Here is a 134,116-nt window from a genome sequence, read left to right on the forward strand (position 1 = left end):
TTTCAGTCTGGTATTGCATACACAGTTGTAATGAAGATTTAAACTGGTTACATATTTACTTTCTGAGGAAAGTCGTTATACTTCTGAGCAAATGTTATTTAGGAGATACTTATGCATTTACCTAACTATGCTCATGCAGTAAATACTTTCTCCAGAAAGGGAGTTCAGGAGGTTTTTCACCCATGCAGTCCCATTGACTCCAGTGGAACAGGTCATATGAGTAATAACCCTAGAGTATAAAGGCAGTTCAGAAACTGTCCTTTTGCTATCTCACTTCTTTGGTTGTTCATTTAAGAGTTTTGCATTCATACACATTTTCTACGGTTAGCTAATTTCAAAACTAAAACTATGTAAAAAATTAAGACTATTTGATAAATTATTTATGTAGACTATGAATAATAAGTGATGATATTCTTAAATAAATACTTAAGTAAACAAGGTCTGGGAAAATTTTATATTTTAATATTTAGATATTAAAATAAAGATTTTTTTTTAACTTTCTGATCAGCACAATGATGGCTTATGCCAGCTTTTTGCTGATGTTTTATTTTTGAATATATTTATAATATAATTTACTTAAAATAAATTGAAATTTGCCAATTTGCCAGTCTTCCTCTAACCTCTTTAAGCTTTTTCTAACAAATAATTACAATAATACTGAAAATGTGTTTAAAATATTTACCAATATATAATGACAGGAACTATCATGTCACTTAAAAATATTCCTCCAGATTCACACTGTATCTAACAAAAAGAAACAATTGGATTCTAAACTATGCATATTTTTAAGGGTTTACTCTTAGTATCCATTTTTAGAAATACAGAACAATTCCTTCAGCTTTTTAAATAGCTGAGACTTAATGTGCCATAAAAACATACTGTAAATATTTCTGTTGCTGTAATGGTGTCTCAGTTACCACAAAGAGTTGCTAGGATATTATCTGTGTCAGGAAGTTTGTTGTGCCTTCATGAAGGAAAACCAACAGTCATTTTGATACATTATGCAAATATTGTCCTGTTTTCTCAACAGATTCCTTTGGAGCAATCAAAAAACTCCCAGGCTCCAAGCAGCATTCATCTAGATTGCTGTATTCTGCTGTTAGTATCCATGCAAGTAACATTTCCCCTCTTTCTTGTTTTTTAATGCTTGCAGTAGTAAACAAACTTGTACTTGATTGAATTCAGTGCTAGAGATAATAGCGCAAATGTACCTGTTAAAAGCATTTTCCATTTCAGAAACAGGGGAAACATTTAAAATATTATGAAGAAATCACGTTTGTTACCAAAAATATTATTTGGAAAGAACACTTAAACTAAGATCTCTGTTTAACAGATGGTTATCAAGTATGTTATATTTGATGGAAATGAGTATACACAGTAAAGTGCTGAAGTTAATAATTACAAAAGATAAACATGGTTGTAAAACTTTTGCTGACCCCTATGTGCATGATATCCTGAATGAGTCCATGATAGGATTTAATGTTTTTGAAGTGCTTATAATAAAAAGAGGAAGTTGAATTTTTCTTTAATACACATAATTTCCTCTTTAGTTGTCTTTGAAGTTCCCAAGTTTTCTTTTATTAGGTCTGCAGCAAATCACTTTAGCCTAGCTTAACTTCAGGCAGGGCAGAACTTTGCTGTGTTGTGCTCAAGCATTGGAGAGTGACAACCAGAAAGCGAAGCAGCTATGAACAGAAAATTAAGTTCCCTGAACTGGATTTTGCTGCTTATTTAGGTGTAATTCTAAATAGTCCCTTTACTTGCTCACTCATTTCTGTTCATTAATTAGTTCGTTGTTTACAACTATTTGAATAATGACTGAAGGAAAGTTAAGTAGAGGCCTTCAAATTATGGTTATTGTCCTCTTTAACTGGAGACAGCCAGGTTAGTCTTCCATTAAAGCTATATGACAAAATGTGGCCCAAACTTTAACTGAATGTACTTATATTTTGTGGATCTCAGCAAGCCTTTAGGTTCATGTTAATTGTTTGCATGCCTGTGCACAGCTTGGTGTTTGTCAGAAGCAAAGGCTGTAAGTGGCACAAGAACATTTAGTGCAGTGTTTCTGACCCAGCTGTGTGAGGAAATGTCAGTATGATGGGAAGGTCTCCTGGGATCCGCAGTGTGAATTCCAGGCAAAAGTTATTCAAACAAGTATGAAGTGAATGATGCTAGATCTATTTAAGTTTGTCTTATTTCTAATGTGTTTTATGTTGGCAATTTTTGTGTAGATTCAAAGAATGGAAAGGATGAAAGGAAGTATTTTTCTGAGATAATCAAAATGGAAGCTGTGGTAAATCTGTTTTTATTCAGCAATGCATCTAAGTTTGAGCAAGCCACAATAGACTCTTTATAGTTGTTCTTTATAGAAAGAGAATTATGAAGAGGAATTAGACATCTTCACAGGGCTTTAGTGACATGCTTAATTGGAAAGCTTCAGTAGTAAGCTAGGAAAATCACAGCCCTATATCCCAAGTACATGTCCTAAATGCTTTTCAGTTTAGTGTCAGGTGTAGAAAGTTATTCCCATCTGTTGGTATTATGTGACTAATACTGATTGGTCAATCAGAATTAGCCAGGATTTAAAACCTCTGTGCGGGCTATGTTTTAGTAATGAAGGCAGAACATTGTGAGAGGGCTGAGGAGTTCTGCTGGATTGTCAAAAAACAAACTCAAGAGTTTTGATATGGTCAGCAGTAGGTCCCGAGGAAAGCTGTGTGAATCCTGTAGGGCTTTTGAAACTTGCTCAAGTTTGGATGAAGTTTGTGCTAAGTTGGGCTGCAGAAACAGCGATCATGTAGGTACTAAAATGCCTTCTCCTTGTAATACATGATACTTATCTTTTATCAGCCTGTATGCCCTCCTGCAGGTATCCTGAGCTTGGGGTACTGCTTCCTGGTGCAGCTGTGACCCCGCTATGCCATAGGAATTCCAGAGTGTAGATCTGCTTGTTGGAGTGATGTAGGTGGTGGTGGTAAAAAGAAGTGAATGAAAGCATCCTTGAGCATGAAATAATCTATTTCATCAAATGGAAAATGCTTTAAAAGAAAATTTAAGGTGAGAACATGTGAGTACCTAGAAGTGCCAGGATTTGGCCTGCTAAAGGCACGAACATTCAGTCATGCACGTGTGTAGGTAGCTGTATGCTGTACTCTATCAGTAAAATGGTCTATTGACTCAATATACTAGTTGAGCCTATGAAAAGTTTTGAGAATACACAGTTTACTGGCTTTTTTAATATCTTTTAGTTAATCCATGCTACAGGAGCAATTCTGTAGGGTTTTCAATGTATCTACAAAAAACTGAAAATCACAAATACTACTTGAATAGTAATAGTGCCAAGAGACAGCCCAAACTAGAGAATAAGGCTTCCAGAAATCCTGGCAGTTTAGCATAAATACCTAATGCTTAAAAGAATCAGTAGACTTAATTTTTTAGGAATAAACTCTTCATACTAAAAAGCATCTACATAAAGGTAACCCACAATACACCCAAAGGTATACAAATATTTTTTATCTATTTACATTGTCTAAAATAGCAGTTACACAGTAGCAGAGTGGGATAAAATGTGTATACTGCTGTTCTTAAACAAAATGGCTTATCAAAGGAAGGGAAATAAAGTATAATTTTTTTTTGTATAATAGAGAAAAAACTAATACTTGTAAAGGAGTCTGGATACTGTATATGACAAGGGTGTACTTCATTATTGTAGCATAGTTTGCAATACATACTGTTTAATTTAGTTGAGAATGTGCAAGAACTAGCATTTTCTAAGTCTACAAGTCTTTAAGAAAATTATTTCATTTGAGAACTGACTGTATTTTGAATGATTAAAGTGAAGCAGTGGTAACATCACATTTAACATTATTTTTAGGGAGTCTAAATATTTCATCATTATTAATTCCTGCATAATCTCTCATTTAATTTAAATGGCCAATTTTCCATTGCATAAGAAATGGAAAACAGAAATAACTTGGTTTTCTTCATCTTTCCTCATTTGTGATTCAGACAAATTCCCTCTCTCCGTATAAAAATATGTAAGGGAAAATAGCTCCAACCCAGTGATGTCTAATGAAATTTACTTGTACAACAGTCATGTACTTTATTACCAATGGATAGCGAAAACTGAGATATGGTATATACGTGGCTTTACAAGTAACCATGTAATGCCCAGAAAGTGAATCCAGCTTCTTCTGGTTCCTACTTCTACTGTCCTATACTTCTCAGCCAGGTACCTGATTATTAGTGACATGCCAGCTTGAACACTCAGCCTTCAGAAAGTCTGTCCAAGAATTACTGGCTTAAAACACTTCCCAGTGACTCAGCAAAGGGAATCCTTCAGATTATTTAATAGACTAGATGAATCTTTTCCAATAAATAAGCTTATCCATATGTATGTTTCTTCCCCAGTTAAAAATCTTTGATAGAGATTTTGTTTGCATGTTTTCTTTGTGTCTGTGCATCAAGTCATCATACGAAGTTTAGAAATAGGTAATATGAAAGATTTTTAGGACATTTCATAGTCAGCAATGATTGAACCAAGATCTGTGTTTCACTTTAGTATCAGAGATATCTCATCCTTGCTAAATAAACTACAAAGCAGCCAAGAAACCAATCCTACTCCTGTGTGGTCATGCACCCTTTTATTTTAAGGCACCCCTTCCCCCCCAGTCATCTTCAGTGAACTGAGATTAGCACAAATATAGGTGCATTTCAGCTGTTTACCCCTTATCTGCTCTCAACAATTACAATATGCTAGCTGTGCTTATGCAATATTCCCCTTACAGAATCACAGAATTTCTAGGTTGGAAGAGACCTCAAGATCATTGAGTCCAACCTCTGACCTAACACTAACAGTCCCCACTAAACCATATCCCTAAGCTCTACATCTAAACATCTTTTAAAGACTTCCAGGGATGGTGACTCCACCACCTCCCTGGGCAGCTTGTTCCAGTGTCTTATATCAAAAAGCCTCAGTGTCTTTATTTTGGTTTAAAATTTATTAAATTTTGATCTTGCTAAAGCAGACAGTTAATTTCCCCATTACTTTAAAAGGCGGCCACAGGTGTCTCAATTTTTGGTGAGAACAATTCACATTAAAATCAAATTAAACTCAGCTGTTTGCTGGGGGTGGAAAGACCTGACTGAACCTTTCTGTACTGAAGGTATGTTGATCCTTTCTGAAGGTGATCTGGCTGGTTGAAAGAGGGCATATTTACTTTGTCATACTAAAATGTTTTATTTATTCTACTAGAAAGTTTCTTCAATTTTAATAGCAAGTTTTATTTAAGGAAAAAAAAAAAAGCCAAAAAGAATTTTAGTTTCCTTTTGGACCTGAAGACACCTGCCCTTCACAAAGTAGAAGGTAGGTAAGAATTCTCTGAGCAGAGAGGCTGTTAGGCTGGGTTAAGGATGGTTTTCTGAACATGTGGATTTCTTTTTTTTTACTGCCTGTAGTTTGGAGCAGTTACTGACTGTGAAGAATGAAAATGATAATGTAGAGCTGTATACATGTGAAATAAGTAAAACAAACATTTTTCTCTGTCAGCCTGTAGGCACCAAGTATTGTCTTGTAGGCTTTGGAAGAGTAGTTACTGGGCACCTCTAGGCAGTAACTGAAATAACTTTTTTCCTTTCTGAGGGTAAGTTTGCCCTAGTGTGTCTATTCCTGGTGTGACTCAGCTGAAAGCTGTAGACTCTTACCTAAGGAGTCTGTAGACTCTGTTTATGCCTTTGAATGTTTATGCATTAGTCCTCTAAGAGTGCAAATCCACTTGGAGAGCAAAGAGTGTCAGCAAATACTTTTGTTTGTTTTGGTATGGTGTCTGCAGCATAGTAAGAATGACAGTGGCTCATCAGATTTAAAAATTTCCAAAACACAGTTATATTCAGTCTTTTAAAATTAAATATGCGCATGTTCTCATTTCCTTAGGGAAATGCTTTTAAAAGGAGGCTTCTTTGCAGTGGGAAGAGAATGCTAATTTCTAAGGCACAGTAAATACTGAAGAGGGAACAGTAACTGCCACCTAAACTTCAAATTTAATATTCCTGTATAGCAGTTTGATATTAGATTTATTAACATCTCAAATTCTGCTTATGAGCAGTAGGACTGACTGAGGGAAGTATGGGATTATTTTGGGAAAGACACAATGCTAGTATCTCATTCTGACTATATTATGTGTGCAACAATGATGCTTCCAACTTTAAGACTGAGTACAGGAATCCATTCTTGGGCAACTCTTCTGCTAATGCATTTTAACTTCATAAGGATTTCAGATTTGGGTTTTGGGAACTATTGACCTAGAATAGAAAATCCTTTGAACTGTAGTTGATTTAAAGTAGGAAAAAAAAAAAAAAAAGAGAGAGAGGGAGAAAACATCTGAACTGTGTGAAGTTCAGATAGCAAAATATGAAAATATATTCAGCTCATCTAGTTCTGCAGTTTATGACTATCAGAAGATGCAGACTTACCAGGTAGTTTAGAGGAGTTAGTGAACCTCAAAATAATCTAAATTCAATTTTGAGTTCTAAACCTGATTTGTCTCCCAGTCTTGGAAGGTACAATCTGAGCAGAACAAGAATAGAAAAAGATACAGGCAGGGAGAAATACTGAAGGTCGTACGTGAATAACAAACCATGTCCTCTGAGTGCTACCCTGCTCTTCCTTTCCCTGAAAATTTTGCTGTACTCTTAAGATCCCTTTGAGACACAGGATATGGAAACTCCCATGGACTTGCGCTCAGAGACAAGAATAAGAATCTTGAGTAGTTTGCGAACAAAAAGGCCAGACTTCTTTCTTAGCTTCATTCTAAATAATGATCACATTTTAAACCTACTTCATGCAAATTCAATTTCTTTAATTCAGGCCTAATCATGCTGTAATGAAAGCTTTTCAGATGCACTGTTTCCTGCAGTGTGGATGTTGTCATCTTCTGTTGATAGAACTCATGAAAATGAACATGCAATATTTTGATGCCTTTGGCTAAAGGTCTTAACGTTGTTTGTCTGTAGCTTGAATTGACTGGAAATGTTCCTGGGCTCTCAATTAACTACTGCATAGTAGCTGTTGTGACTAACATACGATAACATCCGTATCTAGGGTGATACAGGTGGTCCTCCCTGGTATGTGTGGTACAGCAAGAGTAAAATTCACCTACGTAATCAGCAAAGCTACCTCGCACATCACACCAGTTCATGAAATGGTTTCTCAAGAGACTGGTGACCATCCTAATTGTCTTGACCTTCCAAAGTACAGGGAACATATCTTGAATGTTGATTTTGCTCTAATTTGCATTCGTAGCTCTGTGTGCTTCTATATGTATGTTTGTGAATGTGTGTGTATATTATACAATATACTGTTATACATTCTTTTCCCACTGGGAAGATGACGAGAGAACAAGTGTGTGACAGATGTTAATCATGTTGCTTAATTGCTGCTGAAAAACATTTGGATAAAGCAGCAATGAATGGGGTACAAGAGCCTAGGGAAAAGATGCACTTCTGTGTTAGACCAGTCTATGATGTGCTAAACCCCACTATTGCCACTGACTCACACTCCCAGGCAGAAGCTATCCAGGAGGAAAATGAGAAAGAAGAGACCTCAGAAGGAAATGTCAGGGTAGTCATTTTCTCATAGGACTCTTCTTGGCAGCTGGAGATAGTGACTCTATAATAACATGTTAGTCTTGAAGGGGGATTCCTCCAGAACGGAAATGTCCTTACAAGGACCATTGCCCTAACTGTATTCAAGCCTGTGGGAAACAGTTACCCTATGACTAGTTCTTCTAAACTAGATAGGATTTATATTTATTCTTAAATTATGGTTTATTTTTGGTAACTCCCCCACTGTGACTTGACATCCCAGAAACAAGACCCTTCAGATTCTCACAAGCCAGTAACACTGCTGACAAAACTTGTTCAGAGTTGTCTTTGTTAGCTCTACTCGATAACTTTCCATTCTGCCGTTCCCTTCTGTTAATTCGGAAATGGCTGCTACATATATCAAAAAAGTTAAAACAGTCTTGTTGGAGATGTATTATCTAAATCAAGAGAAGCAAGGGAAAGAACTATCTGCTTACTCTGATTATATTTCTATTTTATGAGGCTTGGATTTTGCAGACTGAGACAGGTGTTGAGTAAAAGTATCCTGAAAAACAGACCCAGATTGTGGATGTAATTCTGAGTGCACAATATAAGTTTTGGGGGTACTTGTTTTGCCTAGAAGCTTTTATTCACTCCCCCAAATTTCAATTGTAACTGTCCTTAGCAATGTGATGGTAATAGCTAATATTGTATGGAGCTGATTGCTATGTTTTTTCTTTCCTCTGCAGACCTTGCAATCACAGTTTGAGATCTAAGAATGAGATCAGATTAATTTCTAATTACACACTTGCACAAGAAACAACAGATTTGCCAGTCTACCCAATGCCTTTAGTGATATTTCTTAATCTCATTGACCCCTGGAACTCTATTAATACGAAGCATACTCATGTAATGGACCATTCTGCTGATTATGTATAATGTACAAGCAGATGCTAGCTCAATATTTCAGTTGTACTGCCTGTTCAGATTTGGCAGTAACAAGTGGTAAAATCTGCTGTTATTAGATGAAGAGTGATTCCAAGCGCACAGTGAGAAGCTGACACTTTTCCAGGCATTCAAAACAGAAGCACAGTTTAATATTGTGTTCAGTACTTGCCCTATAACTCTTCCAGTTCCCACAGAAGGGTAGAAATTTGGTGACTCCTGGTGTTACATTTCTCACCGGACTCATTTGTTGTATACACTATTAGAAAAGCTGATAAATGAACAACTTGGGAGCCTTTTTTCTTTAACTGATGAAATGAAATTCTCTCCCAAGCAAGGGACATGCTGGATTAGGTACTTCTCTGCACCTTCTTTGAGATCCAAGTAGGAACAAGAGTGATCTTCTGCCAGCCCTCTGCTAAGCAAAGGGAAGTACTCCAGGGAGATGCTTCATAAATGATGTGTTCTGATGCCTGTCCCAGTATGCAGGCCAGAGATTGCAAAGCCTTAGATAAGCAATTTGGATTCCATTGCAATCATAATAGGCACACATCCTAGAGGAAAATGCTCCCACATCTCGAGTTTTGTGTCTGAATTCAGGTATTATTACTGTCCCTTATGTCTGAACTTAGTGCCGGCAGGACTAGCTCCTGTACTCTACCACCACAACAAATAATTGCATTTCAATGACCATATTTTTCAGAAACAAAACTGAAAATCTTTCTGAAATGAACCCAAACCATATGCTTTAATGCTTGCATTTGGTTTGGAATCTAGAGTTCAAATTCATACTAATAGCCAGGTAATCTTCAGGTTTATTGTTATAGACATGTTTTTGCATCCCTGTAAGCAAGAACAATTAAAGCAAGTTGAAATCACTGAACTCCCTTTGTTATTGGAATTGAACTAAACAAAAAAAAAAAAAAAAACCTTGTAGAATTTGAAATTTTCAAAAAGGGGAAAAAAGGGGGGAGAAGGGGGCATTTTACATCTAAGGACACTTTTTTTTTCTAATCTTGAATTACTTGTCTGGTAATTATACAGGCATTTATAGAGCCGCGTGATGTCAACTATTAGCAACCTATTGACAAACTTGACCCTTTATGCAAAACAGCAAAAATACCTACAAGTTTCAGTGGAAAGGCCTGAGTTTTTTACTTGGTCAGAGCATGCCAGAATGATGATTCTCTAGATGGTCTCTGGCAAGATTCCAGATCTGTGTTTGTGTATGTTAAGCTCAGATGTCAGTGCCTTAATGCAGGGGTCTGGAGATGAACTTTGACAGTGTTTTTGTACAGGTACAGTCTCTGTTTTGAAATAAAATGCCTTATTGTCCTGTAAAATCCAGTGAGAATCATGCTAGAGAGTTCTTTTTGCTGCCCCTAAAATACTGTGCGTTGCATGAATCTTGAATGAGCAAGGTCTTATTGGGTGAATTCTTTCCTCAAGCTTCCACAATTGTTTTTCATTCCATTTTTACATTTATGGTATATTCATATAAAAATATTCATACATTTTGTTGTTTAACACTGCTAGAAACCAGACCTGACATCCAACACGTGGACAAGCACTGACACGTGTCTTGTGAGATCAGCTTCTTCCTTTTGAATAAATGCCATTAATGAGTTGGGAGTCACACAGTGATTCCTGTCTGAACACTGTAGAGCAGGACAGAACTTTTAAATGCTATATCTGTGCTTAGGCACAGATTGCAACAGATAACTAACCTAGAAAATGGGATGCAAACATCTTACACAGACTAGCCTAGTCACTGAAAATTGCCTAATCTGAGATTAATCGAAATCTCGGTTACGAAGCTTAAAAAAACTCAGGAAGGAATGCCTGTTGGACATAATACTGTCTAATTTCTCCTTTGCCAGCTGTGAAATTCATCTCCTTATTAAAAAAGTCAAAGCAAAGTTTATGGAATATGTTTGCATTTAAAGCTGTTTTTCTGTTCATTTTCAGATGCATTTGGAGACATGACTTGTTATAATACCACTTCCATTAAACATTGGAAGCTTGAATTTTTGGAGAAAAAAAAAATCACACAAACATACTGCTCCTAATCCAAACAGAGGGGTTATGAACCGAACCTTCAAACAGAAACTTTCAATATTTGGCTTCTCAGCTCAGTAGCACCAATATAGCATGCCAACCATCATGTACTGTAATTAATAATTGTTGTAAAAAAAGGTCTTTAAGGCAGAATACCCACTGCATATAGCTTGACTGCTTTTTTAACCAAATAAGGTAATAGGGCATTTCACTGTTTATAATAGCTACATGAAATACGATGTTTCAAACTGTTAAAGAAAACACATTTAAACTTTTCCTGCCCATTTCCAAGTTTCTCTAACTTCTTAAAAAAAACTGTCTACGAGACTCTGGCAGATTTATAGAAACCTCCATTTTTTACTTTTCAAAACACTTTAACAAAGCTTCAGAGATGAGCAACATATCACCCAAGTTCTGGCACTTATACAAGGATTGTACACACTGCAGTTCAGAAAGAGTAAACATGCAGAAATCAATTCCAGAGACTGACAGAAAGCGGAACTAATTAAAAAGGCCCAAGCAAAAGAGATCATTTTTGAAGACAAACAAGTCAATATTTATCACATAAATAAAGTCAGTGCTGCAGTGAATCCGGTGATATTTATAAATATACATCTGGCACAATAACATTTTAGTAATTATGAAATGACTGCTAATAAAATATGTGTAAATACTTGAGCCCTACAGTAGATGACTCTCAAACTACTTTAGGATCATATCAAAATTTAAACATTATATTATCTGACATCATCCCGAAGTTCCTTAATGACCAAACATTTGTTATTATTCCCACTTACCATTGTAACTTTATTGTCTTAACTGGAATTAATTTCATTATATCAGTGAAAGGAGACAGATTCAGGCCATGAACTCCTCATTAAATGTTTTCTTTTCCTATGTTTCCCTTACCCTGCAAGCCCAGTAGCTATTTAACAGAGCTACTTTGGGCTCTCCTGGTTGTCATGCCAGTGCTATCTGGTGCTGATTACCCCTTCATTTTGCTGGAAGTGTTCTTGGCATCAGACCCAGGGCAAATCCCCAGGATTTTATTCTCTGCTACCAGTTCATATTATTTTCTGAACAGGAAATTTGTCAGGGGTTTTTCACTTTCACTGAGCAAGGTCAACGAAGTACTTACAGGATGAAAGGGCGTCTTTTTCAATCATGACAGAAATCCCAAGAGGTATAATTTTTAAATCTTTGCATCGCTGAGGGTGATGCTGATATAGTTCTGGCAGCTCAGGTTGTTCCCATCAGCTGAATGTTTGATGTCCAATAGCAGCAAAGCCATGAACCCTCAGAATGGTGAAATTACCACTGGCCCATCCTTTTTTTTTTTTTTTCTTCCACATACAGGTTCATTTAAGGCAAGGAGTACAAGTTTATTACTGTTTGAAGAGGAGGCAAATATTGTCTCTGTCACTGGAAATGGACTTCTGCACATTAGTGCCAAACGCAGAGGGTGGGAAAGTGTGTGTGTATAGGGGAAGTGGAAATGTATGCTTGTGTATGACTTGCATGAGCTCTGTGTGTTTCTGTATTTACTTTTATTACCTTTCCCTGGTTCCCTGGTATATCCCTGGTATATTTTGGAGTCCATTTTATTTGAGGTCTTTAAGTGCTTTTGACTTTTGCACATATCAAATGCATTCAGGAAATGCTGATTCCTTTTAAACTACATCTCTAGAGCTCATGAGTAGAATTCAGGTCTGCAGGTCAAAGTTCCTTTTGCCATCAATACGAATTCAGTATGCAAAACGGGAAATCTGCAGCAAACCTCCAGAGTATAGGATTGGCAATGTTAAGGTACCTTGCTTTAGCAGCATTATCTTTATCACATCAACAGCATCTTTTCATTTGTTCGGTTGTCTTGGGTAGAAATTTAAATATAACAGAAAGAAAACTATGTTGTTGTTGTCATTTGACTTTATTTCTATTTGGTTAGTAACAGAATTTCTCATCTGCAGGAAAGCTCCATGCCCAAAAACTTGACATCCAAGATGTCAGAAGCATCAGTATTTACAGCAGGGCATTTTCTAACTTTTCTGACTGATTCCCATTTGGGCTCTAGTGCAACCTTTTCAGTTTTGTCCTGAATGGACAAGTAGAACTGCCTCCCACTCCAGACTATCACTAGCATATGTGCTGTCTGTGGTGAGATGGTTTCATCTGATTCAGATGAAAACACGCATGCACACACACAAATAAAATAATTAAAACAACAACAAGAAGAAACCACAACACTTTTTCTTTTTCCTTCAGCTGGTTTAGCTGAGTAGTTTCTCAAATGCTTGGGGAACTTAGTACAGAGGAAGGAGCAAGTACAGCAATAAAAGGCCCAGAGTGTACAGACAAAGCCAGTGTTGCCGCTGAGAAGTATCCATGTGGAGCCATAATCATGATATCATTTCAATATCATGTATGTCATGTATGGACTAACCTGCTTTCCTTAAACAATGTATTCAAACGTTCAAAGGGTTGATTCATATGCCTGAGGAAGATCTATTAAGTACTACACATGGATGAGAAACAGATGTTTTATGTGAATGTTAAAAATTCCAGGACAGCTTTTGCAATGACAGAGATTGCTCTGGTGTCCCTGGCTAGCTTCCCTGGTGTTGTCACATGTATTGTGTATTGTTTGGATATGCTGCAGAGATGGATGCTTCAGTCATGTTTAATGTAAGGCACCTTTCAAAGGTAGGATACACGTGTAAAATATCCGTAGATACTAGAGGGAAAGAACATGAATGAAAGGAAAGCAAAAAGAATCAAATATATTTATCTACAAGAAGAAGAGGAGGTAAATATGAAAACAACTGAAAGAACAATGACTTTTTAAAAGTAAGGAAAACACAAAGAAGTCAATGAATATTGATTATCAGAGCCCTGAACAGAAGCTTCAGGTGATATTTAACTGGCAGTAGTAGTGAGTGAGATGACTGTCAAATATTCAAGCAACATAACACAGGAACAGTTCTGTTTGAAGAGATGATATGGAGTTCAGCACAAGTAAAACTTGAGCTTTTGTTAGTCCAGGAATTAACACTGCTACTAGCAGTCACAGAAGAAGGAAAAGGGAAAAAAAAAAAAAAAAGTATCATAACCAGTCGGAGATGCACAGTGAATACAACAGTATTTTCAAAATCGAGTAAAAAAAATATAAAAGGTGGGGGGGGGGGGAGTTTGGCTTACACAACATTTGGACACTCCAAAACTGACCTGCTCCTCTCATTGTCTCCAACCTACCAACTGGTTCAGGTTAAGCGGCTGATGAAAAAGCCCCCTCTTGCACTCCTACAAAGTTTATTAAGCCTAAGACATCCCTGATTTAAGGGGCTGGTAAGAGCAGTTGGATGTCACTGTTCTAAAGTTGGGAAAACACAGCTTCAGTCTCAGGTTTGCTGGAGTGATGTTTTTTTTTTTTTTCCTAGTAACTGGGCCTGTTGTCAGTAATGTCCAGGGTAAACGTTTAGACATGAGAACTAAAACAGACAAGTTAGCTGACTCATATCCACAAGCAAGGTAGTTAATGGTGTGAAAAGGATTCACATCTCTTGACTCCCTCTTCTGTGTTTTATCCACAAAACCATTTTTAAGTCACAGGATACTTCTGAGTTTACAATGAATTTAAAGAATACATTACTACTTCTTTTCAGGACATCTATATTTACAAAGCCAAAAGAGCTTTCTCAATCTGGAAACCATTAATTAGCAGTTCCACCTACGTGAAGTAGGAAAGAAATAAGAAACAATATTTCCATATCTATAGAGTGGAGGTTATCAGGGCAAAGAAACCTGAGATGTGTGATTATGCTGCAGTCAAGTTTATACCTGTATGCAGTTAATGCAGAGGGAATTCTAGTAAAGATCCCCCTTGCCCAGCAGCACCCTGCCCCTGGCCTCCCCAGCCCTTCTGCCTCCGGTTCTGCACAGACACCTCTAGCTTGGTTTGGGGAGAGGTAATTTGTAAGAACCAGTTATTCCATCTGCAGATCTCATGAGTTGAAATCTGCTAATAAATCCATCTTAAATGTGGCAGCCAGATGAACATTGAGTGTGAGGAGGCAGTTTGTAAGCTATCTGAACAGAGAGAATGGGGAAAACAATTCTGTGCAGGTCCAAACATGGTGAATTATCAGGAAAATCTTAATAGAGAGATCTGTGTCATTGTAGAACCATTTTCCCAGGCAGAATAATAGAAGATTAAAACCTTCATGATTGGATCATCATCATATGAATGGTATGATTGTCCTAGGTATGGTATGACTACATTAATAGCCCATTTTAACTCTATACAGGATTGTGCAGGACTCAGCTATGATTTAAAATGAGCAAAACCAGGTTGTTGCCTGAAAACAACATATTTCCTCCTTGTGACTGTTATCTGCTTAACTGAGGGTTCTGTCTAAGTGAGCTCGTACTTAAGGAAGTCTGCTTTGAGACCTCAAGTTCACCTGGAAAGTGTTAATTCCTTTGAAAACCAGTTCTACCTCTGTTTGTTTGGGCTGGGAAGAGGGAATGGCTAGCTGGATGATTACCTTGAGAATGAGAACATATAAAATCCGGGAAGAATGTGAGTCTACCTAACAAAGCAGGAAACACCTAGGGAGGAAACCTGCAGTGTCTGAAGTCAAGAAAGAAAAAAATGAAAAAGTCAGAAAGAAAGGTACTCTGTCAGAACCATTCACTGAAGTCCCAGAAGAGCTGTGCACTAAAACATCATGTTCCTTTGAATTTAGCTATCTTTTATGAGCAATAGTTGAAAAATGAGTAGCAACTGATCTTTCACATATGTAACCTTATGACCTGACATGGGATATTTCAGTGGGGCTGGAAAGTACGGCAGAAATTCAGCAGCTTGAAACGTGAGCACTTGGATTTTAAATTGCCCTTTTGTCACATCACAGTTCTGCTCTCAGGATTTGCATCGTGTTGGGTCTCCAGCTCACCCTCTGCATGGGGGTAAATTCCACTTTTTTTGTATGTGCAGATGTGTGTACTTCAACTGATGATATTATGCTACTTTATTCATATCTTAATTTGTATTTCAAGACCTCCTCTTTAGTCATTTTTACTGAGCAAATACAAAGAAATCAAAAGGGGACTAGAAATTTGAATAATGCAAACATCATAGATATTTCAATATGCTAGTGGTTCTTTGGCTCAACTTTGCCTTTTTTGGGGGGTGGGGTGGGGCATATTCAGTATTTTTTTCTTCTTAGAAGCTGAGTTACCTCTTTATAAGACAAAGGAAACAGTATTCCATTTTATGAGTGACCCATCTGTGGTGGGAAATAATCCACTGTCTAGCTAGGAAAAGAAATGAGGCAGCATAATATGCACATGCCAGGAATTTACTTTCCAAATCATTTCAGCTGAAGGAATGACAAAGTATTGCATTTCTTTCATTTAATTTCAAAATATATCTCATTTGAAAAAACAAAACAAAACAAAACAAACAAAAAAAAACACTATCGAGTTGTAACAGTTTCCTTTAATTTACTGTATGTGAACAGTTTATTTCTTGCTCTACTAGCTTGTTGGTGCCCCCTTGTGTTTGAAAGAACATGATAAATATCTATTGTATTTGTCAGTCTTTTAAGACACAAGATTCCTCCTGAAGAAGAACTTAAATAACTATAACTGATCAAGGTATGGATACTAGTGCAGAAGAAAAACAAAACAAAACACAAACAAACAAACAAACAAAACCTTTCAATTCTTAGGAATTGAAAACAGACTTTTAGCTTGCATTTCTTTTTTCAGAATAATTTTTAGATATTTTCAAATGTTTCAAAACCACTGATAAAATAAAGATATTGATAAGTTTATAACAACTGTATTTTTAAAGTATTTAAACAAATGACCAAAAAAATTGGGATTTTTTCTCTTTATTCTGTTAAGGTACATTGTTCTCATGTATACAATCAATGAATTAATTGATACTCTTTATTATATGATGGTGAAAGACATCTGAGGACTTGTTTTCAGATGCCATTATTGTAAGGCATATGGGTTTTTCGGTGTGCAACAAGAAGAACAACCATGTCTTTCAGCCCCAGAATGAACACAGACGGATTCGGATCAGCAGGCATGCTGCCAAATACATGTTTTGCTGGGGTCCTGGTTAATGGCAGAAAATAGCATTCATCTAGTCTGTTGTGATTTAGGAGCATAGGATGAGGCACGTCAGCAAGCCAGGAGCCGGAAGAAAACTACCAGACTGTGGCATGAAGTTATTAGAAGAGCAGTGACCAGACACAGGGTAAGTGGGTGGCAACCATCCTAGCAGAGTACAAGAATCCAGAAAACTTGTGAGCTGTTGAAGGAAAACCCTGTGTTTTGAGAGGAAATATTCAAAAGCTGTTTTTGAGATGTTTATGAATCACCAGAAATTTTTGTACCTGCTTCCCATTTTGATCTACATAAGCAACGAACTTCCTAAAACCTCTCAAATTCAATTTTCACCTGTGGTCAGCATGAGGCTGCTGAGCTTTGAATTCCAGGGGGGACAGCTCACCTCTGAAAGAAAATGACTGCATCTGGTACCTCTAGGATTCCAACCCTGACAAAAATAGTATTGATCCATTAATTGGAGGCGGATTCTGTTTGACAGTCTTGAGGATGATCTACAAAATTTCTCAAATGACATATTAACTCTATTAACTCCTGAGTGGTGCAATTAAAGGGATTTATTAAGATTAGGTGGAGAAGGTAGCATTAAAGCCAGAGAAGTGGCCTGGACGTCACACCTACTCTGACAAGTGGCAACAGCTGATCGGTGATGTTCTACCTCAGCTTAGTCATGGTGAATGACGCCATGAGTGTACAAAGACTTACTTCTACCCATTCTCATCCAACCCTCTCCTCTTGTCACCCAGCCTAGCCCATACTTACTGGCTCTGGTGTCACTTTGGTTTTGCTGTCCCTTCCTGCTTTGCTGGACTTCCCACACTGACTTATGCTGACAGTGTTTTGAGGAGTAGCAGCGGGAAAGCACCAGACCCAGCATCGCCCATGTGCTCTTAACACACCGGTGTGTGCTGAGGGCTGTCAGAGATGCACTTTGTGTACAATAACAAGTGACGTGACTTTGTTTCTCTTAATTATCTGCCTGGACATAGACAAGCTATCTATATTTACAGATGTATTGCTGGAAAGGATGCTGTGTTCAGTCTGACCAGGAAACAATCACTGCCGCATTATTTTATTTATATGGATTTGAAGCACAACATAAAAATGTCCATATTCTTTCATGTATTCATTTATGTTCAAAACTATGTACATGAACATAAGCCAGTTCTCAAAGATCAACCAAAATTCACAACAACAAAATTGACAGCCATACCTAATTAACAAGGTAAGCACTCATCTACTGTGTGTGATGTTCTGTCTTGCTAAGATCTGCAAACCCTGCCCAGGATAAATACATGTGAAAAATACTCTTTTTAAAAGTTTTCCTATATATGTTTCTCTCAGTACCTGTACTGCAGAAACACAGAAGCTGGAGGCTGAAGAAGTGAGCACAACCATTTCTTTAACCAGCTCATCATCTTTGATTTTTTTCATGCAGGTCCTTGGATATCTGTGTTATGGAAAATACTGGTGAATCTCTGAATTTGCATTTGACTCACAGCCCTAGGCTGGACCCTGAGCATGTTGTTCTCCTGTTTCCAGGGAATCTTCAGAGGGCCTGGCTGAATTCATGATTCATGTGTTTAAAACACAAGTTCCTTGGAAATAGAATGAGGATATTAAAATAGATAACGTAACCAATTAAAACAACAACAGTAGCAAAAGCCTAGCAAACACCTGTGACCAGCAGTTGTAACTGAGTATATGTAAGTGCATAATTTAAATGTACAATTCAGTGATAGTCCTATGTGTAATTTCAGTGCTGATGAAAGGACCTTCTAAGATCTGTATGCTAGCTGGGAAATAATTGCTAGGCATAGGCCAGTGAGACTTGTGCTAAGTAGTCAGATTCTGAAAAAGCAGCCATGTGACATCGAGGTGCTCGAGCGAGTCCAGAGAAGGGCGATGAAGCTGGTGAGGGGCCTGGAAAACAAGTCCTACGAGGAGCAGCTGAGGGAGCTGGGATTGTTCAGCCTGGAGAAGAGGAGGCTCATGGGCAACCTTATTGCTCTCTACAGGTACCTTAAAGGAAGCTGTAGTGAGGTGGGGGTTGGCCTGTTCTCCCACGTGCCTGCTGACAGGACGAGGGGGAATGGGCTAAAGTTGCGCCAGGGGAGTTTTAGGTTGGATTTTAGGAAGAGCTTCTTTACTGAAAGGGTTGTGAGGCATTGGAACAGGCTGCCCAGGGAAGTGGTGGAGTCACCATCCCTGGAAGTCTTTAAAAGACGTTTAGATGTAGAGCTTAGGGATATGGTTTAGTGGGGACTGTTAGTGTTAGGTCAGAGGTTGGACTCGATGATCTTGAGGTCTTTTCCAACCTAGAAACTCTGTGATTCTGTGATAATGTTATCCAAATGTTGTATATGACCTGGTACTGTTATAATGGCTCTTAACTCATTCACGCAAGTCCTAACCTACTACTTTTTGTGAAGTATTGCTGTAAAATAATGGTCTTAAATTACCAGTTGCCACAGCATAAAACACTCTTGTGATGGGATCAGGTACGCAGCAATGGCAGCAACTGGGGCAGAGCTAACTGAGGCCCCAGCATCCTCCCAGCTGTGGAAGCAGCTGGGTAGAGAGGGGCAGCCCTGTTCTGCAGGGAGATAGGAGCCATAGGAAGGATATCAGCAGGGAACAAGGAGGCTTCTGGCTGCTTCTCCTGTGGCACCTGGGCTGGCTGCAGGAAGGGGAAGTTGGTCTGGGCTCCTGGCTGCCTGGGAGGTGAGTGCTGGGGGGCACAGATACCAGGACTATAGGGGCAATCGCTGTTCCTCCAGGGAGTAAGTGCCTCATGGAGTTGTGAGAGGAGCCCTGGGAGGGCAGGTGGCTGTGAGGAGGGGCTGGAAGCAGCAGCAGGTCCTTCTGGAAGCATTATCAGATCTCTGAGCTCTCATTGTTATAACATAATGACATAATGTCAAAAATGTGCCTTGTAGTGGGCCATCAGCCTATGCAGGGTACTACTTCTACTGCTTCTCTGCCCTGTAGATGTCTTGAATAACACAGGAGCTATGGTCTTCTAGTGTTAAGTGTCTCATTGTATCTCAAAAGAAAAAAAAAACTTTGCTGCTTCCTCTACAGATGGTACAACTGTGGCAGGCTCACAGAAGTTGGAGTGGATCACAAATACTAAATGCATGTCAAGGGAGATGCTGGCTCCTATAAATGTAGAGTGACCTGTCGAGTCACAGGTAAATATGTCACCCTTCTTCCTCTGTATGATTCAAATGGCAGTTAAGCTATGAGACTCACTTCTAGGAAGCAATTTTCTACCTTTTTTTTTTTTAAACTTCGTTGCTTAAGACCAAAGATATTGAGGCAGGTCATAGCACGCAACTGCAGATTGCACAAAAACATTTTAGGCTGATTCTTTTGCTTTGGACTGTACACCACAAAAAGGAAAACAAGAAAGATCCATGAAAATTCTTCTTAATCTTCCTATATCAGTTACTTCAAGCTTCAGTTCAAGAAGGTAATCAATAGCTGCTGTTAACTGTTAGCCACAGAGATCAAAGAGAAGGGAATGTACATTTTCATGTCTATTGCAAATGGCTATGGATCGATGGACTTGTGCTACAGAGAAAGGGATGGAGATGAGAAACTGATGCAAGGATCATTATAAGTACAGCACTAGATTCCCCGGAAGCTTAAAACAGATGATGGAGATCTCATAAAAATGAACCAGGAAAACTCAGATCAGGAATAGCTTGAGTCCATTTGAATCTCTCTTGGGATAGAGACGGACTGAACCCAAAGACAAAGGGTTAAAGAAAATGGAGTGGGCTCTGCTTCACTTCCCCACCCCTTCGGGCAGTGCAGCTGGGATAGTGCCACAGCTGTCATAATTTCCTTCCATCAGTAGCAAGGGGAGAATTTGAGACCGACTGTGACTCACATGGTCTGAATCAAATCTTTTCCCTTGCTGTTTCTGTGAACACGGTTTACAGCATCTTCTAATTTAATTTCAAAGTCCTGGCCAGGATCTTGGGTGGTGTTGCCTCCAACTGTAAATTGCAGAGGGAAGCAGTGGGAGGTTCCTCAAACTTTTGTAAAATGACACTTGGAAACTCCAGCAGCATTAATGGGAAAACCCTGCGTGTATCCATAATGGCTAAGAGCAACTAGTGAAAGCGTTTCATGGGGAAATGGCAAAGGGAGTAGTTCTCACATGCAGAAGCAGGGTGTTTTGTCTAGAAGTTTTTTCTGCTCTTGTACAGAAGAAATTAATTTTTCATTTTGCTTATATTGTTTAAAATTGCAGGAATCGGTCATCCCAAATGTATATTCTTGACTTAGGGAACATGTGGGGACCCTGAATGTGCTTCTGCTGTTGGCATAGGCAAAAAGCTATGACGTAGTGGATGACTTCTGCTACAGACACATTGTTTAATTCAGTCCTGTAACTGCATTCAGATTTGACCATACATTTGGCATACTAGATATTACCACTTACAAACCGTAATACTGTTCTCGCTCACCTTTGGCAAAATGTTAAAACAAAACAAAAAGCTGGGAGTATTGAATATAACATTTAATATAAGCATGTACAGAAGCACTAGGAAGATTGAGGCATTGATAAAATAATGGTTTAGCAGTATTTGCTTAATTCCAACACAACTATGTCTGACTTAAATGAGATCATAACAAATTATTTGTGTTTTAGGTACATGAGCTCTATATAAAGGCAAAGCGTTATATAGACAAGAGACTTGCCATACTCTGTCAGATCCGAGGTCCATCCAGCCCAGGACCCGGTGTCTGTCAATGGTAAGTAGCACGGAAAGGAGATAAGAAACAGAACATCCTTCCCCACAAATGCCTTTCCAACAACCAGGGGCTTAAGAGCTTACACAGCTGAAAATTATATCCAGACTGCTTTGTACAGTAGACACCACTGAACCTATTTTTCATGCATGTTTCACATCCTTTAGAAAAGAGAAAAAAAAAAAAAAGCTATGCTTCTGGCCACACTTGTACTGCATGAAAATCTCACAATGCTTGGCATCCATAGTTTTGCTGTATTTAATGTTATTGAATAATTTATGTAATAACACTATGCACTCAATATGTTAGATGGAAAAAATACTACCTCCTGATTGTCTTAACCTTGCCACCTGCTAATTTCTCTGGGTATGCCTTAGCTTTTATAGTATGACTCATCGTTCCCCCTTTTCCGCCTTGCCTGTGATTTTAGGGCTCTCCAGAACCTCATTCTCTACCACACCCACAGCACGTCCATTAACGTGTTTTTTTCTCTTGTACGTGTGGATGACGGGCAGGGATCATGCTGTGTAGGGTGCAAAAGGCAAGGGGCAAGGGTACGCTGGTGCAGGAGCTTTTTCCACCATCATGTGATTGTGCTCGCGCCGTTTCAGGCGGCTGCCAGGGATGTGGGCTCTTATCTCCGGGTGCTCCAGCCGAAAGGAGAGCTGGAGCATTTCCCTGCCTTCACTGCGCGCCCCGCAAAGGTGTAAGAGTACACAAAAATAGTTCGGAGGCAGAGAGGGGCTGGTGGGCTGCCATTTGGGCCGGCAGGGCTGGTGTTACGCACAAGCATTTCTCCAGTGAACAAGCACCCGGAGCCTTTGCTTGTCTCCGGATCACAGGAGGTGAGAACTGAATTATTATTGTTATGAAGGTACACAGTACATTCTGCAGGAGCAAACTATAAATATTTCCAGCAAATGCACTTACTATAGGTGTGGGTGCCAAGTAGCACTGTCTCCTTCCTAATTGTTAAGAAAGAATTTTTGTTTTACTGCATAGACAAGTAGATCCTCCGTCTCTTTGCCATCCTTCTCACAAGTATGTGTTGAGATGGCACAATGGGTTTATCACACGCTAAGGAAGAAAACTGTAGCTGGAGCCTCTGTCTCCTATCAGCCCAGCAGCCTATTTTAGCTCATGGGGCTCTTGAGAAGACAAATCGTGTTTCCTCTGCTCTCGCACACGGTCTGAGTGGTCCCACTGTTCGATTGTCACCTCCAGTGAAGGAGTGGTCCAACTGATGTCAGTCCAATGCCGACACCCCTGCGCTGCACAGGGAGGAGCCCAGGGATTCGTGGCAGGTCCATGACACGGTGTGTGGACATCTGGAGGAATGGACATTGGGCAGCCTCCATCCAAGGAGGCTTCCCCTTTCTCCTTACAGCATGTCCAGCCATGGGCTTCTCCAAAGCATTCAAAGGACCTGCTTGAGCTTTTCCATGGGAGTGGGAAGGAAAATTCTCCTGCCTGGTAGTACGGCTGGCTGTGGCGCAGCCTCTGCAACACATGGAGGTTGTCCATTTCCATGCAAATCTGTGCCAGACCAGCCCAGGACCTTCTAAACTAAGGGCTGGCAATCACTGTGTTTTGATTTTCAGGATGCTTTTTAGACAGCAAATGATCATTAACACATAAACACCTGGAGTGAGGCAGTAGTGTTAGGTCTACTGCTTTTTTTTTTTTTTTCCTCCATGCATGTGGCTGAAGTATAAATTTAATTTCTGAAATGCTCCCTACACCCTGTTACTAAATGAGGTCATTGATCAGGTGGCCTGCCTTTGGCTGGGCTTGCAGTGGAGAGTGGTGGGAAGAAAAGGCCACTTTCTGATGAGGATGCAGGCTCCATGACCGAAGCCTGCTGTGCCGGCCCTGAGGTGTGTGTCCAGGCTGGGTTCCTAGCCCAGCTGTAGCCAGTGGCTGCTGACAGAGCCTGGGATCATTGGGAGATAGGATGGTGGAATCCAGTATTGTTTCCAGCTTTCTTTGTGTTTCACGTTCATAAGACAAATATATATGTTGGGCTTGTGCCCACATTTGGTTCTGCTGCAAATCTCCGTCCAAAATAAATTAATTGTAAGCAAAGGAAAAAGAGCACTCTCTCAAATGCCTTTGATCTCCAGTTAAGCAAGCCAGTAAGTGAGGCTTCATACAACACGATTCACTCATCTGCTCTTCTGCTAATAATAAAATGAGTAAAGCGCATTTTAAAAATAGTCTAAATCCATACTTTCTCAAAAAAGCACAAAAGTTAAGAAGGAGTAAAAAGATGTGAAATCTAGACTAAAAGCATCCTGGCTTGGCTTCAGAGCCTCTGGGGATTATAGCCCATGAAGAATAAATCTATATGTGTAAATTCCCTTGTTTATGTGTTTATCTCAGCGTGTTTTCTACCTGTCATGTCAAATCTCCAACATTCCCAGGAAAGATTATTTCACAACTTGAAAAATGCAGTCCCATGGAGATACTGGAGCTGCAACCTGCTACGTTTTGGGTAACAAAGGAGAGTAGAGAGTGGATCAAGGACTGCAGCCTGAGCAGGACCTGTGTCCAGTCCCGGTTGTGCCTTGTGCAGCCCCCCAGGGGCTCCTTTCCCAGGAAGGCAAGAAGAGATTGCTCGGCCCCACAGGCCAGCACAGCTCTCTTGTAGCCTGGCTCAGAGAACCACCAGCAAGATGTGGCTCAGCCGTGTCCCTTCTGGGGCTGCCTCAGCGAGCGGGAGCACAGCGCTGATAGATGCCAAGGGGTTTGTGCCCTGGGAGATGAAGAAGTCTGGGATCTGGGATTTTTCCTGGTCTTGTGCAAATCCCGTGGCTATCCAGCCAGAGGTGTAAAAAGTGAGTGGCAGCTATTCTACACCCCGCACTTAAAAATAAATAAGTAAATAAATAAATGAAGAGTAGGAAGATGGTATTTTGTGAGGTCCCAAGTTTGCTGGTGCATACCATGATATTCCCAACACCCCTTGCACGCTGGGTCTGGGGAGGGGAGGCAGCTGGATGCTGCCAGCAGGTGCTGTCCCCCCGGGAAACGCGTCCCGTGCGGCTGTATGAGCACGGACAGACGGAGGTGAATGGCACCACACGTGGGGCAGTGGGAAGGGGCGCGGGAGCGAGCTGGGGAGAGACCCAGCTGTGCCTTGGGCGGGGGGAGACCTGTCAGCGCGGCAGCCCCAAATGACGGCATCTCTTTGGCAGGACACCGAGCCATACATTCCCCCCCACACTTTTTTTTTCCTAACAGCAAAGCGCACGAGCTTTTACCACGGTAAGAAAGGGGCCGGGGTGGGAGTACCCAGCTCCGCTTCAGGCAGCGCAGGGGCGCGGGGCTCAGCCCCGGGGACTCCCCCAGCGCCGCGCCCGGGGCGCGCTGACCTTTGGCGGCCGCGCTGCCCCCGCCCGGCCGCAGCAGCAGCAGCAGCAGCAGGAGCAGGAGCAGCAGGAGCACGACCGGCACCGGCAGCACCGCCAGCAGCTGCCGCCGTCGCTCCGGCGCCCGGTGCCCAAGGTCAGGGCGGCAGCGGCGGCCGCTCCGCAGGTAGGCGCGGAGCCCTGCGCGGGCGGAGCGGGGAGGCAGCAGAGCGGCGGCGGCGGTGTGAGGCGGGGTGCCGGAGGGCTGGAGGCCGGCCGGAGGGCTGGAGGGCCGGCTGGAGGGCCGGCCGGCTCCCTCCCCGCCGCTCCCACCCCGCGGAGGGCCGCGCCGCGCTCCCGCCGCCCGTATTTAAAGGCGGCCGGGGGGCGCTGCGCCCTGCGGTGCCGCTCGGCGGGGGAGCGAGCCCTGCCCGCAAAAAAAGAGAGGGAGGGGGGAGGAAAGGGGGGAAAAAAAAATAGAGGGAGGAGGAGGAGGAAGAAGAAGAGGAGGGAGCCTGGGAAGTTGAGTTTGGTACCAAGCGGCAGCTGGGCTGCGGGGCTCGGCGGGCGATGGATAAGGATGAGATCCACCTGCGCAGGCTGCCGGCCGCCGCGCCCTGGGGACCACGTAAGTCCGCGGCGGGGACGGGGTGTAGGGAACCCGGGGGGCCGTGGGGAACGGGACGCCCCGCTGCCCATCTCTCGACAGCCCTTCGGAGGGGAGCGGGGGTTACAAATCCCGGAGTAACCTCAGCCAAGTAGCAGGGAAGTAAGATAGCTGTCTCCCCGCCCCGACCCCCGAAAGCGTAGAACAGCATAAAGTCCCCTTTACCTACATTCATGTAGCAATTAAAAGCTCATCTGGCCCCGGGATGCCAGTCTAATTATGAAAAACTGCTGGGATGCGAAGTAGATGAGATAAATCCTCGATTTGATGATTGCTCTTAATTCACACTGTGCCGCGGAAGACCGGCAAAGAAAGGTCTTAACCAACTGAAACGGGTCTGTCTCAGGTTGTCAGTAATGTTTTTACAGAACTGGCTAAATCGTGTATCTCTATCATTAACTAATGTGTGCAGCAAAATAAATTATATATATTGGAAAGGGAAAATACATTCCTTGGCTGAGAAGTTACAGAATGTTTAGAGCCAAAGAGCAGATCGTTTAAATGGTAGGGGGTGGGAATTTCCTTGGCTTCCCTCTAGAAATAAATCACAGCTCGGTGTCTGCGTGCATGCATGTGCACCCACATATGCATTTATATAAAATCTTCATGCACACGGACTGTGTATATAAAATCTTCACGTGCATTGGAACACAGATTTTTACAAGCGCTATTTACTGAACACATTTTTCTACTAGTTTAGAGACTATAAAACTAGAACTGAGATGCTAACCAGGAACATGCTGTAACACACTTGATTATCCAGCTGAATTGTATACAAATGAAGTAAATTTAGCATGGCACCATTTATAAATTCCATGCTTTACAATCAAAATTCCAAATCTAACTATTTGCAGCTAAGAATAGCACGGGGAGCCCTTTTCTTTACTCCCTCTTTTTTGGATTCCCATGAAAACCGTTATCCTAGAGTCTACTCATTAAATGGCCAAATATTTAACTGGACTTCAGCCCACTTCTAAAAGAAATGCTGTACACTCATCAAACCATAGGGTAGCCAGAGTGCTCAAAATGAAAAGAGAACTATTTCTTTAATGTCTGACATGAAACAGCTGGGTTTTGTATCTCTGTACCGGGGATGGGGTTTCTGACTGCCACTGCCTGTCCCATGTTAACTTATTAGTTAAATTAAGGAGTTTGAACTCTTCAAAGCTGACCATAGGGTAGATTCTGAAACTGAGAGCCGGGAAAGCCCAAGGTGCTGAGGTGTTATCGCAGTACATTAAGGGAGGTATCAGCAAGAGGGCTGAAAGATAGAAATGGCACTAGAAAGCTCTACCATTACTCATGGGGCAGGTGGCAATTTATCATGAGGCAATCACGGCGATAGGACAGGAGTCCTGAGAAGTTGTTGGAGTGACGTTTTATCTGCGAGAAACTTTACAGAATGGTTTGCAGTGAAATTCTCTATTTAATTTACTGAATCACCTATTAGCAGCACAAACACTGTGTACCAGCTTCGTTAGTAAGTTCAAGGAGCAGTTTTGTTCTCGGAAGCGTGTATTTGTTTTTCTGTTGATAACTTATCCAAAAAAGCTTGTTTGTAAAAGCCATTTATAAGATGAAACTCCTGTCTAATTACATAATGGATCCATGCATTGCAGCACAATCAATTAGCCCCAACTAGTTCTTGGGCAAATTTTGCATGTATTGCTGGAGAGGCATGTGGACACCCATCCTTGATGTTTTTACATGGTCGTTATACTCAGAAAGCCCTGCTGCAGACAGCTGAGGAAACCTGATGGAATGAGGAGCTGGGGAAAAGCTGGAGTCAGTGGGAGGGTGACAGAAGAGAGGAAGGTGAAGGGGAGTCCGTAGCCCCCTTTCTGCAGATAAATACTTGGAGTTAGCTACAGCCAAAACACTGTTTTGCATTTCGCTAGCAATAATTGGCCACAGTAACCTTGGTACGTTATTTTTGGCTCTATTGGTGGCATGAAAGGGCAGGTGTGCTTGTCTACATCCCTGCCCTATAGACCCAGACATCACTGTTGATGTCTCCCAGCTTATTTGATGCTAGTTCCTTCCTCACATCCTGGGTCAGGGAGTATGTGTGATGATGAAGGGGACAGGGTCAAAATTGGGGTGGGCTGGGGAAAGGTACCGACATACTGGCTGCTGGAAGGGCCACGGACATAGCCTGGGACATAGCAGGGAGGGTGCGGAGGCACTGGGACTGGTGCTCACAACGCAGCGTGGCATCAGCAGGCACATCTTCGCTCCCTGCATTTCAGCAGTTAAAAATTTCCTGAGTGAACACTTGACCCCTTTGAAAAACAATGGGATTTTTGATGTAGTCATGCTATTGTCCCAAAAAGTGAAGCGTTTTCCTCTTTTTTAATTCGTGAGACGTCACCCCTGAGCAGGGACTTCCAGCACAGCTCCATAGCTTCTCCTATGCATCGCCCAGCTTCCCGTGGTAGCACTGCAGCTATTTCCATTACCAGTGAAAATGATGAAGCATATTAAGCTAATAATTAATCAGAGATGACAAGGGACTAATAACCGTATTGATTTAATTAGGACTTCTTTTCCAGCTCTGTAACTCGCAGTCACGCACATCATTAACTTAATATTTTAATTTGTACTAATAACTTATTAATTTCTGTGGATGAGTGCAGGCGCTGGGGAGGTCACGCTTGTGTGGTTGGGATGTGCAGCGTGGTGCCAAAGTAGGGTGCCAAAACAGAAGGCAGGAGGGTGACCCTGGGAAGTAACAGTGTTTATTGGCATTGAGGAGGGAAAAATGTCCCTTTTGACTTTAATTGTACCCTTTGGCTTTTGGTGATTTTGAGAAAAGGAAATGCTTGGGGACGTGCTGTGGTTGGAAAATCCGGTTTGCTTTAAATTAGCATCACTTTGGGGAGAGGGAAGAGCAAAGGGGACTGGTGGACAGGACAGATTTCGGGACTTTACTGTGTGAAAAGCTGAGGGGTGCTGAACTTGTTCATCTCTGCCCCCTGTTTTAGTGTTAGTGGGGATGTGCAGCACCCACTGGGGTACACTTGGCATCTTTCACAGTTGGGTCCCCAGCAAGCCACCCTCTGGCCCCCGCCTGGTCCAGGAGGCAGCACTAAATACCCGGCTGTCCCATGCCACACAGCTTCACGGGGAGGGCTCCAGAGAGCCTTTGCAGGGGGCTCAGCACCCTGCTCCTGATACTGAGGCTCCTGTCCATGCGTTTATCATGCCGTCAAAGGGCTGAGCTCCGTGTGCTGCAGTGGGGTGAGGAGATCTGGGCAGGCACTGAGAGGCTTCAGAGAAGAGGCTGCTCAAAGCACCCAGCCCCATCCTTTGGCATGGCACTGGGAGTCTGGAGCGCTTCACTTCACGTAGTTCGGTCACTGTACTGGTGAACCATCAGCCTGGTGAGCTCCATGAACAGAAGCCACCTCTTCTTTTCTTATTTCTTGGGATCGCTGATTCTGATAAAGTACCTCTGCATATGCCATAGTGTTTTAGTACATGAGCCCAGTTAGGGGTGAAATAGTTCTGCTTGCTTTCAGAGGTCACAGAGCAACTCCTATGGGAACGGAGGGTGCTGGTAAGGGATTATTTGCCTTCCCAACCTCACCCACATTTGCTGCGAGGCTTCACATTACAGCAGGGCTCACAGCTCCCTCGCAGGTAGAGTCGACCCCCAGGAGTGGCAGCACAAGTGAGCAGCTTTGGGGACCGGGCAGCCTGCATGCCGTGGTGGGACCCCTCACACCGCTAGGCTCAGCGGTGCAAAGTCACCCCGTGCCAGCTGCTAGATCGAAGTCACGGAGCGGGGTGATGTCAGTGGTGGTGTGCAGCTTTTTTACAGTACTTTGAAGAGCAAAAAGGCAGCGGTGCCTCGGTTGTCACCATGAGGTAATTTATGGCCCACGCAGGCCTGTTAGAGACTGCTGACCTGCCCTGCAGGCGCAGGAAGCAAATCTGCCCGCGCTGAGCTGCATTAGTCACAGCCCCCAGCCTGCGTGCTGCCAAGGGAAGCAGATTTGTATTTATTTGGCTTAGCCTTTGGTTTCCTATCCCTCGCCCCTCTACTTCTGAGAGCAGTGCCGCATCCCGGTGGGAGGCAAGCCCGTCCCCGTGCCCCCTCGCCTTCCTCCAGCCGCTATCCGAGGACAGCTGAGCTGTATCTCCGACGGCATCCCTGCTCCTTGCTCACCCCATGTCCTTCTCTGCCACGCCAACTCGCTTTGCTGCCTGTGGTGGCTTGTCCTCAAAGCTGCGCTGCCCCCCCTGCTGCCCCATGTGCCGCTGTTTTCCCTCTTCTTCCAGCTCCCCCAGTTCCTCTCTCGGAGCCTTCTCCTGGCAGTCCGTTCTTCCAGACACTACAAAAACTATTTCCAGACTTGACCCGATGAAAAGATAGCAGTACCGCTAGATCCCATGCCATCTCCTTGCAGTATCTTTGCCTGCTTGTCTTATCTGCATACCTGATTTGTTCTTGGCAGCTCTGCGTCTGTGCTAGAGCCTGTTTGTGCGTTCTTTCTCCTATGAGAGGAATATTAATAATATACTTAATCACTGAATTTGTCCTCTCCGACTGCAGTCCAGAAGACGTAACCTCTTTTTTGGTGAACTGGCATGCACCTATGACTTTTTATTCATGATTGTAAGTGTTCTGAGGGAGTTTAAAAATATGGAATCTGTTATGAAAAGGTTAAGTACTTTACAGGCATTAACTGCTCTTTTTACATGTTATAAACTATTTAACTTATATCTTGGCATCAGTGGTTACAAGTTCTATGCTTCTGGTTCCTGGTCCTGCTGTCTCACCTCACCTGCTATTTGTATCCTGCTTAGGGGGAAACTTGATGAGTATACAGAGGAGAAAGAACTTTGTTTTCTAAACACATTGCAAATATTTGTTGCCTCTTGTACATCTTCATTGACGTCAGCTGATGTCCTGCTTGCAGAACAAACTTGGAATATGCAGTAGGCATCCGTGTGTTGATAAGGAAGGTTCACCATGGAAAACTGTCCAGGGAGAGAAAAACACGTTTTACAACACTCAGTTATTAAAAAAAAAAAAAAAAAAAAAAAAAAAAAAAAAAAAAAAAAAAAAAAAAAAAAAAGGGCAATTGAATTATGTTTCCAGTGCACATTCAGGATGCATTTTGAAAAAGTAAATAGGAAAAGTGAGCAGTTACTGACTTCAGCAACATCCTGGAGGTGAAAGTCATGAACACTGAGTCTTCTGAGCTCGCTTGAGAATTCTTCTTTTGAAACATGATGCTGTGGGAGTTCGGGAGTTTGGTGGTTGCTCTAAAGAAGAGTAACAGGAGCCAAGGTGGAAGTTCTGGGGTGAAGGAAGCATCACTCAAAATTTTAGCTTTTTACTCTTTGGTGTAAAAAAAGTGGCAGAAAGGGGTCCAGTGCAGTGTTAACAATCAAAGAAAAAAAACCTGTGCTGTTATTTATGTCTGCTCATTTGTAGTATAGCATCTTGGCTGGCGATGTACCGCAAGATATGTCAATGAGTGTGCTTTGTGATTCTTCCCGGATTTTGGCAGGCAGGGATTCAAAATATGGTATGACTTTATGCTTCTGGTATGATTGCCCAGAAGAAATCTACTGCAGACTGCAAAAGATGGAAGCTTTTATGCAAATACCATTAAATTCATCTTGCTGTTTTGCCGCACTATTGTCTTGAAAAGGTTTTCTACTGATGTATGCATGCTATTTTGGCAACCCAGCAATAGGAGGATAAAGAAGGGTTGTGTGGGCGTACTGCATTTGCTGCTAGGTTTTTTGGAGTCAAGCATCCAGCTCCACATTAAATCATATATTTGTTTTTGTGTAGCATTGGCATGGTTTACTTCTATGGAGAAACTGGCCCAAGGCTCAAGACCTATTCCCTTGTGTTTAATGCTGTTGATGGATGGCATGGGTATAGTAGTATGGGATGTACCAGAGGGTACCATGGTGTATCCAATGGGAATTAGCAGCTGTGGAGCCATTGGAAGGACAAGATGAACCAGACCATGTCTGAGCAGCCGTAATGTGTGTGGTGGAGGCGCCCATTCCCCAGGCTCGCTAGTGGAAACTACTACATGATTGTCTGTATCCTGTGTTCTCTGGCACTGGCACTGAGCCTGGTCTAAAGAAGGAAAATGTCTTTCTGTGTGTAGTCTGAACACTGGTATGTGGTCAGCAAACCTCATCCAGATGCTTGTATCTTGCTGCATACTTTTGAATGTTCTTTTTTTTGATGAATGGCAAGAACAGATTTCTAAAAATAAATTAATGGTTTTCCCTTTTTACTTCCTGTGACTTAATATACTTTATTTATCTATATAGCTACTAGTCATCGTCATTCTTCAGCTCACAGGAGTATAAACAGAGATGAGCCTGCGACACAAATGAGGACATGGGGCTGGGTTTCCCAGGTTCCCAGCCAGGTGCAGGAGCTGCAGCTGCAGCCTGGGGACAGAGCGGACTGGCTCCAGGCTGATGCCGCGGGGCTCTCACGGGAAGCCGGCAGCAGGGAGGTGAGACACTGCCTGAAGCAATAAAACCCGAGTGAGACTCCAGTTTATTCCCCCAGCACTGCCCCTGCTGTCAATCAGGCCGGCATCCAAACCGATGGTTATTTGTCACTTAATCAGCTTGAGCAACATACTTTACATTTAGTCTCCCAGGGCATGTATTCAATTCATCATGCTGCTGATACCGTGCCCCAAACAAATCATACATTTTCATCAAACAGATCTGAAAATCAATTAATGTTATTGGGGTTTTTGGGAAATGATCTCCTTTCTGTGGTGATTGCCTACTAAAACTGAAGGCCGCTCTGTGCTATAGTAACATAACACAGTAATTTTGTTTACTTGTGAGAAATTGCAGTATCTCACTACATATATACATGAACACTACTGTATATAAAACATGCTGAGCATCATCTTCCTTCCCAGAACGTAGTTTGGTTGTGCCTCTTTTTGTTGCAAAGCAGCACATCTGTATGTTAAATACATGTTAAATGTTAAAGACACATTGTGAGGTATACAGGACAACTTCAATCTGTGCTGTCTTGAAGTTGTGTGAATACACGTACTGCAGTGTGTAGGTATGGCTAGTAGGACTGACTTGGTGTCCTGTGCAAGAAGTGCACTTGCTATCAGGCAGAATAATGCAGGGTGAACATCAAAATATTCCACTTCTGTTCTCTTTTATCAGAATGACTGGTTGTACAGAGAATGTGAATCTAGTAATTGTTCATTTTCATTTCAAATGATTAAATACATTCAGTTTAGCTCTACTCAAAGTCCATGCAGCATACTGAGATGCAACATTTGACCTTCTATGTAGTAGAAAAGAACATTTACCCTCCTTCACTCCCCTGCTCTCCCCTTCCCCTCCCCCCCATATATCTTTTCTGATCTTGCCAATACACGCATTTTTGTGTGTTTTGTATGTCTGTATTGCTTCTTATGGGTAGTTTTGCTTCCTTCCCTTCTCTTCTCAGTAACCATGCTTATCTAGCTTCACCCACTGCTGCCCTTGGAGTCGCTGTGGGACTGCTTGCTGAACATGAAAGCTTCTCTGGGAACTGTTATGTGGGATATTGCAATAGCTTTCTGTGCATCTATCTTAACTGTTAATTAAAAGGACACAAAGCTTCAGAAAACAGCAAGCTTCCCCCTGGATCCATGTTTGCAGTTCCTCTGAGTTAAACCAAAGTGTTTCATAAGAAGACAGGGGTTCTGAGCAGCCTGGTCTATTGGAAGGTGTCCCTGGCCATGGCAGGGGGGTTGGAGCTGGATCACCTTTTGGGTCCCGTCCAGCCCAAACCATTCTGTGATTCTGTCAGTACTGAGTCCAGAGTACACTTTTGCAAGGTCACAAGTTTCTAGGGATATGGGGATCAGAGCAGGGTTGTGTTTGTCAGCTCCTTGAGTCCACAAGTGAACAGTCTGCCAGGGTTTAGCATTGACACTGGTGGGGGCATGGATTTGAAGTGTTATTTTGAAGTGTTTGAAGTGTACATTTCTCTTTACAATTGCTGCCAATAACCCCTTTGGCAGATAGCTGAGACTGGCTAAAAGGCCAGAGAGAACAGCTTCAGGTACATTATGAGGACATACCTCAACTACAAGGACAACTACCGTAGGCTGGTATTTCAAATTCAGTCACTTTGTAGAAATATTTCATTCCGCGTGCCCCAAGACACAAGAGTACATTTGGGCTCTCAGAATAGGAACAGATCCTGTTTCTGAACAATTGTGAGGGAGGATGTTCAGCATGTCCTCCTTTAGCTCACATGGTAGGGAAGCCAGGCTGAGAGGCAAAGGCTGCACGCAGACACCCTGTCCTAGCACTTTTGTATGTCCTTTAGAAGTGCAGAGTATTTCTTTACCCACTGATCTTAAAGGACTCCGTAACCTTCAGTGAGCCTTCGGGAGAGCCCTTTGCCTTCTTTCTCATCACTTTCATTTGCTGTGGCGTAACTTTTGTTATATGCCAGGAAAGAGTATGTTGAATTTAGGGGTTTGGCAGGTAGCAAAAAACAAGAATAGTCATTTTAGTTCACTTGAAATGGACTCATCTAAGAGAAATAATGCTTGCCCAGGACACAGCCATGTGCGTTGTGTGGGTGGGAGTGGGAGAAATGGAGCAGTGTGTGTCTGCCTGGATCAAATGGGATCAGATTGTCCTGGGTGCTCCTGTGCTAAGAACTGGATTTTAGTCTGTCGGGCCGTGCTTGGTCACTCAGCTGTTTGTTCTGCAGGGGGCTGCTGAATGTCAGCCTAGATAAAATAATTTAATTTTTAAACATAGAGTCTAGAGCTTTCCTTCAAGAATGAATGACTAAGAGTCTAAGGTCATTAGTGGCCAGAGAAATCATGCACATTGGTGGCATTCTTACATGGCCGTAATAGCCTGTCTGTTGTGTGCCGCAGTTACAGTATTATTAATTAAATATGAGCAATTTAAGTTTATCTGGCAATATAACTGAGTAGTTGGATAATAACAAAACCCACATACTGATTACCAATGGAAGCAGAAATAGATTTTAGTTTAGATTTTAAACATCCTGGTTATCATACCAGGGACATAGAAATCAAATCTGAGCCTTTTAAAGCTAATAGTTTCTAAATGGCAGATGAATTAATTTATTTTCTAAACTTTCTCCTTGTAGCATCTTGTTAACAAACTTCCAGTTAAAACAGCAAAACTCGTTTCCAAAACAAAATCTTTGTTGTCTTTATAATAGAAATTAATGAAAGCTTTTCCTTTTCTCTTTCTCTTCAGTATGTTTTCTCAGAATAGTTCATAGGGACTATATCCTGCAATTTGCTGTGCCCTCTGGCCCTCATCCAGTGAAGCACTTAAGCATACAAATAGCCCTGGTTTTGGTGGAAAGCAGGCAACTGAAAGACCCTCCTGCATGTCCTGATGGCATCCGTGCCCCTGGATTTTTGAGGGAAATCTGCATTGTGCTTGCCACTCTGCATGGTGTTTTCTCCACCAACCAGTAGCAATATTTTATCATACGGTCCTGCCTCTTCATTCAGTCATCTCTCTAAGGGATTTTAATAATTACTTAGCTGAAGAAAGACATGGGAGATCTTCAAAGGTTGAGCACAGTGAAGCACAGGGCCCCTTGCCTCTCAGGGAGCTTCTCGTGAGCTCTGCTCTAGGCCTTAGGGGCTTTGCTGTTCATCTTCATTTTGGAAAGGAGGAGGGGTAGTTGTGGAGTGCAGTATCTCACTTGTTATGGCAGTAAATCTTTAAAGTAAAATCCAGTCGAAGCAGTTCTTGGGAGCTTGCAATTGATTCCAGTCCAGCAATTACTCTGTATTGACTGGCTTGAGCACGCACTCTGTCAGCAGCAAGAGTTTTGTACAGACTCACTTGCGGGAATCTTTCGCATTTTGCAGGTGGAAAATAAATTCAGGGACTATTTCAACCTCTGTGTGAACAACCAATTTATTTTTTTTATTTTTTAAAGAAAAGTCATTTAAGTCTCAGGCACTGTGTGAAGGGTGCGCAGAGGCTGTCATTTAGTAATTGAAGGAGGAAAATAATGATTTCTCATAGCTAGATAATTGCAGAGGAGGGGCCCTCCTCTTGAGTTTGGTATTGCTGTTGGACTAACGTGGGGAGCTAACTTCAGCTTTTAACAGGTTTGATACCGTTGCTCTTCTTACTGCTTTGCACTACATCCTTTTCCCAGCTGCTTTCCTTTTTACTCTTTTTATTTTTAAGATTCCAAAGGGGGAGAAAAGAGGTCACAGAAATGGAGACTGAACTGGGTAAGGAAAGTGTTTCAGATATCCACAGGCAGGAAATTTGAACTCCTCTGGAACCTGAATGAGTTCTGGAGCAGTCTCGTTATTTTTATATATTTATTTCCCTGTTTGGCTGTTCAGCCTGCTTTTCCCACGTTATCATCAAAGTGGCCCCAGAAGGGACAGTTGTGAAACAGAAACTATCTATGAGTAGAGAAACAAAAACAGAGCTTTTGTTAAGCTACAGATGCCTCGGCTTTAGCAAAAACAAACAACTTTAATTGCTGTAAGTATTTGCAAATGCTGCTGCTCTCCTCTAAAAGTGTTTTAATATGGGGAAAGTGGGGAAAGGCAAGAAGAGATGTCAGGGACTGCTCTGTCTTGTTGAAACTTGGGTTCAGCCAGTGCACTGATGGTGGTTTCTCTCTCTCCCTACTCTCTGCCCTGGGCTGAATGCAGATAGGTTTGTTGCAGTGGAACTAAAAGAAAAAATAGTTTCTTCCCCTGGTTCACATGAACTGCTTTGAACTGGAACAGATGTGGATGTACAGAACTATCTGCTTACAGCAACTGTTCCATTTATAACCACAGATTTTCTATTCAGGTCTCTTTATCATTTTAATTTATTTTGTGTTTCCACATCCTTTTCCACAATAAAATATTCTTAACTAAATGGGTTTTCAGTTCACATCCAAAGCCCTTGCAAGCACTCTTCCTTGTGTGAACTTTCTATGCCAGTGTTATTCTTCCGTGACTTTTTGCTCATAATGTTGGCCTCTGGAGGCCAGGTCAAGTTTGGATTTGTGGTATTTGTAAGATGTGGTTGAGATTACTGGTTTGTTACCAGATTAGGATAGAATCTGGAGTCTGATGTAATGGTGATAAAATCTCACAAAAGGTGTTTTTTGTAATATCTAACTTTAACGTGACATTTCCATTAGGTTTCTGCTTTAGGTTTTCTATTAGATTTCTTTTTTTGAGCACAAAAGTGTGCGTGCAACCCAGACCAAAATTGTTTCAGTGAGTACAGATAAGAGATTCAAGTTCAACCACAAAAGTTCAGGCAATGGCATTGTTTTCATTTGGTGTTTCTCATGATCTCCTGCTTTGGAGCAAGTTCCTTCACTGTTCGATCTGATTAAGTGTTCAATAATTAATTCCCCATCCATTCCATCAAGTAAGGAGGGGAGCCCTGCAGTTCCCATTCACTGTGACCCAGGAACATGTCCTGAGATGGAGAAAAACTACGTAGCCACGGGCAAAATCAATAGTGAGATTTGGTTAAAACTAAGCGGTAATGCTTCTCAAGTTCTGCACTCAGTGGAGCAGACCATGTGGCCTTTATTACAAAATTAGGGATTCATTTTTTTAGAGTTACTTCAGCTTCTCTGTTCTCTAATTTTCTATGGAAACAATCGGTTGTTTGCGTATTGGAGACTGTACGTGTCAAGTTCTTTGTTTTAGTTTGACGGTTTCAGCCTTGACGCAGAAAACAAAAATTTCATCAAAGTCATGGAGGCAGATAGGATTTTAATCTAAACCATATTAAAAGCTGAAATTCTCCATGAGCACAGAGTTTTTTTTTCTAGCCATGAACTGAGTTCTGTGCTACCTTGGAGGATGCTGGAGGTTTTTCTTCGTAATCTGAAGACACTTTTCTCTTCTGGTTGACTCCATACCAGATGTGAAGCTGGACGGCATGGTCCCATGAAGCAATGTTTTGGTGCTTGGGTACTCTGAGGAGCTGTTGAGGAAGGCAGGGTGTCCTAGGCTATGGGTCTGTTACAGCAGTGGGTAAGAAGCATGTGGCTTTTGCCTGGTTACCTTTGCAGCACTTGAGTTGCATTAACTTAAACAGAAGCTGATGTGGTGTAGACAGGTTTCTCATGCTCACCTTGCGGTTGCTCAGCCTTGCTCACACTTCACGTGGTTTCTTCCAGTCTCAACTCTCCTTCCATCTATCCTTACGTTTTATTTCTGTTTGCATTCAAAAACCTACGTGTAATGGGGAGCATGAAGTGGGCTGTAGGCAGACCTGCTAGAGCTGTACTGTCCCCGGCATTTGTCTGCTGGGGACTTGGGAGCTGTGCATGGACATGGGAATTATCCTCCATCAGTAGTGAAGGGTGTCCTTCTGTGGTCCTCTGATGGCACAGGGCTGCAGGGTCTGGTGGTGGGCCTTCTTGAGAAGAAATGAAGATAAGATCATGGTGATGTTGCGTGTTGCATGCTATTCTTGTTTGTATGGGCAAAAGCTATGCGGTTTGGTTTGGTCCCATCTGTCCAATGGCTGTAGCTCGCTTTATTTACTTTTTTTTAATTTTCAAGTAAAGTCTCTTCTAACAAAAAAAAATACAGCTCTTCAAATGCATGTATTTTTTTCATCTCTTTGAATGTTTTTGTTTATACAATGTATGGGCATCGCATAGAAAACCCTTTCCATATTGCCCTCACAGCAGATCCTTCCTCCTGAAGCATCCTTGTGCCACCCTTTTGCAGCTTTAATGAGAATTAAAACTTCATGGGAATGTACCCATTCCACAACCACATCAAAGCTGTGGTTGAAGTCCAGTTTTCAAACAACCCTCAAAGTTGGCCAGGTCTGAATTTTCGGTTTTGATTTGATATGTTATACAGAGACCCTACTTGCAACATTCCGTGAGGGATGAGGAGCAGACACGAAGCTCCCAAAAGCTATTTGCTGTCTGGACTGAGGCAAGATCTTGTTTATCCATTCCTGTAACTTGTCCACATGGGTTGTTTTATCCCCTCTTTCACCAAAGCACCATGTAATTTGTCTGGTTTTAATATTGACCAGTAGTAATTTTTTAATGTGAAGAATGTGCAGTGAAGGAAGTCCAGTTTACAATTATTTGATAGATTGGTTCCATTTTTGTTTGCATCTGCTAGTTTTATTGACTCTATTTTTAAGGAAAAATAATTATGTGGAGTCTGGTTTTAGTCGAGGGCTTTTCTGTTTTATGTGAGGAACAAAAACCTGCAGCATCAAAAGAATAAAATTAGGTGGGAAAAAAAGTGTTATTTTCCCTTCAACAAATAAATCAAGTGCTTCCACCATACAAGAACATAAGCAGTGTAACAAGTGTGGGCACTAAGGATAAGCAGACACATCAACAGAGGGAAATCTCTGACAAGTTTTAGGTATGTCACTTGGACATGGGATGTATCTTAGGAGACAGTCTGTCACTTTTATTCCCTAATAACTTTTGACAAGAGACAGATAATACCGCAGAGTTTATTTTAAGGTAGATTGTTTAATTTTGTGTCTGTTCTCTTTCTTTTTCTTTCCTCTGGATATTTTTCCTTTTTCATTAAAACACACATGCACACTAAACAACAAAAAAAACACCCCACCCTGGCTCTGTGAGCTCAGAGGCTGTACAATCTCTATCTGCAGGAGAGAGATGACATTCCTGACCTGTTCCTGAGGTTCACATAAAGGTTTTCCTTTTCTTGTCCTTTCTCTTTCCTTCTTCGGCCAGGTGAGTGTGGGGGTGAACACCCCTCTGCAGAGCTGTGCTGCTGGGGCCAGCTGCAGCCCTCATGCTCCTGTGAGCCCCAAGCCATCCCTGAGCGGTTTTGTCTCGGCTCAGCTGGGTCCCAAACTGAGCGGTTGTTCCACGGTGGACCGGATGCTTAAAAACATAGATTATCTGAAGGGTGCTTGTGAAAAGGAGACTTAAACATTCAAACTGAGTGCAGCCAGCACGTTGCCATCTGCCTATGTGGGGCTACTCCAGCCCCACGCACGGAGCACCCCAAGGGGCGCTGGGTGCCCTCGTCCATCGCTTCCCACGGCCGCAGGGCGCCCGGGGGGCAGTGAGTCAGAGGCACGGCCAGGCAGCTGTGCTGCAGCAGCAGCTCACTGCCCTGCTTGGATCGAGCACTCAGGACCAGAAGAAACCTAAGAGTCCTCTGGGGACCAACACAGGAATGTAAGGGCCATCCAGAGAGGCTGCACCTGGGAAGAAGGGTTTTGTTTCTTTGTTTTTTTTTTTTAAAGGTTTTGAAGTGGGTAAATGTGGATGATACTACTCTGTCTCTTCTAGGTTCCCGTCTTACACAGACTGATGTGTTATGCATCCATGGCACTGCAGGTAGTTAATTAATACTCACTGAATTTGAAGGGTGCAGAAACTGACGTGTTCCTGCAGGCTGGAGGTCCCCAGATGATGAACTTGGGCCATAACGGTTGTAACTGTAGTGTTTCTGAGCCAGTATATTAATCAAGTGTCTTGGTTCCCTTTGTGGCTTGAGAAGCAGGGCTCACACCAGCCTCTGCTCATCAGGGCCACATGGCCAGCCCCGGTGGATTTGCCTCTCACAGCTCTGCAGAGATTATACTCTGTTCTCACCATCCTTGTTGGTCTAGATGACCTTAAAGGTCCCTTCCAACACAAACCATTCCATGATCCTCTTGCAGAAGCAATTGATTGTTTCTGGCTCTGGGACGTGCAGCCTTCTCCTGTCCTCGAGCTTGGTGGCATTATTGCTTTTGACACTAACTTACATAATATTCTTACAGTTTAAAAGAACTATCCCGTCATTCCTTGCTAGACACATGTAAAACTTAAACCCAACCAAAAAGTTGGGACAAAAGTAAACAGATAGGTGTGTAATGGGTAATTGCAGAAAGCTCATTTGTTATTTAAGGTAGTTCAAATGAACCAGGAAGGCTGCAAAGGCCTTCTAGCTTGAACAAGTGCTCTCCATTTGAGCCTATTGATGTTTTACAGCTTCACCAACATGGGGAGACAGGTGTCTTGTCTGTTGTCTTCATTTCTACCCCTTCTTTTTGTTTCACAGCTCTCTGTAGTGTCTTCTCTAATAGCCTCCTGTAGTTCAGTTACCCCCATCCAAAAGGTGGATCATGCTACGTGAGCATCTAAAACCTGCTGCTGTACTAAACCTTTCCAAAAGCAGCGAGGAGAAGGTCATCACTGAAACTCACTTTACAGTGCTTTATGAGGGAAAACTTGTCGACTGTTCGCTTTTATTTTTCTAGTGGAGGGAAAAAGTCAAGTAAAGACCTGTCTGCAGCAAGTGTAACTGATAGTCACCAAAGCATGTGTTACAGTTTGGAAATGTCTGTGAGAGGCTGTCACTGAGAACGGGCCTAAAAGGGGAGCCTGAAAGAAAAATTAGAAAGAGGGTGGAATGTTATTAAAGCTATAATTATAAACATAGGAGGTGCCCTGATTTTTTATTTTATTTTATTTTTTCAAACTCCCCTGTGAGCAGGGCTTGCTGCCTGGGAGTCTGCAGCAGGGGATCCAAGAATTATTTGTTAGGGAAGAGAGGAAGATGCATGTTGTCTCACCAGATTTACACACTGAGATAATGAATTTGGACAATAAGAGTTATAAACTGTAGGATTTTGTGAACCCTCCTGTTAGTGTTTTCCATTGACTGAAGTTGAGTGAAAGCAGGTAATAGAAGGAAACACCAGCTGCCCCTTCACTGGAAAGTGTTTGACTCCTGACTGGTCCTGAAATGAGAAATCCTTCTTCTGCTCCCTGCGTCACATAGCGTGTGAACATGTTCTGTCATCCAGGATGTGGATGCAAATGTTTTGGAAAGGGCTTTAGAAAAGTATTTCCACCTCTGTTTTCCTTGGTACCAGCTGCTGTTGCACCCTGAAAAGGAATATGAGAGCTGATTCCTTTGCCTCTTAAGGCAAGGGCATGTTAAACCAATGTTTGTGGTGGTATGTGTTCAAATTTCATGTGCCACTTGTTTGGGTGGCTTCAGAAACTTTGTGCATGCAGATTGGCAGAAAGGCTTCACCGAGGTCAAGGGATGGGCCCCAGCAGTCAGGAAGATGTCCCTGTGCCAGGAAAGGGCTTCACATAGACCTGCGCTGCATGCAATTGCCACCATCTACATCCTGCAGTTGAGGCTGAGAGGCTGGACCTGTGATGTGACTTGAGTATTCCAGTGTCAGTGCCAATCCTTGCACTTGCACAAACACACCCCTTCTCCAGGAGAAAGCTGGAGGGTGCAGGTGCCTCCATGTGAAGCAGAAGTAGCAGCGGGCTCGCAATGGTCGCTCCATGTAATAAAACACTTGGGCAGCAGTGGTGTGCAGCAGCTGTTTCGAGAATAACATGATGGAAATGTGTGGGGACGTTTTGGTGGCAGTAAGCCCATGCGTGCTTGCAACTGAGAGTGCCCTATCTCCTCTTTGACACTCCACCCTGTGCCCTCGTTTCAAATGTCCTTAAGGTTGGCTACATTAAAGAGCACCGCTGGTTAATTTGCTTCACTTTTACAAGCTGCAGTTTGTGGAGCACGTATGTAACGCAGGGCACGTGAGCGGTGCCTTTCAGAAGGATGGGTCTGCTCACGTCCTGTGCTTGTCCCTCGGGCAGTTACGTGTCCACTTGGTCTCTGCTCAGCAGTGTAATTAAATCCTTTCTTGCAGATGGCTTTTGTGCTCACTTATTTAACTCAGTTGTTGTCTTAGAAAAACTTACTATATCTTTTTAGTTAAGTCAAAGGTGACGTTCTGGTGAAGGGTGTTAAAGAATAATTTAGTTGCTAGATGGGAGTATAATAACTTACATTTACAGAATATGTTTAAAGTAGCTCGCATGACTCCGAATTTCTGTCCTTTTGTGTTGTGGTGTTCCTCACCTTTGCTGTTACTGGAACATGGATGCTTTGGGAACGCTTTTTCAGCTTGGTCCTACAAGTTAGTTGTTAAAGAACCACAACTCTCCAGTCTGAGAGGTCTTCATGTAGCTTCAGCAAGGCAAATGGTCTGCTTAAACATGTCCAGGTTTGTGTTTTCCTTGATGAGGCTAGGTGTGCTTTGTCCTTAATTTTACTTACTTTCAGCTTTTGTATAAGGAAGGCCTTGTGGTCAAGTGGACAGAGCAGGAACCAGCAGTCTCATCTGGGTTGCACCCATGACACAAATTGCACTGAATCAACACGCATCTCAGCCGATCCATGCTGCAAACTGAACGGTTAAGGATGACTTCTGCAGAGTTTTGCATTTGGAGTGTGCTTACTCGAAGTGCAAGTGGTTTTAAAGCTGTTTGAACAGGGGGAGTCCTAACTGAAGAGGGCTTTTTTTTATTTAATGTGTGTTTGTGTTCTGCTCCACCATGTATTTATTTTAAAATCTGGTTGTGCATCAACACATTCTCAATCTGAAATGTAGATCTCGGACTGAGATGTTTTAAATGTTTGAACTGAATCCAGTTTTAAAGTACCACAGTTATCTAAGAAGTACATCGAAATTTCCTTCAGTATTCATTTCTCATTATTATCTGTTCTGGAGTGCTGACTGTTTTTCAGTATAATTAGCCTATGTGTCACTGTAAGTTCTCTTTCTTATCTTGTATCAGATGTGCTGTCATGTTTACAGAGAAGAATATCATCCAGTATCTACGAAGCTAAGTTTTACTATGTCAAAAATGAACTTTTGCCCTGCTTCCATGATTTTAGATGTTGAATCTATGTACTATCAAGTCACACAAAGTACTGGTGCAATTTTATTTGAACATGTGCACATGTGGTTTGCGCTTCTATCAAATTCAGCAAAGCACCCAAATAAGAGCTAACAGTAGCTCTATTCTTTTATGTCAAAATTAGGCTGACTGTAGCAGGACAGTTAGTAAAAGATCTGCACTAAAGCCTGCTGATATCGTACTGCCCAGAAAAAAAAAAATAATAAAAAAATCTCTTTGAAAGACCTGATGTGAGTGTATTTTACAATTCTACATTTTGTGTTATGTGAATGTGGAGTTTTGGATCTGGTACTAGCAGCCTTACACTTTACATTGTTAAATTACAGACTTCTTGTTGCTTATATTCCTCCCATGGGTTGGGCTGAGAACCAGACAAGTGCAAACTATTCCATCTGGGTAGGAATAATTAGCAGATTAACTAGCAGTTCCTCAGAAAAAGGTTTAGGAGTCACAAACCAAATATAAATCCACATTTATTTTTTTATTTTTATGGGGGAGGAGATTGAATGATGTAGGCAAGAGATGATATAATTCTTCTGAGGGATGGAAAAGCATCAGCTGGAGTAATGTACACAGTTTGGGGCATCTTTTTGTGAAAAAAGTGTGGATCATACAGCCTAAAGCTGAGAGAAGAGCAGCAAAAATTAAAAAACAAACAAAAAACAACAACAAACAACAACAATAAAATACATCTCAAAAGACAATAGTGCAAGAGCAGCATTTGCCACTGGTTGCACAAACTTCCATTGGGTTTTCTAGGTAGAATTGTTGTATGTTGGGGAATATTCATTATTCTTGTCCTATTCTGAGGTGCTGTATGTTAATGCTGACATTTGTTTGGAACTTGTAGGGAAAAGTCCATGTTACAGAAGGGGAAAGGAAGCAGTGGGAAACCCTCTGTGCACACATGACGGCCTGCATGCCAGCTACTTCAGGAACTCCTAGGTCATCATGTCCAAATCTTTGCTATTTCGGGCAACCACATCACAGAATCCCATTCATAAATTTCTCAAGTACCATTATAAAAATAGTTTGATTTTTTTTTTTTTTTTTTTTTTGCCTCCATTGCTCTGACTTGAACCTCATGCATGTTTGTGATTCAGAACCTCATCTCTGGACCATCTTTGAGTGTTTTAAACATTACTGTAGCCATACGTGTACTTTATTTGTTCTTCATTTCTCTTTGGCTGCCTGACCATCTGGGGGGAAGGGGGAGGGAAATGAGGGTGATGCATGGAATCCATCTAGATAGTTTTCTAGCTTAAAATATCCAACTTCTTTCATCATCGTCTGCAAAGACAAGCTTCTCCCTCCATCACTGCCACAACCTCCTCAGTCATTTTTGCATTCATTTGAATTTGAATTTGTGTTTCTGGAATAGGGGTGATGAGAGCTGCAAGCAGTATCCCAGAGGAACACTGCTGTTGCTTTTTCATCTTTAACAGAAATATTTCGTTCAATACAGTGCAAATTGTCATTTGCCTTTTTTTCTGAGCTGTGCCTCACAGAAGGATTAGTTGTGCTGTGATTTACTAACTTATAAGGAAGGAGTCCCAAAGTATCTGCAGTGATAGACAGAGCTTCCATGTGATACCCCTGGAGAAGATTAGGAACAGCCTGTGGTTGAGCAGAATCCACATACCACTGTCCTGAGAACCCTGATGGATTTGTAAAGGAATTAGTCACAGGAAAGATATTTTTGTGGGTGTTCACTGAAACTAAGTCCTGTTGCTTTTGGGTGCTGGGTGACCAGGCAGTGGATGTGCAGTTTGATCACAAAGTGTTAGCCGTGGGTTGTTTTGACAGTGTTTGAATACATGCTATTCTATTCTGAGAGCACTCCTGTGACCACCAGATGTTCTCACCATTGTCTCCCAAGAACAATACAGAGGTGGCTGTGGGAGCAGAGGAGTATTGTGTCAGCAGTCTTACACTATCATGAGGAGTCTCAAGCCATCCAGCAACCTGAAGTTGCTCTTGTGGTAAAACCAATCCCTGCTTGGTTTACAAAGACAAATAGGTTTGGAAGGTTGTCTCCTGGTAGATGAGAAAGGAGCTGATGTAGCAGATGAGATTTTCTAGAGACTGAGCAAGAAAAATCTGAATTGGTTTTTGGAGTTGAACATCATAAGGCTGCAGTATAAAGACTCAGAGGATTCACAGCTAATAAACCTCACTTGTTTCAGTAGGGGGAATCACACATCCGTGTTGTGAACACTAAGTTCAGTTTCTGAGAGTAGGTGTTCCTTATAGGAGGTTAGGCAGGAGATCAGATTTAGAAAAATGAAGAACTGCTTGATCATGTATAGCTTATCTCATAAGTGGTTGTATTTCATGCACTCTGAAAAGTTTAAGAAATGCAGTGTCACAATGGACCTGGACGCTACCAGCGTGCCTAGTTTGGACCCATTCATTTCCTGATGAAGCAACAGGGCTCTGCTCCGAAGGGCAGAGTTTTAAGAGGTCATTGCTAGATGGAAATTTTTATTTGCTGAATTGAATCAATATTTTGCAATTTGTAAATTTTACAACTGTTTGATGTGGCTGGATTAATTACATACAAATGGGTATCTGCATGAGAACATCTCCTTCCCTCTCTCTCTCTCCCCTCCCTCCCCCCAACCCCCCCCCCCCCCATTTTCCTAAGGCATACCTTCACTTTGGTTGTGCTGCTGTGAAGCATTTCCATATTTAAACAGTACTCCAGATTGTTTATTGAAGTGGGTAAGCGATATACCATCCAAACTTCTGGGAATTACACCACAAATTTCCAAAATAAACAGGCATAAGGAGAGAAGCCAAACGGGATACAAGTACTAAAAATCTTCAAGATTAGCAAGATATGCCCCTATCTGTCAAACAAGCAAGTAATTGTTTTGGTATGAAAAACAGCATTTCAGATACAGATTTTTCTATTGTTGGCTGATACTCGTGTTTGGCTTAAATCTTGTTTAAAATATCCCAGGCTGAATCCCTTCTAAGAGACTAAGGCCTGATTAGCAAGTTTAGAGATTAGCTGAGGAAGCACTTGATATTTTCTTGTCCAAGGAGATCCTGATAGGGTGCTGTAAGACTTTCTGAATAGACTGGAGTAGGTGCAATGCAGCATTTACGCGATGAACATCATGTTCTGCAGCAACAGCATTAGTCTGTAGATACATTTGTATGTGAGAGCTAGCACTCCACAGCTTTGGGTCTGATCAAGTCATTCCTAAGTTTAACCTTGTTCCAATTTTCATTAGAATTAGAGCATCTAGCTTTCTATGTAACACAGTTTTGTTGCAGATGTTAAGCCTCTACTATTGCAGGGTATTAATCAGGAAGACTTCGTTCTCTGAAGTTTCCTTGAATCATCTTGTTGGACAGCATTGTCTGGAGTTGTCTTGTAGTGGCATTTACTGTCCTTCCTGTCTGCGGTCACTAGGGCATCACAGGCAAGAACCAGCCCTGCAGGTAGGCAAGGAATAATGAATATAAATTGTTGATCTGAGTTATAAATACTTCCTGGAAGAATGCAATTAGAGATGAATGATATCAGGAAAGAAGTCTTAATTTCATGTAAACAGAAGTCAGCCTCGTGTCAAAATTAGGTCAAGAAAATAGACTCTAAAACCTTACACGTGCTGTATTGCTGAAATATTTCTTCAGGTAAGTATGTGTAGCTATTGATAGAGGTACAGGCACTGTCCACTGTTTCAGAGCACTGATGTCCTAGATATACATGTATATTGGTGGTATGCAAAGCTCTTAAATTCTTTCTTCCTCTGTAGACTGCTGCTCAAGGAGTTTCTTGGAAGGATGTTACTCCTCAGGAAGATCTGACTTAGCTTTCTCTAACCAAGCCCCCTATGATTTCTACCATGTATGGTCTTTTAGAGGCTACAAAGACAGGGAAATCAGCAGCACACACATTTTGTCCCACACATTGCTGCTGCTTTTTGATTGCTCCTGCACTGGCAGGAAAAGAATTTCCATCACTTGGAGGGTTGTCTTGTTTTTCATGGTCTTGGGGGCCAAATGGGCCCATATTCTGGTGTAAAATCTGTATGTCTTCTGAGGGCATCTAGTGTGCCTTGGTCTTGAGCTGGGATGAAGAGTGACTGTGAAAATAACAGTTTGTGCTTAACCACTTGGATTATTTTTTTCAACCGCTACAACTGGTTTAAATGTTTTAAATATCATATGACTCCCAAATTAATGCTTTGTGCAATAGCTGATCCAGCGTTATGACACCTGTTCCACTGTAACCACTGTTGCTCTATGCCATCACTTCATAGAATATTAGCCACTAGTAATAAAAAATAGCAACAGTTATGGGTTCCAGAAATCCAAGAGGTTAGTGAAACAAACATTTGAAGGACACTACTAGCAAGCTATCTCCATTAGATTTGAAATCAGTTAGAATTGCATCATGTTCATTTATATTTACTTAGTTGCCCTCTATTACTTTAAATACCAGTATTTACATAATTAGTGTGGTCAGGGAGAGGAACTTTTTTTCCTCTTAATCAACAACAAATGCATTTTGGGTTTAAAAGCAGTTATTTCCCAGTCACTTCTACAGAGAATTAATAATTTCATTTAAAAAAATAAAAATTGAATATTCATGAGACTTGAAACCTACCTGGCAAAAATGCATCATGCTTTTTGTAAACTGGTTGAACTTATCAAACAACTTAGAGTATGTGTTATTAAAGAGTGATAAAGTTTACAAATAGCAATTTAGAATATATTTTTTTAAAAGTTCACAGAATATTAGGTATGCTAAAGAATAGTTTCCAAATAAAATATTGTTCCAAATATTTTGGTAAAACAAGAACACTTTTTTATAAGGAATATTGTTTTTAAATGTTTCAATGCCTGAAGATAAGCAATATATTAAACTTTAATTCTGTTTTATTCCATTGTTTATTTTTTTTCACTGATCTGATAAACATTTACCAGATAAACGAGCAGAACATTTTCCTTTTCTAAAAAAAAAAAACAAAAAAAAAACAGCAAGTGAATTGCTTTTCTGTAAACCAAAACAGAAAAACACAATAAAACTGCCTTACACTTATAAACTTAATCACACATCAGAGGAAAAGAAATTCCTCTTTTAAATTCTATAATGAAACCTTGGCCTTCTACAAATAATAAAGTTACAACATTGCTAATGTCTTTGTCAGGAAATATGAAAACAAATAATGTTTTCTCTCTTTCTCTATATCTGCCTTTATGCCAAATGCCGGCTCTTGGCAGGAGCTGCCATTTCATTTCTTACCCAGAGTAACTTCAGACAGACCATCACGGGCTATGGGGGTGTGATACGTTTTGTCTGCGTTGTGGTTATGTTTCACTAATGTCTCTTCTCTGAAGGCTTGTGGTGGTTCAAATACTTTTTGATCATTAATTTTGTTAGCTAGTCCTTGTTCTTTAACAAGGAGCAGTACATTTTATGTGCACAGTAAACATTGTTTGAATGCCTTGTGTCAGAGATGCAGAAATTAAATTTTAACATTTGTTGATGGAGCCTTACATTGCACCGTCCAGGAGAGACTCATACCGTTCCCTTTCTGAACCATAATAGGACAACTAAAATTTGGGAATCAACTGAATATTTGTTTACAAAAGAGAGGTAGTGTTTGAAATTGTATCAGTTCCAGTTTCTGTTTGGGTGGGTCTAACCTTTATGGTGTTCAGAGCTGTTTCTTAAAGAAAAGAGGGTTTGTACACAGTTCTGAAGAAACAGGGTATGTCACGGGAAGACTGATGACTACCTGCTGGTTGTTGGTTGTTGACCCAGCTGTTGGTCTCTTTCTTTGCATAATTTCTCAAAGAACAATGAATAAGATAGAAACAGATCTCTCTTTTGCTATTTATCTCTCACTTCTTGAGATAAAGTACTGGACTACAGTTGCCCTTCATTAGTTCTGGTTTCATTACTGCATATTGTAAAGTGTGTGGCATTCAAACGGTTCTTTTTTTGGAGTGTGTCTCTTTGCTTCTGCCAAGATATCCTTGTTTATACACAGGTTGGACATAGTCTTTCAAAATATGTCTGTCTTAGGTTATGATACGAATTCATAGGGTTTTGTGTCTTTTTTTTTTGGGGGGGTGGGGGGGTGGGGGGGGAGGAGGGAGTGTTATGTGCCCATATAGTGGCCGTGGAAAAGACTGCCTTCAAGCAGAAATATGCTTCTTCGAGGCACATATCTTTGATATGGATTCTCATCTCCCTTTGGAAAAGTACTGCTGCAGAACAAACAAATAAGAGTAAGCTGGGAATGAAACCTAAGATTTGGGATATTTTGGCCTAGCTGATTTGACCATCTGCAGCACTCACAGTTTCCTCCACACCCTTCTGACTCTGTTTCTTACCATTTTATAGTCAAAATGAATTTACTGGCAGTTTCCTCTTCTTCATTCTTCTGTAGCAAATGTAGATTGACTGGTGTCCCTTTAGGTTAGACTTTAATCAGTCTGTCTCCTGTTACAAAATCTACAGTGCGGTATTTTACACTTAGATGGGGTATTGACTGTTTGTTTGATATAGACATGTAACAGATAGTAAAGACTGTCAAAAGCTTGTTAAGGGTGAAAAGGTTGTCAAAAGCTTGGTGAGTCTAGGCTTGGTGCTGCTGTCATTACCAGCTTCCCTGCTGATGGCTAAACTGCGAGGAATGTGTGTCTCTGCTCAAACATTTCAAGTGTGCCTTTCATCTGGGGGTCTCAACATGCCTTACCAAGGGCCCTGGCCCAATTCTTGCTTTTGCCGGCACCCAAGAGAAGCTGGCTTCACTCACGGGTTAGTTCTGTGCTCCAAGAATTTTGCAACCCAAGATGGGACCACCGGAAGTCCTAAGCAGAAGTATCTTGCATTCCTGTAGCATGTCTGCATCCTCAGGCACTGGGCAAGCTAGCTGACTGGCGTGTGGCATCTCCCTGGGATATCACCTTCTTTGTGGCAGCCACATCTCTGCTCTTTCTTAAAAGCATGAAAGAGACTGCCTGGTTGCATAGTCACTTCTTAGGTCGTGTGTCTCCGGCACGCCTAGGCTTGGTGGATTAAGACTGAGGAATACACAGAATGGCATTCTCTCAAATAGGCAAGAGTTAATAGAGCTTTTTCCCCCTCACTCATTCATGCTTACCTGCTCAGTGAGAGATAAAAACTATTTCAATTGCCAGTGAAATTTTGCAGTGTGTTATTGCACAGAAGTTCTTCTCTGCATCCTAGTTAAAACTGCAGCAGTTTTAAAAATACTTGCAAAAAGCTGAGTAGCATAGCTTCAGGCTTTGCCCATCTCAGGATTTTAGTTTGATTTCCTGTGGAAAGACACCTCAAATAGCACAGAACTGAAGGCTGCAGTGGACCTCGGTTAAAAATCGCTTATTACCATCTCACTATCAAATCAGCTCCACCTGTTTTGGCACACCCAAATAACATACATTAAGTGGAGCTCTGCCATGCAAAACCTGACCCCACCCAGGCTGACTCAGATGGAGAGTATTGGCTCTTTCACTGCAAGTGTAGGAGAGCTCCAGTTACTGAATGTAGTGACTGTAGTCAAAAACATCTTTATTGGACTAGCCAAAACCTTCCATAACATTTAGACGCATGATGAGGTCCAAGGAACCAGGCATTTCAAGAAACAAGGCATTTCAAGAGGTGTCCTGGGTATTTCTGAATATCATAAAAGTTTGTGTCCTATAAACCACATCATCTGCTGACATGAGTCTAAGGCCTAAGTCTACATTATCTGAACACCCTTGTGACTTTGATGAATTGAAATTTAAACGTAAGTGTCAATATTTCAAGATTAGAAAATAGAAACACTTTGGGTCATGAGCAGGTTTACCAGTCGGTATATGCTGTGACCTTGGTCCCAGACTGTCATGTATATCTCATATTTTAACAGTAAAACTTTGGATCCTCATTTTTGTATATTCAGTGTAATGAGCTATTTGTAATAGTCTGGTAAAGGAAAATATGTTTAATACTTTAAATGTATTTAGATATCTTTAAAAGTGACAAGAGTTTAGATATACATTGTCCTAATGCTCACCAACACTCTTCTCACAGTATCTTCTCTAGTAATTTTTTCCTTTCATTCTACTGCTCCCTTTAGTAACACTTACCTTCTGTTGGAACATACAAACAAAAATGATTAGCATCATAACCTTTCAAAACGTGCCTACCGGGATCCATAGGATAAAGATGTAGTTGGTCTTCCTTCCCTATCGCACCCGCCCATTCCCATGAGATGCATATCAACACAACATTGCAAAGTGCATTCAAGGAAGTCAGCCGTAGGTGCATTGGAAGGCAGCTGTAACTTGTGTAAGAATGGTACAGCCTTCAGTTCCAGGGCATCTCAGTGAATCACACTGGTGCTTCTGTTCTCATTAAAACTAGTTGAAATGCAAAAAAAATGTTGCAAGGATTATTCTGTACATGTATGAAAGTAACTGGGAGAAGAATTTTGCTTATTTTGTCTACTTTTCTGTAAAGTGCTATCAAATTACAGAAGTATGTAAATAATTTATAAAACTGTAATTACGAAGAACAGTCTGCAGTGGACTTGAAAGTGGTCTCAAATGCTACTTTTCTTGGAATAACAAAAGTAGCAAATCTAAAATATTTTTCCAGCGTCTGGTGGTAGAAGAGTAAGTGTGCTTGAATTTTCCTGTTTTAGAAATATATCTGAGAAGAGACGTATTTAATAAATAGTGCAATAACTGTTGGTAATTGGAGGAAAAAAAGTGCACTTTGTCTTAGGCAGGGGATGTGGGGAGGAGGCTTTGCATGTTGTTTTTTTTGTTTGTTTGTTTTTATGAAACGTGGGATTTTCCAGGGTCAACATAAATTGGTAGGATGAATTTCATTACTTGTGATAGAATTGATATTCACTGGTCTTTTATGTGCTGTTGAAAATTCCATTTCACCCCCAAATGTTCATTTCTACTATCATTACGTATTTTAAGTAATGTGTTCTTTGTTTTCAGATTTCACAAGGGCAATGTCAGGTCAGAAGTGTACAAACCTAGGCCTGCATATTATGAAGAGGGTAAATTAATCTTTAAAAGCAAAAATAGAAGGGCAGAAATAGAAATGATGCCATAGTTGTCTGTCCTTCTAGCCACCTCTTAACATGTTGCTGATAATAATAGATCAATAACTTTAAAGCTGTGGACAGCCTTCCAGGAAAGCTCCAGCCCCACTCTGGAGACCCACTGTTGATATGTCTGTACTGAGAAACATACCTAAGCTGATGTTTCAAATAATCCTGCCAGGATCTGACTTTTCTCCACCCATGTGACAGGGGTTGGTTTTCAGACTCCCAAATACTGGATATAAACAAAGTCTTTAAACGAGCTCCACAATTCAGTGTAATTGGAAGCACTAATGAAGTTGTCAGCTTCATATGTATGAAGATTGTTCTGCTTTAGAAGTATTTCTATTCTGCAAAGGAAACTCTTCTTGCAACCCTGTTGCAAAACTTATTTTTTTATTTTTTAAATGAATTGGATCATACCCTCTTCTCTGTTCGCTTCATTAAAGTAATGCTCTGTACAGACCCAGGCCACAGCCAAGTTTTAAAATAAATGCAGAAGCAAGGAGATGGGCAAGTTCCAGGGTGTCCTATTTAGCAGGCTGCCACAGAAGATGAAAGGGAGAGCGAGTCATGTCTCTGTGGGCAGGTCGAGAAGATGTCGACATCACCGAAAGCATTCATCTCACCCAGGGATAGGTCAGTTGCCGTTTACAGCAGTCCTTTGCCTGTTGAAGGTATTGGTGCAGCCTCCTGCACCTACAGACATGGTCCAGCCAGAGGCAGTGGCTGGTTGCCAGTGGCTGGAGATGCAAGGGAAGGTTTAAATCAGAGGGTCCCAGATGTGGATCTAATCAGTTCTCAACTCCCAGCCTTCGAACAGAACAAAAGTTCAGGACATGTATGAGTGCTCCTTGGAGAGCAAAGTGGTTCCTGACCGGGACATTGGTCTCCAGCCAGCGCCTCGTAAACAGGTGTCAGCCTCCCAAAAAAGAACTGCCCCTGTGCCAGCAGCGGGTATCCTCGCTGGCATGCTTGCAGCAGGATTTAGTGGGTCAGGAGGGGTGACCCATAGGTCAGAAATGAGACACATGGGTGGGATGGCATGTTTGAGGCTTCCTTGACATTTGCTTTGCCTTATTTTTTGTGAGGATGAAGCAGAGATTGCAGGCTCCAAATCTGGCAGCCAAAGCCTTTTAATGAATCAGGAGGGGGAAGGAAGGAGGAAGGAAGAATAATATGCGAGTCAGTTGTGGGATTTTTTTTTTCCCTCCTTCCTAGCCCAAGTATTAACCTGTAGCTTTGAATTTGGATGATACAGGAAGTAAAGAAACGGGTAAGACTTTGCTAAAGGAGGATTCTGCTGCTAGGGGGCAATATATATTAAGCAAAAACATGCTGAAGAGTTTTCACTTTGTATCTGTTGAAGTTAAAAAAAATATATTCAAAAACTAGAAAAAACAAACTGACAGTTTGTTACATTCGTATTTCTGCTGCAGAAAAAGCATAGCATAAACAAAATATGCAACCTATATATGTGTAGATGTGTGTGTTGTATTTTGTTTTAACATGCATGTGTCTTCCTTTATGTGTTTTCTCCCCATCACAGTAGGGTCACTGTCAGTATCAGGGCATATGCACAGCATTTTTCCATCATAATTCATATGAAAGTAATGTCTTCAGTTTAAGGAATCTAAAAATAATGTGCTGGTGTTTCAGAACTCCTGTTGTGGCTCCTTTAAAATGACTAGTTCAAGGAACCTATCCTGAATAATTTTTGAATTTTCCTTCCTAATTCTGTCACTGTTTATATAAGACAAAAAGATAACAATCTGGACATTAGAAAGTCTTAAATCACATGGTCTTACAACTGTCCTGCTTCTTCCTTGTTGAGAACAACTGGGACAGCTAGCTTAGATGTCTTTTATGACTTTTTTGTTCTAGCCACTTTATTAAACATACTCCCTAAAAAAAAGAAAACAAGGATATGAGAAGCAAGTTTCAGCTACATTATGAGTTTCAGGCTGAGTAGTGAAATAGTTGCCTGGTTGTTTATATATGCTTATGCTTGTTTTAGAACGAGGGCAGGATGTTTCTATAAAACTACATTGTGTTAATGCAATTTTCCATTTATTTTAATGAAAAAAATATTTTTTTTTTTTTTTTTTTTTAATTTTTTTTTTTCCCAGAGAATATTTAGTAGTTGTAAGAGAGGATATTGAGAAGGTAGTCGATCAAGGCTGCAGCTAGTAGTGGAAAAAAATCATCTATTTCTAGAGTGAATTATCAGTTCTTGTTCACTTAGTCACTAAAGTCCAATGAAGAAGCATTGTCTAGATATCTGCAGCTTGCAGCATAATGTGCCACATTTCTGTGGTAGAAAATTTGTTGTTAATTAGTGTTAATTTTTGCAAAACTTGAGAGGAGTTTGCTCATGGATGTTCTGCAGCTGAAGTTTGCACAAAGAAGCAGATGTTTGCGATTATTTTTTAGTAACCAAGTCTTGTTTCCAGTATTCAGAGTGAAAGACTTATTGGAGGTTCAAGGGAAGAATTAGGTGGACCAAAGAAGCAGGACATGCACAAGTCCACTGTCTTTTCTGATCGTGTTCACCAGCTTCTGTCCTCCTGCTTTCATCTTTGTGCTCCATACAAGTTTATCTACTTCAGCTGGATGTAGTGCTTGCTTACATTGTACTGGAAGCAGCACGGAGCCCATTGTGTCCATTCTTCTGAACCAAGTGTGAAAAATACGGTCAGCAGCAACAAATACAGGAATTACCCTTCAGTGCCTGTGGTAAGGAAAGGAGAAGTTCTATACATGTACACATGCACCGTTGACCAAATACTTTCTCAGACTTGGTCCAGGGATAGATTGAAATTGGTATCAAGTCTTATCAAAATGGCTTTTCAACATTCTGCTCCCATACAGCATGTGTGTGTTTGGAGACAGGCAAGGAATACTTTAAAATATTTCATTATGTAGTGTATACTTGGCAGGGTTTTCTGAGATTCATACCAAACATTAAGAAATGACAAAGCAATACATAACAAAGTGTAGGAGAAGCACTGAGTGGGTCTGATTTTATAACATTAGGGACTCCTGCTGTCTTGAAATCCTTGGGTTTCTGAACAATGTCAGCTGTGGAAAGGGGAGGGTAAATGGCTGGCTGGTTATAGGGCTATGCTGAAATATGTCAAATGTTTCTTCAGGTCTTTGCTGTAGAATTTTCTGGTTATTAAGTAGAAAAGAGTGGGTTAGTCAATGCTAGAAGGCTGCAAAGCTAACAATTTTCACAGTACTCCTCCTCTTTCAGCTCCCAACAAATAGATAAGATGTGACTGTAGCTGTATTACGATGTTAATATGCTTTGTGCTCTTCATATCATGTCTACTATCTTGCTCTAACTAATTATGAACATAAATTTATTTTTAAATTAAATTATTGTCCTTGTGTAATATGATCAATGCAAAATAGAGATTTATATGTCTTTAAAATATTCTGTTCCATACCAAAAGAGGTTTTGTATTCTGCAACAGAATGCTTTGACCTCTGCCAAATCAGCATATGTGAAATAGTTATAATCCCTGTGCGTTTGTAATTACCAAAGTGGTTTGGATGGCTTTACTTAGTATTAAATCCTGACATCATCTTTAAGTGCACAAATCAAACTTCTTGTAATTATGACGGTATCAATAAAGTTCTCACATTTTGCATCGTTTTTGAGTAGTCATAATAAAACAAAATTTTATGATTCATTGCCTACCTTAAGCACTTGTTCTTTCAGATATTGCCAGGCTACTGATGTGTAAACAGAAATGTAAATATATGCTTGCGGATGGGTGATTGTTTGGACTTGCACAATAGTACTGAATCACTAGAGCAGGTCTCCTTGCTCTGTACTGTAGACTTAACAAATGCAGTTGAGAAGTGCAAGAGAGCACAGGCTGCTCATTTGGGCTCATTGAAGCTTGTGGTTTTCCATTCTAAACATTTTTCATCCTAACTGTGATTTCTAAACTAGCACTTTTCAGTTCACCAGCCTATTATAAGGTAGGAAAAATGTTCAGATTCGTGAGTCAGTAATTGGTGCTTCTCTTCTAATGTTCCTTGCAGTCCACTTGAGTACCTGGGTTTTATTTTGTACTCGTGAGAGGAGGAGGAAGGAAAGAGGAGTTTTATAGCACTTGAGGTATTTTTTTCCTAGGTATTTTTCAGGCATACTTCCAAATATAAGCATAGGTTGTTATGTGTAAAAAGTTCCAAAAGTTGCTGTATTATTATATGAGTATTTTACAGCTATGGAACAAAGGCATGAATACATAGGATTCTGTGGCTGATCATGTATGTGTAAGTTCTTAAGTGTTCAGGGAGTCGGTGTGTGTATGCATGTATATGTTGGGGAAAACAGGGCATAGATGCATAGGGAATTGTTACAAATACGCTGGTTGCTCCCTAAAATATATAGCTTTTTGGATGCATTTCTGTATTACTCCATTAAAAAAAATAAAAAGGTTATTTAACTATTATAAATTGTTATTCAAATGATTTGCTGAGTTTGAACATCCTGCCGCAAGATCACAAGGGGGGTGTCAGAATTAAAATTCCATGCCTGGTCCAGGAGTGATTTGCTCTTTTTATGAAGTTACACGGAAAAAAAACATGTGGGTGGCAGACATCAGATTTGTGTGCTGCAGTTTCTAAGAATGCCTCAGCCCTCCAAGGGAAACTGTGGAGCTTGTAGAAAGTCACTTAAGTCACTTGGGTAGCAGATTTCCCAATAAAAGGGGCTGAAATGAAGATCCACAAACTTGTGGGACTTCCACATTCCAGAGAAATGGGTCTGACAGTGCCAGATAAGCATGACTTTCTTACCAAGAACACTTTCATTGAAATGATAAGCCCCAAAAGCACCACACCTTCCTCCTCTGCTGCTGCAGGTGCTGTCCATACTAAGCCCTGCGTATCACTGGGAAGCACCTGGGCTGCAGATTGCTGCAATGCCCAACCCCACAGTGTTAAAGTTGGTCAGGTCACACGAGGCCCTGTGCGGTCAAGCTGTGACTGTCTCCAGGGGTGGATAGAGATTTGCAGCTTTGCTGGGCACCTTTCCCATCATATTGTTGCCCTTATTGTTAAAAAATTAATGATTTTTTTTTTTTAATGTCCTGTCACAATGTCCCTTGTTGCAACTTGTGCACCTGTGCGAAGAATCTGGTCCTGCCATGCGTGTAACTTCTCAGTAGGTAGCTGAGGACAGGAGTGGGGCCCCAACCCTTACCTTCTCTTCTTTGCACTGTATAAGTGCCTCTCCTCATATATTGAGGGCTTGACACCCCTGACCACCTTGGTGGCCTTCTACTGGACTTGCTCAAGCTTGTCAATGTCCTTCTTGTGCTGGAAAGCCAAAACTGGGCACAGCACTCAAGCTGTGGTCTGACAGGTACCAAACAGGAAAATCACTTCCCTGGACTTGCTGGGTTTGCTGTCCTACTAGTGCAGTCCAGTCTGCAGTTATCCCTCTCCCAGTTATCCCTCTCCACTGAAGGCCTGATGATTCACTTTGTACTCAGCTGCCAGGTCTGCAGAGCCACCTTTCATCCACGCAGCTCCTTGCATGGGACTGGTCTGTCCAAGCACAGGGCTTCCCAGTTGACTTTGTTGAGCTTCATGAGGCTGCTCTCAGCCCATTTCTCCAGCCTGTTGAGACCCTGCTAAGTGGCAGCCCTACATTCCAGCTTACCAACCCTTCTTCTCAGTTCTATGTCATCTGCAAGCTTGCTGGGGCATGAGATCTTCCCTGTCTGTCCTTGTTATGTCATCCCTGAAGCTCCACCAAAACCAGACGGGTGGTTTGGTGAAGAGGAGTAGCATTCCTTTTAGGCTAAGAAATAGCTGGTTAAAATGTGATGTCTGTCTTCAGCTCTCCCTAAACTTAGTGGCAGCTCTAGGTATGAGGGGAATAGTTTTTCTAATAGGCTAAATCTGTGTAAGGCCTAAGGGCACTGTGTGTAATTTGTTCAGTTCCTGCAGATCCCTGTTCCAGAGATTGAGCTACAGTGAGACTGTTGCAGTCTAGCTGCTAGCTTGTGCTCCTCCGCATGTTTTTGTTTTTTTTGAGGGGGAAAGTTAATTTAGTATCCACTCAAGGCTAAATTCTAAAATTCCTGCTTTATCTACACTCAGACAAGCAAATTCTGCTCCCAAACAGTTTGAAAAAATGCATAGTGCTGCAGTATTCTGGTTCAGCCTCAAATCTTAGAAAGCTCAGCCTTTTATTGCATGCAGAAATTCACACATGCAAGCAATGGTTTGTATTTCATTAATTATCTGGTTGCTTAGTTTGTACTTAAATTTTTATGTGAGATTCTTTAGCCCGTCTATATAGTTAAATACTAAACAGGAACAGTAAGAGTCTCTGGCAGGGCAAGAGGGAAGAAACCTGATATTCAGAAGACCCTTAAGACTCCTTAAATAGGAAAGGTTCAGCACATCCTATGCAGTACATAGGTACTTAAAGGGAAGCACGCTTACTTTTTCAGCATAAACAAGTGAAGTTGCATATTGAACGAGAACATGCATACTGTAAAAGGGGGAAAACAGCATGCTCCCTTATTCACCAGCTGATTCTCAGACTACTTTTCTTTTTCCCCCTTTTTCACTCTCTTGCCAAGAGAGAAAATCAAATCTTAGCGAGTCAAAGAGGCTGCGTGGTAACCTAATCATGGGACAGCACTGTGGCATAGGTGTAGGGGGAGCACTCCTGCTGAGGAGGAGGAGGTAGGGCTCAGGGCTGTGGGCTCGTTGAGACGGAGGTAAGGGGTGGGAGCCCCGCATGGAGGCTCATTGGCAGACAAGGGCAGGAACAGGATACGTTTCAGCTTGGGTGGCTCTGGGAGGAGCAAGTGTTGGGATTAAAGAGTCTTGATGAAGTTGTTCCTTTTCCTTGCAGACGGAGACAGTGAGTTTCATGGGGTGGATTTTCTGCCAGACGACCTCAGCGAGGCTCCAGACGAGACAGGAATGAGGGTGAACAAGAAATACTCCTGCCTACCTGCTGAGGAGAAGGGGATTCACATCATCAACATCCGAGCTATTGAGGATATAGGATATGACCAGCACGAAAGTACAGTGAGTAGAGGACTTGCCAAAAGTGTAACAGCTGGCATGCTGCTCTTTACTCTTTACCTTATTTCCAAGTGTTTCCTTTCCCTGGAGGCTCTGCAGGTTTCTCCCTCTCCTTTCTGAGGTTTTGAGGAGGATTACTGTCAGCCACAGCACATGCTGATGTGGTGGGGTTTGTACTTTGGTGTGTGGGCTGAAGAAGGGAAGCAAGGGATCCTTTTTTTAACCTGTAGCCTAAAAAGGGGTTGGTTATTCTCAGAGTAAGTAATCTGGCACTAAGGCTGTGGTAACCTTTAAATCTCTTTGCCTGTATTGAGCAGAACAAAAAAGTGCCTAAAACTGCGTTGAAAAGCTATTGTTAGTAGCAGTAACCCTAAACAAATAGTCTGTAGCACGCAACAGAGGTTTTTCCATTGGACGGGTTTCTAGTGTCCTTAATTGTGCCTTAGTTAAATTCTTTATATCTTTATCAGCAGTTTTAAAGGAAGTTAGTAACATGAATACATAATAGGATTAGGAGTTGGCTATGTCATAAATGCACAAAAATGGGTTTATTCAGGTGAAGAAATTGAGGTGGAGTGAGCTATACAACAGATCTTGCTGGAGAAAGGTGCACCATAAAAAGCAATGCTTGATTCATTGTGCTTGTGCTTAATTAGGGTTTAGTGTGGTAGAATAATTGTGTCAAGGCACACATACCCCTTCTGCTGGTTTAAAACTGAGATGCCCTTTCTGTACCTCGCTTGGAACCAGATGCACACGGGCCATGCATGGTCTTGGCCAATGCATCTCTCTCCTTCAGTGCAGCAGCACTGCAAGAAAGGATGTGGCCTCCTGAGTGCTTTTCAGCATTAAGACCACATCCTTAAAAGGCTCTATTTATTTCTTTAAATGAGGACCAACAGGCTCCTTTGGGTGCATCCCTTTTGTAGTGTGAGGTAACTGTTCTTTTCATTAGTAAATGTATTGAGGCATTCGTATCCACAATGCAGCAGGCTCACCCATACTACCAGCGAATCCCCAGGAGGGTCAGCTTTTCAACAACAAAGTTTGAAGAAATGGGAAGCAGCTCATTCAGATTCTGCACCGTGGCCTGATCCCTTCCTGGTGGTGGTGGCAAAAAGAAACTAGTGAAATCGTCATTTTCAGTGCCACTTTCCTCAGCCTCCACCAGAAGGGCACTCCAGGGCACAAGGAACAGTGGGCAGGGTGTGCTGAGCAGTCTGTACTGCCCTAAGCAGCCAGAAACACCCAGCACATTCACTGCTGTCACCTTCAGGAGCCACCTCCAGTCCTGCCTCTCTCCTGTATTTATTCCTCCCCAGACAGGCGGACAGATTGCTGCTGGCTGTCCCCAAAAATGTCAGGCCAGTGAGGGTAGGAAGTGCTTGAGGTCTGAGTCTTTTCCTCATTTTATCTTCCTGCATTTACCTGGACATCTATGGGCTCAGCCCAATTTTTCAGTAAGTGATGTTTAGTTAATTGATACAATCAAGAAATCTTTAAAAAGTAATACAATTAGTTATCTTGAAAGAAAACCCAGTGCTCCTTTATCTTGTTTACAGCAATGATATTTTGAAGAGACTATCCTGAAAACATAGTTAGTTTATATTTCTTACTATTCTGTTCCTATAGAAGATTGCATACCTGAGTTGCTGGCCACAAACACTCAGCTTGCTTTAAAAAAAATAATCTGGATTAATGCGTGCATGTCATTAATCATGAAGCAATCAGAAAACAATAGTGATTAGTGATCTGTACTGCAGTTATGTTTAAGAACTAAACAGCAGTGTCTTGATGTGGCACAAACACAGGCAGCTTTTCCACGCAGCTGGGGTCGAGTGGCAGAATAACATCGATCAGCCCTCCACAGCTCAGTCCCTTCAATGAGTATGTGGGATCTGCCAAGTAAGTGGCTGTTTGGATGAAGTTTCAGGTGTGTTGGCTGTGATGAGCTCACAGGCTGCTCTTTTTGTCTGTGGCTTAGAAGTTGGCCTTAAAGATAATTGGTTGCCTTGAAGATAATTGGTTGCAGATCTGTTACATTCACAGATTATGAAATAAGCAAAAGGAGTGCACATCCCAAGCAGATTTTGACCAGTATAATTTGCAACTGAGAGCTGATTGCTGTCATTTGGAGCAGGAGTCCTTTCCCTGCATGAGGGTTAATGCTCTCCTGTAAAATTAGGAGCTTGAAAATGTCCCTGGTCCTTGGAAAGCCACTCCTGTGATTAGTGTTTTTTGTAAAAATACATGGCAATTGTGTTTTCACTTTTTAAATGATCCAAGGGTAGAATTATGCATGAGCATTATGCTGTTGCAAGCAGAAATTAATAATTGTTAGTACTTTGGTATGTTTCTACAGTTGTCTGGTGCAAATTTCAGAAAAATACCTGAAAATGGGGTTGTGTTTTGAGACTTAGATTTCTGGCGTCCCGCACCACTGCAGAGCAAATTTGCACAGTATTAATTCAGAGCAGGAATAAAGCCTTTGCCACCCGCGGACTGCAAAGTGGCATGGGTTTTATAAGCGTGGAGAAAGGTGATGAACTTGGTCACAACGAACTCGCTTCCCTGGCTGCAGTCCACGTGCATTGTTGGCTGTGCCTGGCGACCAGCTGGCTCCCTTCAGTCTGTATCTGGGATGATCTCTTTCTCAGATGATACAAACTCACAGAGATAGATAAGAGAAGTGAGAAGTGTTTGCACATGATATTAATCTGTTTGTCAGAACCGAAACACAGATGTCCTGGGTGGAAAAGGACAGATGATCTTAGTGGCAATTAACCCTCAACGGAGACAACCAAATCCACCCAGTAGCTAAATTATGAGCATGCTGGGAATTAGATTAAATCCCAGTCATTTTATCTATTTATTTCTGGCCAATGAAATCCCAGCTGGCTATCAGGAAAATTGCAAGTGTTAACTTGCAAAATTGTTTTGTGTAAGTAGCATGTGGGGGCTCCTCCTATGGGCTTGCTGTTTGAAGTTAAGTCCTTGCGTGCTCTGGGCAGCTAGGAAGGGTGCTTGATATGAGGATGTGGTCTGCTTAGTGCCCATGTCAACTCTCTGATGATTATTCCTCTCCTCTCCTTCTCTCCACACCCCCTTTCCCTACTTCTAGCTGTTGAACTCCCTATCCAAAAATCCAGATGCTGACTGCAAATACGGACTTTACTTCAGAGATGGCAAGAGAAAGGTGGATTACATCCTAGTTTATCACTACAAGAAGTCCTCATCCGGGAGGGCACTCGCCAGGAGAACTCACCACAATGACACGAGTGCGCGAAGCACCAAGCAGGATCACCCGCTTCCTGGGAAGAGCGTGCAGCTGGAGATGGGGGAGAGCGAACCCCCTGCAGATTCCCATGAAGACGACAAGAGATTTCGGAGGGAGGAGTATGAGGGAAACCTTGTGGAGGCTGGCCTGGAACTGGAACATGATGAGGATGTAAGGAGCTGCGTCAGATGCGTAAAGATAAGGAGCATGACTGGTGGTCGAGTCCAGGGAGGTGCTGAGCTTGCCTTGGGCAGCGCTCGCTGTGGCGTGTGCTTTATTGCCACATAGCTTATGGATGTGTTACCATAGCTAGAGGCGAGGCTTAGGTGTCTGTAAACGCTAATCAGTGGTTGGTGGGTTGACAGTGTGCCATGCGTTGGATCCTCTGGTAATTCTGGTTCTGATGAGAAATATCTGATGCAGACAGTGAAATTTTTACACCTTCAGCCTTCAGGAGAATCACATTTGTGCGGGGAGTTCTGGTAAATGCTCTGGTTCTAGCACGTGGCTCCATGTTACAGTCTTGCTCTTTCCATTCTCAGCTGTGAACGGTACAGCTTGTAATGCCTTTCACCTGTACTCTGAAAACAGCATATTCTATTAAAAGACCATTAGACTACATAAAAAAATCATGTGTTTGAAGCACTGCCAGTGTGTGATTAGTAGAAATAGCCACAGCCATATTAATTTCAAAGAAAGCTATTACAATTAACTGATCCAACCAATAAGCCTGAAATTCCTGTGAGGGAGGGTGAACGTTCATGTTGGTTTTATTCACAGGATGTAAAAACTGAGGTTAAGCAGTTAGACCTGTGGTCAGAGTGTTAAATAAATAAATAAACCTGCCACATGCAATTCACAAATTCTAGGGAAGGGTGATGGCACAGCATGACAAATCTTCCTTTTCTCCATCCTCAGGTGAAAATACAGATTGCTTTCTGTCAGGTTGTTGTAGTGAACTGGAAACCTGCCTGTGCCAAGTCCTAGATACTGAAAATCCTAAGTGGGCTGGGAGGTCCCCTCCCATGACATGTAATATGATTTCAAACAAAGCAGAAGGCTTGGCATTCAAGCCAGGGCACCACGAAGAAGGAGAGCATGTATCTCTTGGTACAAGGTATCAGATCAGAAACATATAGAGATGAAAGGGAAGGGGATTTACAGCAGCTTCCATATCCAGCACATCAGAGAAGGGGAAAACCTGCAGTCACCAGAGCTTGACGAATGCCTGGGAGTTGTGTAGGTGGCCTTACTAACTGCAAAAAGAACAAGGGTTTTGTTCACAGATGATGTTTATTATGTCACTTAAATGCTCTTCTGTGAAATAAATTCAAGGATGGTTTGGAAGCGATGCCTAATTAGAAGGCTGGCAGTTAGTTATGCCCTCTGAGTAATTAATGGATTTCTAGAAGGCAGGTAGGGAATATAGCTGTGTGAAAGCCAGCTGTTAAAACTGCCTGAAAAAAAAGCAAAGCAGCAGCATTAGAAAGATTCATTAATGTTTCTTTCTCTTCTCCCCTGCTGGTTTGACATCATTTGTCCAGGGTCTTGGAGGTGGTTTCTTTGGTGGGACTGGCAGGCACCTGTGGATGCAGGGATGGGCAAGAGCAAACCACAGCTGGGGTAACAGCTGGGATCCACATGTACTGCTAGTGTCATCCCTGGTACTTCTGTTGGTGGTGGTGGTCAATTTTTCCAACCAATTTTCCTAATTAAAACGGTTGGTGTTTTAACATAGATGTTGATGTCTGCATCTGCAGCCTCTGCTCTCTTTTCGTGCTGAAGCTGTGACCATTACATTACAACACACTCAAGAAATTGTAGCATTTGGCTGGGTGCCTGTGAATCAAATTTAACTGGCTTAGTCTGTATTTGTGTCATAGTCATTAGCTTTTATTTCCCAAACAGTTTTTATCTTCTTATCTGTTTAACCTAGTGGTGATTGTTCTAGAAGACAATAGCATTTCTGAGTCACGTTTTATATCGGCTCCGCACAGAGAGGTGCCCAGTGATTGTCCTGTTGTTAGAAACTGGTCGTCTCAAACAAATGAGGTTTACAGTGTTGGCTGTAATGGACTGTTCCTTAAATGTGGATGAAACACAAGGGGAAAAGTATTTAATTTCCTCTCAATGGTAACCTTTTCTCTTGCTTTTTTTTAAAGACGAAAATCCATGGGGTTGGATTTGTAAAAATACATGCACCGTGGAATGTATTGTGTCGAGAGGCAGAGTTTCTTAAGCTCAAGATGCCCACAAAGAAGGTAAGCCCCATTTTTCTTTTTCCTTCCCCCCAAGAAGGCATGGTTTAAACACATTCTCATCTTTGTGCACCTTATAAATGTAGACTTCTCTTCCCACAAGCATTTTTAAAATAGTTTAATCTGCACAGCCCGGCAAAGAGGCTGGTATTCCCCTTGCATTTGACAGGAAAAGCAAGAGTCATGAACTTTCTTGCTTAGGACAACAGAAAGAATAAATGGAAGGAGGAATGGAAATCACAAATTCCTATCTCCTGCCTTTATCCGTGTACGATGTGAGTGATCTCACAGAGTCTCATCATCTCAGTGTGTTTTAAAAGAGGTTGCAATTGATAATGAAACTTACTTGGAGTTTTCTTTCTCACCTGAAGGGATGGGCTGCTAAAAAGTGAATGTAATACTCTGTGTGCAGCAGTCTCGCTGGGTTTAGGTGACTACTTACACATCATCAGTCATGTTTGCAGGAGTTGGGACTACTCTACCACAAAATAAATTACCTCTCAGAATAATTGAAATATCATTAGAGATATCATGGTGTATTTTCATTATGAGCTAAGTTCTAAATCACCCATGATAGATAGCTACCTGGTCAGTGCGCATAGCTTAGAGATAGATTAATATTTAAACATACTAAGTGCATGTCGCAGACTGCAGCGGAAAGTCTGTAATGGAACAAGAGACAGTCTCAAAGCTCAGCATCACTTAGTACAAAACTAAAACTACACATTTGGTTTGGATTTTTTATTAATCCCCATTATTGCCTCACTTACCACCAGTTTTAGTCAGAAGCATAATCAAATCAAAAGAGAACTGCAATGGACTTAGTGACTTCACTGTTGCGGAAGCAAAGTATCTTGAATATTCTTCATTTATAAAGAAGGTGGGGAGTCTTGGAAGCTGCAGGATATTGCTTCCTCTTCTTGCCTTGCTTTGACTTTTCCATCTATCTATGTGTTCTTAGATGTTTTCAAGAAACTAAGCTGTGCCCCTCAATAGTTTAGGCAGATGTAATTATGAAAAAATTCATTTTTTACAGTTCAGTCTCTCTATGGATAACCAGAAAGCGATGACATTTTATTGTCTTTGTTTGCCCCTGCAGATGTATCAGATCAATCAGACCCATGGGCTTCTGAAAAAGATCAACTCTGTAATCCAGAAGATAACAGAGCCCATCCAGCCCAAAGTGGCCGAACACAAGCCGCAGACAGTGAAGCGCCTCTCTTACCCCTTCTCCAGGGAGAAGCAGCACTTGTAAGTGACCATGTGGGGCCAGCAGCCATGCCAGCAGGTTTGGGTTTTTCTGATAGCATCTGGAAAGGTGAAAAGAAAACAAATGCCGATGCTTTGTTAGTGATTACTGTAAAAACATTTCCATCCTGCAGTAAATTTACTTTTTTTTTTTTTTCTGTGTGCAATCCCTGTGCATTTTAACTCTTGTTAAGATATATGTTACATATCTATATAAGCATATACTTAAACTTTTAGACTGCCAAACAAAACTTAGTGTGGTTTACAGTAGTCTTTTTCCGTTTAAAATAAAATGCGCAGTAAAATTTCTGGACAGAGATATGGGTTGATAACAGTAAGGGTAACTCCATTCATCTGGTACGGGCAGCTCACTCATGTACTGCAAACCAGGTCTTGACTTGTAGATGGTATGAAGCCAGTGGCAGCTCTGCCTTCGGTTTTAGATTGGTAAGAACAGCTGTAGACGTGGGTGGAGGAAAAAATCGCAAGGTGGGGCCCAGCTTAAGTTTTGGCTGCCCTGGATTGCTTTGCTGCTGCTCTTCCTTGGCCAGCATCCCAGAGGAGAAGCTTTGAAGACCATGTTTATGTGTGTGCCAGCTGGAACAAATACCAGTCCTAGAGCAGGATTTCTTCACTCTAGATATGTATATTTTCGTGTTTAATAAAGAGATGCAGAACACTAATGGAGTTCTGTATTAGATTCACATACCTGATGGTGGGGCTAGTCAATGTATGTGACATTTGATGTCACAGATCAGACTTGCAGGAACTGTATTTATACAGGTATTGCACGTGGGATGTTCCTACAGAAAAGGAGCCCCATGGCTCAGAGAAAGCCCAAAAGATGGTACTTAGCTTGTGTTTGAAAGTGCCTTACACTGCTTGCAATGGTGATTTTTTTCAGTGAGGCCATCTGGGTATTTGCTGAATAAGGGAGCACAGAGTGCTCTTAGGGCTTTGCAGGTTCAGCCCAAATGTAAATTATTAGGAGAAACCCTAGACCAGTAGTGGGCAGGAATTCAACTTTGATGAGCATCAACAGCCTTTCATGTGTGTGTGTGTGTAAAAACCTATAAATATATAAAATGAGTGAAACATATAACAGCCTCTCTAAAATGTGAGAGTTATGTTTGACTTTCTTTTAATGAGGTTTCTACAAGCTATTCTTTAATGTTAGCTATGAGAGATCCCCAGGAGAAAATATAATATTGAAGGGGTCAGCAAGAACAGGAAATTACTGGCTTTTTTTTTTTTAACTAATGGGCTTCCTTCTAATCTTTTAACAGATTTGATTTGTCTGACAGAGATTCCTTCTTTGACAGCAAAACAAGAAGTACTATAGTAAGTACTGTATGTAAATAATTTATGGTGGATAGTGCCTCGGTCCTGGTGTTAAGAGCCCCTTTGCCAGCTTTGGGGCAAAGCCTACTGCAAGTCTGTCTGTCTGTACCAAATGCCAGGGAACGCCTGTGACATCAATTATTTAACCAATAAATTAAGCATTTCCAGCTTTAGCTTGTATGATGAATAGCATTTGATGCTAACAGGTTGCTACCTTTAGACAGTAATTTGGATCTTCTTTTTGGTTCAAGGTGAATGCAGGACATGGTTTCCTAGTAGCCATATAACCAGAAAGCGACAGATTTAGACTCTGCCACTGGTTAGCCACCTGGACCTCTGTGTCTCATTTCCCTTTCCCTAACCATACATTTTTGTGCTGTAACTGTACAAGTTTCTGTAGATCCCTTATGGAAATGAAGCCTAATGCAGGAATAAGATAGTGCAAGCTACATCCGAGTATTTCCTTGTGACTCATAGAACATAAAATAGAAAGGGGAGAAGGTGCAGTCTCCTCTATAGCCACAGAAGGGGAATTTAAATGGAAAGTCCACACGGTATCCAGGGCAGTCAGAAGGACCGTGCCATGCAGCATTTGCTGCAGCACTTCTTCAAAGTACAGTGCAGACTCCTTGCCCCCTTTCAGGGCTGCTAATCTGCCCACTGGAATGTGACCATAAGCATGCTTTTATCTTGTATTTAACGTTAGCCTTTTGGATGCCAAGTGGTTTTGAAAAGAGCTTATATCACGTTATAGCTGTCCTTTATTGCTGCTGTGATAAGGGGCGTAAGATATGTGACTTTCCCTTTCTACCATGAAATTCCAGTGTGCAGTCCCCTGGGATTCAGTGCCCCTGCAGCCTGGTGTGCAGAGATTTATCTGAGCACAGGTTGTGAGGGCTTGGGGAGTCTGACCAAGGCAGGCAGATGCAGCAACACAGAAATGGAAAGGAAAATATGATAATCAAATTTTATTTGCAAAAACCCATTTCATTTGAGATTGGGGAGAAAAATACATAGTTTTTGTTTTCAGACTTTCTTGGTGTGTTTACGCATAGAGTTAAAAAAAAAAAACCTTGTAGGTTCAGGTAAGAAACTTAAGGGAGCAGGTGAAGAGTTAAAATTCATGACAAAAATGCCTGAGAAAGGCAGACAGCCAAAATGACCCTGTAGAACAAGGTGAGCCAGAGGGTCAGCCTTGGTGGCTAACGCGGCAATGGGCTGAAGCAAGCAAAGCTAATGTCAGAGGCTGGGAGGAAGAGGAGGATGGGATGTTTTTTTTAAAACCACTCAAGAAACGCTGGGCATATAACAATAATGCTGATAGTATGTTGCTTTGGTTGAAATCCCTGCAAATAACCTGGTAATAAAAGACATATTGAGCAGTGCCCGGCATCATCTTATCCTGCATGCATTTCTCTTTGTATTCTTGTTTCTTAAAGTTCCCTGCTGCCTTTCCCATATGTATTTTTAAACCACAGTGCAAATATTGACCCTCCCGCCTACTGCAAAATGAACAGGAATCCAGTCACTCCCTGTGAGGTTTTGATGAATAGAAACTAAGCCAAGGACCTTTTACTTACTAAAATAAAATAAAATAAAAACTATGTTATATAACTGGCAGTCTCTCTGTGACAGCCCTTCAGCTGGCCGGAGCTGAAAGACAGCACCGGGCAGAGGAGCAGCCTCATGTGCCCTCCATAAACCTCCATGGCAGGCAGTGGCTGTGTTGCTTGCCCCTCCTGAGCCCTGGACATCCCTGGGACAGTGGCCACGGGTCCCCAGGCAGGTCAGGCAGTGGGCAGGATATGCCTCTGCTCCTGCTGAAAAGTCCGAGTTTGCCCTCCGCTGCCGTCCCGGCCTCGCGCCAACGTGCAAAGGTTATTTAACAATAAATGAAAATAAATTGTAAAGCAAATACACCTGTTTTGCCACCAAGATCTGAAGTTTTAAGGTCAAGCTGTTTTGTTTGGCCTGGTTTCTGATAAGCTGCCGCGTGCCGTGCAAGCACCACGGGGCCGGAGGGTGGGCAGCGAGGGCACAGCCAGGTGCAGCGCGGGCGGTAAGGGAAGGTGGTCAACATGAGGGGGAACAGCTGTTCTGTGGCAGAAGTGCTTAAATGTGATTCACTTCACCTCAAACCAACAGCAGTCATAGTAACTGGCTAGCGAGCTCAGCCCTCATCTCTTGTACATGTAGCTGTGTAAGGAAATCTTTAACTCTGCTGTCCTCAATGCCACCACTTTTATTACAGAATGGTGACCTCATCAGCATCTCGGTTTTGCCAATACTTATGTTTGAGCTGTGCACAGAAAGATTATGCTTTTCGCTGGCCATATCCAAAGTAACCCTTTCCTTTCTTTTACTTTGCTTCTGTAGGTTTATGAAATATTGAAAAGAACGACATGTACCAAAGCAAAATATAGCATGGGTAAGGAATTTTATTTAGGTTTAAGATCGATATCATTTTCAGGTATTGAAAATAATTGCATGCTGTAACTGGATGTGGCATTTAGGTTTTTCCTCTGCTCTCTGATTTGATGTATATAGATATAATTATTTTATTTGGAAATTTAATGTAATTAATGTAGCTATTCATATTTTTTTCAAATGTGAATATATAGATTCAATTATAAATTAAATGATAGGTGACCATATGGCCCCTACAGATGTTAGTTATGTTCTTTATGGCAGGGATGGAAGATGATCTGATGCCATGGGAACATGTGCTCTGCATTGGTTCAGTTTTTCACTCTCGCCAGTGGATGAGAGTATTACTGTGCACTTCCAAAACTGCTGTGAGAGTCTGTGGGCTGCTCTGCTCCCTTTTAAGTGGTGACCTCAAATTTTTATGGTGGGATGGCTTTTCAATGACTTGAGTGAAATGCTCTTAACTGGTGACGGCCCAAAGCACTGTCATAAGTGGAAGATTAATCCCATGGCCAACGGCTGTGGTGTGCACTGGAAGCTGACCCTTCCCTTGGTCCTCAAAACAGCCGCTGCAGATGAAGTTTATTCTGCCACAACCAGTGGTTTTAGGATTTCAGCCCTAGGGATGGTGTTCTAAGAACTAAATTCCTAATACAGGTAAATACGAATTCAAATATTGTGAGGCAGAGGTTTATACTTGACTGGGGGACCAAAGGTAAGAAGTGGTTGGTACACCAAGTTATATAAGGTGGAAGGCTGAATTCCTTCAGATGACCAAAAGAAACATATGTGGATAAGAAAAATGCATGAACATGGGAGAAGGTGTTTGATAACTGTTGGAATCTGTTATAACATTTATTTGTCTATAAGCAGTTAAGTAAAACAACGAGAACTTGAATTACAGGTAGTTCTGTTCAATGTTGACCCATCAGCCATTTAGAAGTCCATCAAATAATAGAAGAATAATTATGCCAGAAATGATTTCCCTGCTTTGACTTTTCTGTTGAAGTGAGAACATACAATGTACAATTGTTGAGTCCTTATATACACTAAATTTACTTGGTGTTCAGCCAATATTAACAGAAGTTCTGTTTCCCTTTAGCATGGGAAATCCAAATTCATCTGTGACTTTCAGGACTCTTTTTTGAGTCTGATGTCAGATCATTTTTGTTGGAAATTATGTTTTTGCACTCTTGAAAGGGGAAGATCATATAGCTCAGTTTGAATTCTTGCCTTAGAGTTGGTTGCTCACTTGATTTTTTTTCCTTTTTTTTTTTTTTTTTATTTTTTGGGGGGTCCAAAAATGGGAAACAAATTAGAGATGGTTTGAAAAGGCAGAGGAAGGTAAAGTGTTAGGATTCCTGGATTGTTCTTCTTCCATAGACTGGCAAGGTCACAAAGTATACCTAATAAAAATGTCATTAGCCTGGCATGTCCGAGGGTATAATCAGCATAACTCAATCAGGTCCTTTGTGTTACAGCACTGGAATGCTGGGTTACAACCCAGCAAAGGTTGCAAATGGATTTGAGCAAACACAGATAATGCTGCAACACTTCTGTCCAGCAGGAAAAAGGCAGCAGCACAGCAAACACTGCAGTCTTTGTTATTTATTTTGCAAATTTGTGAAAATGTGAACGTATCATAGTTGCTAAATGCTGATATGTTGAAGTATATTGTGTAGCTATTTGGTAGCACAGCCTTGGAAGGATAACTCATCTGTTCCCTAGTTGTTTCTGCCAGAAGCGTGGAGATATTTGCAGAAAATTCATAGCACTGTATAATCTTAAATAGCACTTTGAAAAAATAATGATACAGCATACCGAGCACTGCTGGAGCAGTTCCTGCAGCAGGTGCTCAGTAAAAATATGAGTGAATATGAAAATATTAGTGAGCTTGAAAAATTCTTCTTTCAAGAACAATTGAAAATGTTTCCTGAACCTGCAGTGATCTGCTTCCTGGTTCATGCTCACTGCCCCACACTCGTGGTAGCAATGAACAGACAAGCAGCATGGAGCAAACTGTAGCACATCATTTTTCTTTGTTTGAAGTCCTTTGAAATTCTCCACAATGCCAGATTTTCTTTTTAGTTAGCCTTGCACAAAGAGAACTGCTTGGCTTTGCACTGACTGACCTGAACAGGCTGTGACTCCATACTCCAAACCAGTTAGTCGGATGACCAACCTATCTTCACAGATAACGCATTCAGACGCGGGTCCTGCTCCATCACTGGGAGTAGCTATATGAATGCCAGCAGAGGCAGCAGCTTGTGAGAGGCTGTGCCCTACAGCCCTCAGAGGTCCAGGTCTGGCCAGGCGACTTCTGGGAGAGGTGCACCATGGACGTGCCCTTGGCCCCGTGCCTTCTCCCATCCTTCTGTCGCTGTTGTGCTCTGGCTCTGGTGAAGGAGCGGAGCAGGACCTTAGAGTCCCACGTGCCACATATGGTGTGTAGATGAAGCATTAACTGCTTTCAGGCTCATGCATGTAACTAATAAACGGATGTGTAAACAGGGAAAGGAGAGGGAAGAAAGAAGGAAACTACCCTTTTAAATAAAAGACGAAAATGTGGTAAATATGGTAAGTATTACGCCAAGGTCTTTGCAAAGGCTTTCCCTACAATTTCTCTAATCAATCTGAAATCTAAATTCAAAACTCTGTGTGTATGGCAAGTGCGTATGCGTGTTCCCGTATGCCATCAATTCCAGTTGTATTCTTCTTGTGATCGAGCCTTCTGCTACACACTTTCAAATCTGCAGGCTTGCCCTTAAATCAAACTGACTTTTCAGAAAATGCGGTTTATTATAATGACTAATTTCAAGTCATTGGCTTCTAATTCTTGATTCTCAAATATATATATGACTTCTTCTTGCTCTCTGCAGTTTTCCGTTTCATAAAATGAGTTATGTTTAATAACCTATATGATTAAAAATGAAAGTACATGAAAAGGAATGAGATGACAGAAAAATCATTATCTGAGCAGATGACTGTTATTTTGAGGGAAACCTCCAGGAAGGATGATGAAGTGAGACTGTCTGGCCTTGAAATTGTAAATAACTATTATGTCTTTATTTTTCAAGGGATCACCAGCCTGCTTGCCAATGGAGTTTACAGTGCCGCATATCCTTTGCATGATGTAAGTGATCTTGGAATATATTTTACATGTCTACTGTCTGACACAAATAGTCCTTATTGTGTTATGTATTAATGGCATCATCCCAAACAATGGTGCTCAGGACCCTGACTTCCTGCTTGCTTGTAGGATGGATGACTCTAGTAACCTCTGCAGGTTGCTTCCTTCACTGTGGTCGCTTTTAATGAATTCTCTGCCTCTGTCTTACTTTTGATGATCATAGATGATGTCTTAAAATGATATTAGAGGAGTTGCTTTGGTGGCTTGGGAAATGGAATGGTTCTGTTACTTTCTGGCCTGCTCCCGAGGTCTCTGGCATCATTGCTGAGATGCATATGTATTCCTGGGGCACCAAGGGGCTCACTCCCATATCTAAACCTCCCTGGCATTCCCCTCAGGAGAGGCTGGGAGAGCTGGGACTGTTCAGCCTGGAGAGGAAAAGGTACAGGGGGATCTTATCAATGTCTATAAATACCTGAAGGAAGGGTGCAAAGAAGGCAGAACCAGGCTCTTTTCAGCAGTGCCCAGTGCCAGGACCGGAGGCAGCGGGCACAAAATGGGACACAGGAGGTTCTGTCTGAGCACCAGGGAGCACTGCTATGCTCTGTGGGTGACAGAGCAGTTGCACAGGTTGTTCAGAGAGGTGGTGGCATCTCCTCCTTGGAGATCTTCAAAAGCCACCTGGACATGGTCCTGGGCACCCTGCTCTGGGTGTCCCTGCTTGAGCAGGGGACTTAGACCAGTGACCCCCAGAGGTCCCTGCCAAGCTCAGCCATCCTGTGATTCCCTGAGTGGCAGGCATGCAACAGCTGGGTGCTGGTGTCACCTTAACTTGGGGGGTTCACAGCACAGCTAGAACTGACAAACACACAGCCTTGCAAAAAAGGCCTGGCAGATGTCAAGGGGACATTGCAGAAATACTGCTTGTGATGTGCTGGCTGTGTAAGCATCCAGAGAGTACTGAGCCCAGTGCAGATTTCCCCATGGGGAATGTGCAGATGAAGCGTGCCATCTTAGTTTTCTGCCCTGCTCATTTTGTCTTGAGTGTTTTATTTCTGGGTAACAGTGATCACAACAGGCTCGTCATCTGTCCGATGCTTATCACAAACATCAGGCACTTGCAAGCTACAGTGATATCACTTAGAAATCCAAAAAGGTTAAATAAACTTCTCTGCATGTACTGGCCTCACATCTTTAGACAGCTACTGATAGGCTCTGTTGTAAGTAATTTATTTGTTGTCTTCATTTACTCCTTTATCGTATTTAAAAATAGCTCCATATTAAAACCTCAGATCTAATCAGCCCTGAGTGTTTGGAGAGTCTGGATACAGATCAGCTCTCTCAGCTGCTCTCTCCTCTGTCAAGTGGACTGAGATGAACCCCAAACACCGTGGAAATACCACATCCTTTCCCTTGACATTTTTAGGCCACCTTTATCACTTATTCATTCCTTTTATCCCGGTGACAGACATCATTACTCTTTCTTAATGTGCCCAACGACAGGAGACAAAGTGTGCTATGACAAATGAACTCCTAAAATACAGCATTATTTTACAGATTGCATTTCTGTTTTCGATGCATTAAGTGAGCAGGATACACGGGCATTGCAGGAGGCATAGCAGCTCTGGGTGCAACTCTCTGAATGACACAAGTTTTCTTTTTTTTTAAAGGGTGACTATGAAGGTGAAAACGTCGAACCTAATGACAGAAAAGTAAGTGGATGTAACAGGGCTTAACAGGTTTTTGCCAGAGTCGCAGCCTGAAGTCACCGACTGGGATCTGGGCATTGCCAGGATTTCACACAAAATACCATGAAAATGCCACGCAGTAGAAGTACATAAATACTTCCTAACGTTTCAATCTGCCTTAATGTGGAGCACGATGTGGCTATGTATAAAGTACAAGGTTGGTGGTAATGCATTACTTGCTGTGTTGGCAAGTATTGACAGCATTTAGACATGGATCCTAAAGTTGGGGTGATGTAATGTCAGGCCTGCACTGACGAGAATATGCTCAGCCATCTTCTGATATCCATACCTGAAACAAACCCTGCTTCATGCCACAGTGACCTGTGCAAAAAGCATTGCAGTCTCTGGTGAGTTAATGTGCTGCTGCTCTGGACAGAGGGAGGGGACCACCCAAAACATGAGTGTGATGGCGATGGCTATTGGGAATGGCACATTCCTGATAAATTCTCATTTGCATCTAAGTTCTACTGTGGAGTTCAGCCAGAGATGGTCTTATGGTTGTATGCTGATGCCCTGTATCACTTTCCACATAAGTCTGTGGCTTAAATTGTTTTTAGTGCCTGTATACTCAAAAGCATTTGTTTAGGAACAATTCTGAAGGAATACTTCTCATCAGAAAATGCATTTTTTTCTACAATGTGCAGAAATGTCAGCTTCTGAAATTCAGAATGGAAGTGCTGCATACTTGTGACCACACTTCTCTAAAGCAAATTCTCATTTTCAGTGTGGCAGATGAGAGCTTAAGTCCACTCATAACCTCCCCGCTTCCAGGAAGAGTTTCTGAATTTGGTGCCACATACATTGGGCTTCCAGACTAGCAGCACCACCACCTTGCCTTTGCCTTTCTGACTTGTTTCATGATCACATCCCCAGAAAGATTCTGTGGAAAAGTGTGGCTCAGGGCATGGGAGAAGCAGATCTCAGGCCCTCAAGGGTGGCCATATGAAAATAGGTACCCAAAATTAGAGGTCTGCTGGGCCTCAATGTGCAAGTGTCTCACCAAGGGACAGCTGCTGTTGATTCCCTCCCTCCCACCCATCCACCCCCATTGATTTGTGTTAAAAATACCACATGGTTGTCATGTCATCATTGAGCAATACATCTCTCAAACAAAAACAGGATGAAAGTCCGCATTTTGTAAAGCGTCTGGATTATTATCTTTACTACTAACCTCACAAATGCACTTATTTCACAAGTCCACTGTCTGTTTTGAAATGTTTACCTTTGCTTCGGCTTCCAGTTCCTTCAAATAATACTTTGGTGTGCTTTGGCATGTCTCTTCTGCTTTCTTGAAGTTTTCTTTAATCTAATCCAGTGCTAGGCCAGGTTGTGCCTTTTTTACAACAGAATTAAATTTGAGCATAGAAATGAAGTAAATATTTAGGACTAGCAAACTGATCTTCTATTATCATGTCTTTGAAGCTGTGCTTTGAATAACAGGCTGATAAATGTCAGGATAAATGAGATAATTCATTTGTACTATAAATGTAAATTTTGTTTGAAGTGCCGTACAAAAGTGAAAAATGACACTGATGCAAAATCTCCTCAGTTTAGTGTTACCTGATAGGTTTGACCAGTGTATCTCACTGAGGAATTATCTTGTTTCCAGCACTGACTTAGCTTATTAAAAGGAAGTGAAAAAATAATAAAAAGAAATATCTCTGCTCATACGCATGAATGTTGAGGTGCCTGAATCATTGCATGTTTCCTAGGCAGAGGCAGCCAACCTTAAATTTTTGGAAACATGGTTGAAAGAAACCTAGAACAGAATTCAAATCACACTTGCGAGAATGTTGATATTTAATAGAAGTCTGCCTTTCAGGTTTCAGTTTCTGCCCTTGCGGTTGTAAGGAAACTAATAAAGATGAATTATTTTGGGCAAGGAGGGGAAGATCCGGAGTCCACCTGTATTTTTGACATCACATTCCCATAGAAGGAAGGCTGTATTTTGGAATGATTTGAAGGTGTGGTACCGCTGTTTAGCTTGGAAGGTTTGTACTTATAAATTGGCAGAAGAATTGCAGACCTGGTCTAGAAACCGTGCTGGTTGTGTGATACAGTGCTAGAGGGGGGCTGTGTGTGGCAGAAGCTGGAGCACCAGCCTGCCTGACCTTGCTTTGCTGTGCATCACTGAAGGAGCACAGCCACATATGCCAAGCTTCTCCCTGCTGCAATAACATAGCGTATGGACTTGAGCAGTGGCATCCTGTGTGGGCTGGTCTCCTAAGAAGTGGTCTCAGAAATTACCATCCGAGCATCTCCTTGAAATATTAGTCATTAGTTCAGGAACATCATGCTCCCTAGCTCTTGTAACTGGGTTGAAGCAAGGAAAGAAGTAGAGAAGATGTGAATTCACAAGCAGGTGGTGAGAGGCCAGTACCCTCGTCCCAGGGAAGGTGATGGCAACAGGTGGCCAATGAGCATAGTTATTTCATCCACTATTTTTCGGACACACACACAGATTTCTTGTTCAGTCTGATAGTTGAACTATATTTTAAAAAACAGATCATAGATATGCTATTTCCGTGTTTTAGAAAGTAAAGGATAAGTTGAAGATCTTGTAGGAAACTATTTTTTGTGAGGGATTTAATTTTATAAATCACTAGTGGGGAATCATTGTTTTCCTTGGCTTATATTCCAACCAGAAGAATGGGTGGAAATCATCACATTCTTCTAGTTTAAAGCGGAACTCCTATTAAATGGAGCCTTCCAGGCACCTCTGCACAGCTCCTCTTGATGAATGCTGAATATTCACGCTATGAAAACAAACCCACTTATGCTAGTTTTCTCCATCTTGTAACTCAAAGTATGTTCATCTTTTGCGTCTATTCTGCTAGAGTCTTTCTGCAGATCATAAAATCAGGACTGCTCTCCCCATCTCTGCTGTAGTTATCCATCAATCCCATTGCTGAAGAGCCTTTTAATGTACTAGAATTCATCACTGCGTTATAGCATGCCAGATCACCGAATTTGTATTTAATGCTTAATGCAGACTGTGTGTATTGGCAGATCTGAGTTATGTTTTGAAATTGAAGAGAGGTGAGACCGGATCACAGCATGAGCACTGCAAAGGAGAAGTAAGTCATGCATGTGTTGCTTCTGTTTTGACCTTCTTTTCTCTTTTACAGCTGCTGTGCGAGGAGTGGGCAAGCTATGGAGTCTTCTATAAATACCAGCCCATTGACCTGGTGAGGTGAGAGCTCAGCCCCAAGGTCGGGTTCCCGCGCCGCAGCCCTTCCCACCCATGCTCTGCAGCACGTGCAGGTCCCTCGGTGCCCATCCTCCTGAGGATGGACGACTGTGAGCTTGCAGTGCTGTGCCCAGGAATAGTCCCACATCTGCACCTCTGGCTAGCCTGGTGGAAACAAGGAGAGCAGGGCTGGGTCGGAGGAAGTTTGTGCAGGGCTTCAGCGCTCTCAATGAGGTTTTTTTGCTCTGGGTGAGAGTAGAGACTCTATGGAGCAACTAAGTTACAGAAAATGCAGGGCTTTTGTGAGATGAATAGCTCTCAGGAGGTCCAAAGATACCAGTTTACACGGCAGAAAGACGGGAAAAAAATGACCAGTTGGACTGACTGGCTTTCATGGTGCCTGCATCACTGGATTAACTCCAAGCATCATGAGAAAGAGAGTCCTCTGAGGGGAAAACATTCCCACAGGTCATCGGATCTTACTTTCTCCATGCTAAATCCAGCTGTGATTCATAATTTTATCCATGATATATTTTAAGAAATAGGAAACATTTTTTTTTCTCTCTCTCTCTCTTTAAATCTTTAATGTCTTTCAGAAAATACTTTGGAGAGAAGATTGGACTATATTTTGCCTGGCTGGGAGTTTATACACAAATGCTTATTCCAGCTTCCATTGTAGGGATTATTGTTTTCCTATACGGCTGTGCAACTGTGGATGAGAATATACCAAGGTAAAAACGAACAAAGAGGAAAAAAACAGATTTGTCTTCCTTTGTATGCTTCATCTTTTGGGAGGTGTGCTTGAGGTGAGGGCAAGTTTCCCAGGCCAGGGGAGCCTACAGTCTCACCAATTCCTGTTTCTAATAAGCAATATGGAGACTTACCAACAGCTGAGCGCAGGCACCAGAAATAAAGTGTATTTTAAAATCATTAGCAATTATTGTTAATATTATTTGTTGAGTTGCATTGATGTACTAAAAATAATTCTTGGCTGTTTGCTCAGGTATTTTTTTTCTAACTCAGATCATTATGTTAAAACAAACCGACAAAATGCTGCTAATGATAGTTTTTAGTGCTTTCCATCTTAAAATGCTGACAAGTGTGCTGTGTGGCATGAAGATAAATAAAGAATATACACGTCTAAACTAAGCAATTGTGGTCAGATTAACAAAATCTTGATGTCATACTATTTTTAAATTTTACTAAGTTTTGTATCATAATAATTTTTAAAGCCTTATGATTTTGCATTATGCATCATCAGCTGTGTATGAAAATTACATACTTTGTGCAGCAACCATAAGCAGTGATTAACAAAGCAGATTAATAGATATAAAAAATATAGTTATTTTTGTTTGTTAATATTCCTTTGTACTTTTTCCAACTGTGGAAGAAAGTCAAGGAGAGCGTCACTATTGCTATTTCAGAGATGGAGTGCAGAGAGGTTAAATTAATTAACTCATCTCTTAATACTCAACGTTTCCCTTGTTACCTTATCTATTACTGTCGTTAGTATTTTAAAACAAGAATTATGTATTTATTTTTTATGTTTTTAGCTTTAAGTTTCTGTAATAAAAAGCATAGACCTTTATGCATCTATTTCAGCCCCTGTATCAGTGTAGGTTACGGACAGAGCTACTCACTGGGCCAGGAGAGAGAATCACTACAAGAGTAGCATTTAATGGTCTTACAGATCAGAAATAGATGCTGTGCCAAAGAGAATGGCCCATCAAAAAATATTGTCAGAGCATGGAAGATGAGCTGTACTGACCTTGCTTTTCACACGTGTTGTTTTTTCCTTGCAGTATGGAAATGTGTGACCAGAGAAACAATATCACCATGTGTCCCTTGTGTGACAGAACATGCAGTTACTGGAAGATGAGCTCTGCTTGTGCAACTGCTCGTGCAAGTCATCTTTTTGATAACCCTGCAACTGTCTTCTTCTCAGTCTTCATGGCTCTCTGGGGTAAGAAGATAAATGCCTTGATGTTAAGTTTTTAATTATTTAAAACACAACAGGAAGAAACAGAAGAGATAAAGTGGTATATTTATACCCAGACAGTTAATTATATAAAGAACTCTCCCCCCCCCCCCAACATGAAACTGTCACCCCAAAATTTATATTCTGGACTGAAAGCTAAAATTCAAAAAGTTGCTCAAGATGAATATCAAATGAGATTGTTAAGCATCTGTCATAAAACTGCAGCATGGTATGTCAAAATTTCATTAACTGGATTGCATAGCTTGCCAAAAAAAAATCTATTTGCAGAGCCAGCTTCCACTTTAGAACATTACAGAAGAAATGTATTGATGTACTTTGGGGTTGAGGGGAGGGCTCCGCAGGGAAGTGTAATGGCCTTTAAACATCTCCGGACAAACCAAGATTGATTCTTGAGTGTGCTCTGAGAAGCAATTAAGTTTATCAGCAAGCAGACATCACGCGTGTGGACCGGCAACAGTGTTATAGGTATTTTTTCTGATGCTGACTGGCCCTGTATTTGAGCCAGTCACTTAACCTTTCTTTTCTCATCTGGGGAACTTATTTAAAAGCATTGTGAAACCTTTGTGAGAGTGGTTCAAGGGTGGTTAAGAGGCTTGTGTGAGCCATGGTCATCCCTGCTGCAAGGCCATGGGGCCTGTTTAGATAAATGGGAACTGTTGGGTTCAGAACACGTGGTTTTAACTGGGAGCCCTGTACAGAGATGTGGTTGAGTCACCATCCCTGGAGGTCTTTGAAAGATATTTAGATGTAGAGCTTAGTGATATGGTTTAGTGGAGGACTGGTTAGTGTTAGGTCAGAAGTTGGGCTAGGTGATCTTGGAGGTCTCTTCCAACCGAGACAATTCTGTGATTCTGTGAGATGCTGCAAGAGAACAGGGGTGTGCACTTTACTCCCCTCAGCTATGAAGTTCAACAGCCACATGTTCCCAGTGTTGGTGAGGGGCACAGGACATTAGCCCCTCCTGTCAACCTTGTTGTGAGCTACCCAAGAAACTGTTCTGGGTGATATTTAATCCTAAAAACCCAATATGGATTTTTATTTGTTCTAGTATGTAATGAACCATTTTTTACACTCGCACTTGCTGGAACTGATTTCAGCATACATCAGTGTAAGTCCACTTACTAAGAGCTCATTGTTGATGACTGCAAGGAAAAGGACAGTGCTGCAGATAGATTGGAGGGGCAGTGGAGTGTTGGGAGTGCAACAGGTTGAGAGGGAAAGCTGGAGAGTTGGGGAGGTTGAACTGAACTACTTTACAGCAGGGAGGAGTGACTGTGATCTTCAGGATCATCTGGGCGTGTAACGTACAGGGAGAAATGTGATACACCCCAAAGCAGGGTGCCATGTCAGAGGCTTTAAATAGTCTGATGCTGTCATGTGGAGAGTCAAGTATCAGTTTCGGTCTCTTTCGTTTACTGTTATCGTGACCCACGCACAGTTCTTGGCACATAATGCTCTATTATCCAAAGAGTGAGGCTGTCTACCTCCCTTTCTTTAGCAAAAAGCTGTGGGTCCCTCCATCCATTTTTAACCTTCTTGGGCAAAGGCAGGAGTATTGGCAGAAACCAGTTTCTGTGCTCTGTACAAAGTGAGGCTTAATATCAGAGATAGTGTTGGAGTGGAGTGTGAAACTTCCTGAGTTGTTCTGGGTCAGCATAACATTTTATTTCAGAGTAATACCATGTAAAATAAATGTTTGTTTTTTCAAAAATGTCATTTTGAATTGGGAAGTCTGAACTTTTTCCACAAGGTTATGAATTTGCATTACTGCAGTTTCTAAAGGATTTGTCAAAGTATTTTTTTAAAAAACGAAAGGAACACTTTTTTTAGAAAACAGTTTCAACAGAAATTGTCTGTAAGTGTAGGTACACAAATAGTCTTCAGTGCCATCCATTTGTGAGCACCTCTGCCTGTAAGGAGAAGCTTTATTAGGCTGATGTGCAGCTGAAGAACTGAGGCAGAGGGAAGCTAACTGACCTGCTCGGGTGACACAGGGTCTCCTTAGCATAGCAAAAGAGAAATTATTTCAAGTTTGGAGCTATCCCTCTGAGCAATCACTTAGCCAAGCTTTCTTTCTGTGGTGTTATTACAACAACCCAGAGAACTCTACTCGTGGGAGTTACAGCAGCTACAGCACTGAGCTGGACTTCTGTCACAGATTCAGCATTAAATATTGACCATAGCACAGTGCTGCTCCCCAGAATAGCAGGCTCTCCTTGGCCCAGCCATGAATCTTACCTTGTACTGAGTGATACTGGCTTTTTTCCAAAGGAGTAAACCTGAAGCTGTGGTCTGAAATGTCATTAAAAATCTGAGAAAATAAGAGTACCTGGATGGTAACCTTTGGGAACTGTTGAGCTCCATTTCTGCTGGTGGGCCCAGATGAAATATGAAAATGCAAGTATGCCTGGTGAAGAGGCAGTGCTCTGCTACTGCATCCTACATGGCACGTGTGCCCACTGCTTTTGAAATGAGCTGGCTGCATTTCAGATGCGGTATTTTCATTTTGCATTGTTGCAAGGCAGTGCCATGAAATGATTGGTAGTAGCACTAAGAAATGATGCGTTACTCGTTTTCCATATTCCTGACTGTGGATGGAAACTGCAAATCCCAGGGCAGGAGCTGCAGCAGCATGGGATGGGGAGGGAGCCCTGCGGCCATGACGTGGTCTCTCTTAAGAGATACTTATGTTGATACAGATTTACAGGAAGCATATGGCTTGTGCAGGGACTCAGTTGTAAGTTTGGCAGGTGGGAGTTTCACTTAGAAGATGAATGAGTGTCATGACCATAGCCAGGCTCCAGTCACGAGGGTGTCCTTTCCTCTGTATTCAACCTTCTTGCCCTCTCCCTGCCTCTGTTTTTCCTGAGTGTGGGGGGTGAATGTTTCTGAGCACATCTGTTAATGCTCACTGTGGGAAGCTCCCCTGGGAACACCACTTCTGGGTAGACTTGCCTCTTTCATAATCACTTATTTATTATACGGTACTGGTGTATTCCCAGCATCTAAATATGTCCTCTGAGAACTTGCTCTGTCTCAGAGGCAGATAGACTGATATAGACCAGGATCTTTTACTGTGACTCAAGAACTGCATTAATGAGGTTTTTTTTCTGGAATTCTTCCCCATCAAAAAGAAAATTCTAGTTCTTCTAATGATAAAAATATATACATATATTAAAGGCTTCTTTAACAGCCTGCCCACCTGCAGCTTTTACACTGGCATGAATATTTTGGTTTGGGTGTGATTATAAGAGCTAACAGTACTATTATGACTACTAGATGGATGGAATTATAATACGAAAATGGTTTATTTTGATATCTTTGAGGGAATAACTATATCAACAGTACTAGGCTAGTTACATCAGTCATATTTTGTAGAGATGAAACACAGATTTGTTTGGGCTTACAGACAGAATTGCATACAGATGAAGACAAGCAGTATCATTAGTCACACACAAATATTTAAATAAGTTTAGGTGTCTGACTTGCTTAGACCCCTTAAAAAATTGCATGCATCGTTCTGCATGTAGCCACGTGGGTACAGCGAATGCCCTTTCTTTTAGCTCATGTAGAAAAGTTGGCTGCTAGCACCGATTACCGGCACTTCCCAGGCAGACGTTACCGCTGAAGGAGCGAGCAGCCACAGAGGAGTCAGGCCGGCTGGGTGTGCTGTGTAATGCTGCACCTGCTGGGACCTCCTGGTGGCAACAGGGAGTGTGCCCACAGGCATCTTCCTGGCAGGTGCAGCTTCAAGGCATGTCCCCGAGGCTGATACGACTTCCGAAGCTTTTTGTGAAACGCCCAAATAATTGTCAACCTGTCATTTCAGCTGCTACCTTTATGGAACACTGGAAGAGAAAGCAGATGCGCCTCAACTACAGGTGGGACCTGACTGGGTTTGAAGAGGAGGAGGTTTGTCCCTTCCTTTCTGACTTTCTGCTTTCCGCCGCGGCATTACAAGTCCCTCCTTGCCCTGAGCCGCCAGACGTTGGCTCATGGGGTGCTTAAAAGACAGGAAAATCCCATGCATGAACTGTTTGAGGTTTTTATAGCACGGGTATGACTAGTACGTATTGTTGCCATAGGAACATAATTGTATAGCTACAAAATCTGGTGGTGTTTTTTTATTTTTTTTTTGTGAATGTGCAGCCAGGTCACACCTAGCAGCGCATGCATGGAATATATGGCTCACATGTTACTCCTTGCCTGGTGTCAGGGTGCTAACAACCACAGACCTTGTTCATCTCACAGGGCTGTAAATCAGAAGCGAATGTATGGAACTTGATAGCTACAGCATTGTGTAAAATAAAATAAAATGGCACTGAAAAATTCCTATTAACTTTAGCGATGCAGGATCAAGCTCTGACTTGGCAAATACCTGAGAAAATACTGCCAGATATGTGGACTTTGGACACTGGGAAGAACATAAATGTTGAGGCATATTTTTTTTCATATACCAAAAAAAAAATAAAAATCCTTACCCAGGTTTATAATAAATACACTAAATAGCTTGAAAGGGGAAAGGGTCAAATTTGTATGAAAAAGGATATTAAAAAATCATTGAAGTTCTAGAAGGAAAGGAGAGACAATGCTCACACCTTTTTGTTTCTAATATCACACTTTACAAAAAGTGCTCACCTGCCCCACTCCCAGCACAGTGACAGCTGAGGCAGTCTCGGGTACAGGCTGGGGTCATGGGTCTCCCGTGTCACCCCACTGCCCTTGGCATGTGGCATGGTGGCTGCAGCACCCCAGCTGGCACAGAGCCGCTGCCCAGCTGCCCACATGTCCAGATATTTTGCTGTTGTTGTTTTTAAGAGGAGCATGGCTGCACTTGTCATATCACAAGCTATCCTGAGTAGGTACACAACAAATATTGTTCCCTCGTAACAAAAACCTCGTGGGCTTTACAGGGTGCCATGCAGCTTGCTGAGCCTTGGGCAGTTATTGCTTCCTTCACGCCCAAAATGTTTCTGCTTGAATTATCTCCTCTTAATATATTAAGTCCTCCTTAATATATTTAGGCATACTACGCAAGCAGCCTCTGTGCCATGCACTTTGCTAGAGCATACCTAGCTGGGAGAGAATACGGGGTTTTATTTTCTGGATACTATACTGCCCTTTTATTTTTGGCAACTTGCTGTTAGTCTACATGAAAGGAGAAAGGATTAACTGTATCTTTCCGACTGCTATCTCCTTCATGTTCGGGTTCATAGCTCTACAGCCTAAAACCTTGTGTAACCAAAGGCAGCAGCTGTTTAAAAAAAAAAAAAAAAAAGTATATTTTATTCTTTGTTTTGTATAGGTAATTCTAGATAATACAGTCATGAGGTAAAGAGCCAGGGTCTTAAGTGATACACTAAAATAAAAAGTGTTTCATCTTCCGGTGTTTTTTAGGGACACCTCTATCATACAGTATGAACAGTAATGTTAACGGATATCGTAGAACATGTGTGGACTGATTTTCTCTGTTAGTGTCTGCCATCCACTGCGCTTATTATTGTTTCATGTAATTTTAAAAATATAAATCCAAGATAATCTGCAACAGTTTAGTAATCAAATTTTTGTTTTCTTTTTTTTTTCTTTTTATTTTTTTTTTCTGGTTTCCTGAAGGAGGCAGTCAAGGTTTGGAAAACATCTTTTTTTTTTTTATTGCTCCTGCCTTTTTTATTACATGTCCACCGATGAATGCCATCTTTTAATCTCCACCTCTTCTTTTTCGAGCATCAAATTTTCCAATTTTCCTTAAAACTCCCACTGATTGCTTTTCCTTTACATCCTCCCCCTCTCCACTTGTTTGGACTTTTTTCAGATCTGTTCTGTTTTCCATCCAATGCATAACTGTGAATTCTGCATCTTTCATGAATGCATAATTATTTTGAATTCTGAAGCTGTGAATCTTTCTAAATCTTTTGGCTGTCTCTTACTTTTGAGCATTTCCTACGCCCTCTCCTGCAATGCACATGGGTAATTGTGTGGATTTTGTCAAAGACAGGATTAGGGGAAGGCCCCAGTTGACAGTTTTCTGGGATCCCAAAGCAACGTGTTTTTCATATTTACAGCAAATAAGTGTTTCCTTCAAGAGTTGAGTGTCACTGAAATTACAGTTAACGCAAAATCTAATTTTTATGAGAAAGGCAGATCAAGAATATCCAAGCATAATGTCAAGTGGTTTGAACCTGCCTGCAGGATGTGCTGTATACTCTTAGGTATTAAATTTAAATGTATGTAGGGTTTCCGCTGGGTGTCTGATAGCAAATCACTCTACGTTTGCTGCTGTAGTACTGCGAATGATATGGTATTTGACATTTTTTTAAATGTACGGTTGACCATAAATTGACATAAATGATGTATTGAGTGAGTTAGAAACTTGGAGTTTATCAGGAAATTGACCTGCAAATGATTCGTGTGATACAGAAAACAGATGACTGCTTTTTATTAAATGTGACTTATTTTACAGGATCATCCAAGAGCAGAATATGAAGCAAAGGTTTTAGAAAAATCACTAAGAAAAGAACACAAACATAAAGAGGTATGGTAAAAATATTAATTTATTTCACCTTTAAAAAAAAATAAAAATAAGACGTTGAAAAAGAAGGTCATTTATAGTAGGTGCTGACCCAAGACTATGGGAAAAAGAATGGAAATGGGTTAAAAAAAAATAATAAAAAAAAAAGAGAGAGACACTGCATAATGTGTTGTTTAAATTCCAGTTGTTTTCAGTCCTGGCATACATGTGGTACTTTGTCCATTCTCTTACTCAAGACCTGATTAAGTCTAGAGATGTCCTCAATGATATTGTCAGATACAGAGGTGTGGTTTAAGAAAGCTCATCAAGTCTGATGGAAGGGGTGTTCCTGTTGGGCTAACAAATCAAGTTTGAGGGAAAAAAATACAGCAAAACATCTTGTTCTGTGCTATTATAAGTAAAGCATCTCAGGAGAGGTTCTCTGTCATGCCAGCAGGTTAACCCATGGGGCCAAAAATCTGTGTTGCTTTACATATTGAGGTTTTGGCTGTGCTGGGTGGCCTGTGGTGGTGTCGTGGCTGTCCCAGGGAGCCCTAACACCTGCTTTTGCCTTTTTGCTGGGAGCATAGATCAAGCACTGGGCACTGCTTTAACACAGCTGTAGAAGATGAGCGTCCTGCTGCTGAGCTGGGTCTGACTTTTTATGCTTAGGTCTTGGGACTGTTTTGTAAAATATTTTCTAAAATATTACTAGAGCATAATTAAGAACACTAACACCAGTTTTCTTGCCCAATTCCAGCTTTGATAAATAACTTTCTGCCTTTTAAAAGCATAACTTCCATTATATTTCACCGGGTAAGGTATCGCTCACTTCTGCTTTTAACTTGCTCTTTTCGGGGATATGATAAAGGTGCTGCTGGTCCCAGGAGCACACACGTCTCACCCTCAGCCAGTGCAGTTCCTCTGACCAGTTTGAGTACTGCCGGGCCCCCTTTTCAGGATGCCACAAGGCTGATGCCAATACCATCTAGCTACTTCAGGCATTGCATTTTGCAAGTCACTCGGTGCATTGTGGAATACCAGACTTGCAGCACGTTAAAATCCCTTACAGGACAAAAAGAATTTGGGTTGCTGCTCTCTTATATAAACAAGGTTTGAACACAGACTTTGTTGTATACTAAAAATTTGCAGCTTGCTGTGCCTTTTGGTGTATTAAGAATTCAGTTCTTAAATGTAGAAGGTTGGGATACTCAAACAATTAATGAATGGTAACCTCAAAATATCAGCGTATGAAAGCTGAGCAATAAAGGGAGTTTTTTTTTTAAACTTGACTATTTATAACTTTTTGGGCTGTGTTCAATTTGGATGTTACTAATTTGGGAAACGTGAGAAAAGGAGTTTTTCTGAAAGACTTAGTAATTATCTTTCATTGGGATCTAGAGTGTTCAAGTTCAAATTCAACATCAGATTTCTGAGTTGTCATACAACTTAAAGGAAAACTGTCTAAAGCCAACCCAGAAATTGCTTGTATTTTTTTCAAAAGAAGTCTGATTGAAAAAATACATATATACTTTTTAAGGAATGACCGAAGTGTTCCTCCTTTACCCATCATAAAGGAACAAGAATGGCACAATCCTAAATTAAAAACAGGAAATTCTTTGCAGGACAGTTTGACCTATTCCAAGATTTGGGGCAACAGTTTGTCTTCTGTTGTTATTTTTTATTAACCTAAAGCCGTAGTGCACAGCATTGAGCAAACTAACAGAATATTGACTTATGGCTGAAATGCTGGGTATGTGGAGTCAGTAGAGAGTATATAGATTAATTTATCATCACTTTGTAATGCTATGTTGCCCGATCCTTTTTTGTTTCCTTTGATTGCCATCAGAAGCATCGGTATTTTCCAGAAGAGGCAGCAAACAAATGGAGACAAAGAGTTAAGACAGTCATGGCTGGGGTGAAATTGGTTCTTTTTATTCAAACTTAGGAGGAAACTCAAATTATGAGTAATTATGGAAGACACAAATCAATTGTTTTTGGCTGTTGAACCCTTGTTTAATATTCACATTCAGTTTTGGGTTTCTTCCCCTTCCTTGTTTCTTCAGCACTCTTTTAGCCAATGTTTCTTGCATCTGGAATGGCACTGCATGGCTAATCTTAGGTGTACATGCTGGATTGATGTTATGTTTTGCAGTCGAGCATGGCCTGTGTGTTGGAAGAGCTGCTTGCACTTCCCTGAGGCAACGTGCATGTGATAAAAATAGGGTTTTGAGTAATATTTTTATGTTCATTATAACATGTGCGTCATCTTCAGTAATGCTACTTTGTTGTTTATTTTCTGGTGTTTAGAAACAATTCCCGGCATGAGAGTTCAGGAAAGACTCTAGATGAGCAATACTGCTCTAAACGAAATCTTAATTCCCCAAATTCAGTGTGGTAGAGTCACTGGATGGTTGACTGGGTTTAGGATAGCCTACAAACTGTTACTACACAGGTGTATCTTAACTCCCATTGACATGGCCCAGCACATACCATGTGGGTAGTCAGGTAGTCAAAACTTACTCCCATTGAAGCAGTTTGAAGGGGATTGCACTGCAAAACAAGGTCTTCCATCAACTGTACACTCATCCTGAAGTTTTTTGATTTCAGTGGCACCAGTTGTGTAATTGCCAAGCTGCAAATACTGACTGGGGTGGGACAAGGGAAGAAGAGGAAGAATTTTTCCAGGGAAAGCAAAATAAAATATTTAACAGTGGGAGAGATCTTACTTCATGGTTTATGACAGGCTATTTGCATGTTTCCTTCAAAAAGTATACAGAAAAATCTGTTTTATTTATACTTGCAGTGCAGGCTCTTGACAAATTTGAACCTAGATTTCGAGTAAACAATTTGCCCGTGTGGAATTGTAACTGTAAACACTGTGTCTTTGCATCTGCTAACTGGGTGTGTGTTTGTTAGCCTTTTGTTCCCCTCTGTGTTTTTGTCACATGTACAAAATCACGTGCTTCATCTTTAGTAAATGTGCCTTTTTCCCCAAAAAAATTTAGACAGATAAAGAAAAGCTGACATGGAAGGATCGTTTTCCAGCCTATTTGACCAATTTTGTTGGCATTATCTTCATGGTAAGCATCATCTGGGGAAAACCTGAAACTTATGTTACTGAATGACTGTATAGAACAGAAGTAATATACTGTGACAGATTTATCAAATTGCCATAGTTTGCAATGACTTTTTACCAGTTAAAAAATTAAAATGTTTTATTAGTTTTATGATGTAAAAACTTTTAAAGAAATTGGAATACTACTTTGCCATCTCATTCCAGTAAAGAATAAGCACACCTGAACATGGCAATGGAAAAATGAGGGCACAGAAATGGAGGTTACCACCATCACTGATGGGACAAAGCTTAAAACATATGCAGAGTGCTCTTGAGAAGTACTCAGGAAGTAGAGAATGACATAATTCTTATGCCAAACATTTTTGAAAGAATTGATGTGGAAATTACAATCCTTTTTGCCAACATTTTTAATTATATCAAATTTGGGGTTCTACCATACAACAGGAGAATTGCAAACAGAATGTTTAATTTGGGAAAAAAAAAAAAAAAAAAAAAAAAGAAAAATAATTATTAGAACAGTCTTTTTTTTTCCATTTGCTTATAAAACATCAACATATAAAATAAACGTTGAAGGAAATAATTCCAGACGTAGATCACAGTGGCAGCTGGATAAAAAGGATTAAACCCTTTCCAAAGGTATAAAACCCCATGTTAACTCCGTTCATGTGTTTGGGGGACTGTGATGATCAAATTACTAGCAAAAAAAGGATCTGTTCTATGGTTGATCAGAGTGACTGGGAGCCTTAATGCAGAATTTGGTGGGCTTGGGATGTGGCCCAGAGATCACATTTTTTAAGGTCACAGCTAAGTCCCATGCGAAGTATTTATAGTTAAATCTCTGATAAGAGGCTGTGCTGCTCTTACTTGCAGGTGGGGCTGACATTTGCTATAGTGTTTGGAGTCATAATATACAGAATCTCCACTGCAGCAGCACTGGCAATCAGCTCAACTCCGTCAGGCCGGTCCAGCGTCAGGGTCACTGTCACTGCCACTGCTGTCATCATCAATTTGGTTGTCATCATCATCCTGGATGAAGTATACGGCTGCATAGCAAGGTGGCTAACTCAGATCGGTAGGTGCAGATCAAGTGGTATTTGTTGGAGCAATTATAAATGAGAGTACCAAAAGGACTGTCTTTCATTATTAACTTCAAAATGGTGAGCAAACCCAGGAAATTCAAATGGGTGGCTAGAAGTCTCACCACTAACTTACAAATATCAAAGTGCACGTGGATTCAGCTTTATTTCTAAAGTCTATCTTTCAGCAGTGATGGTACTAATCATTTACCAGTTATGTGCGACAGGGATACAGCAGAGGTTCCTGTACCTGTTCTTGACCTTGACTTGTCTATATCAGAAAATTACTGCTTTCATTTTCTGCCATTGTTTACTTGGCATAAGAGATGTAAAACTGTAGAAATGGAAAACTGTAAGAGGAAAAAAAAAGTACAGAAAAAAAAAATCCCCAAAACATCAGAATCATCAGTGATGAAAGGTCCAGAAATCTTTTCAGTTCAGTCAGTTCTTGTCCACTCTGCAAATGATTGTCATGGAGATCTGCCAGATGTGGAGTGACACTGGAGTTGCTGCTGTAATGGAGCTGAACAATAGGATCCTCAGCAGATTTACCACTGACCTCTGTGAGGCCATGTTACTTTACCTCTCTGCAAATACATACCTCTGTTTAAAGGGTGGCTGAAAATGTTGTCCAAAGTCCACATTTTTAACACCTTGAAATGTTCCAGATAAGAATAAATCCTCAATGTTTCTTACCCATGTCCCATTGGTTCCAGAGGTGCCAAAAACTGACAAGAATTTTGAAGAGCGTCTGATTTTTAAGGCTTTCCTTCTGAAATTTGTCAATGCTTACACACCCATCTTCTATGTCGCTTTTTTCAAAGGCCGGTGAGTAACGTAAAATGCTGTTCGGTGTTTCAGTTTGTTTCTTGAGACGGTGGTAGTGGTGTTAAGCCACACCTGGGTGACAAAGAAGACACTTTGAGATGGGTGACAGTAGACTCCATTGGGCATGGTCTGGCTAATGCAACAGAAATGAGGTTGAGTTCCCATATGTAGTCCAAGCCAGATTCTGGCTCTGGAGTGATTTCTGAGTGATAGGATGGTGCTCAGGCATACTCCTAAGGATCGTGGAGCATGCAGCTAGCTTGGGAAACCGGGCTGAGGTTGACAGCTAGTGGTCAGCCTGGGCAGCTTACTACCTCTGCTCTTCTAAGCATGCCCCAATAATTTATTTCCCAGCTGTTCTTTCCCATCCGTCTTATTTTATTTTATGTTTTTTTATGTTTTTGGGATTTTTTTCCCTGTTTTATGCACCTTAGAGGATTTCTTTCAAGATGTGCCTATACTATGTAGGGCACATGGCTTGCAGTTTTTACTAAGTTGCTTACTCAATAAACAGGACTTAGTCTTTAAAACAAAACAAAACAAAAACACAGCAAACTTCCAAGTTAATTGCTCACCTTCCCTTTTTCAGGGCTAAGTATTAAGTGATTCCACCCAGAGGTAAAGAATTTCACATAAATGGCTTTAGGAATCAAGTACTAAAAGAATAAAATCTGTATGAACTTTATATTTCTACCCATTGTGTCCTAGATTTGTTGGACGTCCAGGAGACTACGTTTACATTTTCCATTCTTTCCGAATGGAAGAGGTAATTGCATTTTACCATGCCTGTGCTCATAGCACGTGTGAGCACCCTCTTCCCCTGTTGGCAAGGTGCAGCAAATGTCCTGACTTCCCTTTCCTCTGTCCGCTGCAGTGCGCACCAGGCGGTTGCCTGATGGAGCTGTGCATACAGCTCAGTATCATCATGTTGGGCAAGCAGCTGATTCAGAACAATTTATTTGAGATTGGCATCCCGTAAGTAGTAACTTTTTTTTCCTCAAACACGTGTTTTTTATGCTGTGTACAACACACTGTGTATTTATGGCCCCTTGATATGAAGATGGTATCTGCAAAACCCTTGCAGTGAGCCTCTGTCTACCGTATAGCAGATACTTCATCCTTGCTGTTTTGCAGATGCACCAATGTCACTGCAATTACATCCAGCAATGCATGTGTCTGAAAAGAGTTAGGAAATCTACAGTTTTCCTACTTGCTAGTAGTAGGTATAATTCTGAACATGTGATTCAACCATAACCATGTTTCACTGATACTTCCTTTTAGCATATCATGGCACTCATGCAGTTTTTATGAAAGTAGATACAGAGCTCAGTGTGTCTGTTGACATAGTGTACTTGTCACTCCTTATCCATCTGAAAAATAGGCATTGTGACCAGAGTAGCGTGATAACTGGATCACTTCCACTTCCCTCAGGAAAATGAAGAAATTTATACGATACATGAAACTAAAGCGCCGGCGTTCCTTAGACCATGAGGAGCACGTCAAAAAAAAGCAGCGCTATGAAGTGGACTACAACCTGGAGCCTTTCGCTGGACTTACCCCTGAATATATGGAAATGAGTGAGTGAGGTGGAAAGAAGGCATTTCAGGCAGAATTATTCTGACTAAATGGGTTGGAGAGCTGAGGTTTTCAAACTGTAGATTTGGAAGACAGTGGATATGGTGCAGAATTTAATTATTAAAGTGTATAGTCTAAGAATGTAGAATATCTCAGCCAGTCAAGGGCTACTTCAGAGGTGACTTATGCTATCTGGTGAAGGTGATCTTTATTTCTAGCACTTATTTTAGGTACTTTCTTTTGAGCTACGTGATATGTTACTGTCAAGTTTTAAATACAAATGATAAATAGAGTAAACCTGAGATTGTGAGCCAGATTGCATCATCCATTACACCCTACAAGGGGAAAAAGTTATTTAATTTAATTTAATTCAGATTTGACAGTTCCCACTGTATATTCCCACACCAGATTGTTTCTGTTTTGTAAAATCTAGACTTAATCTTCTCAGAGATGTGCCTGTAGACCAGGTTGTACTTGACATATTACATAGATTGTGTTGCAAGTAATGTATCATCTTGAGTGATTGATATGGCATTTAAGTGCTGGATGTCAGGTCTGCATTATTGAGGTCCTAAGACTACATTTCTTTTTCGCCATCCCATCTTGAAAAAGCAGAGAAGACTGCTCCATATAATGTTGTTTGTGATGGTATCCAAGGTTCCTGAAGGGTCAGTCCTAGAGGAGCAATCTTGTTTAGTGTTTTCAGGAATGACTAGGCAAAAATATTGGAAAAGAACAATGAAATACACTAATACCCAAAGTGGGCGTGCCTGGCAAATACAGAGGTGAATTAGAATATCTTGGTGTCCAGAGTGGTTGAAACAGATTGAAATTTAGTACTGCAAACTGCAAGGCTATGTTACCAGCAGCTAACAATTAGAAAACGTGCAGTTAGTGAGTTCAGGAGGGTAAGTAGCAGAAGAAGAAAGATGTGACTAAAGCAGTAATGGAATGAGTATGACATGAGCATGATTAGTCCTGCTGCAGCTGGTGGCACAGTGTTCCCTTGCCCCTTCACTGCCAGAGGCGCATAGGTGCTGTGCCAGCATTGCCCAAAGGGAAGCTGTGTTAGGAGCTTCCCTGTCTTTCTGGTCACTTTTCAGGTCTTGCCTCACCAGTCCCGGCTTTTGCAGGAGGGACAGCTGGCCTTTAAGTGCCTGAATGGAGCAGCAGCTAGGCAAAAGTGCTTCATGCAGAAAATGCAATCTAGTCTCCCAGCAAGTGTCATTTTGTTAGAATTTGGGGGAATGGCACTGGCATGATGCATTTGACAAATACAGACCGAATCCATTGAAATTCTCCCATTTTTTTTTTCTTCTCAGTTATTCAGTTTGGATTTGTAACCTTGTTTGTTGCATCCTTCCCACTGGCGCCTCTGTTTGCTTTGTTGAACAACATCATTGAAATCCGTTTAGATGCAAAAAAATTTGTTACAGAGCTGAGGAGACCGGTAGCAGTCAGAGCGAAGGATATAGGTAAGTGCGCATTGCTGCAGTGACTCCCTGCTTGTTTGTTCCTGGATTGATGGCAGGATATTATTATGCTGAGTTAGTCTCATTAACAGGAAGACATTTATAGGACAATTCAAAACATTAGACTGTGGCTTAACTGTGAACTGTCATAACTTATCAAGACTTTACTTTCAAAATAGAAAGACCAGTGCTTTAAATTCAGATTAATATTTTATTAGGTAAATATCATTTTTCAAATCAAAGTGATCAATACAATAGTGAAATATCTTGCATGGTTCTGCACACCAGCTGTTCTTCCTAGCAGTGCAGTTTTCTTGCAGAAGCAAAAATTTCTGCATTTAAAAGCTCTGGACTGGGCTGGAGAAATACACAGGTGAAAGAGGGAAGGTGTCTGTGGGTAAACGTGGCTCTTCGTCCCCACTCAAATGACATTTATCTCTTGAAGCTGCAAAGCTGTGGGTGAGGTCAGCCAGAAGCTGGCTCTGCAGTCACAAGACAGCAGCAGACCAGTCCTCCCCTTCCCTCAAAACCTATATTAAAAAAAAAAAAAAAAAAAAAAAAGTGTTTATGTATAGCTCTGGAAGACAGAGTTGGGCTCACTTTGCTTACAGGTCTTTTTAATTAATCTCTTATAAATTTCTATTTTTTATTTCATGTATAACTCAAGTTTGGCACGGTCCTAGCACTGTTAACTGAAAATGTAATTTATCTAAGTTTAATGACTAGCACAATATTCATAAGTTTGTTTACTCCCTTAGGAATCTGGTATAATATCCTCCGGGGTATAGGAAAGCTTGCTGTCATAATAAATGTAAGTAATTCTGCACAAATGCAATTTTACTTCAGTAGGCTGGCTTTTCCATTTGGCTCCATTAGTTTAATTTCAGCTTAAATCCCTCAAATTCAGTGGAAGTATATGATTTAGAAATTTGCTAAAATATTAGAGAATCAGATCCAGTGTTTACTTTAAGGTTGTGACAGTTTTGCTCTTACTCAGCTCTGAAAATCAATGAAGATATTTTTGGTTAATTCCACATTGAATGTCCTATCCCTTAGAAAATTTTGAGACCACCTTAATATCAGCATTTCTTGCAGCATCTTGATTCATCAGAAAAGTTGTATTTTGTGGCTATAAGAACAGATTCTCTCTTGCTTTCCTTCCATTATATTCATTTCTATTATCCTAGATAAATATACATCTACTTTCATCATCCTCATTGCACCATGCCTGGGGAAAGTTGAAAAATAAAGAATGGCAAGCTGAAAACATGTTTGTAATAACAGCCACTCAGGGCTTATCACCATGTGTGGACGTGCCCTCTCATTTTCTCCATATTGTCCAGAGTGGAAATCCCTTAGCTTTGCCAGCAGGCGTTTGGTCTTCTACGGCCGAACCATTCTGGTGGTTATTTAGGATGCTGCCTTACTTGTCTTTACCATTTCTCCTCTTTTCCTTTGGAAATAATTTCTCTATTTTTCTATTTTCTTCCTTGTAATCTCTCTTCATCATTATCCAGTGTTATTTTCTCTTTGATCTATGTACTATCCCTCATAAAATTAGTAAAACATTTTGTACTGTGTTTGTTCCACGTGTACATGAGACTTATACCAATGAGAATGCTTCACAGTAATGATAAACAAGAACAGCTAGAGTTGTGAACAAATCCTCTGACTTGGCTGTTCTGCTTTTTGTGTATGACATCTTTGTAAAACCTTTTTAAATAACCAAACATGGAACTTTTGTGACCATAAAATAAAACTGTCTCAGTCTGCTCATCTTTTTAACTTGGTAGAGCTAAAGAACACACAAAGTTAATGGGCTTTGGCGATGCAATGAGAATTTAAAGATTCAACTGACTATAAGTTGTTCGCAGAAAAGCAAAACAGACCATGTAAATCAATCATTTAGGCTTTATACAATGTGTGAGGGTCAAGTCATGGTTGGGGCGCAGGGAAACAGCAGACTATTTTGCTTTTCTCTGATGCTGGGGGTGCGACAGCTTCATGCTCCAGAGAGATCAGGTTGTTACCACATAGAAATCTTGGTCAACATGAAACTGCTCCATGTCGTGTCCTGCAGCTCAAAATTGTCAACAGTAAATACCACCTTGTTACTGCAGTAAATACTCCATTTTTAGGGACCTGTGGGCTGCACTCCCCCTTTTGTTTTCTGCAGCATCCCCTATCTGACCATCCTGATTTGTGCAAGCTGTGTGGGCAAGAGATACTTGAGTGTATTATTAACTTAAACAGTGCCTGAATATTGCGCTCATTCTCTACTCTTATGGCTTAGGCATTTGTGATCTCATTCACATCCGACTTCATTCCACGCCTCGTGTACCTGTATATGTACAGTGAGAATGGCACCATGCATGGCTTCGTGAACCATACACTATCCTCTTTTAATGTCAGCGATTTTCAAGCAGGAACAGCTCCAAATGACCCCATGGATCTTGGCTACGAGGTTCAGATATGCAGGTACTCTCTTGAATGATAACTCATTTTAAGTGTTTTCCCAGCTGGTTAAGAACATAACAAATTCTTACATTCCTGGGGTAGACCTTGGTCCCTTGTACTTTCAGTACCTTTTGAGCACCTTGGTGGTGTTTTCTATCAGGTAGAGCTATTGCTTTACAGATTAAGCAACCACAAACTCTGCATATGAAGTACTGCTTATTTTGGGAAATAAAGAGTAGCATTATTAAATTCAGTGTTTATCAGTGTAAAGATTTTTACAATTATGTATTCCCTTTTCCAGGAAAGGAGATAAATAACTATAACCAGTTAAATGATACTTCAAGGGAACAAAATAGTATTTGTCTGATGTCATGGTGTTGTATGCTACTGATACAATGACTGTGACTTCATAGTATACCACCTCTTCTCCAATTTCTGTAGAAATTCCTGATGACAATAACAGCAGCCTTATCTGCACAGGAACTTAAGACCCACTTAAAGTGTGATTGTACAGGAAATGTGTCTGCGTGTAACAATTTCTACATATTATTTTAATTGTCAAAGACAAATTATTGTTTGCATATTTCAGTTTTTCAAGTAATCTAAGTCAGTACTGAAATGCATGCTTTGCCCGGGCCTTCATAGATACACAACATCTTCAAAGCAAATGTTTTCAAGCTTATAACTGGGGACCAAAGCCAAATGTAACAGTGGAAGCACTTGGAACAGCAAAACCCAAAAGACTAAATAATACAGGGAAATGGGGGCAAGAAGGGGAAGAAGAGAACAAGGGTGGAAGAGACACACCAACAGAGAAAAAGATTAAAAAAAAGATTATTAGGTACACATACACTGAAAAATTACACAGACTGACCAAGAAACAGAACACCTCTATAGTTGTATTACTTTAAAATTTATATTTCTTAGAAATTGTCATAGTGCAAGCTTGATAGGCTGAAATTACTGCTAAGCTGAAAAATCACTCTGAGATAAAAGACAAAAACAACCAAAATTGTACATGTATTAGCTTTGTTTGCTTTTAATTTCTCCTGATTTCCTTCTCATGATCTTTGGACAGAGGATAAATTAGGTTGGCAAACATGCTTCTAGCACAAAACTTGCAGAAGGGAAGTGTTAGTGGCAAAGTCCTTTGTTAAAACAGCAGCTTTATCTGCATTCTAGTCATAGCCTTTCCTCTTCCCATTTCATAATTTCTCCCATATTCCAGGGAATTTTAGATCATTTGAAAATATGAAGCCCAATTTCTTGCAAAGTACTGACAGGATGCTGTGGTTTATATGTAATAGTTGGTGGTGGTGGTGGTTTTGGTCCCATTCCTAACAGGTTATTGTTGATTAGCTCACAGATTTTCCGGAAGCCACAGCTAAGGCAAAATTCTCATATTCTCTCTATACAGCAGAATTTGGTGGTGGTCTTTTGTGAGTCATAAACTACGCAGAACACCATATAGCATAGCATACATTGTGAACCTGAATCTGTATTTTCATCTTTAATGTTAGTCTGAAAAATATGTTAATTTATTTTCATTGAAAGTTGATTTTAAAACCAAGAAACAATTTGAGTTGTGTAGTTTACTCCGTCTTTATGCAGAGTTTATATTATCTGTATTAATCAGAGAATATTAAGATTGCAGACCTTTAATTTTGGCTAAAACTTGAAGGCTGTGGGAGGCTTTCAGCTGTAACTTATTTGTGAGAGGTTAGTATAGAGCAATGCTGTAATAGCAAACTCACTTTTAGATGGTTTGATCTACTGTTCAATCATTTGGTGTTAATTCCTCATTGTGCTAAAATGTTTGAATGACATCACTATCTACTGAGTCTTGTTTTGCAGATACAAAGATTACCGAGAACCCCCCTGGTCTGAAAACAAATATGACATTTCAAAGGATTTCTGGGCTGTCCTAGCTGCAAGATTAGCATTTGTGATAGTTTTCCAGGTATGTTATACTGCATGCACTTTTTATATGAAAAAGAAAGTTACCATATCTCTTCAGCTAACTAGAGCAAGCCACCTTTGGAAATAAGTTACTAGGCCAAAGAAAGTATCTTCTTTCACAGGTCTTTCCTGAAAAATCAAAGGAATTTGCCCATCCTTGTTTACCTTCCTGCTGCTTCCCATACAATCCAGATGTATCCCCAGTGAATTACTTTGTCCCCAGTGATTCCCTGAACTGGTTTGATCCAGAAGCAACTTAATGACCTTAGTGAGTAGGAAAGCACAAGACTGATGCTAATTAGGTCCCACCAGTTTCTCCAGTAAGACATCAACATGTATAGTGAAGAAGCATAAATTTATTCCAAAATAATGTCTAGACCTAGCCCAGAAGTGGAATTTCTAAAATTTTCCAATTGTATTTTATCTCACCTCTGAACAAGAAGGCAAAATCTTGCAGTTATTTACTGTGACATTGTTCAGTCACAACAGTGATACTAGTTATTGTGATACAGATGTTTAATTGTGTCTTATGTAAACAACTTATTTCAAAACTTTTATTCCTTTTTCAACAAAATACATATTTTTATTTAAAACACTTCCCCTTCATGAAACCGAGATTTTAAATCAGAAACATTTAATTGGAATGTTTGTTTTTTTTTGCCAGCTTTCATTTTACCACTTGCTATGTGCTTCTGCCTTGCTGATGTTAATCTTTATTTATCAGTTACAGTACTTCCTTTTGATTTCCAAATAGCTATGATAGTATTTGTACTTAAATCATAGAGATCTGTGCCTGCCATTTTTGTCTACTTCTAGTGTGAACAGGAAGTCGAGGTAAATTTGGCTCAGTATCACATTTGTGACATGCATTTGAGCCCAACTCAAATATTGTCTTTTCTTCATTCTCTTCTTCTCAAATACACTGAGAATGGCCCCTTTCCCTACAGTCATCCTTGCATTTGACCTTGCTGATGTTTTCTCACAATTTACTTTTCAGAACTTGGTCATGTTTATGAGTGACTTTGTTGACTGGATTATCCCAGACATTCCCAAGGACATTAGTCAGCAGATTCATAAAGAGAAGGTTCTCATGGTCGAGGTCTTCATGAGAGAAGAGCAAGGGAAGCTGCAAATGCTGGAAACCTGGAAAGACAAGGACAAGAAAAAAGGTGAAAACTGTAACAATCACAGCCCCAGACTCTCCGGGAGCCACAGTGGGAGCTTGTCCTCCTGCCACTCGTATCCTGTTGACGTATAGAAGAGGAGGCAGTTGAGCATGTTGGGGCATTCCACTGGTACATAAGCCATCACATAAAGGGCAGGACTTGACAAATGGACAACCTGGTGCATGTTGAAGGATGTGCTGCCATTTTACTCCCATTTTTGTGAGAAATGCTTTTCTTACAAATGGGGAGGACCATGATCTATTTCTGATAATATGTTGTGTTTTTTTTCTTTTTTCTTTGCACAAGCAGTAATGCAGGGAATTTTTGTATGTCATCATTAGATAACACTATAGACATTGATGTGCATTAATAAATGCGCTTAGTACTTAGTACATCTTGACAGAGATATTCTCTAACAATTTGAACTTAGACAATTAAATAATTAAAGGTAAATTTTAAGTAATAATAATACTACTAATTTAAAATATTTTTGGAGCCCTTGGCTTGCAGGTCTGTGGGACAACTTTGTATGCAAAATCAGCTTTAGAGTGTGCCCTAGTATTCCTTTTGGCAGGAGAGGAACCATGCAAAGTTTACCAGACTTACTTGCTTTCAAAGATACGGTTTAGCTCTGCCAGCAGACATCTATAAACCTGCAGGTCTGAAACAAAGCTCCCACTGAGTTTTAGAGTCAAAGACATGCCTGAGGCACGTGTGGCATTCTGCTGCATGCCTGACACCTCCACTGAGCACTGCTCTCTTCACAAGCATCAGGAAAGTGGATCTGGAAGAGTCCTTCTTACCAATGAACAACCGATGTGGTGGAAGCTACCTTGGTGCCCCAGACTGCATCATGTGTGTTTGAGCTGTCCCCCAGAGGCTCCTAGCTCATAGCAAGGTGGCAGCAGCACAATCTGGGAGATCTTCCCAGCAGGTTGATTACCATAGAGTATTTTGGTAAATGCCCTGAATTAATGAGCACATGTAGAGCTACAGTGAGTCACACTGCCCTGCCTAGCACTCAGACACCATTCTTGCTGAGGAGAGTCCCTTTTCCTGTTGTTTTAGCACATCCCTTTCTTAGCCAGGTTTTTCTCTGTAGCCCTCTATGCTCTGCAGGAGAAGGGAGTTTGCGCGCATCTTTCACAGCCAGTTTACCCTGCAGACTTTGTACTGCTGAATGGCATTTCCCAGAGGCTATGCCAGAGGAGTAAATCCAAAACATGTACCACTTACTGTCTTTAATGGAAGTTTTGCCTGCAATGGGGCTACAGGACCAGACCTCCAGTTAGTTACAGGACTTTTCTTTTGTCTTAAAATACCCTATCTTTTATATAAAGAGCTTCCTTAAAGTACAAGTCTAAAATCGTTACTTAAGAAGCCTATCTAAATCCCATCAGTTCAACTCTTTTTAAATATAGTACATTTTAATTTTGCTTTGTCAAATGATAAACTGCACTTCCAAATAATATTGGTGCAATTAACCTAATTTCTTTTATCGCTTTGTCTTGTCCATGGCACTTGCATTACGAATATAAAACTGAATAAAATAAAATGTAAAGATTTCTTTAAAGTCTAACTACTGTATGGTTTGTTACAAAACCAAACGACGTCAAGACTGTTTTCAGCTACTTGTTTCTTTTTCTTTTTTTTCCTTTGCCAAACTAATTTAAAGATTAATACTAGAACTAAAAAAAAAAAGAAGCCATATCTAGCTTTTGATATATTTATTTGTTTTAAAGTATGTGATAAACTTGATATTTTTCTGTAGTCTGTCCAAAGAAGATACCAGAAAAGATATTATGTGGAAGAAAGAAAATGGTATTAACCAAATATTCTTGAAACTTATTTAAAATATTGATTCAACCAAAGATTTTTATTAATAAAGGGCTTATATTTTGTTAAATCTTGTTTCTGTTGTATTTTGACTTGCAGGAATGTCACTATTTTTAAAATTTGTAATTTATGGTATCTTACAACTACAGGGCCAAATCCTGCCTGGTATATTCACACAATAAGCATTGTTCCTGGCAGTAAGCATTTACAAGATCAGACCCATGGACTGCAGTAGAAATATGAGTGCAAATAAATTAGGTAAATCCTGTTGAAGAAGTGTTCTTTTTCTTATCGTATGGTAGCCCAAAAGATCCAGAAGAAACCCAAACATGAACTACCTATTCTGAAGAGACATCATAGGGAACTTCCTCTAGGGGAATTTCATCTGTAAATACTTATCTGAAAGTGTTCCCAGCTTAATACTGACATTCCTGTAAATGGTAGAGCTTTATCCTGAACACATACTTATCAGAATTTTTCATTGTTTGCTGAAATCATGAAATAGTAACAGTGGCTTATACTTTCTTTTGTACAGTAAATTGTTTGAAATGGAATTTTGTATATAAAAACTGTATTACTACTTAGATAACTATAAAACTCTTTCATGGAATCATTTTTTAAGAAAAGTAAATATCTACTAAATCTCTTTTAGTTCGTTTTTTTTCTTTTCTTTTTTTTTTTGTTTGTTTGTTTGAACATTTATTTGAAATAAACTTAAATCTGCTAGAGCTTCTTCTGTGGGACAGCTTCTGTTCCCAATCCTCTTTGTACTCTGTCTGCAACTATGAGTACTATTAGACTGGAGAAATACAGTAACTTACGTTATAGTTTGCCTAAAACTGGATCTTTGCCTTTTGCAGTCAGTGTTCCTTGTGTACTCAGCCAACAGAGATCAGAATAGAAATGGGTTTATTATTATTTGATTTTTATCAGGTATTAACTACTTGATTTATAGACATCTTACTAACAACTCAGATTTCAAATCCTGTGTTGTAGTTGCTCTAGATTTGAGGGATCAAGTGGGATCAAATAACACTTTGAGATTCGATGCATCCCACCTTAGATGTTTCCATCTCCATGAGCACAAAGGGGGATTTGGCTTCTAGCACAAATATAGATGGTGCATACTCTCAACACTCAGTGAAGAATTACATCCTGGGAGCTTTCATTTTCTTTTTACTTTGGTCTTAGGTATTTAGCTGAATATGGTGTGTAAGAGTATTCACTAAGACATTTGAAGTAGGCTTATAACAAGGAAGAATACTGCTTGGTTTGTCTGTTTAAAATGAAAAATGTATTCATTACAAGGAGAAAAAAAAAAAAAGTATGAATGGTAAAACTAAAGTAACAAAACTCAGTGATTCCCTTGACCACACACTGCTGAATGACAACCCTGAAGTGACACAGCACAGGAAGCAGAAAAGCTGCACCAAGTTTTTCACATTTTTATTGTACTTTGAGACCTGTACAAGCATACAAGCAGAGTTGGACACAGAGCCTGGCTTGTACTTTCTTTTTTTTTTTTTTTTTTTTTGAACTGTTGTTAGAAGGCTAAGAGTGAAGCTTCATGCCAATTTTTCCTTTCTTACTAGAAAATATTAATACCTCTAGCTGTAATTGAATGTAATTTAGAAGGTGGGAATTCTCTTTGGAGATAATGTCAATGAAAATCTTCCTAGACTACTCTCAAGATCTTTCAGCTGTTAAATTGTAGGAGCTAGGTACAACGTATCAGACAAAATACTTCCTTTGGAGTGTGAGTAATCTCTGTTCAGTCAGTTTATGTCATGCTTGGATTTGTTTGCTACCCAAACAAAGGTAAGACTTTATTTTTCTACAAAAGATGAGTCATTGAGTTAAGCAATAATCCATATCAAACACAAAATTCTGCACCAAAATACTTTTCATCATTCTGTGTAACTTTTGTAGGAGCGGGTAAATCACTGCCTATTTGGAAATGGGTTTGGTTTTCTCAGTTCTTAAAGACAAATCTATCAAGTTGAGTTCATGAGATATAAGGCAATATCTTCCATAAAGAGATTTGCGCTGTTGTGTTACTTTTCGTGAAAGTATTTTTTTTCATATTTGTGATGCAAGCAGAAACAAGCTTTGTTATTACCAATAGCAAATTTGAGTAAAAATTATGCGGGGGGGCAAGAAAAATAGGGAATGGAAAGTAACTAAGAATTAACTGAAAACAGCAGTTTTCATGGTGACTTGCAGCTACCATATGGGACAGGCTTGAAGAAAGATAGCGATATTGTATCCATCTTGTCAGTGGAATTCAGTATTGATTTGATGACATCTCCGTGACTTGTATGCAACCTGTTTTTGACATGCTTCTAACAAAAAAGTTGTAAGTACAAAACCCCATATCCCAGCTCCCTTGCTTCCTTCATTAAATAAATAAATAAATATTAAACAGGGAAATAATTATAGTGGTTTACTTCATTATAGAGTGGAGGTCTTCATGAGAAGATGCAGATACAGACAATAGTAGGAAATATTGCAGTTGGAAGTGGCTATGTAGAATATTTTTTTTTCAACCATTGGTAAAATACAGTGTTTGCTTTTTGCTACCCAAAGTTTGCAGAAAAGGCAGAATTTCAGTTGGTACATCTGAGGAAATCACATGCACCCTATTGTGTTGACAGTACAAGTCTGAATCTTCTGAATTTCGATGTCATTGTGTTTCTAAGAGACTGTATTACAAATATTTTGCAGTCTTAAATAGCTTAAGGGTGAATAAGTCTCAAGTCAAGGCACAGATACATTTCTATTTTTAAACCCTCAGTGCTCTCTGGTGCTGAGCTGTTAATGATCACTTTGGCTGTTCTGATTCCCAATAAAAGATAATGAAACAATTTACTATTCATCTTGTTTCCTCAGGAGTCCAAACTCTCCTAAGTTTTGTAGATCACTTTAGCACGTTTATATTTTCCTATGAAGTTTTCAAAGTAAACAATTGTTTTTCCTTTTGCAACTGAAGAAAACATATCCTAAAATTTATGTGGATTCCATTCAAGCTGATTCAATTCTTTTCACACACAAGTACAATTTATTCCATGACCAAATACATTATGCCATTTTTAGTACAGCACAGAAAAAATATTGTTCCTTTTTTTCCCCCCTTCTTTTTTTAGCTGAACAGGCCTTCCTGAAGAAAAAAACTATCAAAGTGGCTTTTTAATTTTAAGCTCTTCCTTAATTTTTAATGCCATGCATGCGGCCTTATTCAAGGCCCCTTGAAGCCAAGGAAAATGTTTTCTTTGACTCCCTTTGACTTCAGTATACTCCATGCAAGATTAAGCATGGCTTATTGAATGATTGGTTCCACTTGAAATAAAAATTCTTAGTACTCACTTTATGGTACTATCATAACCCAGAGGGTCAGCTAAAGCCAAAATATATTGATGCACATGAGTTGTGTAAGCAGTAGAGTTCTACATACCGTTGTGTTAGTTTCCAAAAGGAAAGGGGCTCCAAAAATATAAGGCATTGTATGGTTATGTTACCTTAGCTAGTTACACAAGGATGAAGGTTTTTGAGGCCACAGCCTTCAGCTTGCTTAGTACCACATGTATGAGAAAATTTGTGCCAAAATGGGAAATGTAATAATAAAGATTCTCATGAGAAAAAGAATCCAAACATAAAGGATTGTGCAGATAAGTTTAAAAGCTTAACAAAACCCATTTTTCAGAGCAAGAGTTAAAATTGTATAGTGAAGCCAACTTTCTTAGAATGGAAGAGAAGATTATTCCATATTTTTACTTCTAAATGAAAGAATAGCCATCTTTCCTAGCTGAAGGTTAGATGCTGGGGAAAAGTGGCAGATAGGGAAGCGAGGAAGAAAAGACTTGATTGATGTTTTTAAATCCAAACGAGTTGCAGATCAGTTACGGAGGTTGTATTTCTGAAACGAGGATTGCTTCCTAAGGGAAGTCCGTCTTGTATGTAGGTTATCAGGGAATCCTTTGCCAGTCTTTTCTGAGCAATGTACAGTCACATTGTGCCAAGCAGTGCAGTACTGTTGATCTTATGTTCAGGTGAAAGTTGGAAGGTGATGAGAAATGGAACACAAATACAGTAAGAACGGGGAGACCTCTCAGGCTTCAGTGAAACCTTGGTGACTGTGTTCTCCACTGACTGTATTGTATTGCAAATAATACTGAGAGACTTGGCAATTGAAAATAAGCAGGTGCAGTGAAACAAGTGGTTTTCACTGAGAGCATGCCAGACAACTTTTCTGCTCAAAAAAGCATCTCTTTTCAGGAGCCTAGAAAGAGAGACAATCACCCAAATAGCACCATCTTTCATTTTGTTTGCAGATTAATCCCAGATTTGGCACACCAGTTTTGAGTCCTTAGTGTTAGACCAGAGCAATCATTGTGTTTCTCACATGTTCCTCTAAGAACACACTTATTTTTAACATTGCTCAGAATGATTTATGAACTCTCATGCCATTTCCAGTATTGAAGTCAGACCACAGTTACTGCAGCCCCTTCAGCAGCTAAGTCTCTCAAGCCTCACAGACAACATGCAGATGAGTGGCTTCTGCTTGTGCCGACAGCCTCGAGCCAAGCTGGCAGCATTGCATCATTGCTTTGCTGTGCTCACAGGTATGGAATTGCCATCTGTTCTGGTAGGAGCGTATAATTAGCTGAGCTGCTCACATTTATTAATGTATTAATCTTCCAAACATATCTGTACATAAAGAAATATAATTACTCACAAGTAATTAACCATCAAGTGGGAAAGTAATAAATCTCAGCAGACTAGCCTGCTCCAGGTTTACTGATAAGAAAGGCTTAGTCCAGTGGAGAAATTGAGCTTTCAGGCCTGTCTGAAGCTTAAAGGTTGAGAAAGTTGGTTAGAGACCAAAGTTTCTCTCAAAGTGTGGGTTCCTAAAGAACAACTTTCATTCAATTTAAAATTGGGACACCTGCCTTTTATTGATTAGATCGCATATCAGGGAGTTGGAGGCCTGAAGTATAAGCCGTTTTTACCTTGAAAGAGTTCAAAATCATGTTTCCCTGCAGTGACTTTTCCTAAAGTGAAGATCAAATTACAGAGTGATCCTCACCTACTGCTCTCCTGCCTCTGCTGAGCCCCTGTGCCACCAAGAAAGCACAAATCCTCAGGTCACAAAGAGACTATGTGCATAACGAAGTGGCTCTGCAAGCTGGTGGACTCCAGGCTATGCTCCTACAAGTGGTCAGGTATTTTACTTTACATAAGGGTTGTTGGGAAAGAGAGGGACTTGTAACAGGGAAAGGAACAATTGAAGTCCTTAGAGTAAAGGGATGTGAATTTTAGCTGCATCTTCTTCCTGGTTTCAGGGAATGAAAGAAGTAAAGCTGAGAGCCCCAAAATTTTACTGAATCTCTCCATTTCTATCTTTTTGAATTCTACTTTTGAAATCAAATTTCTCCACATCTTTACAATGTGTTTCTTTTAGATCTGACCAAAGAGAGTTGGAGAGCTAAGCTGGTAGTCATCTCTGGGGCATTTTGTGGGGCTTAATCTAATCCAGGATCAGATACTTGGTAAAGATGTAATAAGTGCAACTTCTGCTTAAAAAAAAATCACTCAAACACTGGTGAAAAACAACAAATGTGTATGTGTATATGTGAGAGAGAGTGTGAACATGGGTTTGATCTCACATTGCAGGTCGCTTTATTATGGTTGTGCCTCTGAAAAAAGAGCTTTTCAGGAAAATAAGAAAACGCGGTATACACATTTTGAGGGTAGGCAGACAAAGCTGTGGTATGTGCAGCTTTTATTTCTTTATATACCGTAATGTATACTGACTGTAGGTGAAGTATATACATAAATACACATACCTGTGTATTGTATGATATTAATCTGTTCTCTCAGCATGCTATGTTCCTTTATAGACTTTCCATTTCTAGGAAAAAACAACAATTTTCTGTTGTGTTTGTGTATGAAAATTAATTTCAAATTGTGCGTTAAGCCTAACTTGGATGTGGTTGTGCCTACAATGCTGAGGACTAGCTCAAATTGACGTGTTTATTTAGGGAACAGAAAATAATCCTTTTTACTCCCCCTCTCCTAAGAATCAAGGGAGGGGCATGATGAAACCAGATTTGCTTTCTTATTTATTATTTCTAAATTCCTGTGAGTAACTAACCTAGTCATATCCTGTGTCACTTAATGGCTGCATAAAACTATTCACGTTTTAAAAGGAAATGACTGATCCAGATAATAAACGCACTGTGTTCGAGCAGACAAGGCACTCCCTCTTTAATCGGATTTGAAAAAAATCTTGCACCTTCCAACTTCAATGACGGTGAGATAATGACTCAGACGGAAAACACTGTATTGGCACATTCTTGAAGGGAAGAACCCAAACTCACCAATCTTTCCTTCAGTTGGTAGTTCTGTTGCCAGCCATGGTATTTAAGGTAATACTTGTTTTTAAGAAATGTATCCCCGTCGTGGTTTGTTGCAGTCAACATAGAGAGCTCACAAAATGCGAGTTTCACACATCCAAGCAAGTGTGGCCAGGCTCATTCTTTTATTTTTATTCAGGTAAAATTTTAGTAACTCCGAAAGAAATTTTCTGGTCTGTGAACAGGCAGGATGGATACAGAAACCTGTCTGGGAAAAAGGTTGCATTTTTCATGACACTTTCTGCAGTCAATATGCAGAATAACAATGAGTAGCTCCAATTCAGAAGAGATTAAAGGAGGAATATTCACAGACAAAAACTGTGCAGTGCTGTACTCAATAAGGAAGGGGGAAGAACCCCCTTTCCTTAAGGGGAAGGATGAAATCCTAGGACTGTTTGCGTGCTTATAAGAGATACTTCCAAGTGGTGCAATCTAGTGAAAAATGGATTGATTTTCTCTAAAGTAGTTAATTTTAAACTAAGCTAACATGATACTCAGAATGTTGTACTTTCCAAAGCAAAAGAGACCAAAGACAAATTCCTCCATTTATTTTATATCCACGAAAATAAATCTTAACATGGTATTTACCTTTTAATGCTATTATTGGACTTGGGAACCTGCAATACAGTAGCCCAGGAGTGTAAAGAACAAATGTATACACTCTTCTGAAATTAATTAATATTATTTTAGGAGTCTGGTAATCAGAACTGCTGGATTATTTCCCCGGATTCATAGCAACCTCCAGATCATACCTTAATTTCATTTGCTTCATTCTCAGTCAGTCACGGAGCACACCACTGCACAATGGAGCAGTCTCCAGTAGATACAAGGTAGGTACGAGAGTCATTGGCTCTGAGCTAGTGTTGGACACACAAATGACTTAAGTACAGTGGCTCTTCACCACTCTAATGGAGATATTTTGCCTTCAGACCCACACTAATATCTCTGCACTGCACTGCGGAAGACAGGCATGTGAACAGGCTTTGGCATAGATTAACACGAGCTTTGGCATTTCTGTATCATATTCTGCTATAGGCTCATCTTCAGGAGGAAGTTGCTCAAAATACCTACCTCCCATAGCTATTCTATGCTGCTGAGGTAACGCTCTGAGCATGGGCACTTCCAGTGTTGTACAGGTAAGCTTAGTCTAGTTCCCCAAGAGAGATATAACAATAATTCACTACTATTCAGACAAGTGTTTTTTTTTTTGTTTTTTTTTTTTTTTTAATTATTATTATTAATTCCTCCCTGGCTTATTTTACAATTACCTTCCTGTGTAGACAACCCTCATTTTCTGTTTTCTCTGTTCTGTTTTTCAAAGTGCTAAATTAATGTTACATAGCCTAAATAATAAATAGAGTTTAGAGGAATGAAACATTCTAGTCTAATATATACACATAGTTTTATTGACATGTGAAATGTTTGTCTGAATGATTTCATACTTACACAGTAAGATGAAAAGTCCCTACAAAAATAGGTAAAAAGTCAAGTCAGAGAGTTTTAGTTGGAGAAAACAAACAAAAGTCTAGGATTTACCCTTCCCCTAAAGTTAAACTAATGTCTTCTGCCAACAATAACACAAAAGAATTATATCAACAGAATTATATCAACACTTCTTCTGTTTCAATATTAAGTTCAAGCATCTGTTAACAACTTATTGCTTGTTGTTGTTGTTACTTGGCCAGATCTTCTATCTGTATACAACCTATTCATGCTGGAGTTCACTTTCTGTTCAATCCTTATTTGCTTTTCCCACAGTCTGCTTCTGATTTTCTCTCCTTCAACCTACAGTAATTTGACATTTCCTATAGTCCCTTTTATCATGGGCAGTTTTCTCCTAGAATTCTAAGTCTCTTCACAAACAGTTTCTGTACTAGAGAGCATTTCCTTCTAAGTGAGACAGTATAGCAACAAAGAGGTAATCTCTGACAAGGAAATATGGACAGTTCAATTCATTCACCGTAAATATATATATATATATTTTTTTTTTCTTTGCTGGAAACATGTTTTATGATTTTGCAGACAATAGATGTGAGGCATGGAATAGGTTGGTTAAGAAATTTAAGGGAAGTCAGTTTATTTACCACAGAGTAAAAAACAAACAAATATAAAAATAAATAAATAAATAAATAAATAATAAAATATAAAATATACAAAAAAATAAAATCAATGCCTAATTAAATTAGTAGGGAGTGCTTTGCATTTTTTTATTACTGCTCTTAACCTGAAAACAATAAAGAGAAACTGAGATGCTCTTAAGTCCCTTGAGAGATAATGGAGGTTATAATAAAAGAAGCGTACAAATGACTGAACCTCAAGAGATAGACAGTTTCTCAGTACTGAGACAAGATTAAATATATCTAGTCTACACCAAGAAGTTTGTCCAACCTGTTTTTCAATACTGTCCGGGATGAGAATTTAAAATTCTCCCTGGGTTGTTACTGAATTGTCTGTTATGTTAGGAAAGTTACCAAAGCTGCTTCATTCATAAAGAAGGTATCACCTAAGTACTCTGATTTCTGTGGATGCAGGCAACTAGGAACTGCATCCCACCACATTTTTCATTACCTAGTCAAAAAAGCTAGGGTGCTCCCCTCTCTAGCAGCAGGGCTTTTCAAAGCACCATGCCATCCACCTGTATGGTATCCAGCAGAACATAGATTTATCTTACAATGATGGAATGCTTTGGATTTTGATGCCACGCCCACCATATGGATATTCACCTTTTTGCTTCCATTTGCTAAAAAATGAAACAAATATGCCTTTGGTAATTCCTCCTCACCCCCGACAGTCATCCCAGACAATCTAGCAAGTACCTACAAGCAGCTTGTAAACAGCAGTAGAACATCAAGCTTTCCTTAATTAGATTACAGTTTTCAGATCTGAAAACACCTGTTGACCATCTTGTCATCCTGTTTATTATTCAAATCAATTACAATATCAGTAATAGTCCTTCACAAGTCTGTAAAGATATAGTCGAGATCCATGGAGACTTTCACACCCCTCTGCTCTGAAAAAACAGATTGTAGGAATTCCTACAGAAGCACATTGTTTGCATCTTACAGGCCCAGGAGCTGAGCTTTGCTCTGATGGGACAGGACTGACCTGATAGCAGTGACATAAAGTCCAAACTTACCAAAGCTAAGCAAAATACATACAAAGCAGCAGGTATGTAGCTAAAAACAAAAGCAAAGCAATAAATAAAAAAGTAAATAAATAGAACACTGGAAACTGTACCTCTGTGTGTAACCCTTGCTGTGGGCCTCAAAAAGGAGAGTAATTTCTTTGAATATCTGTGCTACTATCTCTGATTTGACCACACTATTTAGTGTGCTGAAATAGCTATGTTGCAACCAGCACCCAAAATAGCTGGTTTAAAAGTAGTTCTTCTGTGTCAACAGTACACTACATGCACATCCCTTGTTACAGAAGAGGGACTGGCTGAAAAGAGAGGGCAAGCTATTAATATTTACAGAAAGCTATTTGTCATATCAAGAATAAGTTGCTTGACAGTACTATTACTGAGAAAACAGAGTCATCAAAGCTGGACTCAAACACTCATACACTTGGTAATGAGCACTAATAGCAAATCAGATTACATTGGATCAGATTAGAGCTCCTGGAGAAACTGTCAAACATTTCCACAGCTGTGTAGAAGATTACACTGATTCCAGAATAAAGAAGAAGGGCAACCAAAAATTTAATTTGCCTTGGCTGGAAAGCACAAAGCATCTTCCAAAAATTCTACGCAAATTGCTGTAAATCACCTACAGTCAGGACAGCCACAAACATTTTGTCACAACATTCTTACTCTTCAAGACATGTAGACTAACTCACTGCTTTTTAAAGCAGTTTAATAAATCGTGAATACTTGCAAGCAACCCGAGAGTTGTCAGCTACTCGACACATATTCACACACTGTGGCTGTGCACAGCCCCTGAGAAAGGCAGCTCCATGCTTTGCTGCTTCACTTCCACACTCCCTAAATGTGTGTTTGTTCCTGTATGTCCTGGTGACCGACACCTTTCTGAAGAATCGGCAGAAATGAATCATTTTGTTCTCGTTGTCCTGCTCTTTCAGTGGAAATCAAGTCAAAAAGCTCAGCACTGAGCACTCCAAAGCCTCGAGCTCCCTCTGCAGCATTTTGGAAGGAATCGTCTTGCCTCAAGGAACCTATAAATTACGTGGTGAGGAACTGGATCATTCATAGCACTCAATTTCTGGGAAAATCGCACTGAAATCTGAGCTGGTCTACTAAATCATTTGTATTAAATTTTATTCTAATGTGGAACCGTTATGATCTGTTGACCCTGGAAAATATTTTCTTTGCTGACCCTGCCCCAAACCACTTTCAAAGGAAATAACTGGAGGAAAGCACATTCCTTTGGTATTTTCATCTGTGAATGTGTAGAGTTAACAGGCCAGATTCAGATATAACAAAAGGGGCCACTAAATCACTATGCCAGACATTAGAAGTGAATTAAAAAGCATTTAAGTGGTGATTTATATCTTAACTAAATGATGATTTATATCTTTTAGTTCCATGTTTGTTATTAATTTAGACTCCCTGAGAATTACATTGATACATAGGATTACTTTCACACATCTTCATATAGCAGTGCTGAATGTGACCACTAAGTTCATACAAACCCCAGCTGATGCTTGTCAAGTGACAGAGAAAAAGGAATAAATTATGCTGATTTAGACATCCTTCATGTAGACTTGTCTCTGAATTTGGCCTGCTAATATCACCAGGCACAAGCTGGGTGCCAAGTGATTTGGTTCCACATCACACTTTGTTTTGAAGTTATTTTTCTTGGCAATATTAAAATGAGATTTTAAACTGAATTTTATACTTTTTATGCTGTTATTAGGATTTATATCTGCTTTCTAAGTTAATTCACACACTGCAACTCTATTTCTTCTTGGCATCATACTACACTTTTTTATTCATGCTCATTCCTCCACATTAAAGAATCTTCAGGACTGCAGAGAGAAAATACAACCCTCAATACAGGAACAGCTCATCCTAGTTTATGTGACCCTGCAACAAGTTAATTCCCTCCAATTTGCAACAATTAGGGACTCAAAAAAAAAAATAATATCTGCTTTAAACTTGTTTAGTCCACAAATGGCTTTCATCCATGTAGCTAGTTCCACTTACTGGCTTTCTTGATCATGGGCAAGACTGGCTCTGTGTAACAGACCGAAACAGGATGCTGAAAATCTAGCAATTTTATGTAAGGAGGGCTTGTGCCTGTGGGAGTTTTAGAAATGTTTTGGGAGTAGGAGTTGTTCCTCAAGTTGGAATGTGAGACTGGAGAAGGAGATGTGGAAAATGATAACTCCCAAGTTCGTGTATCTGAGACTGCAATCTCTTTATGGCATGGACCAAAGTTCTGTTTGTGTGTTGCAACAATAATAAATTAAAGGATGCACTGGGAACAACTTAGTAATGGGATAGTTTCGGGAATAATCCAAAGGTAGTTCAGGACTTTCCTTGTTCCTATCTATGCTGTGCAGTAAGCCTCTGTGGTTGCTCTGAACTTTGGAGACCTACAAAACAATGTCATGAACTTGAACTTTCCCTTTCGAGAAAAGTTCACAACCTTTCACCTTCTAAAAAATTGGCTTTAAGACATGGAGACTTAAAATTTGCCCTACTTCAGTTTTAAAGGTCAGAAGTTATTTCTTGTCACAATTAACCTTTGTGAGCAACAAGGCCCACATGCCAAGTCCGGTGTTTCTTGGTTAAGGCTTGGGTCTCTGGGGGTAGCAGAGGCAGTGCGTAGAGGGCAGAGGCTGCTTTCCCAGGTGGCTGCCAGAGATGCCATGGCAATAGCAGTGTCTCTTTGGGAAAGGGTCTCTGATGCTGCTTTTCTTGGTCTGTCAAGTCTGTTCATCAATAATTGGTCTCCTTTCCCCCATTTGCAAAAAGAAAATAAAAAAAGAAAAAAGCTTCCAAAATAACCCTTGTAGATTTAGGTGGTAGGTAAAAAAAATAAAGAAGTGATAACTCTCACGAAAAGGCTAACAATTCTGTGTTTAATGGGGAATCTACAGATCCCCCAACCTGGGCACAAACACATTACAATTACAGCTTAACCGAAACCAGGACGCAGGGAGCTGGCTCTACTTGTGCAGCAGGCGGCGGGCAGCGTCAAACCTGGCTCCAAGCACACATTTTTAATTCAGTACCACATAACAAGGCAGTTAATCTCCGAGGTATTTAGAGCACTGTGCGGCTCCTAATAACAGACCAGCTGGCAGCGAGCACGGCGACCAGCGTTTCGGTGCTGTCAGCGCCTCAGGCACTACCGGGTGGCAGGGAGCTCAGCAGGCTGCTGCCTGCCTCTGACACCTCAGCGGGGCGACTCGGCAGCAGGAGCCGCAGCCCAAACACCCCACACGGAGACTGCTGACACCCGTGGGCTGAGGTGTCCGGGCACCCGCAGGCGATGGGGTCGCTTCCTCGTAATTCTTTATTTTAAAACACGCGGGGCCCTTTGCTGCCAGACGCCGCCAGCAGGGCCCGCCTGAGGGGCGGAACGGCCGGCACCAAGGCGGCGGCCGCCATCTTCTAGGGCTGACAGGGAGCCCGCTGCTGCCATCTCGTGGCTGCCGGCGGGCGGGAGCAGGGCCGGGGCAGCAGCGCTCCGCCGTCGCGGCGGGGCGGGGGCCGGGCTTTGCTTCGCTTCGTTTCGTTTCGTTTCGTTTCATTTCTCGTCCCTGCAGTGCCGCGGAGCCGCTCAGCGGAAACAGGAACGAAAGCCGCCCGCGGAGGCGGGACTCCGCCAGCCTTCCCCTGCCGCCCGCGTCTCGCCCGGCGCCGGCCCCCCTCTAGGCCTCGGCACCATGGACCCGTTTCTGACCCTGCTGCATTCCTTTTCCTCGAGCCTGTCGGCCGCGGAGCTGCGAGAACTGAAATTCCTCTGCCAGGACAAGATTGGGAAGAGGAAGCTCGAGTCTGTCCAAAGCGGCACGGAGCTCTTCAACTTCCTCCTCGAGCAGCAGGTGATATCAAGCCACGATGTGGACTTTCTCAAAACGATGCTGAAGGTCATTAAAAGAGAAGATTTGGTTACGCGGCTAGAGCATTTTGTAGAGGAAGGAGAAGCTAATGTACCTGAAGATCAACCAGACGTGAATGAAAAACGTAGGTGGATTTTCTTATTATTTTTTTTTATTTTTTCCAAAATAATCGCAATAAGTACATACACATCATCAAGACATGGGTCTGCTTGGAGCACGGTTGCCTGCTGTGGATGAGTCCGCTGCTAACAGTGCTTCTGCTACTTAATTGTTCCAGAGGACAGTGTTATGTCCTGCAAGAGTACCATGAGGGCAGCATATGCTGCAAACAGCCTGCTGGAGTGGAAATTACTTCTGTTACGCCTGATGGTCACTTGGATGTTTGCTATATACTTGGACCTCACGGTATATGCAGTGGCTTTTCAGACATGGTGTGACATACAGCGTGTGTAATACAGCAAAAGTAGCAGCATTTTGCTTAATAAAAATCTTACCTAATGTTACTTTTGGAAATCCATCATTAACATTGTTTTTGCTATTTCAGGTCTGCAGAAGGTAGCTATTGAAGTCATATGTGAAAATGTTGGGAGAGAATGGAAAATGCTGATGCGGAAACTTGGCTTTTCTGAAGTGAAAATGGACAGAATAATAGCAGCCAATCCCCTTAATTTGAAGGAACAATTGGTTCAGTCACTTCGAGAGTGGCAGAAATGGAAGGGGAAAGATGCAAAGGTGACTGACTTAATAAAAGGTCTTCGAGACTGTAACATGAACTTGGTGGCAGACCTAGTTGAACAGAAGCTCGTGCAACTGAACATTGAAGCCAAATGAAATCAGTGTAAAAACTCATTCACATCTGTGATGTGAAAGTAAAAAAGCAGAAGTGCCTTCCCATGTTCAAAACCAAAATCACTGTCATTGGTTCTGTTAATTCTGCAATTCATTCATGTGCCTTAAATTAATAGCTTAATTTGTGGTCAGATTAAGACTAACATAAAAAAAAAAACAAAAAACATTTCATGTAGTGCTTTGCAGCTGATGCTTCCCTTTAAGTGATATTAACATTCAGAATAACTAAATTACCCTGTGTAAAAATTCTTACACTTTAGTTCAGCCTCTCACCTGAAAATATTACTAGCTTTATTGCAAGTACTTCCCAGATAACATCTCTGTGAATGCATCCATGGAACACTTGTGAGGGAGCTGTAATCTAAAACTTGATAGCTTTTCTTTTGTTTGTTTGTTTTTGTTTTGTTTGTTTGTTTTTAAAGTGGCCTGGTTTTAGTGTGAAAGGGGTAAGGAGGTAGAGCTCTTTGCTGTGTAGCGGTTCTGTTTGTTTTAGGTGGCATAAGATAATATCGTCCATAATCTGTTGAATACCTTTGCTATCAGTAGAAGGATACTAAGAAGACTGTAACCTCACTCTGTAAGATGGCAGTGCAAAAGACGTAATAGCTATTTTAGTGGTGCTTTTTTTGGCAGAAAATATGCCCAGTTTGAAAATGAACATGTTGAAATCAACTGTCTGTATCAAGTGCCTTCATACACGGAATCAGAATGGCAGAGGTTGGAAGGGACCTACAGAGGTCACCTTATCCAGCTCTTTTGCTCAAGCAGCAGCACCACCTAGAGCAGGTTGCCCAGGACCTTGAAAATCTCCAAGAAGGGAGGCTCCTCAGCCTCTCTGGGCAACCTGTGCCAGTGCTGTGTCACCTGCAGCAAATAAAAATCTTAAAGTGCTTCCTGATATTTAGATGGAAAACTTCACCCTGAAGGAAATGTTCTCCTGAAAGTACCAAAGAAATTTTAAGCATTTCACAAATGTTTACAACAGACTTTTTTTTTTTTTTAATGCCTTGAATGTTTTAAGATTCTTCACATCAAGTCATCTTGAAGTAGGATTGTTAACTGCAAATATCTAACTACATAGATAGATACCTGAAGGGAGAGGCTTTGTTTTTGATACTGTACCTGTGTGACTTAGCCCCTTTCAAGTTCTCATTACACGGTGCTATTATTATGAAGGCTGGGCATCAGAATGTAATACATCACTACTCTTTCTGACACTCACAATTTTCAAGTTTTTCTTGAATTTGTTGATTCTAGTGTAGAAGGGAAGCTGCTGAAATGTGAACTTAACTTTTTATTAGAGTTTTTTATTGAAAAATGCATGTGAGAATCATTTTAATTCTAGTGTGCTCACTGTCAGTGATGATATACAAGCAAAGGAGCAATGGGTAACACAAGTTTCCATGTCTGTTTTTTTGGCATGTGCAGTTCTTTAAGTACTCCCTTCAATACTTTGTCAGCATCAGTTGTCAATTCCTAAGTTGTGGTAGGAGATGAAATGCTGCACTTCAATTAGATGACTAGCTCAAAAGTTTTAGTGACTGATAATAGGATTGGTCTTTGTTCTACAGTATTTAAATAAAATTTTCAGACTTTTTTCTTCCAGCATCTAAGCTATCTTTCTGAGCAGAATGGAAGATAAATTAGCAAAATGAGTTATGTTTGTGATGAAGCAGCTCTGCAACAGTTCCAAGTTCAATCTGTCCAGTGTTTTCCTTACCTACTTGTCGTAAGTTTTCTGGTTCACAGAAGATAAACATAGCAGGAATATTAAAAACTATACTGCCTACTACATAGTATCAGGATGTTTTAAGAATCAATAGGAACAGCTGTTTTAGCCAAGTGCTCATCTGCAAGAAATGTTCTGCCTCAAGATGCAAAACTCAAGGATTTGTACATAATGGATGTTTGAAAACAAAGACCTAGACTGCAGCCATCTCTTAGTACTTCAGGACCAATTAAAAACTATTTTTATTAAAGATTGAAAAGGTGATTGTGAGAGGAACAAAATCAAGTGGAACAAAAACTTTTTATTGGGAGGGAGGGAGGGAGTGTAATTCATAAAGAAATGTGTTATTATCTGGTCAGCAATCTTTATTTTCAAAATCACTATTTTGGACTCACTTTTATAGCGAGAATTAAAGTTTTATACTGTATAATTTTGTGCATATTTCATTAAAACTATTTCTTTAAATTAAATGGAACTGTTTCTTTGTTTTATAGAATTGCTGTCTATGAAAGGGATCTCTAATTAGGAGAAAATAAATGCTAAGGACACTTATAAAGAAAGGAGTGGTGCTAACCAGGCCTTCTATTACCATATCACTTTCGGAACATCAAAAAGGAGAAGGGGAGAAAAAGGAGAAAAAAAATATTAATAAATGCAGGAATAGCTTTCGAATGGTGTTGCTTGGGAAAAATTTTCTGCCAGCCCTTAGGAGCTTAAAATTGAGCGTGATGTATGCATGGGAGACAGGCCTTCCGTGAATAACTGTATTAAAATTGTTTTCATTATTTTTCTCCACTAGTCATGCTCTGGTAAGGGTGTTGTAGTTGTTTTATAATTAATTAAAATTACACTTTATGCCTCTTTTCTAAACCTGCAGGGTTCTACAGGATGTGTTCAGAAGTTAAATTGATAGACTCTTTGGTGTTCCCTGAAGTCTGTGCTAGCACTAGAGTGTTAGCGTGTACTTAAAACTCTGAATGCATAGGGCACATGACTTTGCCCATTTTATCAAATTCTTTCTCCAATACTCTGCAATAATGTCTGCCTGCATATCTGCTTTTTTTTTTTTTTTTTTTTCCTGATTTCTCTTGAGAGCCTTTGTTTCCTCATAGCCTTCAAAAGGCAGCACATCAAAACATGCTGACAATGAAAACTACTCTCTCAGGAGAACTCTTATTTTGGTGGATTGTTTTTTTGGGTACATTTGCAATCTCTGAGTACTTGCTTGCTATTTCCCATGATGCTTGAAAATATCACTAATTATATACTGCACATTGTGATGGCATTTTTTTTTCAGAAGTCGCTTATTTTCATGACAGAAGTAAAAGAAATTTTCTAGACTTTTAATTAAAATTACTCATACAAATTGGTTGCTGTGAATATTTTGAATGCAATGTTTTATATTCCTTCTTCTCCGTTCCCAAAACACAGGCAGCTGTACTTCCTCCAGCTTTTGTTTCAGTCCTAAAGTAATTGGCTACTTTATGAAATCTAATTGCTTTGTTTAATTGTCTAGCACAAAAAACTGAGTAATGCATGCTGTATCTGTATCTGTATCTCAGACCTCTCTCTAGCACTCAGCATGTCCTTAATTCAGACTCTGGCTGAGTGGTTTTCAATTTGAATTTAATTTCTAATCGCTGTCTTTGTCTCTTCCATAATTACTAAAAGTTAGTTTGCACTATTCTTCCAGTCCCCTGCATAGATCACCTATGTTCTTAAAATATGTTCTAGCATGGAAAACATGTTTCCAAGTTGTTCTCCCCCTTTGATTTATTACTTCTTTCCTCTGCCAATGTTTTTATCGCAAGTTTTAAGGCTGCACTGGTAGAATTGCAGAAACTAGTTCAGTGCCTCAACTGTATACCATGAGAATAGGAATTACGGGTGTCAGATGAGAGATGTGGGGTTTTGATGTCTGAAAGCAATGAAAGTTCAAGGACTTTGGAAGAATCTTTGTCTTTATAACAATTTTCCTAGCCAAGGATTACTTAATGTTGAGAGGGTATGTTGCAATGGGTTCTGGGAACTGTAGGTTTAGAAGAAAGGAAGCACAGCTTTGCTCAGCTGCCAGGAAAGTTCGGAATGAAAAGACAGGCTCATGGGGGGGCGGATCTCTGTGGAATAAACTCACGGGCACTCTTAATAAGTGCATTGGCGTAAGTTTCTTCCGCAGAACTATTTCTCCCACTGTTTCTTCTCAAGAACGTTATTCATGATTTCTTGAAATAGTTGGGTTAAAAATAACAGACATCTGTTCTCGTAAAATTTTATGTAATACACATTATTTTACTATGTTAAGTTGGTATTGCTGGTCGAGTTTAAAGTCAGCAGTTCCTGTGACTGGATAAGCATTGGAGGTGAGATTTTTTTCATTGTTATCCAAATAGGCCATGTGCACAGTCCTAGTTGTTGATGGTGACACAGTTTTCCTTTCTTTCAGCTTGGAGTTTATCAAAGGGAAGGGTTTCTCTGTTTCTCGCAGTTTACAATATTTAGGCCAGCTTTCAGTCTACAGAATAACCAGCTGTTGTAGCAAAGTTAAGGTCTTGGAAAGCATTCTCCAAGACTCTGAAGAGATCAGTATATAAAAATATATCTATAAAGCCCTTCCTGAGGACTACATTTCTAATACAGCATAATATGTACTTCTGCTAAGAAGAGCAGCTTAATTTCAACTTTGTATGTCTCAGGTCTCAAGAAGTTGTGAAACTGGCATTTTTACTTCATGGCATTCAAGCCTTCAGGACCAGGCTGTTCTGCTGTGTAAAACTTCAGGGGGATAAATATGGAGCATTGTCATGGAGATGTATAAAGCCTTAAACAGGACTTTCCTGTTGTTGGCTACACGTTTACAGGTGACCACTTGTACAGAACTTTTATGCAAAGCAATAACCTCGCAATTAAAAATGTTCTCAATTTTTATAATGTTTGCATTTCTGCTTCTTAATTCCGTTATTCCTAATGATCTCAGCAGCACTATCAGCTTTAGAAAATAATTTTCAGAATTTAATGTCAGTACTTATAATGATCTAACATCTTATATGACTTTAAAACTTTTTCTGTGAGTGTACACACAGAACCTGTGGCAAAGATTTGCCCAAAGTGGTATACGGGGACCACATTTCAATACACAAGTGGGTAAGTGATTTTTTTTGCAAACCTGGTACCAGATATATGTACAGTGAACATATAAACAATAAGGAGGGTTTTGTATAAAAATTAAGCTACTATTATTGTCATTAACCTTTTGAATTTTTGAGTATTAATGGTTTTTCTTTAGTTCTACTCAATAAGAACCTCATCTTTTTTCCCATTCTTTTTAAGAATTTGTATTTTTTTTTTTTTTATGAAATAGGATCCCACACCTATATCCATCTGTTAAATAAAAAAGAAGTTAGTATCTGAACAATAAAGCTAAATGCTTATCTTTTTTTTCCCAACCAGTAGTCTCCCTGAGAGGCATTTCCTGTAGTTTCTAGGCATATTGCCAAATTTTGAAAAAAAATACAGGGCAAATGGGAATGAAAAGGGTGCAGCACCTGGCAGGTCTGGGCTATGGTTTCTGGGATCTAACTCCTGTATTTTTCTTGATGCCCTGCTAAGTGGGGGCAGAATTTAGTCACGACTTCCTGGCTGTAAAGTCCCTAGTGTGTGAAAGCCTGGTTGGCTGGAATTGCCCTCAAAGCCATTATTCCAATGGCAACTGCTTTGTGCTGGAGTGCACTGGGCATGTGGCTGCAGCGTGCTACCATCTTCTGGCTATCCCAGCTAGGTGAATAATGTTTGGAAGCTGTTACTAATTGGGAGACTTGCTGTGATCTCCAGTTATTGACCATGTCAATAATCCCAGCTGCAAGTGCAGGAACATAAAGCAGAATTCCTGACTTAATTTTCTCCCTTCGCTGCCCCACTGGAACAAGACACATGAGAGAGCATGGGCCTAGGATTAGGGAATTGACTTTGGACATTTTTCTAAACACCAGCTGAGCATATGGTGCTTCCATTTCTATATCTAACTTGGGCTGTAAAATTCAGACTTGTGTGTCTAACTGCATGTTTGTGCATGAAGTAACTAATATGTATGCAGATGAATTAAAACTAATGAGAGCTAAAAACAACAAAGCATACATTTCTAGCTAACGGCTACTTGCAGCCCTGTTATATGCTACCTCAATAAGTGGACTTGATTATATATTTTTTTCTTTATAACATTTTCACAAAAAAGAAGTCACTTTGAATGCTAAAGAATGTCATGTCTCCATATGTGAAACGTGTGATTCATTACATCAAAATGGTAAATGTCACACCTGGCCTGTGAATGTCAAGGGATATTAAATGTTATAGTATGTTATAGATAACTATCTGTAAGCCCTTTTGTTCTGTACAGTGTTTTTTTTTTCCTTTCATTTCCTGGAACTTCATTGTTACCAGCACTCCAGCCCTGACTCACTCCGAGCTTTTACTCACACAACTGAATGAGACCACTGAGGTGAGCCAGAATTTGAACCCGGTAGTTCGGGGTTGGCAGTGTATTATGCTAGTCTAACATGAGTACCTGACTGTGAATAGGAGACACCTGCAAACGGTGGATTTGGCTGTAAGAGTGATGCTGTAGATGAGGCCCTCCTTTCCATCCTGGTTCAGCATGGCAGGATGGTGTCCAGCTGCTTCTGTGCCTCCCACCTCCTGCGCTAGCCAAGATCCCAAACAGCCCCTGAGCTCCTTATCTGTGTACATAACTGATGCCATGATGCCTGCAGCCTCAGTGGGTAACTAGAAGCAGCTGGAGCATGGCATAGTACACTCTGGCCATCTTTTTCTCCCTAGGAATGCCTCCTACTTTCTCCTCACGTTGCTTAAAGTGGGAACAGGTGCAGGGATCTTCGTCAGGGTGAGAGATCATCAGCCCTGGGAATTCCTGATTCTCGAGTAGTCATTCCTTCTGGATAAGCTACTAAGTAGTGTGAGAAGAGCAGGTCATTCTGGAGACTGAAAGCCTGAGACAGATTTCACCTCTCTCTTCTCTGTCATGTGAATTAAGGCTTGCAGAAGCATCTAGGCCAACAGCCTCAAAGTAGATTCCACCGCAAAAACAGCTGGAATGCTCACCTATTTTTAGTGTCAATCAACACCTTTGAAAGCTCTGACTTCTCTTTCACACATAATGTAATGTAATACCATTGCTAATGCATTTCCTAGATTAGTATTCTTACAGCTTTGTAGAGGATTATTGTTATTAGGGATGTATTTAGGTCGGCCTGCATTTTAAGGGGGACTGTTCTAGTAACCAGAGACTCCAGCCCTGCAGAGCCCTGCCTCCTGTGCAGGACTTGCCTGCGAGGTGAGATGTCTGCTGCTCGGGTTTGAGCTGTGGGGAGCTCAATTTGTTTTATGAGGTCTGAGAACTTCCCATGGGCTAATTCAGGTGAATTAGAGAAAGAATTATGGAGAAATTAGATCACAGTTTCTTTTGCTTAAATGGCACCTAAAGTGCCTCATGGGCACTATTCTATTTTCTCCTTTAAAAGGTTACTTTCATCCCTTATCTCCCTCCCGCAAACTCATACCTCCCCGCCCCCCCCCTCCCCCCCCCCCCCACACACACCATTAAATGTTGAATAATTATAACACAGAGACCTGGGGGAGGACAAACACTGGTTTTCTTGGTGGTTTGAAGACGACTTTGACATTGCTTGAATCATCCCTAGTTATTCAGACAGCCTGATCCAGTGGTTTTCAATGTTTTCAGATAGGATAACAACAGACTCAACTAGGGGAAAATGGGCACCAGTAGAAATGCCACGGTACCTGCAAGCAGGTCAGGTAATATCCTGTTTTTTTGAAATGTTATCACATCACATGTTACAGCAGCAGTGGCAGCTTCCTGTTTTTCCATGCAAAGAGAATCAATGGGCTGTTACTGGCTGAAAAATGCTGCCAGCTTCTTTTGGTCATGTGTTTTGGTATTAGAGGTGACGTTCTTGAAAGCAGGCAAAACAGTTTCTAATAATGCAACCAAACTGAGCCATAGGAGCTGAAAACAAAACTCTGTGCACTGATAAACCTTGTGAAGAACTACCTGGTGTATGTGTATGTAGGCTTTTCTGCTGCGTTTTGGCTACATACTGATATAGGTAAGAGATGCTGTCTCTATGAGCACTTAAAATTGGCAGTCCCTTCCCTGTTGCAGCTACCATACACCTTGACCTTTCTGCAGAAGGTATGATAAAATAACCCGATCTGGCAAAGTATCACTGCATTTGTTACCTGAAACTTTAAACTGGCACTGTAGATTTTGGTTGGTATGAAATTTGACGGATCTTGTTACAGCATAAATTTGGTACTGAAGAATGTTTTTTGGTTGGATAACTTCTACTGAATATTCCCCTTACTAGCTGATCTATAGCAGGTAAGTGCAGTACATAACTGCCAACTTTTCATGCAGGGAACATACCTGTTTGTACATGGCTTAAAGATACATTACAATCAAACTTGTGCTGGGCTATCTTGGTGAAAGAAAATTGTATGATTTATCATGAGACAAAGAATGTTAGACATGAAAATGTTGTGCCTCCCCAATCCTGATACGCTTGTGTATGTGTATATATACATCTCCATGTATATATGTGTATATATAGCATGTGTATGCATATGCATACATGCACACACCCTTAAATAAAGTTATTTGATACAATCTGGAAAACAAGACTTTCCTGACAGGGCTATTTCTCAATACTGTTTCTCAGACTTATGTCTACCACTTGTAAGCTGTATACTACTTCTGCTAGAAACAATTGTGTTGTATTTTTGGGCCAACGCTAAATATGAAGTACAAATGCAGGGCAAGCTGCTGCATCTTCAAGACTAGGCAGAGCAAAAGTGATTTTAAAACAGTTTCATTCTCACAGATTTAAATGCAAAAGTTGGCTTAATTCCTAGTATACATTAGAGCAGTGATTGTTTACTGTTATGTTCAGCATTTTCCCTCAGTGTAATACTTAAGGCCAATAGAAATTTGTGATGCTGACATTAACCCTCTGTTCTTCCCCCCCGTTACTCTTGCTCTTGCAGGCAGCTGCTGTAGACACTAGAGAAATTCTTCAGTAAGCGCTGCGCATTTTAGAAGCAGCATACATGACCAAAGTGAACAGAAAAATCCCTCCTTCTCCTTCTGCACACTTTAAATTGGGTTGTCCATGGCACACGTGCCGTTCACCCCTGAGCTGCAAGCAGCGCAGCTCAGCAGCAGTGCCGCTTCACAGCCTGTCAGTAAATGATTAAGGCAGAAGATAGGTGAGTCTCAGCCACTTCAGTCTTTGGATTCACTGATAAAGAGTACAAAGAACAATTTAGCACCAAGTTCCTTGATGGATTTTGTGAGGGCAACAGTTCACTGAACTGAAACTGCCAAATTATTCTCATCTTGTCTAGACTTAATATTTTGTGTTGGTATATGAAGAAATGTTAACAATTCCCGGAAGTTTTAGGCATTATCTTCTAAAATTGTTTAAGGGACAAAAGGGGGTTATGTTTATTTGGATTTGCAAGAGGATCTGACCTGTGCTTGGAGTGCTGGCTGGCTGACTGTGTGCAATACACAAAAGCAAAGAGCAACGTTCTCTGCCTCTTTGCACACGCGCTCAGGTGTGTTGTGGCAGCTTAACTTACAGACCGAAGCTAGAACCTGTTCGTAGGTAAATATTTATGTTGACTTTTAAACGTGAATTACAAGACAAACATATGGTATGGTCAAAGTGTCTTTAATATGAACTGTGTTCAGGAGAACAAGAAATTTAGCTCTGAAATAAATAATTTCCCCTGCTTGTTACAGCATAGATGAGCTATGTCAGGGCTGCTGTTTTTTCTATTATGAGTTATTCCTAATTATGTCTTACCTAGGATGGCTTTCAGCCATTTCCTACATGTTTTTTATTATTCTCCCTTTGTTTAAGGATTAACTAATTGATGTGGCTTAGAGACAAGACAATGACAGGGCTTTTTCAGCTTTTGTCCAACTTCCTAAAAATAATCATCTTTTAACCAAGAGCTGAGAGAGGGTTACATTTCATATCTTTTCCTCTTATTTATTTTGCAAGCTACACACCATGTAATCTTTCAGCAGCTAGATTGCAAGTGCCTTTTTACCTAATAACTGCTATTAATTAATTATTTGATAAAAGCTGTGTAAATAGCTCTACACAAAGGAACACTCAGGCAAACAGAAGAAGGCAAAATGAAAACCGAGTGACTAAGAGTATTATCTGACAAAACACGGGGGCAAATCTTTTGTTGGTAGCTAAGGTGAGTCAAGAGACTACCCATTAAGACCTTGAAGGCAACTGACTGCACGCTGCATCAGACCTCAGGTGCAGATAAATGCACTCTGGTAAGATGCCTGAACTGAAGGGAGTGACCCACAGAGACCAACCAGTCAAGGACCACATTCTGTTTCTATAAACTCTGACTGCAGTTAGAGCAGGCAATACTGTTCATATCAGGGTGTGTGTGGCGGGAGCCCAGTTTCACTGTTATCCCAGTATCACCGTTGCCAGCTCCGCAGGATGCTGCTCAGCAGGGAGTTTTGGTACACACCACTGATGTCTACACCCCTGTACCGTGCCTACTGCTGTATGCATACAGCCTTATCTGGGACATAGCACTTTGTCTTTGGGACAGACAGAAAGCTATATTATGCCAATATCAAATCAGAGGTTATTATAATTAATTATGGCAAAATTAGCTTCAGTTTCCTATGTAAGATTTGCTCACCAGAACAGAGAATGGACTCGTTAAGTAAAAAGTTACCTATGAAAACCAAGGAGCATACTACCAGTGGTCCAAAATGTGCAGGTCCCGTAGCCATCTGAAGCTGCATATGCTTTTCTCCGTTCTTAACAGCCTCTCTGTGAGGCCCTGTGGAGTCTCCTCCCCACTGCACACCTCACCCAGGTCGTGTTGTGCATACTCTGGGTTTATGTTGCTCAAAATCGTGGCATTTCTTCAAAAGAAAAGGATGAGAGCCACTTGCAACTATTTTAGCTTATATATTGACAGGCACGTGCCATCTTTCATTTATTTGCTAATTAACTTAAACATCAGACATACAGTTTATGGTGCTGGTACACCACCAGACAGTATGGACAGACCAATATAGAAGCAAGCAGGGAAGGAATTTATGTTAAAAACACAATGAAAAAAATTCAGAAGCGAAGCACCATTTACTGTATTTCCATTATTTTTTCTCACTATTTATTTCAAATTGACTTGAGCACTGTTCCCAAAGGTCTTGTTTTGTTCCACTGGCAAAAGTAGAGCTGCTTTTTCTAAAATATTGTCTGTTTTCCCTGAAGGTTCTCTTCTGACTCTGATTCCTTTTAAATGTCATTCTGCTGCTTAAGGCTACTAGTAGGTGGTCTGAGCTGAATGTTTACTATTATATGGCTTATACCTATACTTATTTTCCATGTCAGATTCTGACCTAGTAACCTTCTTCCCCAAATGCTAAAGGTGAAATTTAGTTTTAAATGACTTGGCTGGCTAGGCAGAGTTGCTATTAATCAGAACACAAAAATAAGGTTGGGAAATGAACTTTCTTCAATAGCAGTTTTATACACCATACCTATTGGCAGATAATTTAATCTGAGCCTTGGGATCACCTTGAAAATGTAGATATTTCAGGGCAAAACAGCTTGGTGCCATTGTAAATTTCCATAGCTGTTAGTGTTTCTGTCTGTTGCAGTTTTCTTTGTGAATTCATTGTGAGGCTGTGTTGTTTTTTACTCAGTATCTCAGCCAATTAATTCTAGCAAATGAATATTTTTAGTAAACATTTTGAAGACTGCAGGGAATTATGAAATGGTGAAAATAAACATTTAACTCCTGTGTATATAAACTGATGATTCACTGAAAACATTGTTTACATTTCCATTTGCCTATAAGCTGAAGCTAGTTGCACAGATAAGTTTTGTCTGGTCTATACACATACCATTTGTGAATAATACCTTACAAACTTTATTACCTTCACATACACAGGTGAATGTTTCAATTCAGTGTGCATGTGAATAATGAAGATAGTGATTGCTGCGTGCAGTTTCATGCAGGCAATGTGCACATATGAAAGGTATGTTGGCAACTTGAAATCTAGTCAGTTAAGGATTAGAAAGAGGCTTAAGTACTATACAAGATCTCTATATTTGTTTTTTAAATGCTTTTATCTACTTTACTACAATATGGAGGGTAATAATAGAAGATGCTGAGTACATAGAAATCATGGTCCGGTTTGTTTAGTGCCCACTCCAAAGCCACTTGAAGCACTAGGAGCCTTTGCATAGCAGACAAACTGAAAAGATTTTTTTTTTCCTTTCAAACTCTAACTTACAGGAGCAGAAGTGTTAGCTTACATGTAAATCCTTTTTACTCTAGTCAGACTATTTATAAAACTCTTTGCATGCATTATTAAAATAATATAATCTTTTAAATATTTTGTGTCTCCTAACAGGTCTCAAAATATTTAAAAGCTGAAGCCTCAATTTTGAAATGATTTTCATAGAAATCAACTCCCATTCTTCCTTGGAGTCTTCAGAAATAAACAGCTGAGATGCCACATGTATAGAGCTCACCCTGAGAGCAGTGCATGGGTATACACAGTATTTTGGATTAAAAAAAAAAAAGCTTTTTTTTTTTTTTTTTTGGTAATTGAGTTTGTATATATCCTGAGAGATTGCCATGGCTCTGAATTTGTTATGCCCTGGTCTTGCAAATATTATCATTTAATTCCAAACCAGTTAAAATTAGCAAGTCAGGTAGGCAAGCCTTAGGCTGCTAAATCCAAAGCAACAAAGCCAAAAGCTGCACTGCTTATTCTGATGGACATTCACATTTATTTTACTTGCTTTTCTACAAACAAGCTGTGCTGTTTCTTGCACGTATCCAGCATCCCAGCCCAGATTCGTGTCTCAGGCTGCTTCAGACACCTAACTGCAGCTCCCACAGCCAGAGTCCAGCTGCCCTAGGCTCCCTCTGCAGTCAATGAGAAGAGACAAGCATCCTCAGAGGGTGATTCATGGACCACACCAAAGATCTGGATCTCTTGCTCCACTGATTACAGAGGCAAGCAAGGGTAAATGGGTTCAGCGTGTAGGTGGTCAGCCAGGTGGAATGTATCCAGACCTGTTTCAGTGAGTCAGGAGCCACCGTATTACAGCTGTTCCTGAATTCTTGACTCCAGACATTTCTGCTTCAACTATGCCACATGAATTTATTGAAAGTTTTATTATTATTATTTTTAATAAAGTGTAACTAAGTAATGTAGAACCATATTGCCCTGAACTTGTCACTGAAAGCACTATTTGGTAGATGTCTTTCATTATATTAAAAAAGAGAGAGATTTGAAGATGTGCTGAAATCAGTATATTCACTTAGTATAGAATACATTTGCATTAGATTTTAGGGATATGTTTCACATAAGATTGAAATAATTGGTATTTTGTCTTTCTGCCTCAGGGGGATTTCTGCCACTGTAAATCCATTCAAAAAAGACAACAGCTGCCACAATTCTGTGCTGCAAAGTGAACAACTGAAGCTGAAGGTAATCTGAAAACCTTTTTGAGTTCAGTGGGTTTGTACTTGAGAGAGAATATGCATTTTTGATTGCAGGAATAGCAGCTAAATTTGGAAAACATTTATGGTATTTATATAGGTATAATTCCCATTAAAATAAATACTGCAAGTTCATCTACTCTTGTAAGACTCTTCTACACATCTTCAGAGTTTTCTGTGTGTCTTGTGGAGACTGTTCTTTCAGCAAGATGAAGTAAATCCATCTGAAAAGCCTCTGAGATTTCAGAGAAGCTAACTGATCTGATTTACACCTGCATAAATCAGACATAAATCCATTTAAATCCAGATTATATAAATAAAATGTCAGTGTAAAGAAGAACTGTGGCAAGCTGTGGTTTCTAGCAATCCTGGCTTCTGTCGCCAAAGGGCTGATACATTTACTAGTGCACATATCTTTACACATGAGCATAACCATTAATTACCTCCATCCTCTTCACTATAGGCCACCATGCAGATTCTTCCACTCTTGTTCCTTTTCCCCCAGGCAAAGAGGCTCTTCTGCTCGGCAATCTCTGGATGCATTTGTTATGGTAAAATAATATTGAAGCATCTGCTGACAGAAGAATAATCAGTGCTATTGGCAAAAATCCTGTCCTTTCAGTATGAAATGAGTAAGATGTGTTCAAAATGCATTTTTTGTCAGTCAGGCATCTAAAGAGTAAGCAAGGTGCTGCAGGCTCAGCTCAGAAGGGAAAAACCCATGGGCCCTGATCTTCTGTAGGAGATGTGGTGTGGGAAGGGGCTGCTGCATTGCGCAGCTGGGGTAAACATCAGGACCTTGTCTACAACGTGACAGAAAAGATAAGCTTTTTTTCTCCCCCCTTCTTGTCCTCCCTGTTTTGACCATCTTTTGTTTGAATTTCATCATGTGGTTTTGAGGCGTGAGGAGTGGATGGTTATCTAACCTGGGCCTCTGAAGCGATGCCTTTGCTGCCGGCTGATTTAGTGCATGGCTCTTTCTGGACGCGTCTCCAAGCGCAGCACCTCGTTAAATGAGGCAGGCAGGGAGCCAGCCTTCTTTCTGAACTATTAAAGGAGTCACCGTGCTCATTCAGTGAAAATATCTGAGTTGCTCATGCTCTTGATGTTGTATGGTGTGTCTTGAGGAGCGTGCCCAGACGGAAGGAAAAAGGAAACTTTTTCTGGTACTACAAATAAATGGGAACTCCAAGAAATATTTTGGTGTTGTACAGGAAATACCTGGGAGTTCTCCTGACTTTATATCCTGGGTATTTCAAGTGTATTATGTGCAACACAGAGGGTTACAAAAGATCTGATGATTCAGTCACACTTGCAGCATTTGAAGCACTGAAACTACACTCATCTGCTCTGGGCTACAGTGGGCTCCATGCAGGGATAGTGATATGGCTTTGGAATCAGCCCTTTCTGAGATTTTTGAGGTGTCTTCGAAATTTCTGCTGTATCTAAGGTCTAGGCTTTGAGAGTAGCATTCACAAAGCAGAGTGCCTGACAAGGATATTCACAGTATGGCATGTGGGAGGCACATTCCTACAATAGGATAGTCTGGATTCAAGTTCCCTCCTGGACTAAGCCATCCTTTTGGGCATAAACAAATGCCCAGCTCTTTATACATGAGGAGACAGTGCTTCCCTTTTGTATAAGACATTTATATGTCATGTGAACTCTGTTCCCACCTGAGGCTCTGAAACCCATTTCCAAGAAAGTGCCTAACCGCTAACATTTCCATCTCTCCTCTGTAAGTTGTGTACAGAGTAATACAAGACTTGGAGGTGACAGAGATCAAGGAGACAACACCTTTAGGCTGAGGAGGGTCTACAGGCAACACTCTTGCTTCCTAAATGGGAAGTCTGATCACAGATGAGACGAGCTGGGAAAGCTGAATGCGAGAGTGCCTGTGCCTTGTCAACCGACTGGTTGAAGATTAATCTATGAATTTCATTCATAGTTATTCCCCCATTCAGAACTGCGTGCTATGTTCTTTCCTTTGCTTTCATCATGAAGCATGATTATAGATGGTAGTTGGTAGGATGGTTTAGTTTTCAGTTTAAAGACAAAACAAAACTTAATTTCAAAGGCAAAAATAACCACATTCCAGGTCATCCCAAACTGAGAGAAAACGTAATGACATCTTTTAGGATCTCTGTGAACACAGAGGTTCACTTATGAAATTATTCCTTGTAACCTGTGTCAGAGAGCAGTTAGTCTGACTGGCTGGAGTGCAGTGTCCGAGTTCATAGAGGTTGTTCTATGTCTACTGTGTTCAACCTTTTGTCCTTACATTCAGAAACTCTCAATTTGACTCCTATATGAAATGAGAAACAAATCAGGCCAGATTCTTTCTATGAACTGTATTAGTTTTTATTTTTTTTTTAATGTAAATGAAATAGTCTTTGTTCATACAGCTATAAATTCCACTTTTTCAGTTTTATTTTGCTTTTGCATGAAAACATAATTTTGAAAATGCTGCTTGACAGCTCCTTAGACAGAAGTCCTCTTTGTCAACAGAACTAGCACAGCAGAATTAATCAAAACAACGGGTAAGGATTTTGACTTTGCTGGCACGCACTGTCCACCTGAATTCTCACCTGGAAAGACTTTCTAGACTTGCAACACAGACCAGGCCAAGCCAGGACAAACACCTTCAGTGCATTTGAACTCTGACTCCCCAAGGATGAGGACAAAATAATGAGCACTGTCCTATCGGCAAAGGTATTCCATGACTCCATCGCCCTCACCATCCCAGCTGACACACCTGAGGAGCAGGTACATTTTCACAGGGTACAAAAATTCAGACCTCTGCGTAGGAAGGGGCAGGGCACAACCTATAAGGCTGTGAAACAGGGAAGATATCAGTGCTGGGCACCAGTTGGCTCATATTTGGATCGCTGGCAATAAGATAATCCCCTTAAATACTTGAAAATCTTTTTAAGTTTGTAGTTTTGTAGTTGTTGTACTTCTTCAATTTATTTTCCAAAAGTAATTATGGTCCCAATCCTAGAAATTGCTCCCTTCTGAATAGGTAAATCTCCGGATTTGTTGAAGCAACCGCAGTGTGGAAGCATTGGCTAGGATGAAATGTTCCTTGTTGTCAGTGGAGAAATTATGATTTTCTAGTAATAAAGAAACCTAAGAAATACTTGATGGCAATCAGTTGATGGTAGCTTAACTTAGCATACAGTAATTGTTTTACCTGCACATCTAATTTAAAAATTCCACTATTTATCATGTGATGTTAGTTCAGGCACAATAGTTCAGCTAGAGAGGTCCATATCTAGCAACATTTGGTGAATGACAGAAAAAATGATATTTTTTTCATTTATCTGTTTCACCACTAGATGTGAAAAAATTCCCTGTGAAGCATTATTTGAAGAGTTGGTGTCTAGATTTTTATTTGGAAATGATTTCACAATGAAATCAGTAATTTTCAATACCGAGGGCTTTCTGCTAAAAATCAAGCAGTGTGTTACTCTTATATTAGACTTACGGTAAAAGTGACAGCAGAATGAAGACAGTAGGGAAAATACCCTTCACTCTTTCAAAAACTTATCATAAATATTTTCTTAATAATGAGCAAGATTAATTTATTTGATTTCAAAATGCTTTGCAGTTTTTGAAGTTTCACTTTACTAGACTGGTATCAATCAGAGTTATTTACATTTTTATATTTCCTTCCTAAATATTGCATTACAGAGGAAAGAAAGAGTCATAGTCTGAGAGGTAAGGAAATCCCATCTCTCCTCTTCCCACAGTATGTTTTCATTCTGTGTTTGTATCCATGCTTAGAAAACTGGGTTAGATTTTCACTTGCATTTGAATAGTTTAAGTATTCTTACTAGTGCTTTGCTTAATTTTTCAAAAAGCAGGCCAATCTGGCAGGGTATTTTTGTTTTCATTAAAGAATAAAAGTAATCTCCTGTGGTGTATAAGTAATATAATAATTGATAAATTGCATGCAGTTTATGGGAGACAGTTTTGTTAATGCAGGTAAAGAGAGTTTGGGGCAATGGAATAGAAGCATTTTTCTGTAGAAATGTGCTTAGAACTAAAAAGTTGATTACTTTCAAGGAAATCTTCAGGACCTAGTTTTAAGCATTAAGTAACTACCTTTGTTTTACCTCAGAAATGTATTGCTGTGCTTCATAACCATGGCTCAGATTCTCTGGTTAGTTTTACAGTAATGTGAATTATGTGAAAGAAACCCTCGGAGTGGGCTGAAACTCTTAGTAACAGGTTGAAAAAGAAGGACAAATGAAGAATGCCTTCTTTCCTCCCCTCCCATGATCATTTTAAGCAACTTGTTAGAATCAAAGCTTACAAGCTTCTACATTATATATTTATTATTATTTTTTAACATATATTATTTGATACAGATATATCAAGGCTTATAAATAATAGCTTTGTTTCATACTGAGACTATTTGACAATACAGGCTAATTCATAGCATTTGGCAGTTTCCTCTGAAATAGCACAGTTGATTTTAGCTTGAATATTTTTTCTTTGCTACCA

The 134,116-nt window shown here is 40.6% G+C and overlaps 2 protein-coding genes and 1 long non-coding RNA gene across 9 annotated transcripts; all 3 read left to right on the top strand.

Moving 5' to 3' along the window:
• The first annotated feature begins 19,096 nt into the window (after window positions 1–19,096).
• Window positions 19,097–23,128, top strand: LOC106018079 (uncharacterized). Of its 2 annotated transcripts, XR_001191949.5 has the most exons (4): window positions 19,097–19,446; window positions 19,807–19,916; window positions 21,389–21,492; window positions 22,714–23,128. It is a non-coding gene; the product is annotated as an uncharacterized lncRNA (long non-coding RNA). The 2 variants fall into 2 exon arrangements; XR_011809778.1 differs by having other exon boundaries at window positions 19,100–19,446; window positions 21,389–23,128.
• A 1,742-nt stretch (window positions 23,129–24,870) lies between these two features.
• ANO1 (anoctamin 1) lies at window positions 24,871–102,629 on the top strand. Of its 6 annotated transcripts, none has more exons than XM_027457954.3 (27): window positions 24,871–25,026; window positions 59,234–59,412; window positions 62,531–62,857; window positions 64,849–64,947; window positions 66,044–66,195; window positions 67,479–67,533; window positions 69,910–69,961; window positions 72,472–72,537; window positions 73,038–73,093; window positions 74,761–74,802; window positions 77,967–78,031; window positions 78,625–78,759; window positions 79,831–79,991; window positions 83,857–83,939; window positions 85,641–85,652; window positions 86,488–86,559; window positions 89,544–89,618; window positions 90,485–90,686; window positions 91,407–91,518; window positions 92,227–92,284; window positions 92,393–92,493; window positions 92,950–93,095; window positions 94,416–94,568; window positions 95,324–95,376; window positions 96,859–97,043; window positions 98,877–98,982; window positions 99,979–102,629. In XM_027457954.3, exons 2-27 carry the CDS (start codon window positions 59,305–59,307, stop codon window positions 100,237–100,239), a joined length of 2,937 nt encoding a protein of 978 aa, XP_027313755.1. In that variant the 5' UTR covers window positions 24,871–25,026; window positions 59,234–59,304; the 3' UTR covers window positions 100,240–102,629. The 6 variants fall into 6 exon arrangements, with proteins under 6 accessions (XP_027313755.1, XP_071895084.1, XP_071895085.1 ...); XM_027457950.3 differs by lacking the exon at window positions 24,871–25,026 and adding an exon at window positions 25,241–25,467; XM_072038983.1 differs by lacking the exon at window positions 85,641–85,652.
• Window positions 102,630–114,683: 12,054 nt separating this feature from the next.
• On the top strand, window positions 114,684–116,337 carry FADD (Fas associated via death domain). The gene is made up of 2 exons (XM_005022778.6): window positions 114,684–115,552; window positions 115,973–116,337. Exons 1-2 carry the CDS (start codon window positions 115,252–115,254, stop codon window positions 116,257–116,259), a joined length of 588 nt encoding a protein of 195 aa, XP_005022835.1. The 5' UTR covers window positions 114,684–115,251; the 3' UTR covers window positions 116,260–116,337.
• Window positions 116,338–134,116: the final 17,779 nt, after the last annotated feature.

Source organism: Anas platyrhynchos, chromosome 5, assembly GCF_047663525.1.
Source record: "Anas platyrhynchos isolate ZD024472 breed Pekin duck chromosome 5, IASCAAS_PekinDuck_T2T, whole genome shotgun sequence".
Taxonomy (NCBI): Eukaryota; Metazoa; Chordata; class Aves; order Anseriformes; family Anatidae; genus Anas; species Anas platyrhynchos.

Coding starts and splice junctions, on each gene's coding strand:
- FADD (XM_005022778.6), top strand. CDS start 115,252: ATGGACCCGTTTCTGACCCTGCTGCATTCCTTTTCCTCGAGCCTGTCG. Junction 115,553..115,972: donor ACCAGACGTGAATGAAAAAC/GTAGGTGGATTT, acceptor TTGCTATTTCAG/GTCTGCAGAAGGTAGCTATT.
- ANO1 (XM_027457950.3), top strand. CDS start 25,410: ATGGATAAGGATGAGATCCACCTGCGCAGGCTGCCGGCCGCCGCGCCC. Junction 69,962..72,471: donor CAAAGCAAAATATAGCATGG/GTAAGGAATTTT, acceptor ATGTGTAAACAG/GGAAAGGAGAGGGAAGAAAG. Junction 98,983..99,978: donor CATTTGTGATAGTTTTCCAG/GTATGTTATACT, acceptor TTTACTTTTCAG/AACTTGGTCATGTTTATGAG.